At 41.9% G+C, this 144,179-nt stretch overlaps 7 protein-coding genes across 13 annotated transcripts in view; 5 read left to right on the forward strand and 2 right to left on the reverse strand.

Annotated features, from left to right (window-relative positions):
* The first annotated feature begins 10,796 nt into the window (after positions 1–10,796).
* Positions 10,797–20,923, forward strand: tmem47 (transmembrane protein 47). Its single transcript, XM_083766308.1, has 3 exons — positions 10,797–11,277; positions 17,875–18,015; positions 19,854–20,923. Exons 1-3 carry the CDS (start codon positions 11,049–11,051, stop codon positions 20,030–20,032), a joined length of 549 nt encoding a protein of 182 aa, XP_083622434.1. The 5' UTR covers positions 10,797–11,048; the 3' UTR covers positions 20,033–20,923.
* A 136-nt stretch (positions 20,924–21,059) lies between these two features.
* Positions 21,060–33,836, reverse strand: tab3 (TGF-beta activated kinase 1 (MAP3K7) binding protein 3). Of its 4 annotated transcripts, none has more exons than XM_083766304.1 (7): positions 33,678–33,836; positions 32,815–32,983; positions 30,545–31,808; positions 28,106–28,266; positions 26,121–26,217; positions 25,869–25,952; positions 21,060–23,782 (listed from the first exon to the last, which is right to left on the reverse strand). In XM_083766304.1, exons 2-7 carry the CDS (start codon positions 32,914–32,916, stop codon positions 23,637–23,639), a joined length of 1,854 nt encoding a protein of 617 aa, XP_083622430.1. In that variant the 5' UTR covers positions 32,917–32,983; positions 33,678–33,836; the 3' UTR covers positions 21,060–23,636. The 4 variants fall into 4 exon arrangements, with proteins under 4 accessions (XP_083622430.1, XP_083622433.1, XP_083622432.1 ...); XM_083766307.1 differs by lacking the exon at positions 33,678–33,836 and adding an exon at positions 31,929–32,003 and having other exon boundaries at positions 32,815–32,947; XM_083766306.1 differs by lacking the exon at positions 32,815–32,983.
* A 5,878-nt stretch (positions 33,837–39,714) lies between these two features.
* nexn (nexilin (F actin binding protein)) lies at positions 39,715–55,893 on the forward strand (the record flags this gene model as incomplete). 4 transcript variants are annotated; one of them, XM_083767656.1, is made up of 15 exons in its annotated part: positions 39,715–39,954; positions 42,565–42,719; positions 42,759–43,018; positions 44,679–44,873; positions 45,654–45,738; positions 45,880–46,028; positions 47,871–48,059; positions 48,461–48,649; positions 50,859–51,047; positions 51,286–51,477; positions 52,002–52,046; positions 52,935–53,132; positions 53,389–53,610; positions 53,701–53,889; positions 54,422–54,802. In XM_083767656.1, the coding sequence occupies exons 2-15, from the start codon at positions 42,614–42,616 to the stop codon at positions 54,800–54,802; spliced, it is 2,589 nt and encodes an 862-aa protein (XP_083623782.1). In that variant the 5' UTR covers positions 39,715–39,954; positions 42,565–42,613. The 4 variants fall into 4 exon arrangements, with proteins under 4 accessions (XP_083623782.1, XP_083623780.1, XP_083623781.1 ...); XM_083767655.1 differs by adding an exon at positions 54,931–55,893 and having other exon boundaries at positions 39,716–39,954; positions 42,565–43,018; positions 54,422–54,782; XM_083767654.1 differs by having other exon boundaries at positions 42,565–43,018.
* Positions 55,894–56,629: 736 nt separating this feature from the next.
* Positions 56,630–73,515, forward strand: mindy4 (MINDY lysine 48 deubiquitinase 4). The gene is made up of 18 exons (XM_083767434.1): positions 56,630–56,871; positions 57,128–57,247; positions 59,535–59,749; positions 60,024–60,258; positions 60,493–60,734; positions 61,177–61,235; positions 62,019–62,134; positions 62,345–62,461; positions 62,564–62,655; positions 62,864–62,965; positions 65,970–66,033; positions 66,515–66,580; positions 67,036–67,103; positions 67,454–67,517; positions 68,063–68,224; positions 68,583–68,763; positions 71,830–71,908; positions 72,488–73,515. The coding sequence occupies exons 1-18, from the start codon at positions 56,812–56,814 to the stop codon at positions 72,534–72,536; spliced, it is 2,091 nt and encodes a 696-aa protein (XP_083623560.1). The 5' UTR covers positions 56,630–56,811; the 3' UTR covers positions 72,537–73,515.
* Positions 73,516–91,418: 17,903 nt separating this feature from the next.
* On the reverse strand, positions 91,419–104,013 carry alkal1 (ALK and LTK ligand 1). The gene is made up of 6 exons (XM_083767015.1): positions 103,909–104,013; positions 103,216–103,509; positions 99,144–99,197; positions 97,004–97,084; positions 94,864–94,937; positions 91,419–91,549 (listed from the first exon to the last, which is right to left on the reverse strand). Exons 2-5 carry the CDS (start codon positions 103,496–103,498, stop codon positions 94,873–94,875), a joined length of 483 nt encoding a protein of 160 aa, XP_083623141.1. The 5' UTR covers positions 103,499–103,509; positions 103,909–104,013; the 3' UTR covers positions 91,419–91,549; positions 94,864–94,872.
* Positions 104,014–106,694: 2,681 nt separating this feature from the next.
* LOC310859692 (dynein regulatory complex protein 11) lies at positions 106,695–122,650 on the forward strand. Its single transcript, XM_083766378.1, has 19 exons — positions 106,695–106,830; positions 107,527–107,854; positions 108,418–108,537; positions 109,106–109,297; positions 109,387–109,458; positions 109,762–109,967; positions 110,087–110,171; positions 110,344–110,454; positions 111,237–111,315; positions 111,867–111,973; positions 113,994–114,086; positions 114,316–114,377; positions 114,496–114,578; positions 120,777–120,884; positions 121,337–121,536; positions 121,647–121,733; positions 121,824–122,001; positions 122,122–122,360; positions 122,518–122,650. Exons 1-19 carry the CDS (start codon positions 106,820–106,822, stop codon positions 122,629–122,631), a joined length of 2,475 nt encoding a protein of 824 aa, XP_083622504.1. The 5' UTR covers positions 106,695–106,819; the 3' UTR covers positions 122,632–122,650.
* Positions 122,651–125,977: 3,327 nt separating this feature from the next.
* The window catches only part of obscna (obscurin, cytoskeletal calmodulin and titin-interacting RhoGEF a), a 62,770-nt gene continuing 44,568 nt past the window's right edge, over positions 125,978–144,179 (forward strand). The window contains exons 1-18 of the mRNA XM_083766932.1: positions 125,978–126,108; positions 128,007–128,190; positions 128,331–128,597; positions 129,259–129,420; positions 130,661–130,765; positions 131,157–131,423; positions 132,242–132,511; positions 133,249–133,515; positions 134,095–134,358; positions 134,456–134,722; positions 136,789–137,058; positions 137,453–137,719; positions 138,401–138,667; positions 139,463–139,735; positions 140,546–140,809; positions 141,875–142,141; positions 143,245–143,511; positions 143,718–143,987. Coding sequence (XP_083623058.1) covers positions 128,124–128,190; positions 128,331–128,597; positions 129,259–129,420; positions 130,661–130,765; positions 131,157–131,423; positions 132,242–132,511; positions 133,249–133,515; positions 134,095–134,358; positions 134,456–134,722; positions 136,789–137,058; positions 137,453–137,719; positions 138,401–138,667; positions 139,463–139,735; positions 140,546–140,809; positions 141,875–142,141; positions 143,245–143,511; positions 143,718–143,987 — 4,081 coding nt within the window. The 5' untranslated portion in view covers positions 125,978–126,108; positions 128,007–128,123. The remainder of the gene's footprint in view (positions 126,109–128,006; positions 128,191–128,330; positions 128,598–129,258; positions 129,421–130,660; positions 130,766–131,156; positions 131,424–132,241; positions 132,512–133,248; positions 133,516–134,094; positions 134,359–134,455; positions 134,723–136,788; positions 137,059–137,452; positions 137,720–138,400; positions 138,668–139,462; positions 139,736–140,545; positions 140,810–141,874; positions 142,142–143,244; positions 143,512–143,717; positions 143,988–144,179) is intronic.

Raw genomic sequence — 144,179 nt, forward strand, 5'->3', positions numbered from 1 at the left:
ATTCTGCAAACTGTTAATAAATACTTACAATCAATCAACCAATATTACTTTGGTCAGTTACCCAGTTGTCCAGCATACAGTATTCTGGTTAATGCTATGCTATGGTAGGGTCCCTCACTCCTATTTGTGAGCATGGCATAGTCAATTCATAATATAGCCCTGCTACACATTTAAAAATAAACATATCAATTGTATTGACGAGTACTCATAGATAAACTGTCATGAAAGTGTTTTCAATGCCCCTTAAATATTATGGTAGCCTGTTGTCCGTGAGCACAGCATTTCTATCCACACCCCTGCATGCTTGCATGAGTGGGTCTCTGTCCACTGCAGAAGAAACCACAGCAGACGGGCACTCCTAACAACTTGGACAGCTATATTGTGTTACACTGCTTTGTGTTGTGTGGTCGACCAGGGACAATCTTATCTGTCTTTCTTTGTCTGTCTGTCAGTCGGTCTGTCTCTCTCTGCTGAGAGAGAGCCACAGACAAGCACGTGTGCGTTTGTGTGCGTACCCCAGGGGGCCTCTATTGATTGTGATCTGTAATCAGCTGCTTTGAAAGACTTTGCCACTAGGGACAGTTGACTTGTAGTACAAATATACGCACGCACGCACGCATACATACACAGATGCACAGTTTGCACACACAAAAATGTTCTCAGCTCACAAAAACACAAACATACTGGCAGTCTTTTTTAACTTTTTTCATTATCTGGGAGCTTGTCCTGTGTGAAATTTTTAGTTTGTGTTTAAAGTGTGTGTGTGAACGGCCTTCATCAGGTGAGGAATCACCTGATGAAACTTAACTAATGGTGTTTTAAATAAAACAAAACACCAATGGAGCAGAGCCTGTGTGCGGACATCTTTCTTCATTCATGTATCTACCTTTAGTCCAGCACCAGCCAGGAACTGGATGTGCGCAAGCCACCTGCTTTTTAAACTAGTCTGTATTAATGAGTCACAGTATTGTACCAAGCCGTTAACGGCTCCCCATTTGTCTGAGTCACTGAATATCTGCTAATGTACTACCCTAAGAGCAATCTAATCACTTGTGCGGAAGGACTCTTTCATGCCATTGACCTTATGGCGTTCATTCAATGACAGCGTGGGGTTGACTCCAAGACTATACACCTCTGAATGCATCACACCTGCTGTCGTAATAGATAGACGCTATTTTCATGCTCGGAGACAGCCAGCCAGCCAGCCAGGGACCCAGGAAAGGTACACACATAGCTGTCTATCTTTTTGAGTGGTTGCACCACTCAAAAAGACAACCGATGTTGATGATGTGGGCACTCAGGCGGGGTTTGCATATCGGTGCGTGAAATTGGCCAAAGCTTGCAGGGCCACTTGTCACTGTCTATTTGCTCCTGAATGAATGGCTACATCTTTGTTCTGTCTTATACCTGGCGCAGGCTTGCTGTTGGACCAAACAGAGTATTACGGCGCCGCCTTCGATTGCTCAGGTTTCTGCCTCATCTACTCAGGAGTGTAAGTCCTCCTCCTCCACGTTAAGAGAAAAATCAATGGTACGGAAGGTAAAGCGGCTGCCCCAGCAGTGAGCACAATATTGTACTCATGGCTCTCCCCATGGTGAACCCAGCAGCAGCTGTCAGCAAATGGTTTGAGGGCAGGACCAAAGTTTATTAGGTCAAAACACAATTCTATTTTTAAAATAGGAGTCAGTGACACACTTCTCACCAAGAGACGTGGCTCTGTTCATAGTTTCATAATTATTCCCTCTAACACTTTTGATTGAATAACTATCTGTTATAACTAGTTAGATAATTCACAAACTGTTAGTTAATGATTTATCAATGACTTGTTAAGTGTTTGTTAATAGTTGGTTAAGGACTTATAACAGTTTATCATGTTTGATTGGCTCATGCAGCAAACATCTTCATAATGATAGGTGTTTTGTTTGTTTTTATTTATCTCTCCTGCCCTTCAATAACAAAAATGATGGAGCTTGCACAAAAACATTTTACACCTGTAAACCTGTGATGTGACAAAGTTGATTCTGAAAGTTGTTAATCAACTTTTAACAAATACTTTATTTTAAAGGGTCAGGAGATAGAGCAGCTAGGTCGTCCAACGATCCGTGGCTCGGCGGTTCGAATACCGCCTCCTCCTGTCCACATGTTAAAGTGTCGATCACTGAAGCACTGAGAAAACTGTTGCGCCTTTCTTCGTCCTTTTTTTCTCTTCAAACGTAACTACGGTAGCGGTGGTCTCAAAAACATAAGGAAAACTTTGACTGGAAAAGACTCGCTCACCGTATAGAAAAAGAAGTAAAACTCCTTAGACTGAGACTTAGAAAAATATATTTTCTTTTATTTTATCATGCTGTGCTCATGGTGCTCTGTGCTCAAGGTGCAATTAAAAAGCAAACGTTTCGGTCCTCAGACCTTCGTCAGTGCTATGGTTTTTCACAGACAAAGAACTTACTTTTAAACAACTCCAAAACAATACAGCTCAGGTGCTGAGAATTACTAATTGGTGACATCACCTGATTGTGGGCGTGGACATTACAGAAAGGATATACAAAATCACAGTTATATAGAAAACAAGAATATTACATACATCACATGTTGACAGACTTATATAATCACTTTTTGAATATAACTTTTTACTTTATAGGTAGAACTGGAGGGAGAGATCTTCATTTAAGCCACCTGGATTGACAGACTTGAAAATCCATCTAGATTCAGGTGCTATTTACACGAGGATGGTGTTCATAGAAAACGGCAAAATAAAGTACCGTTTGCTGTGGTTGTTTAGACGAGAACCGTGTTCTCATGAGGTGAAAACGCAACAAAGTGAAACCACCTTCCAGAGTGGAAATCTTTGAGAACGCGTTTTATCCCTTCTCCGTGTAAACAGGCAAAACGGTGAATCCGCAAAACTTATGACATCATGGCTCACGTTGGCTGACAGCGCATATGTTTATTACATTGATGCAGAGCCATATAATTATGATATAATGGAGTTCCTGAACAAGCCTCCCTCCTCGCCTACAAAGTGCTGCTCATCAGCGATGGTGAATGTAAAACCATGATGTAAATAAAAAGCCTTGTGATAGGCGGCAGCAGCAGCGTTTATGTAGCCTAATGTATTATAAAATATATACCATCCCGTGGCGCTTTTGCCTGTCAGTGTCAGCCCAGAGCAGTGTTGCGCCGCTTACACTGTTTTTTGGCAAATCTAAGCTAGCAAATTTAAGACCATCTCTTCAAAATAAGAGTATCCTCTAGAGTATTGAAAAAAGTTTCATTTGCACATTAAAAGTACAAATTAAGCATTTAAATGATGCTATAAGACACACATTATGTTTCTGTGTTATTTAATTACTTATTTTTACACAGAAACATAATGTGTGTCTTTACAATAGCTGTAATGTAATAATAATACTAATAATGTAATGTAATCATTATTTAATTAACGACACTTTTATTCTGAAAGCAACCGGATGTCTTAAATTTGCTAGCTCTCAAACAGGAAGTTCTAGATTTGCCAAAAAGACGGAGCCGTGTTGCGCAGGCTTGCGTGAAGGGGTTCTTCTTCTTGTACGTGGGTGACCTGTCTATTTGGCAGCCCGTTATCGCCACCTAGCGACATTATAGCATAATAGCACATTATAGCATAACGTGTGCGTTCTCGTGTAAAGGGTACGAAAAAATGAGAACGCAAGGGACTTTGCCATTTTCTATGAACACCATCCTCGTGTAAATAGCACCTCAGTTTGGAGGAGTTTAGTGTCTAAATCACCCCCTCTTCTAGATGTCTTAATTTGACCAATGACTGTGTAAGACAGATCTGCTGTGGAGTGACCGGCTTCCATGAAGTGTCTGGCGACAGGAGATTTGATGTCCTTGCGTCTGATGGCACTCATGTGTTCTATGATGCGTGTGCGGACTGCCCTAGATGTTTTGCCTACGTACTGTAGATTACATTTACATGTGACCATGTAGACTACATTAAAGGAACTACAATTCACAAATTGTCTGATAGTGTATTGTTTGTTAGTAACTGCACTAGTAAATGTGTTCGTTTTCTTGGAGTTTTTACAAGCCACGCAATGTAGACAAGGGTAGAAGCCGGTGACTCCATCCAACCGCCCCGTGTGTTGCTGTAGCAGTCTGCTTTCACCATATAATCTCTGATGCTTTGAGATCTATAATGAGAGAAAAGAGGAGGGTCAGTAAACACTTTAGCACCTTCAGGGTCAGCTGACAAAACATGCCAGTGTTTCTCTATGATGCTACGTATATCGTTGCTCAAAGGATTATAAGTGGTGATGCAGGCACATGAATGTTTCTTTTTGGTCTTTGCAACCTGGTTAGGATTATTCAATTTAGTTAAAGCAGAGTCAAGCCATTTTTTGTCATGATCCGTGACCTGTTCTGTCACCCTGATGTGTTTCCCTATGTTCCTTGTTTTGTGTACTTTTACCTTTTTATTTTGTAGTATCTAGTGTCTCTTGGTTTCCTGTGTTGCCCATGTTTACCTGCCTTGTCTAACCTGTGATTAGTGTAGTGTTCCCCACCTGTGTCCTGTTACTCTCCCAGCCAATCCCTGTGTTGATTTGTCTGTTGTATTTCACCTGTGTCTAGTTAGTCCATGTCTATTTATATGCCCTTGTGTGTTCAGTTCTCCGTTGGTTCGTTATTATTTGTCACTGTGAGTATTCGTTGTAGTACCTTGTTCCTTGACTCCTCGTTTGCCCTGTATTTCAGAACCCCTAGTTTTCCCAGTTTAGTGTTTCCCTTTGTACTCCGTGTTCTGTGTTTTGACTGCCTACTCATCGGGCTTGATATAATAATTATCTTCATTTGAACTGAGCTGCCTCTGCCTCTCATCTTGCACTTGGGTCCTCCTACACTGTCTTGACTCGAACCGTGACATTTTTTGGGGTACCCTCTATCAACAAAGTTTCTGTACATGATGTCTCTCTCTTTTTGAAAATCTGACTGACTGTTACAGATTCGTTTCAGTCTAAGGAATTGAGAATATGGTAAAGTGTCGATCACGTCATTTTCAAATGATCGGAATCTGATTGAGAGCCAAAAAAATTGATCGGGACATCCCTAGTATCAATATTAGGCCTACCGTATATCCATATCATATTAGACTGCATGGATATTGTCTGTGATTTGGGATATTGTTGATTGATTTACTATTGTAACAGTTATATTCTAAAGGGTGGTCCAGTGTCATACAGTTAAGGCCGGCGGTCAGATGCTAAGGCAATTTATCTGACAAAGCTATTCACTCTAGTTTAATATATTTAATTTGAAAAAGTCCCTCAGGGGAGGCAATATATATGCGTCTGTGATCTTTGTCAATGTTACAGTCCTTTGAAATGCCTCTGTATGCGAGAATTGCTTTCAGCAGGGCCAGGTCATGAGGTCATAGACTGCTTGAACAGTTGCTAAATTTACACTAAAGACATCTCTTTTCACACTTTGCCAGCACAAGTCCACTGTCCTATGCCTTAGGGATAGTTCAGGTTTTTTTACTTTAATTGATTGCCCGAGTCCCGTCTGGTTTTGGTAAAATATTAAGTAGTTCCGGTCATTTTGTGGGGGGCACAGGGGGTCACGCATTTAAAGTAAATTAATCCACAAAACTAACGTCATTTGTATTGTTGACCTATTTATAAAATATTAGTGCAACTTTCGTATATTTTTGGCCCCTCTATCAAACGGAACTATGTTTTGTGTGTGTGTGTGTGGTGTGTGTGTGTGTGTTTGTGTACTATGGGCTATAGCCCATGGTCAAAAATGATGAAAAACGAGGATTAAAAAGAATGATGAAAAGAATGATGAAAAACGAGGATAATTCTTTTTTCAAAAATTCAAAAAATGATGGGGTATAACCCATGTTTTTTCATTTTTTTCAAATCATTTAAAAATGATGAAAAACGGCGTGCTATAGTATGCCGTACGGCAGGGTTCCCCAATAGGCGGCCCGCGGGCCATTTGCGGCCCACAGAGCGCCCCCTTGTGGCCCATAAAAGAATTTCAAAAAAAAAAAAAAAAGTTTCTTTTTTTTTTTTTTTTTTTTTAAGGGTCCCAGATATAAATGGCATTAAATGGGGGTCAGTAGCCTATGCATGTCAAACTGGGCATCCTTTTCAAATGGGGTCTTGCCCTGAAAATGAATTTTCAGGGCAAGACCTCGACCTCGCGCATGCAGACTCGGCCCCCAGCCTGGTACGCTAGTCAAAATATGGCCCTTGAGGAAAATTAATTGGGGAACCCTGCCGTACGGTATGGGCTAGCCCATGGTCAAAAATTAATGATGAAAAACGAGGATAATTATTTTTTCAAAAATTCAAAAAATGATGGGCTATAACCCATGTTTTTTCATTTTTTTTAAATCCTTTAAAAATGATGAAAAACGGCGTGCTATAGTATGCCGTATCGATTCTCATTTTCCAAAAATCTTTTTTTTTTTTTTTTTTTTGCACAAATGAAATGTACCCAGGTACAGGTACATTTGTGCAAAGAAAAAAAGAAAAAAATGCACAGGTAGGCTACTACCTGTGCATGCAATACATTATGGCCTTGGTTTCTGCATAGTGCATTTACTACCAGCTAAGCTAAGCCTGCCAATTGTATTTATTTTACACCTGTTTTAATACTAATGTATTGTTCTGGTATTGAGTGAGAAGAGATTTTGTAACTTTTGTACTGGTTCAAATTTGTGCAAGCTAAATAAATGAGACATGTTCTTACTCTTGGATTTAACCTTTGTGTGTTTAAATCATTCAGTTGATAAAACCTTTACAATTATACAAGCTTTTTACTAAATGTACTCTGCTTTCATGCCAGAAGACTGGAGTAGATCATGCTAAAATTCAATTTAATTGTTTTTAATAAAAATAAAAAACTGCTTTAGAATCGGAAAAAAATATTTTTTGAATCGAGAATCGGAAAAATCGAAAAGATCGTTTTTGAATCGAATCGTCACCCCAAGAATCGGAATCGAATCGAATCGTGGGACACCTAAAGATTCGCAGCCCTACCGTACGGTATGGGCTAGCCCATGGTCAAAAATGATGAAAAACGAGGATAAAAAAAAAAATCAAAAAACGATGGGCTATAACCCATGTTTTTTTTTTCTTTTTCATTTTTTTCAAATCCTTTAAAAATGATGAAAAACGGCGTGCTATAGTATGCCGTTTGGTATGGGCTATAGCCCATGGTCAAAAATGATGAAAAACGAGGATAAACTTTTTTTTTCAAAAATTCTAAAAACGATGGGCTATAACCCATGTGTTTTTTTTCTTCTTTTTTTCAAATCCCCAAAAATGATGAAAAACGGCGTGCTATAGTATGCCGTACGGTATGGGCTAGCCCATGGTCAAAAAATAATGATGAAAAACGAGGATAATTCTTTTTTCAAAAATTCAAAAAACGATGGGCTATAACCCATGTTTTTTTCATTTTTTTCAAATCCTTTAAAAATGATGAAAAACGGCGTGCTATAGTATGCCGTACAGTCAACTTCCCCCTTGTGAAGATTGTCTCTTCATGCATGCCTTACGGGCAAACTATCAGGCTGCTATCTGGCGGCGGTGTTTGGAGACCAATCCCAGTGTACCACATCCAACAGATCATGGATGGAAGTTTGATGATGGGGATCTGGCTGTGGACTGGATGCGAGGTAAACCTGCACTAGAGGCTGTGTTGGACCTGCTGTCTTGCTCATGTGCACGCTCATGCAAATTAGGAGACTGCCCATGCCTTGGAAATGGTCTGAGATGCACAGACATGTGCAAGCTGCAAACCTGCAGCAACCAAGCAAATGAACTAGAAGAGGATTTACAGATGAATGATAGTGATATGGACGATTGTGATTAAGTTTGCCCAATTTTTTTGTTGTTGATGAAAACATGATTATTATTATTATTATTATTTATTATTATTATTCAACTTTTAAGCACATTGGCGGCATATTCATTGTTTGTTGACTACTGGTTTAAATCACATGGAAGTAAAACTTATAACTAAATCAGCCATCTGTGTGTGTTATTTTATGGGGCTAATGTTGCAAACCCCTAATTTGATTGATGATATAATTATTTACACTAATTTGTTCAAATATGCAAATTATCTCATTGAATATGCACAGTACAAAGACGTCATGAGCAGAAATGGATTCTGCTGAGAAAACTACCTTAAGATAATCTGTTTACATTCAGGGAAAGCCTGGAGCCAAAATTCTCTCTCTGTCTATAGCCAAATGATGTATACATTTGCTACGGCCAATACCTCGCAAACCGTTGGGCCGATCGGCACCAGATTTCTTGCGTACATTGCCAGAAGGACACAGAAATATCTCTACTATTTGTTTCCACGTATGTTTTATACCCTTTGAACATATTCAACTTTAATTTGATTGATCGTGCAATTATTTCCACTAATATCTTCAAATATGCAAATTATCTAATTAAATATGCACAATACAAAAAAGTCGTGAGCAGAAATGGATTCTACTGAGAAAATGACCTTAGGATCAACTCTTTATAAGACCACTGGTTTCCAAAAAGTATTGTCTAGAAGTCATATAAAGGATATACACACAGTTTCATAGGGGGTAGGTTTGTTTAAAGACTAAAGAGTGATAACTGGCATTAAGCTACTGAATTGGAAGGGTTATCATACCAAAATATAAACTAGAGACATGTAGGAAGACAAAAATATAAAGAATGTACGGCCACCAAAATGGTACCAAAATCTCGCTTGGCCCCTGGACTTTGGCTCCCATGAAAGTGTCCATGAAAGTGTCATGGCGCAGCCCAGTCACGTGACCACTTCACTTCCTTCTAAGAGCTTCCTTGATGAAAGCTGGATGAAAGTAAGGATAGCACTCAATCTGCCTGCAGCTGTGTGTGTGGATTTTACAAGCCGCACGCATGCGTGCGCACACACGCACGCACACAGAGGCGAGTGGAAGTAGGCAATACAGACAACTCAGAGTGGTGTGGACATACCCAATGTCAGAAAGTGAAGACAACTGAGTTGTCCGGACTTTCGGGGTGAGCTGTCCGTCTTTTCCCTTTACCAACTCGCCCAACTTGCCCCAGCGGAAAGTACAGACAACTCACCCCGCCATGTCAGAAAGTGAAGACAACTCGGGCCGGTGAGTTATCCAGCATTCCCTGATACCATTACCCATTACATTGTACTTATCCAGTAATTCATGGGGATGAATTTGTACTCTAATTGAGTGAACTGTCCAATATTGCTCTGTCAGGTTGAGACCAATCTGAGAACGCGTTGGCATATAAAGGAAAAACAGCGCCCTCTTTTCCTTTGAATTTGAGTCAACAATCTAGGTTGAGGTAAATCAGTCCCAAAAGCACTGACTTCTAGTGTTCCACCAAGTGCCACTGGATGGCAGTGTTGCCTTAATTTCTCTAGAGCTGGGCTACATACTCAACATTGCTCAGGGGCCACACTTATATAACGCCAAACAAACCTCATTGGACAAAATATATTGTCATGATACGAAAATATTAAGTTAGAATATTAAGCTTTCCTCACAAAATCCAAACAGAATGTGGACAGAATGCTGTTGCAATACCCATTTCTGTCTTTTTTATTTTTTTATTTTTATTTAAAAGCATTGCAACACATAAAAGCGAATTCTTCTTAAATTGTCCGTTAATCAAGATTGTTGGTTTGTCTTGATTTAACGATTTGTCCTCAATGAATTGAAAATAATTGAAAACATGAAACATCAAGCATGGTGGCACATGTGGCCTATTGAGGTTTTCAACATATAGAGTTATAAATAGGTTTTCACATCCAACTCTCAGACAAAAGGTCATAGGCCTACATAATTTAATATTGTTCTAAAACAGAAAACTAGCTATATATTAATGTTGTTTGTTTGACTGCTCTTCATGATCATGGGAGAAAGTCAGAAAACTACAAAATGTAAAATGCCAAGTATAAAAGGTGGTGGTGTGATGGTGGAGGGGAAAGGAAAAAATAATTAACCCTGACACGTTTCAGTCAAGAGGCCTTTGCTTTTAAATACACTTTATTAAATTATTCAGATGGGCCAGAACTTATGGGCTAGCCTATACTGGTGCACACCTGTGAAAACAAAGTGGCCTTTGGTATTTTTCTTTTTGACAATTTTGAAACCAATAAATCCGTAAATCCATTGCCTTGACTGACTCACTGCATATGCCTCAACAAGCGCTTGCTCTTATTATTCATCAAGAAAACTGTAACATTAGTCAACTTATCTGTTATTCAATTCAAATGGCTGTATATTGGAACAATCAAAACGAAATGTATAGAATTTAATCAGTGCCCATACCCGAGGGCCGAGGCGGGGTTGGCAAAAGGGCCTTTCTTAGTGTGTGGAGTTTGCATGTTCTCCCCGTGTCCCTTAGGCCTAGGCCCAGGTACTATAGGTACCGTCACAAAAAACATGCAGCCAGTAAAGGTCTCTAAACTATATACCTCCCCCTGGCCAGCCTGATTGAGGGGAAAGGAACTGGTCAGAATAACATGTTCCTTCCATGCGCTACGTCCAGCCGGAGAAACTCTCCCCTGTCACATTAGGCTACATTAGATAATTGACACTGGTTGAAAAAATGGGTTGCACAATCGTGGGATAAAAATTTTAAGTAAAATAAAGTCAGAATCTTCAAATCAATTTAGCCTATATGTAGGCCCTACCGACCAAGATGCAGCCAGATAGTGTAGGAATCACACGATAGTCTTTAGAGTGGTTGTGTTCCATTTGATATCCTTCTCCTATCACAGCAGCTCACAGTCACTCCGGAAGTTACATAGGCTAGTAGGTCTCGCTTGACGAGCCTAGAACATTGACTGATCTGATCTGCTGCCTCCCCATCCCATCCCGCTACGATCAGTCTGAGTGAGAGGGATCCCTGGGGGGAGAAGTGGAAACACGGAATACTTCGCTGGACTTTTAGAATCTACAGAGCCCCAGCGCATCTCACGGAGGGAAGAAGACTGATGTAGTCAAAATCATCGCAGCCCGTGAACCACCGAACATGGCCTCATCCGACGCGAGCGGTACCGAGGAGGTGCGCGTCTCGGCGCTGACGCCCCTGAAGTTGGTGGGAACGATGTGCGTCTTTCTCGCCCTGTGCCTGGACGTGGGCGCCGTGGTGAGTCCCGCCTGGGTCACGGCGGACGACCAGTACTACCAGTCTCTGTGGCAGTCCTGCTGGAAACCCGTCAGCTCCGTGGAGTGGTCCTGCAAGTCCCCGCTGGCATCTGGTGAGAGTCATGAATCGCTGAATTTTCTGTATAACTATAATATTATAATTAATAATATAATATAATGTTATTACTTTCTCAGAGAAACCTTAGCCTAAGTATCACGGGTTGTTCATGATCTATTAAATAATTATTAATATTATCTTATAAATCATTAAACAAACATTTACAAGTATTTTAAAGGGTCAGTTAAGTGTATACTAAATGTTTTTAGTATACACGGAGCTACTGGATAACACAGGATTTTACTGTGAGTCTGGGATGATATCACATAATCACACATTGAAATGTTCACTATGGTTTTTTTTAGGATTGAAATTAGTTAGAATGTAATTGTGTTCATATTTGGGACCCTCTCCGAGTAGAACAGACATTCATATTTAAATCATCAGAGCGATAACAAAGAAGGATCACTGCACATAGTGCCCTGCATGGTGCATCGGTTCAGTCTGTAACTTCTGTTCACAATCACATTAAGCAAGTCACATAATTAGAAATAACTTAACCGTTTTAGGCTACTTTCTTAATTAGCATAGCGTATAACAAAGTAACACTTTCAAAGGTTACATATAGAGACTTGGAACAATGGGCACTGTATTCATCTCCAGGTGGAAAATAATAGTCTATAAAAGTTTATTCTTGAACCTCTCCGTCATCAAAGTCTGAATAAGCTACCTTTTGGTTTTCTTTGGTTAACCTTTTTGTTCAGTGCACCGCTGATCGGCGCAGAATGATGTGGGAATTTTGCCTGGCTAGGATAGGTCCAGCTGGGGTTTCATTCTGTCTTTTGTTGCTCTCAAAGTGAGCCTTTGTATAGGTTCCTCCACCGGCCAAGGAGTGAGGGCGACTTTGAGAGGCAAGCTCCCCAGAGATCCAAATGCCGGGAGATTAGTAACCAGGGAAACAAGTAGCTCATTCTAGCAATGCTTTTTTCCACTTTAAAAAGGGAAACTTGGGTAGTCCACACGGAAGCTTCCCTGAAGCATTCCATTGCTTCGATTATAGCCCCTTCGATTTATGTCTCTGATGCTGTCCATGACAAGAGTCTTGTGTGCTGGGCAGTGAATAACTGTTTCTGTTCAGCTGACAAAATGTTTTCTTTCTGTCTGAGGGATGAGTAACACTGGGGTCATACTGGCTCCAGGCCTCTCCTGTCAGAGTAGACAAAGTGCCATATAAAGAGACATGTAGTCTCCGTGTCAGCACTCGGCAGTAGCGACAGAAGCATACTGCAGTAAATGAACACAGCAAACTGCCAATTTCCTCCGGCTTGTGCTTGCCTAGGCTTATTGATTTGAATCCCAGTAATCAGTTTCTACACTCAATATTTTCTCAGTGTCATGCTCCTGGGATTAAATAAATCCTGTTAGTTTGGAACCCCTTCTGGCAGCTAGAGGCGATGTCCTGACCTTGTTTACTTTGTGTATGTCAGAGAAAACATGAAAGGCCTATTATGCAATGTAAATAAGGATACAGTATATCAATGAGAGTCATAGACACTCACACACAATCAATCACAAACATTCACACATGCAGTAGCCTACACAGGCGATTCAGTCACATGCACGGCACACACACAAACTCATGGACACACACAAGTAGTGTATAATATACAAAGTTGATGTTAGTCCCAGGAATTTGGAACATTCATGCAAGAACATTTGCAGCTGATACCAGGTCAGTGAGAGGGGAAGACGCGAATGTGGAACGAGTGTGTGAGTGTGCCCTCTCTGATTCCAGTACTGTGTGCAGTGATGATGGGTGTGAGAGAGACTGAGACGGACTGAAAGGCAGAGAGATGAGAAACACATAGACAGACTGAAAGGCAGAGAGATGTTGAGATAAGAGACAGACAAATGTGCAATGTACAGCGAAATTATTGTGTAAAATATAAACCCTTTATAGGTCTTTTTATTTTTACAGATTTTGCTGCATAGAAAGACAGAACACTGAGAAGTTGGAGAGAGAGGTGATGAGAAGGGGGTCCTCTTTGATGACACTGTTCCTCCATTGTTTCAGACAAAAGCCTCCAAAGGATTTTTGATTAACAGCTTTGACAGCCCCTTACAAATGCAGAGGGGGTCATAATTAATACTCTGATTTGATCACATACCGTATCTTGCGTTTCCATCTCTTATCACACTGGGCTCAGATTAGTAGTTTTGCCACTGGGGGATTAATAGAGTGATATCCTATCCTGTCCTATCCTGCTTCCTGCCCTTCAGGCACTGCCACTCTGGCTATACGGTATATCTCACACAGCATACAGGGCTTGTCCCAAATCTGTGGAGATGAGATGTCTTTGCGCATGCTGCTGTTTTAGTGGGACGTGCCGATAAGACTGCGGTTGCCCCAGTGCAATCTCTTCTCTCCACAGAGTAATTGGTACAAAAGCAACAAACTCAACCAGAAGGAGAAGTAATTTGAAGGATGGGAATAGAGGGAGGTGTGTCAAGTGTCTTGCCCCCACTCTGAGAAGCAGCCAGTGAGGTTACGAAATAGAAAGTCAAGGCCAGGGTCATTCTGTGAGGTTGCCTTCTTGTTGTTGAAGCTGGAGACCGAACGGGAGCTCTGCTTTTTGTGGTCTCCTTCCAACATCCTGTGGTGACAAGGGGCCATTTTTAATACCTAAATCCTATGCCTTATTTGGTCAAACGAAGTTGATGTTTGTTTATGTTTGAGACGCTAGGCCCCCGGAATATAGTTTCCTTCCAACATGATTGGGGACTGTACTTTAAGCAGCTTACTTTCTGTCACTTTCTCCCCGCTGGAGGATGTTTTAATGATTTTCTGCCTCACTAGAGAAGAAATATTCTTGGCAATGCTTAATCTTGTTCCTGGCCCCAATAATGGACAATATATACTATGTTCAACTCGAGGAAATAATTGGGATGTGAACTTTTCCACCCTCTCTAAGTCTCTATAAAGCTTGATACAGCCATATGATGGACCAATCCCCCTTTCACCTTTGAAGTTATTTATTGTTGTCCCCTGACTGTACTAAATTATTTCCTCCCGTGTAATCAAATACCTCATCATAACATCCCCTGTCTGTTTACATATAGGCCTCCTGTTTTCAGTTCAGCCCTGAGCTAATCTCTCAACACTGTCCTATACTTCTCTCAGCAGTCCCCCCCCCCCCCTGGTTTACCTTATGCTGTTAGGTCAGTTTCCAACTAAGCCGTTTTGCCATCATTATATTGATTTCTTGTGCTCACTCCAATTAACCCAGCATAGGCTATGTCTTCATTGATCCCGTCAACGCTAGTTAAAATACTCAATACCAAAATGCATTTAGTGATATATATAAGTAGCCAATTTCCTTTTGTCCAGTCGTCCACTTTTTCTAAACATATTTAATTTCCCTGCTGACATTCCAGGGAGGATAGAGAGAGCAGGAGGGTCAGAGCGACTAGACAGCTATTTCCAGTCTGTGTGCTGTGGTCGAGTGTTTTTCGAGTACTTCTGAATGAAATGCTGAGAATGTTGCTGACCTGGCATCAGACACGAGGGAGAGTTACCCGTTATCTGAGTTGCCGCGTAGAATCACATCGCTGTTCTGCTGCACTGGGACTCATTACTGAGCCTCTGTGCACAGTAAAAATCCTCTGTTATTTTAACACAGAGTGTAAACATGTTTACTCCCTCAGATACAGTAGCCTATGTGATTTAGACAAAATCTAATTTTATGTTTTGACCAACTACCTTGATTGTGATTGTATTGTGACAATATAAAAAAGAGAAAGATTTGTTTTTAAATAGTTAATAGAAGATCTATTCTGCAATGTAGCCCTAGTCTCGGAGATAAATGAGCACTGAGGTACTGTGTGTGTGTGTGTGTGTGTGTGTGTGTGTGTGTGTGTGTGTGTGTGTGTGTGTGTGTGTGTGTGTGTGTGTGTGTGTGTGTGTGTGTGTGTGTGTGTGTGTGTGTGTGTGTGTGTGTGTGTGTGTGTGTGTGTGTGTGTGTGTGTGTGTGCGCGCACAAGTGCATGTATGCCCAATTGCCCATGCATGTGTGCAATTTGCTTCTTTTTAGCTTGTATCTGCCACGCTGGGCTGAGTGTTATTCACCACATGGTTCACATTCTTCAGCCATTCACCATGAACCCCCCCTTCCCAACCCCATCCCCAGTGGCTCACATCAGAAACACTGCAAGCTGTTGCCAGCTTCTCAGAATATGTTTATGAGGAGTTGCTTCAGCCTCTCCTTATTATCACAGAAGCCACAAATAGCTTGCTGCAGTAACTCATCACAGAGCTTGTTATCATATCATGGGGGGGGGGGGGGTCATTCTTCTGGGTGTCTGACCCAGTGTGCCTGTGAGCAGGCATCTCTGTGAGACTTAGCAGGCTTATGTTACTGTGCCTCTCACCAACGTACCCCCTGACCTTGGCCTGGGCTATTAACCAAAAATATATACAAATCGAAATGTTGAAGTTGAACCTATAACCGACATAATCTTAAGAAGCAGGATTTACGGAAAACCTACACGAAAAACTTAAAATACATGTTTTTGAGGGGTGCTAGAGCCCCTCCTATATTCAGCTATAGTGTAGATTTTTGTCCTAACACAAACATTAAATGCCATCGACAATGAACGGAGAACTAATGTTTGTGTTTGAACAAACAGAGAATTTACGTCATATGTGTCTGAGCAAATCGGCATATGTCGGTGGGAACCCTTGGCCAATAAGGGACCACCATTCTTGATGATGATTAGAGGAGCACCCCTCATTTCACACGGGTGTGATTTATTTGTTTTTGTTTATAATTGACTAAATTGATTAGTCTGATTAAAGGAGCATTCAGTGATTTGGGTGAGTTAGAAACCCCCCCGGTCCGCCCCGGTAACAAGATGTGCACATGCACACGCTCTACAGTGGGGGGACACGCAACAGTCCAACAGCACACACACCAAGGCCCGCCCCCGCTTGATCATGATTGGCGGAAGGCCCCTCTCATCCTGATTGGATGAAGGCTGGGCCACCTACCCAAAAATGAAACCTAGGGCTTTTTTTTACCCCCAGGGGTTAACTGCGGGCAGGGAGGAACTCCTTATATGGTCAGCACACTCTATAGTAGGGAGGATTATCACAACAAAACAAAAAAATAAGAATTAAGTGAAATCACTGAATATATATTTAACCACTTTATACTTTATTATACTTTGTTGTATAATGGGTGGCATTCAAAAGTAGTGAAAACAACATATATGTGTTGTGAGCTTGTAGACACGCAATTTTCACTTTTTTAATCGTTCGTAAATCGTGTAATTATTTTAGAGTCATAGCCCAGCCCTACTCTGACCTATTTTACTGTCTTCAGTCTCTTCTCACTCACACTCTCTAGCCCTTTCTCTCTCTCTCTCTCTCTCTCTCTCTCTCTCTCTCTCTCTCTCACACTCACACACACACACACACACACACACACACACACACACACACACACACACACACACACACACACACACACACACACACACACTCTTTCAATACCACCTCATCGATCACTTCCCACCCCTCAGTCCTCCTCCCTCCTGTCAACACAGTAGACTGTTTTAAAGCAGTGGTTCTCGTGTCAAGGACCCCATTTGAGGAGATGGTGGCCCTTGAGATGAGGATCTGCATCTTGACGTGAAGAAAACAGATCTGCAAGCTCTCAACACGTCGATCAGCGAAAAATAACCTGATCCTCATTTTGCCGGGAACCCCCTCAAAGACCCCCGGGATTTCCCGGACCCCACTTTGAGAACCACTCCGCTATATTCCCTTCTGTTTTAGCTTCCAGTGTCCCTTTCTCAGGCCTCTTTTAGACGGCGACCATCTCCATATAACACATCAAAGTCCCGTTGCGTTCTCATTTTTTCTTACCCTTTACACGAGAACGCACACGTTATGATATAATGTGCTATTATGCTATACTGTCGCTAGGTGGCGATAACGGGCTGCCAAATAGACAGGTCACCCACATACAAGAAGAAGACGCAAGCGGCGCAACACTGCTCTGAGCGTGCCACGGGATGATATATATTTATTAAATAAACGCTGCTGCCGCGGCTGCCGTCTATCACAAGGCTTTTTATTTACATCATGGTTTTACATTCAACATCGCTGATGAGCATCACTTTGTAGGCGAGGAGGGAGGCTTGTTCAGGAACTCCATTATATCATAATGATATTGCTCTGCGTCAATGTAATAAACATATGCGCTGTGAGCCAACGTGAGCCATGATGTCATAAGTTTTGCGGATTCACCGTTTTGCCTGTTTATATGGAGACCATAGGAAACGGCGTTCTCAAAGATTTCCACTCTGGGAGGTGGTTTCACTTCGTTGCGTTTTCACCTCCTGAGAACACGGTTCTCGTCTAAATGACAGCAGAAAACGATTTTGACGTTTTATATGAACACCATCCTCGTGTAAATAGCACCTCAGTGTGATTTCATGCCTTGAACCACTCTTTCTTGTGTGTGTGTGTGTGTGTGTGTGTGTGTGTGTGTGTGTGTGTGTGTGTGTGTGTGTGTGTGTGTGTGTGTGTGTGTGTGTGTGTGTGTGTGTGTGTGTGTGTGTGTGTGTGTGTGTGTGTGTGTGTGCACAGACTGGCAGATAGCCACGCTGGCCATGTTACTGGGGGGAGCAGTCCTCATTTTGCTGTCCTTCATAGTGGCGCTGGCCTCCCTATGTTCTCGATGCAGGAGCCGATGTTACAAGCCTGTGGCCGTGATGTTGTTCGTCGCAGGTAAACACACACACACACACACACACACACACACACGTTCACTTAAGATATAAGGTAAAGCCACTAGGTTGGGAATTAGGTTGAGGGAAGTAAAATAAAAAGACAGAATGAAACCCCCAGCATAGTATAGTTTAAAATGTAAAGGGACACTTCACCCTTTTTAACTTACTGGACTACAACTAATGTTGTCTCAGTAAGACAGCCCTACCCCTATCCACAAGGAGGAGCAGTGCACCAAAGCATTATGGTAATTGTAGTTCAGGAAGGAAGTGAGCCCAGTGTCCATGACATCATGGACACTGCTAAAATCTGAAATATCTAAAACCACATATTGCACACATAAAGACCCCAGGAAAGAGTTAAAGTCATTAACATAGTTTTTGCAAAAGGGTGAAGTGTCCCTTTAATTCTGCCTTAAAGTGGGAGCTTGATTTAAAGTATGAATTTATTGCGTGTAATTTATAACAGTAATTTACAACAGTTTTTCACACTCCCAGTGTGAAGAAACGGTGTGCTTTCCCCAATTTTCATGTTCTCAGAATAAAGGTGTGTGATTATTTATTCTTTTGAGGGGCGCCAGCCCCTCCAATGCATGGCTTTTGAAGATTACATCATATGACAGCCAAGTCTATGGGATGTTTAACGTTAAAGCTTTACGTAACTTCACTTGACGTAAATCATCTGCCAGCCAAGTCTATGGACTTTGAGGATATTGTTTAGAGCTCTTTAGGGAGCCAGCCAAGTCTATGGACTTTAATGTTTGTTTAGGGCACCAAATGATTATGTAAGACGTCATGTGGCCGATATGATATAAAGACAGTGTGCGCCCCTAACTTCACACAAGTGTGATTTATTTTTTTGTTGTGAAAGTGAAAGCTCTATATTCTCATTGTGATCATTGCTTGGGTCTCCCCCCTCCCCGTCTCTCCAGCAATCTAATAAACAGAAATTACATTTCCGGGTGTGTCTGGGTCACCAATTTCATCCAATCAGGAGAGAGAGAATGTTTCTGCTTAAATTGGATAGTGTTCCAATTTTGTCTACTCGTATTTTGTTTAATCACTTACAATTTCACTTGTTTATCTTGTATCCTGCATGAATTCTCACTATTAATTGGATGACATTGGTATGGTATCCCATTCCAGACCTGAAAATATAGAGACAGGGAGATGCCTGTTACTGACCAAACACTATAGCAATGATTACTTTTGGATAATACCTGTATTGCGCCAAATTTAAGACGACTCTGACTATAAGACTACCCCCATTTTTCAAGACTCATTTGTGGAAAAAGAACATTGAATGTGAAATAGTCTAGTCCCCGATTATACAACCCCGTTTTCCATTGAAAAATAAACCAGTCTTATATTCAGGACAATAGGGTAGATCATAGATAATAGATATCCCCACTCCCCCCACTATACCTTCGACAGGCAGCCTCTGTAGACATTTGTAAAGCACAGCTCAGACCTACTTCTACACTTTTAAAATCCTTGTTGTTGTTCATGTCCTCACTGTATTGCCTTATTCACTGCTATTATTTTAATGTTGTTTGATGCCTTTTCTTTTCCTTTTTATCCTCTATTGCTCTGTAAAGCACTTTGAGCTGCATTTCATGTCATGAAAGGTGCTATACAAATAAAGTTGTATTATTACTACTACTTATTTTATCAAAAGAAGAGGGGGAGAAACAATTATACCCACTTTAAACTCCAGCACTAAATATTTTCACCTGATAGTTGACTTTGTAGCCTAACCACTGTCCTGCATGCATACAGTGGTGTTACTTTGTAGCCTAATACCACTGTCCTCCTAACCACTGTCCTGCATGCATACAGTGGTGTTACAGGTCTGCAGCCTGGTGCTCTTCCCCATCAAGTTCATTGAGACAGTCCATCTGAGGGTGTACCATGAGTTCAACTGGGGGTACGGCCTGGCCTGGGGGTCCACCATCTTCTCCTTCGGGGGAGCCATCCTTTACTGCCTCAACCCCAAGAACTATGAAGACTACTACTAGAGTCTGGGAGACGAGAGGAGAACTCTGGGACTCGTATCCCCCCCCCCCCCCTGCGATTACAGTTTGGGAGTTTTATTATTGCAGAAGTAAAAACCTCAATCAACATAGTCAAACACATATTGTTTCTGTAAGACTGAACAAAAACAACCCCCTTATTGTTAGGTTCAGGTCACTGCTATATTGCACAATCTTTGTGGGCAGTTTCACTTAGAACTGGAAAGGGAGCTCTCCCACACGATACTGTGAGCTTAGTGACTTGAAGGCTCTCCGCACATATTGGACAGGAGCCCCAAGGCCTTTAGTGCTAGCAGCAAGATTACAAACTGTAATGGAATTCCACAACCAATGAGTTAAATCCTCGAAAGAATGCCACCAATAAAAAAAAGCCGGCAGTCCCTTTCAAATGGAACTCCAGTGGGTCTTATTTCTTGGCACAGAAATCCTGAGGGAACAGATGGATTTGGAGGAACCCATGCAGGGATGGGGACTGTGTGGTGGACTCACTCACTGACCAATCATAGCAGGAAGGGGCGCACATAGATGAACAGTGACTATGACCAACCAGGGAGCAGAGGGATCCAGACAGGAAGCGATCCCATTGAAGTGACATCCTGAGGATGAAACCGTGAATGGGCCATCGAAGCGTGGGTACGCCCAAGGAAATGCCAAACGGTGTACGTTCCCCTGGAGAAACATTCAAAATTTGTCTTCGCCTTCCTCCTATTATAATGTTTATATGTACTGGTTTGAGGAATGTGCGGAATCCAACAAGGTTCTGTGTTGGACCGGTTGTATTGTCTCATTGCTTAATAATTTAGACACAAATAAGGGACAGATTCTGGTCAATACAACAAATGGAAACCACATATAAGACAAACCCTGTGTATTGTCCATGTGACGTTTTATTGTCATACTGTGGAATATCCACAGCCAAGTTCTGAGGAACATATTATTATTAATGAATAGCACAGATTCAATTACACACACACACACACACTGATTAAAATCTCGACCCCCCCCAAGCTGTACCTGCTCTTTGTCGTCTTTGATAAAATAAAAGAGCAGTTGTATGATACCTGTATGTAAATATTCAATTTACAGCTTGCGCATTACTTCCAAATATTATTCACAATCACCAATAACGATTGAAGTGAACTGGGAAGAGGGCAAATGATCAGTTCTGTCGAGTGCACATGGGCACATACTTGAGACTGACTCCTATCCTATCACCATGCAGTCAGTCATGTGCTTGCACACACCTCCACCACGTGACGCCTCCTATCTCTTCACTCTGTGGGAAAATGGGCTTGTTCTGTTCTGAAGGCTCTTAACCCATTCTGGGTGGGAACCCCTCTTGGTGTTTTAAAGCATTATGTTATACTTTAGCTATTGAAAAATAGCAGATCTACAAGCTCATAGTGCGGCACCGAGTGCCGTGCTACGAGCTTGTAGATATGCTTTTTTTTAATTATTTTTTTAATCGTGAAAATGTGGTGCAAATCTTTGAATTCGTTCACAGGGAACCTTTTTAACTCAAATCTTTGCTTCTGGGGGGGCCCTGGAACAACATATTTGCAGATGGGGGTCGGCGGTCAATTACATATCATTTTTGGGGTCCTTGACATGAAATAGTTTGAGAACCACTGATATAGAAACATTGGTTTTTCAGAAAACTGTCTGATTTAGAAGCCTTTTTTTAATCTGCATCAGGTCTAAATGGGAGCCAAGCAGAGAGAATGTATAGCACACTATAGTTGGTTTTACCCAAGTTAACGTAGATGTGTTTAAACCCCTTAAACCCTAGGGTCTTCATTCTGGGCATGTCATAAGAGTTGATCATTCCGTAAAAATACAAGTGCAAATGCACCACAACACATTGTGAGCTTGTAGGTTAGCCCTTTTCAGCCAAGAGGTTTGGTGCAGTGAAAGAATGAGCGGACTAAGTGGGATACACAAGCCTGGGATAACAAACTATATAGGGTTTAGGAGGTTAAATATCCTTAACCCATTTACACCTGAGGCAGATTCTAAAAAACACCTTCTACAAGTACAAAAAGGGTTTCCCGGATTGAAAGGTATAACAACGAATTGGAATTCCAGGTCTAAATGGGTAATAGACTAGGTAATGTATGAGTAACTCTCGCTGTGTGTGTGTGTGTGTGTGTGTGTGTATTCATGATAACTGGGACTTGGAAAGTTTTAAACCGGTGGACCGTGGCACAGGGTTGTCATGGCGGGTAACATGATCTAACATCAGGGAATAGAGCATGTTTTAAAGCCGACAGCAGACAGAAGCCTCTGCTCATTTATCCTAGTTTTAGGGCAGCAGTAGCTGAGTGCGTAGAGAGACTGTCTGGCAATCAGAAGGTTGCCGGTTCACAGAACTTCACACCCCTGTCCGCATAGTCTTATGTGTCAAAGTACTCATGAGCAAAACGCTTGCCACTTACCCACTACTCTTAATAGTTAGGAGGATGGGTTAAATGAAAGGCAAATGTACAGTGAAAGAAAAAGTAAATAAGGTGCATCAAACTTTTCCAAAGGGTCAAACCACCACGTTTCCACTTGTCATCACGTTCATGGTATGAGTGCATGACTGGCTGAGATTTATGTCTCCACATCATTTGCTGCTGTGTATTCGATGACCATTGGTTTGTTTACCAACATAATAAACATGTAATGTAAAACCAAAAGCCTGCACTTTACTGTCATTTGGGGCTGAGGGAACGTCCATGAATTATGACACATGATCTCAAACACAAACAACATGGTGGCTGTGTTCGGTCAAATCACAGACTCAGCTCATTTATTAATTACGGCAACTTGAGGCATTTGCACAGGAAATTAACATCTTTTTGAACACTCAGAATACAGTGTGGCATAATATGCATCAAAGTACCAGGAATATATTCATACGCGAGTCTCTTTAGTGTTCTTCATTCAATGAAAGGAGCTCTTATACAGAGCCAGATACAGTGTACAGTCTACATAATGTATTAGTCAGACCCTACATTACCATTGCATTCATGGTCCCACTGTCCCAGAGGGAATTTCATCAACAGTTCCTGGTTAAAAGGGCAAGTGCTTCCATTCTTTTTGTTCAGGAATGGGCACAATTGTGTAAACAGGGCAGTCACTCATTCTGCATGGAATGTTCGCTCGGTAAACCAAAGTTCCTCCTGCCTCCACTTCATGATTCTCGTTCATTTAAACAGTTCTGAAGCCCCGCCACGTGCTGTCCAGGTTGCAGCTTAATACTCCCTTTTTTCATCATCATCATGGGAACAGCGTTCCTCTGTCCTGGAAAAGCGTTGCCATTTGCCAATGGAAACGGGTCAAAGTGCATGGAGGTTCCTCCAAGAAGTAGAAGGGAGCAGGGATATAAGGGTGTGTGGGAGACATAGTGGCTCTTCCTCAGCAAGTAGGAGGGGCTTATACATAGATTAACAGAGGGGAAAGGGTTCTCTAGACCTTGGGCAGGGAGCTTGTTAAAAAGGGAAATTGGGAAGTGAGGAATTTAAAGGGTGTCTGGACAGATTCTATCCAGGGGACAGGGTAGGGGGGGGTGCAGAACGGAGCAGTGCAATGCAAGACAGCGCCAGGCTCAGGTACAGCGCGGCATCTCACACTGTTCACAGCGGTTGAGTGCAGGGTGGTTTAGGAAAGTGCAGCTTTCACAGTTCCACTGGGCGCCCTCGAAGTCTTCGTCCCTCTGGGGTGCTACCACCGGCTTGGAGACCTGCTGCCCTTCTGACAAGGGACAAGGGACTTTGTATTATATATTGTGTATTCATTTATTAAGGGATAATTTATATTTTTATGTTGGCACACATTTTCTATAGCTGTTCCCAACCTTTAGGGCCCACTTAAATCTCAAAAGTATTTGCATCCTACCCATCTAACCACTGGCCAAGTAGTTGGGACGCATGCATTTTCATGTTTAATTTAATGATCAAATATACTACACCAGGACTAGTGGACTAGTGTAGTATCACGTTGACATTTCTTTTCCAAGGTTTTATAGAACAAATACCATGGCTTTTTAATACTAAATAACATTGATATTAAATTTGTATGCAGAAAAATGCAGGGTATTTATTTGTTATTAATATATATCATTAAAATCGTGCTAGCCAATTATATGGGGGCCCACATGAAATATCCTCACGTCCCACAGGTTGGGAATCTGTTCTACATTCTTACGATACCTCAACAAAAGCCCAAATGAAGGACGTGTTAATCAGCTTGCCATGTCGAATACCACAGTGACAACTGGAATGCTATCACCTCAATGGTTAAATTAAACCACGGTTGTCATTCGAGAGACAAGCGTGAGGCATGCATTCAACCTTCAGGCAATTAAGCTTGAATGTCGACAGACACAGGAATTTGGTCAGAATGTATTGAAAGGAGATGCAGCATCTCATTTCAGAAGGGGGTCCTAACCGTCCTATACACAGATAAAACATCCAGCTAGGTTCCTCATCTGGTTTCCACGGCTATGAATTTGTATAGGACATAGACACACCCAAGGTCAGTGGGCTCTTTCAAATACTAAAATGGCCACAAATAACTCTACTGATGAAAGGTATTACAAAGAATCGGAATCGAGCAAGGGACTTGGGAAGGAAATGTTTGTCATAATCATCTTGTGATACTGCCACATAAATGTGTGAAGAAATGTATTTCTTTTCTTGGTATGAGCATAGGAAGAAAATGAAACATAACATACTGGGTGATAACAAGGGAATATATTGTTTGAATAAAACATGAAGTTAAACCATGGTCATTCATTTTGACAAGTTGACAACGTTTGATCACAGCTTTGGGGAAAAGCATGTGAGTTCCAAGGAAGCTCTTAGAAGGAAGTGAAGTGGTCACGTGACTGGGCTGCGCCATGACACTTTCATGGACACTTTCACGGGAGCCAAACTACACCCGGAAGTTCGGCAGAATGCACTGGAGTCAATGAGAGCTCAGTGACCAGCTCATGAACAAACATTATTTATGAATGACTGAGACCTTTTGTAAAGTGATCGCTTCTGGAAAATAAAATAATATATATAACACGTTATTTTAGGCTGTCTTATTTTTTGATGTGCATACTACTTAATGTGATTTATTTTTTCAAAGAGCAGAGAGCAGCCCAGGCAGAAAACTTACTATGTGCTCTTCTATAAATACCTCAATAAAAATAAATAGTTATTAAGTCGAAAAACAACCACTCTGAAAAAATGTGTGATATCACTTATGTCTTCTTTCATATTCCCGAACCAATTATATGACAAAGCTCGCAATCGTTCATGTATAATGTTTGTTATGAGCTGGTCCAGCCGGCTCCATTCACTGCCATGTATTCATTGCACTACTGGTGTGAGTTTGGCTCCCATGAAAGTGTCCATGAAAGTGTCATGGCGCAGCCCAGTCACGTGACCACTTCACTTCCTTCTAAGAGCTTCCTTGTAAAAGTACAGGAAGTGAGGCAGTCAGAGGTTCCATTTTAGGTATCAAAAAGAGTGTTTGGTGGTGATTTGTCAAAGAGACTCTTTTAAAGGCCAATACTAATTCACCAGAATCAGAAATTGATAAACCACAGGAGTGGGGCCGGAAACCTCTGAATCCCTCCAGAGCTTTTGGACAAAGATGAACCTGCTGTTGGCCTCCTGACTTGAAGGTTGGGTAAGGGATATACTTCGCTCCCCACCCCACCCCCATGTTTGAGCAATGCATTGCCCCCCAGCACACACATGTTTTCCCCCAGTTTAACACAAAGCGTTAAAAATGTAATTTTTGTCTATTTCACCTAAACATGAATTAAGCTTTAGAAAGCTCTCACCTTTCTTTCCCGGTTTTGGCGGCATCACCGGCCCCGGTTTAATGTGATCATAGAAGTTGTTCATGGCTTTCGGGTCAAACTTCCCTGTAGATAAAAGCAAATATCAGAGAGACTGAGTCTGATGAAGCCCATGCCCCCATCCATTACCTCGTTAAAACTGTCCGCTTCCGGACTCAGCTCTTACAAGATGTTGTGATATAAAGATCAGGCACACGCCTGTGGGCCAGTGTGTGAGATTGTGTGTGTGTGTACCTTGTACTGACTGCAGTAGATCCATCTCCTTAAGGGTGCAGTCGATATCAATCTGAAGCTGTCTGTTCAGACCTCGCAATCGGGTCATCTCTTCAGGCTGCGCACATACACACACACACACACACACACACACACACACACACACACAATTAGACAGAAATAGACAACCAAGTTTACTCATTCTTCTGGCTTGTTTGTTAAAGGAGAATTCCATACTAAAATGCTTTCTTACCTTTCTTTGTAGTTGTTACGTCCCCACCAAAGAGGTCCAGGTGTTATTTTGTGCAAAAGCTCCTTATTGGCTATTTCCCCTACCATAAGCCCTAAATGAATTGCATTTAATTGAATGGGAATTGAATGGGGCTATGGGGTGTTGTGCTAATTCGCTTATTTCCATCGCTCAAAATTATATATTTTTTGTATTATATCCTCTCTTCATAATGTAAATAATATCCCAAGCGGCACACTTTACTACTTATTTAGATGGAAATAAGTGAATTAGCATAACACCCCATAGCCCCATTCAATTCCCATTCAATGCAATGCAATTCATTGAGGGCTTATGGTAGGGAAAATAACCAATTAGGAGTTTTTGCACAAAAAAAACACCTGGACCTCTTTGGTAGGGACGTAACAACTACAAAGAAAGATAAGAAAGCATTCTAGCATGGAATTCTCCTTTAAGACAAGGACTTTTATGATTCTGTAGCGATGTGTAACCCTGTGTCAATGCGTTTCAATGTGTGCATGTACAGTATGTGATTGTAGGTGTTAGGAAGCTATCCTACTGATAACTAGTAGGTGAGTGCACAACTGCACAAGCAAACCCGTCACTCCATGGTGCTATGGCCACACTGATTGTTTGGTGCTCTCACTCTTTTAGTGCCCATTTGCTTATACAAGAGCGCTCCCATGTGTACACAAGAGGGACTCGAGTCTGTTGCGTTTCATTATGAGGCCGATCCCTTGCCTTTGTAAACATTGAGTGGCTGTTTTCTATGATTTCAACACAGATTTGCTGTAAATGTAGCTTTATCAACATTGTTTCGGACAGTCTAATCATGTTTTTTTTTTTTTTTTCAGTAATTCGGCCAAACACACGAAAATGCGTTTTTACTTCCGGGCGATAATTTCGGCCACCTATCTTACTTTTTTATTTGATTTTTTCCCTTTAAATTTGTATCCCACAATTTTGCCCAGTGTCAATAATCTAATGTACAGTAATCCTGTGCGCTAGTCTCTCTCTGCCAACCTGGGGAGAGCAATGGACTGACTTCATGCTTCCTTTTATGCATGACGAGTCCAAGTTCTTTTCACCTGACAGGGGGGAGTTTCGCGTGGAAGGAACACGTTACTCTGACCAGTTCCTTTCCCCTCCATCAGGCAGACCAGGGGGAGGCTGGGCAGGATTACTGCATGTTTGCATGTTATTTATTTTAGGGTACCTACCCTAGGGGACACGGGGTGAACATGCAAACTCCCCACAGAAAGGCCCTTTTGTCAACCCCACCCAGGGTATGGGCACTGATGACTCCCCCAGCACCCACAGCGTCCCCAGCGGGAATCAAACCCAGCTGTGAGGCGACAGCGCTACCGACTGCGCTACGTGCGCCCGGCCACCTAACTTTCAGTGTGCATCCCAACGGTTTCTACTCCTGGGTGTCTGCGTATGCGTCTAGTCAATGCATTATTCGCCAGAGGGATGAGGCTGGTGGAGTTGACTCTTCTGTGTATTATTGTGTGTATTATTCACCCAGGGGATGAGGCTGGTGGAGTTGACTCTTCTGTGTATTATTGTGTGTATTATTCACCCAGGGGATGAGGCTGGTGGAGTTGACTCTTCTGTGTATTATTGTGTGTATTATTCACCCAGGGGATGAGGCTGGTGGAGTTGACTCTTCTGTGTATTATTGTGTGTATTATTCACCCAGGGGATGAGGCTGGTGGAGTTGACTCTTCTGTGTATTATTGTGTGTATTATTCACCCGAGGGATGAGGCTGGTGGAGTTGACTCTTCTGAAGCGTCTCTGCAGAGCATCATACTCCATGTCGTTGACGTCGGCCTTCAGCTGCTCCAGCTTCTGTTTCTCCAGCAGTAGCTCCTTCAAGAGACGCTCCATCCTGGCTCGCTGGTGGAGCAGGAGGGCTGCATGGGTGACACATACCAAAGTAAACCCTTGGTAAATACAGTCAAAGTCCAACAGATCTGCACACACACACACACACACACAGCCCACAATTGCTGAGATTGAACGAGGAACCTTCTTGTCCCACACGACACGGCTGGCTCGTTTTACTTAAATGAAAGAAACAGGAAACGATCACTGATGTTTGATGAGAGAACCAGGTTTTGCTGCCTTCACAGTACAGGGTAGTAATGAAGTGGGAGATTGCCAAAACCAACAAAAGGTCCGAACTAATCTAGCTGACTTAGCACAATAACTGCGGTGAAGGGTGTCTCTCTTAAGGATTCCTTCCTTGTCCAGACTTATTTTCCCCTTTCCCTCCTCCCCCTCTTGTCCTGGATTTACACCTGAACTAAGGCAAGCACCACGTTTCCGAATAGAAATGTCTGTTCTATACACCTATTTCTATGCTAGAACGCAATACACTAGTGCAGCAGTAGTGCTCCTGCAGCTTTTCAAAATCACACTGTAGGAAAAGTAATTATAACGAAATGTCAAACTAGCAAGCTAACTAACTAGTAGCTACGGAAACTTAACTGTTAATTACACCTTTTTTTATTGCAAGTAAAGAACCACCCCACCCAATTGACAGAGAACAGCTACAGTAGCTTAAAATGGCACACAGGCAATTTGATGTTGTCTCTAGAAGGATTTCCGGCTTCATTTACTGTAATTATATCTGAGAAAATAAATAAATTCTGCAAAGCCTGACCTTAAATGTATTTTTAATGGCGTGGCTGAAGGTGTAACAGCATGTGAATAGAATGTGAATGTACACCACAGCTCATTTGATTTACTGTATGCATAACGGCGTGGAAAAGAACCACCTCTAGCCATAAACAAACAAACAGGTGGATGAATAGTTAGTGTGCCAACCCCATGGTTGCATTGTTTTTGTGAGCCACTTTTGCACTTTTGACATAGAAGACAGATAGATCATCACCAGTGCACCACACAATGAGGGGATGGTCTGTGCAAAAGGCAAATAATATAAAACAAATTTACAAGACTGAGTTATAAAAGATAAAGATAAAGAAAAAGGCACACTCATAGCCACGATGCAAAACAATATTTGTTGTTCAGGGAATGGCTGAGACCGGGTTATCGCCATATCATTTTAGAAAATACTGTATTAACTATTATCAGTATACAGTATATTACTATAGCCAGCAGGGATGCCATTCCAAATTGGGCATTCACATCCCAAATGACAATCAAAACACACTGAATCCATGTAATGTTTAGAATAACAATGCAATGGCCCAGGCCACCAGGCAGTAGGCAGGCATGGTTAAAAAATACAACTAGAAGATAAACAAGCCAGCAGAACTCCATAACGTGACATCCTTGCCAACAACAGACGTGTTTCAGCTCAAATAGCCTTCATCAGCGCTGATCAAGACGCTAAAAGGAAATTGAGAGCGCATCGTTGCTATAGGTTATTGCTTATTGTGAGTAAATAAAGCACAAAAACATTGTGGAAGTAAGCTCACCGTACCATAAAGTCCAATGCAGCTTTTGACTCAACATTGGAAGACCTTTCTCTGTCTACACCAAACGAAAGTGAAATCTGACATTACACCACACGAAAGTGAAAGTGAAATCTGACACCGTGCGGCACCCATACAAAGAAATCTAGTATTAAAAAGAATAATAAAACAGTGCTATCAGTATCGGTGTGCAAGTAACATACTCTGTGGTGTGGTGTGCCCGGCATGCCCGCCCACTGGTAACACCGGTAACATCAGACACCGTGACATGCCTAAAGTAAACACTGGTGGATTGGAATGCAACCCCGTTTCCCAACATCCAACAGACTTAAAACTTGGCAAAACAGTACAGCACTATCAGTTCTCCTGCAGGACAATATCTTTAGTGTCCTACTTCCATGTTCACAGCCAACTACATATTGCTATGATACTATAACCAACATACGTATGACAGACAGTATTTGTTTGACATGAAAGCACAGTGTTGGGTATGAATGGAATGTCCGTTCTAAAACATTTTATTTCTATGATAAGATCAGATCCTGTGTATTGGTGAAGTTAGTCTACTTCAGTGATAGTGTTACTACTATGTGATGTCCACATGAATTGATTATATACTCAATGTAGACACAACCACAAAGTGAACACAGACTCCCAATATACTGTTTGCAGACACACAAACACAAACACACATGGGCACGCACACACAAGACTGAGAAAGGGAAAACTCTCACGGCTCATGCCCTACCTTGCGTGTATGCATAGTCATCAGAGCCCGAGCTGGAGCGCCGTGGCATGCGCTGAAACTGGCTCACCACATTCCCTGGCAGGGCAGAGATGGGAAGGATGGGGGGCGGGGCAGCGTTGTGCTCCCCCTGGTCCACTATGTTGAGGAGGGACTCCGCCTCGGCCACAGGCGGGGAGCTGAGTGGCCTCTGTCCTCCCGGGGAAACCTTGATTTTGATGTAGGCCGACTGGCCCGGCTGTGGCGAGGAGGCGGGCCGCGGCCGCGCCGGGCACTGGTGCAGGTACATGCCTGGGTGGTGGAACGCTGCCGGAGTCGGGGGTCCGCTCATGCTGATGGCCCTGGAGGGCGAGCTCGGCGAGGGGCTGGAGGCCATATAGATGGAGCCCTGCGGATGGGGGCTGTGCACGGGGGAGTTACTGCGTGGCCGCGGGCCCTCCAGGGTGATCTCGATCTGGTTTTTGAGGGAGCTCTTGGTGGAGAGGTAGGGCCTATAGAGGGGAGGCGGGGGCTGTTGCTGGTGGTGGTAGGGCATGCTAGGGACGGTTGGCGAGCTAATGGGGTGGAAAACATACTGCTGGTGCTGAGGCTGTGGCGGTTGGGGTTGATGCTGTGGCTGGACCTGGTGTTGTGGCTGGACCTGATGCTGGGGGGAGCTATAAGGGGATCCATATGTGGGAGTGCTATAGGGAGACTGTTGATGCTGATACACTGGCGTCCCAGATGAAGGCCAGGGGGGCGGCTGCGGGCTCTGCGAGGGCGAGGGTCGAATGTATAGGGTGGTGTTTGCACTGTTGGCATAGTGCCCGGGGGGGATTTGCAGGGCCTGGGGTGCATTCGGTATATTCTGGGACAAGGTTACCGTTATTGGGTTCATAGTGTAGCGAGGGATGGGGCAGTAGGTGGGAGACATGCCCTGCATGGTGGGGGGAGGGGTGGGCGTGCTGGCACTGCGGCTCTGATCGTTCATAAAGAAAGGGTTATAGCTCGGCGAGGGCGCCATGGTGGCAGGGGCCGATAGTGGCTCTGGGAAATTGGGCCGCGGAGGTTCAATGTGACCGTCACTGGAGCTGTGCACAAGAGAGCGACTGCCCACCGCCCCTCCATTGGCCTTGCCTGGCTCTGTGGGCGGGTAGCCCAGACTGATGTGCAGCATGTGGTTCCGAGTCAGCCGCACCTCTTCTGGACTGTGGTGGAACTCCCCATAGAGGTATCTGTGACTCTCCTGAGCCAGCAGGCGGCAGCAGAGATCCAGGTTATTGTTGTTCTGAGAGAGATGGGACAGACACAGGCTCACAGTCACACAATGACCAGTGAGAGTGTTAGCAGTTTGACAGCCTGAATTAATTAATTGCAATGCCCCGTTGACTGCCTAGATTTCACTAACCTTTAAAGAACCACTGCGCCGACATCATCGTTCCTTTTCATGAAAATCCGATTTAAAATGGTGTAATCCTTTGTCCTAGTGTTGAAAAATAATCCAATAACAACAAAGAGTGGAGGAGGAACGCGCCGACTGCGCACCAACGCCGCCATTGGAATACATTGGGCCTCAATTTCCCAGAACCCTTTGCATGCCAGTGCGATTTAATTTTTTGTGGTGACATCATCCGAACGAGGCACCTATCCCACTATGTCCGATGGAAACCCCGTATCCCGTAAGTGATAAGTAAATGCGAATTAAACAATGAAAACATAACTCGTTATTGGGAAGGAAGCTGTTCTACAATCAATTAACTTGTGTAACCCGTGAATGGGAGGGAAAGTGTTACATACCCACTCATGTGGCTGTCTAAAATGTTCTTCCTATGAACCTAAAGGGACAGGAAACATCTTGGATTGCCATAGTCGGATGAATATAAAAAGGCAAAATATCACAACCAAAAGAACAACACTATTCCACCAGCTGCCTTGACAGGTTATGGTTCCGACTGCTTCTCTGTGTGACAGAGATGCTAGTAGGGACACAGAAGTATTTATTGCTTCCCTTGTCTTGGCACTGTGGTTTTGACCCTTGGACTTCTTGCCGTTAGAGTTGTGATGTTGGCATTTTGAAGGTTATTCAACATCTTCACTCATTGGCCTATACATTGCTCTGCATAAGAGCTTTGGTTCAGTGTGTAAAAAGGCAGCCAGAGACCAATGCCTGATTTATACTTTGTTCCTCGTCGAGTTGTGCAACAAAAATAGCAGATCTACGGCTATGTTCGGTGCACAACATCAGCATGCAACTATACCTCTAAATTGCCCTTAAAGAGTGTATGTCTGTGTACCTGCAGAAGGCACTGGGAGACGACTCCCTCTGGAATCTCGGGGAAGCGCTGCTTGAGGTCCTGCAGGATGTGATAGTCTAGCTGAGGGCCTCCCTGCGCCATCCTGAGCCCAGACAGAGAGTCAACAAGCCCACAGCTGCAAATGCTGCACCAACTGACCTCTCATCTCCTAAAGACACCGAGACAGACAGATCATACTGGAGCCCACCATGAAATACTGCAGTTGTTAGTCCTGCCATTCAGACCAAGGTGTCAGTTATCAATGTGTCAGTGGTTATTACAGGGGTGTAAACATTATTATTAGTAGTTTTAAACATGTCTATTTGCTGTCTTCAAGAAAAGATCTATATCATCTAGTCCTGTAGTCCATAGTCGCACACGAACCCACAATATATCAAACGCCTCAAATCAACACTGCCAGTGACACTGTCAACAATCCTCAATAATATATGATTGCCGAGATTGCCGCTGTCATTCTAGTTCTGTTGTTTAGCCATAATGCTTCACCAAGCAACGACGACGACGACATGCCATCGCTAGCAGCAGGTTAGCAGAAGCTTAGCCTATGGACATCAGATCAAGTCATTGCCCTGCTGTTGCTGTTGGTATATTAAATCCCCGACCCCATGCTACAAGCTACTGTCTAGTGTCTACTACAGTGTAGTAGACAGGGGAGCGGGCTAGACGTTTTTAACGTAACTCGCCATCTGATCCGACTGCCAGGCAGCTAACTTAGCTAAAGCTAATATTTAGCGTTCTCCTGTATTGGCTGGTCAGCTGTCAATGTTTAGTGTTTAGGAGTTGATGGATTAGCCAGCTAGCCAAGCTAAAGTTAGCCACTACTACGGCTCAATTGAACTTACCATAGGTTTAGCATCTCACACGTCTCCGCACCATACCAAAGTTTAGCAGGACGCGTCTGGCTGTTCCTGAGGTGATATATGACGTGCAAATGGAGGTTTCTGTTGAATTAAAACGCTAGTTTCGCATTCCAGAGGCAGGCCCCTCTAGGCAGGCTCTCTATCGCGATACTGTCAGCTTGTTAAGAGGAGCAGGAAGTTGTCCAAATACGACACTGTCAATACTGCGCATGTTTGTGTATGGCGCACCCTCCTCCACTGTTACAGTAGGACTCCCATAGATAACACCATGCATCTGATTACATCAAGACAAATTGATCAGTAAGTTAATATCACGTTATAACGTGAAAAGTGTATGTTATAACAATGTTTTCATGTTATAACAAGATATTTTCATAATTATGACATGCAAACTTAAGTTTGTCTTGTTATAACTTGTATCCATGTGAAACATAACTGATCGATTTGCCGATCTTGCATAATTAATGTGAAGATAAACACGCGCTTGGCTGCTATAATACTTTTAGAAAATGTGTGAACTATAGGCATAGAGCCATAGATTGATTGATTGATTGATTGATTGATTGATTGAAGTATTTATTGACAGTTTGCAAAATTAGTACATTTCAAGTACAACAAAACTGTTAACACATCTGTGGTAGGCTACTAGCCTATTAGCCTTATATATGCTGATCATCTGGGTTTTCAAACGGTTTTAACTTATTTTCTTTTAGTGTTATATGGAGCACCCCCAACCTACGTTTTTCATAGTGCATACACTCGTACGTCCTTGTGACAATAAATCTCTTGGGAAAAAGATCTAGTCAAAGTATTCCAAGAAACTTTATTCACATATATCTTGGGCATGCATGGCAGCCATAGGCTATCATGGTGGTACAGTGTAGGGTGTAGGCTATACTCAAGTCTCAAGTGCTTGGATGGATGGATAGATGATGGATGGATGGCCGGCCGGGTGGCCCAATCTACACCATGGTTGGTCAGGTGTGCGTGTGCATAGATGCATAATAGACTTAGGCCTATAGGAGTTAAGGAGTATAGGGCATAGCGGCGGCAATTTTGGGTTCCACCGATACAGAGATTTCCAAAAAATATTTATATAAATTATTTTAAACCTAGAAAGGATGATCCCAGTGAATCATGACCATAAAACATTTGATTCTGTGAAGAAGAGAAAAAGTGAAATATTTATGATATACTTAATAAACACCCTTTGTTTTGCAGGTTTATTTTTTATTTTTCACAGAATCAAATGTTTTAACTATTTTTACAAACGTGGTTACATAAGTGTCCACCGCATAATAGAAATAATGCTGGAAAAAACATACAATCTCTCTCACATGCAAAGCTAAATGAGATGTCATATATGGGGCCAGACGGCCAGTTGTAACATTTCTGCCAACCAAAGGTGTTTGGTTGGCACAAAGAGTTAACAAAATAACAAAATGGCTATTGTCAAAAATATTGGTGGTTTAGAATATTTGGCTGCTAAGATTTACCCAAAAATGCAATGCAATTCACCCAACTCTACCTATACCCTTTGGCTTGGATTTTCTTTGAATAATAGTTTTAATAATCATATTTTAACATATTAATATTAATGTTATTGGATAATATTTTGTATTGGATAATATTTATGTAACAGGATCAACAGGCTTATGTGCACCGGCAGAATGTCCTGTCTGTATTCACTAGGGGGCAGTGGTAGTTAATTATGCATTAGCATTCTTACTATAAACAATGGCAGGAAGGAACTTCCATTGGCCTCTGCAGTACAGAAAAGGGGTGTTTTGTATTGCATGACATAGGAAGGACATTGAATGTAATGGTTGAACTGAGAGAAGGTATATTCCAAAGACATTAACCCATAATCTGGAAATAAGTGACTTGTATAAACTCTTGGTAGACCAGAGAATGGTAGTATAATTAAGTTGAATGGTGCCACATAATTAAAACATTAGAAATACGGTAAATACCCTATTGCGGTTGTATGCCAACCAGTTGCCGTTTACACGTTTGATTAGATTCACAGTAAAGACTTTGATGGAATTTAAAGAATGTGTATTGTGAAGTCAGTTACCTTGACCAATCAGGTCATCCAGTTCATCCAAGTGAACATTTGTGGCAAATATTGTGAAATTGCCTTGACATATTGAGTTTGGGACGGACAGATGAACTGTCCGCCGGCGGAGGCATATAAGAATAAAGATTAGTCAGGAATCTCAATCATTAGATAAGGGGTTTTAGGTCACCAAGGCAGCAATGATCTAGAAGTGCGGTAGAGTGTGCAGCGAAGTGCCAGTCTGTGACCCAAATCAGATGTGGATGATGGAAAAGCCAAAGTACTCCGGCAGCAGGCAGCGTGGGCACACAGTCAAGTCTCACTCGTCAGAGGTCCTTAATATAGCCAGTGTCAGTTAACTGATAGCACAGCACTGACATAAGGTGTCAGTAAGTGTTTTCACTGTTAGGGCCACATTCTGCTCCTGGAAAAGCGTATTTTTTTGTCAACAGTATAACTTACCTAATCATGAGAAGTAAAACAAGAAACTAACACAATCTGATACCTGCTGGTTAGTGTTACTTATTACCCTCAAGAACCAAACCCACTTTGGTACGCACTACGCATTAATCTCTTGACCCTTCCCACATGGTTGCATCTATTTCACTCGTGGGGTTTTCCTCTGATTGCAACCCTGAAAGCTGAGCCCTAGCTGGTAACTTGGGATATGGAAGTTGTAGTCTTTATCTGTGTAGTTGAAGACGGGGACGAATGGCAAATTATAAAGCCACTTAACACAGTTTATCTTTTAGCTATTTACATGCAGCATGTTCACAAAATATTTGCACAACTGTCAACCTTTTGGAAATAATTAGCAGGCTATTAGAATATTTAAAAAGGTCCATGCAACACCATTGAAAATAAATGACTTTTCTGTCTTATTCAGAACCATGCATAAGTGGAATAGTAATTCAATCAGAGAATATATATTGCATGTTATTCATTGCTAGTGGTTAGAAATCCCATATATAGAAAGTTTCCATAGTGCAATTTTCACTTGACACCCATTGCTGGCAACAAAAACACAATTTTGTCTTAACCTTCTTTTAATCTACTTTATTTGCCATGCACCTGAAACAACTGCACCGTTGCCACCTCAGTCAACCCCTTCAGCCCATGCAGCTGCTAGGAGGAGGGGTCTCTAACGTTCACTATTAGCAGGCATAAACAACGTTTACTGAACTTACTGTTGCTTTCAGATCATCTTACAAACGAGCACTGTTGTAAAGCTCTTCTCCAAAGCCCAGTGGCACCTTTCTTGTCTTAAAGACAGTGCATGCATTAAACTTTGGTGTGATAAACATGAGTAACAAGTTCAACTGATTGATGCTTTGACCCTACGCATTAGGTCTATACTGTAACCATCATTACTCATGAGTAATGTCGTATATGCACATTTACATAGATGTTGATAGATGGACGATGCCCTAGCAGGAAATCAAAACTAATAACCTATCCTGCAGACTATGAAATGTGTGTCATCATAAGTCATTCTTCATCAGAAAGAAATATTCATTTATTCAAATGTGGCAGTGAGTTTGCCGGTATCAACCCGCATTGATTTTGTCATTCTGAGACAGTCGACTGGGGCTTCAACAGGGGTGGAAGTGTGCGGTTTCAAAAGGGCTGTACCACCCCAAATATATTTACAGGGGTGTCAGAGCTGAGCTGCAGCAGCTGAAGATTGAGGCCAGTCTGACTCAAGCTAGCTGTCTCAGTATACAGTGTTGATCAGCTACCACAGCTGTGGAGCTATTTGGGGAAGCCTCCCTTTGTTGTCTCTGTTGGGTTCTGGACAGAGGAGTATATGGTATGCCTCTGGGATTCACTAGACCTGCCATAATCTTGAGGAGCAAACGACTGAATCAATAAGAAGGAAATGAGCATCTCCCAACTTAGATCATTGCATGTATACGTGCCACTGATTGTTTTGCAACTTAATTCCTTGCAACAGTGGTTTCTTTTGTGAGTTCAGGAATCAGGAAATTAGTTTGTCTATCAAAAACAAATTCTCAACCTGTCCAGTTATGTTCAGTGTGTCGCCACTCAAAAACTGTAGCCTACTATATACTGTACTATACTATACTATACTATTACTTTCGCATACAGTGCTATAGATGCACAGTAGCCTTGCTATCAGATTTCAGTTCCAAACATATAGCTGGTGGTTTGTCTCTTATAGTAGGAGCTTTTCTGAAGTCTATACTCCACAACTCACTTGAAATTATTATTCAGGAATATATGCTGGTTGATTGTAGTGTATCAAGCTAGGCTTTTGAAAATATATGGGTATTTTTAAAAGATTGATCAGGTATATACACAATCTTTGTACAGTATTTATTAAGCCTAATTAATAACATATCTATAATCTATATTGAGAACATCACTTTAGACTTAACAAAAACATTATCGGCCTGAGCGGCTAGGGTATTGGTCCGGGACGGGTACCTAGCCTGGGTTAGACTCCCGATCCGGATACAGCAGAGTTCTTTGACACTAGACAGTAACACAAATCTTTTCTTCTGGGGGTCCCTGGCACAAAATATATTCAGATCAACTCTATGGCCAAATGTATATGAATTTTGGCACTAAAACGGCCCTCCGCCCTTGTCAATAACCCAGGGTTGAATCTGCCTAACTTCTCACCCCATTCGACGCCACCAGTGCCCACAGTATTTTATGACCTTAGGAAGTGGGAGTGAGTCAGCAACTGTGCATGATGACTGACAAATGTGAATCGTTTCTATTTACACCCACTACAACTGAAAAAACACTTTGCCTGTAACCAATTCATAAGTGGACCTCTGGTATGACACTTTAATGCAAGCATTAAGCATATTTCGAGAATAGCAAAATTAAGCCGATCAAAGATTCATCACATCACACTGTGATGTGTTGAGTTTAGATGAGCTATTTTGCCATTTGTAAAAATTGTAGACTAATGATTTTGTCCAATTCAACATGCTCAAAATAGGGATGCCAGGTTGAAAGTCTATGTGACATGCTTGTGACTGTAAATAAAACCCACTGTGTGGAACTCTTGACGATATGCATCGTAGCTGTTGCATTGTAGGCTACAGCAACCCGTGGCAGCGTCTCATTTGTTTCTAGCAGGAGAAAAACAAAAGGCAACCTGGTTAACTTTCAGATAAGCCAGGCATCCATGGCTCCTCTGACCACCAGCAAGTGGCCTTAAAGTGTACATGTCAACTTATAAAGGCATGTAAACAACAAAGTAATTCTAACAGGTGCTCAAATGAGTGTCAAATTTTAAAAAGATAAATAATGAATAATATTATTGGCCTAGCCCACGATTTGTAAATGTTTAATTCTATGACACGTTTCCAAAAGTATGAACTTTATCATTATGTTGTTTGGCTGGATGCTTTTTGACATTTTAGTGCAGAGGTTTGTGCTTGTACAGGTATACCAACAGCTAGCCTGGCCCTTGAGCACATTTTCTATATTTTCATGCAACACTAAATAATTGATTCCTGAAAACAAAATATAATGTGAAGTGAACCATGTCAAAAGTTTAAACTAAAAAACATTGCACACCTTTGATTGATTGATTTATTAACGGTTTGCAGAATTACAGTACATTTAAAGTACAACTCAATACAATAACTGTTAACTGTGAGTGGACGACACCATAAAGCATTACTTGTTCATACAATAGGGCCCACACGGAGAAACAATGAATGATTCTAGAAAATAGGCAAATAGCTAATTTATGTATAGCCTATGAAATGCCTATACAGTTTATTTAGGCTAACGTGTAATTGAAGCAAAAATATTCCCCGAGGAGTTAAACATGCATGTTTAACTTGAGGAAACGTTAATTTTATAAATACTACTGGTGTTGACTTGTTACATAAACCTGCAGCCCAGTGAGCCCAGAAGGACAACAGGAAAAAGGACAAGCGTATGTGTGAGTGTGAGTGAACAGCTGAACCTGCGGCTGGTGCGAGGGGAATGTGGTCGACGGCAGAAGGAACGCTACTTTTATGGAAAGCGGTACGCAACCTCACCCAGTCCACTGTGTGTGTGCCGTCTCTCCGCGCACGCTGACGCGTCTCTGTGACTTTCCACTTTTCTGGATTGTTCTGCTTGTGTAGACTACACCAGTTCACACACACACATCAGCCAGTTACCTACAAAGGATTCTTATGAAAATAAGGACGACGGCATCATAAAGGGGTAAGATTATTTCATACACGTTTAAAAGCTATAACGCAAATGTCCAATACACCTGCAAGGTAAAAGTTTATAGGGGACATTTCATGCAGTCTATTTATTTATTTTATAAAAAACGTATAATTGAACCAATGGTGTTTTTATTATATTGTATAAGGGCTCTCATTCATCTGTAGGTAGGCCTATTGGGTGTAAACTATTAAAATATTAGACCACGATTTGTATTTGGTATCCTCAATAACTTTCTTGGGATAGACTACAGTTGCTATTGTGGCTATAGTGCATTGACAATTAAAAGACAATGAGCTATTAATGAAACTTTATTAAAGCCACAGTTCGTTCGTTGTATAGCCCAGCAGGCAGCACGCTGTCATGATGTCTGGTGCCAGCTGACTAGGCTACATTATAACAGCCATAAATAGAACTTCACTTGGCTATAAGGATGATAGGGCAATCCAAGCTCATGTTTAACATCATCACAATAACTGATTTATAAGACAATAATGATAAATGTATTGTTATCGGCTCATTTGTTTTTGCAAATATCATTTTCAATAAAATGTTGAAAATGAGTGGTAGGCTATTCCCCTTAAGTAGGCCTACTGTTGTTTTTGTCAAGATAAGCATTTATTAAGTTAACATTATTCATCAACAAGCCCCTATAGTTTGGCCCCTCTTGATCTTATTCTCAGGCAATTATTGGAATGTCTAGATCAGCATCACATTGCGGTTGACGGTTGTACCATGACACAGTAACACAGTACAGTATATTGCCATCATTCTTAAATTATGTTTTATTTTATCATTACATCTTTAGTGATCAAATGACAAGCTATAGGCCATCTTAACTCAAGGTGTAAGGACAAGGGTCACTGCGGGTAATGATGACAACAACAGCTTTATGCCAAAATGCGAATTAATTATTGTCACAATTAAAACACAAATAAATTCTTCTATATCCATTGGACATGGATTACTTACATAAATACTGTGTATAATAATCTAGGTCAGTGGTTCTCAAAGTGGGGTCTGGGGAGGGGACCCCCAGGGGTCCTTGGTTTGGACGCTAAAATATTATTGATAATGGGAACCAAATGGACCCTTACAGATCTGTAACTCTGAGATTGTACAAATGAAACACTCTCACTTTGCACACCCTAAAAGTTATGGGGGTCTGTGGATATACTGTAATTCATAACATACTGGGGGAGAACTCCTGATCTAAGTCATTAATGAAATGTATTTAAAGCATACGTATATCTCTCAGAAGTGGTCATAGGGCTCTGTGACACTGTTATATTAACAGTTTTCTTTATAACAACATACTGTACACAATTCAATATAAGCCAACATGAGGCCATTCCACTAATCAATCATCAACACTACAGCTGTTTACTGTATTATGCCACACTGACCAGAGTTGCTAAAATACATAGACATGTCTGATGTCTGAATGAAAGATGTATTTCAGGGCACTGATGAACAGCAAAACATTTTGTGGGGAATGACTAACACCTCTCATTCAATTGTCTATAGCTTTAAGTCTAGCCATTTTGTCAAGAGTCTGTGGGGGTCTGGGGCGACATGTGGTCTCTGTCCAACTTGAGCTCTGTCCAACTGAGTATCACCTATCAGAAATAGCCATGATCACATGTCCTGGACACACAAGTGGGCTAAAATTAGGACCCACAATTATGTTCCGTTTCAGTGTAGGGAAGTGGGGCACCCCTTTCTTCCCCTGAACTCTGTAGTCAATAAGGCTATATTATTACGCTTTTAGGCTATTTTGTTCAGACTGGCATCCCAACATTTATTTTTGGGCTATCTAGATAGTTTCATGATAGTCATAACAGCACAAAACCACATGGTGTTTTTTCCCCCTGATCTAAGATTAATTCCCTATAGGTCCTAAGCCTGATTTATAGGCTACTTTTTCATATTCTCACTGAAAATCACAGATCTACAAGCTCACAAAGTGTGGCCTCTTTACCACAGGAACCAATGTGCTTCGATTATGTCTGAATACACAAATCCGATCTGATCTCTTGCAAGTGTGGGCAGTCTGTCCTAAATATTGTAATTGAGAAGCAAATTGGATTTGCCTGCAGTATGAACAAATTATGCCTAAGTGGCAGTCACAGATACAAACCCCAACATCTGACTTTGAGCTGAAAAATTAGTTACTTGAAGTATCTGGAATAGGAAGTAGATGATACTGTAACATCAGTGGTTCTCAAAGGGTCCTTGAGGGGGTCCCGATTCCCTAGGATAATGTGTTAATATAGCATCAGAATCAATTTAACCACTTGAACCCTATATACTGTACATTGGGAATTTGAAAATAGCCGTTCTACACACTCATTGCAACCCGTTGTGAGCTTGATCGGCTATTTCAAAAAGATCTTGCAACACAACAACAACAGAACACAAGTCTTGCATGTCATGGTAGGCACAGTTTTCTCATTTTTACTTTTGCTGCTTTAGGCCTACCACCAAAAGTGGTTATGGGTTCTGCCATTAAAGTTACTACCATATCTCCGAACATGTACAGTAGGTAGGATCTAGTATCTGAGGAGATAACTGAAAATTGATAAATGTCCCTTTTCTTTGCAGGTAACATTTAAAGTGGGCCTGTCTGTCAGCTTGTCACTGTGGCATAAAGATGACTGAGGTTGCACAGGTTATGACTGATGTCACACATGACATGGACAATATCACCAATGAACTTGACAAGGACATAGATGATGATGTGGAAAACAAGGACGAAAGTGATGAAACACATAACGGCGAGGAGTGTGCTGATGAAGGTGATGAGACGCAGAACGGCGAGGAGGAGGAGTGCGCTGATGAAGGTGATGAAACACATAACGAGGAGGATGAGCATGCCAATGATGAGACCGACACACACGGCGTGAACGGTGTGGAACACAAAGACAATGACACAGCCGATGAGAAAAATGAGGATTCACAAGCAGTAAATGGTGACACAGCACCAACAGAGAAGACGGAAGAAACAGCACCTGATGCAAGTGAACAGAACATTTCTGATGTGGCTCTGAAGCAAGAGGTAAGGCTTTCATGAACAAATACAGTACATGTAATGTACTTCCTAAGTTCCTACTATAGATATACACAGAGTCCCATGTGTATTATTATATCTCTAGAGAGGTACGAGTGCAGGGCCTCCTGTACAAAGCAGGCAACTGCAGCCTCCATGAAGCAGCTTGGGGTTCAGTGCCTTGCTCAAGGGCAACCGTGGCAGTTTACTTTGTGGTAAAAAGAAAAGAGTCTGCACACTACAAAAGGCTTGTGTTGAAATGTAAATAAACTACTGACTGGGACCAAGTTATTTTACAATGGGCGGACTCTATTTTCTTAAATATCTTTGATCCGTTTATCCTGCGTCAGTTATTTTATGGTGGTTGTGCAAGCCATGGTCTTTTTCTTGCAGCACGGTAATGCCACACGTGTCTGTTGTTGTTTCCTAGTGAATTTCGTGTGTTCGAGTGAGATACACACACAAAGCGCACATTTTGAACGAAGGCAGACAGCGATGTGTCTTTGGCCACTGATCGTGTTTTGTCCGTGCTGAGCAGGTTGGGTGGCTGCTCGCCGCTCACGATGTGTCTTTCTTTGGCCACTGACCATGTTTTGGATAGAGAGAGGTAGGTAAGGGGAGCGAGCGTTCCATGCTCACCGCAGTTCTCGGAAAGCCCCACTGTGATTGACCAGTAGTCGAAGACCCACCAAGCTGGGTTGAAAAGTCAGTGACATTATGTATCACGGCCACAAAGCACAGGCGTGAAAGGCACAAAGCACAAAGCTGTGCTAAAATTTGCATTGTGCTTATTTGCATTTTGGCCGTGGAATTAGATGGATCTATACCTGAGCCTTGACTTGGCTTTTTAATCAATTTGTTTTTGCATGATATTAATTCTCGATATTATTCAAAAAGGTTTACCTTCTCCACCATTTTTTCCACCTCACTGCAAAATGTTATCACATTCAATGTCCAGGCTGGAGTACAGAAACTTGCAATGGGCCTGGTCTACAAGATTCGCTACACCACTAAGATACCCAAGTATCTGTCTAAATACTTTAATGTCCACAATCACAACACCAGAGGGAGTTCAACAAGAGGGATGTGCAACCCAGATTCGGCTCAAACAAGGGATTAAATATATGTTTTTTTGTGGCTTTCGCCTTTCTTTTATGTTTTTATGGAGGGACTGACAGGAAATGGGGAGAGAGAGATGGGGGGGGGTGATATGCAGTAAAGGCTGTCGGGATCAGGAGTCAAACACCACAGCACACTGCCAGACTGGATTACCAGCCAAGATGCCTGGACCGCTGTGGCATGCCCTACCAACAGCCATTAAGAAATGTGAATCCCTAGACTCCTTCAAAACCACTCTCAAAGAGCACTTATGGACGGCTGCAATTCGAAACTGGCCCCTGTAAAAAAGTTAAAGTCCCCCCCCCCACACTGTACATGTTTTTTACTTTCTTACACTGTATATATTATGATTTCCTTTTTCATAGAAGTGTACGTCTGTAAATGTTCTGATGAATTGAAAATGGAAGACCCGGATGATTTTTCTGGTTTCATCCTCGTAGCAGTTTTTGAATTGACCTGTACTTCCATTGAAATGTACCCATTCTACAAACTGTGAATTCAATTTTCAATCAATCAATCCCTCTGTCTCATCATTCTGATTTGACCACAGAAACTCCTCCGGTCCAGGAAGCCGGTGGCCAGGAGCTACGTGCCCAAAGACAAGGACAAAGGCGAGGTCAAGAACAAGTTTGAGGCCATGCAGAAAGCCAGGGAGGAGCGCAGCAAGAACAGGACCACTGAAGAGAATAGGAAGAGAAAGGAGCAGTTCACCATGGAGAGAGCATATCTCGTCAGGAAGCAGCAGGTCAAAGACAGATAACCTCCCCCCACTAACCACCCACTGTGACCGGCATGGCATGATGAGGCATGCAGGCCAGGTGACAATGCTTGTGGTTTGTGTGACAATTCACTACATGATTACAGAACAACACCAACATCTATCACTGATCATTTTAAAGCTACAATCTGTACGTTTTGCGTCCGTTGACTCGACAGAGAAGCAAAAATGTTCAAACTATAATAAAGATCGACGTTGTCAATACTCTACCATAAAAAGTCACAGATTGTAGCTTTAAATAATCCACTGATTATTGTAATGAATAATGAATAATTATTCAAGTTACAGTAATACTCGATGAGTTTAATGGTTCGCGTTTCATAAAATAATTTATTTTTATTTTTTATAATAACACAATTAATATGGACACTGACACTGAAAAACATGAAAGCAGGTACAACTTCATTGGTTGTAAAAGACAAACTAACAAATAACACCTTGGTGAAATACGGTGATAGTGTGATGTGAGTGGATTACCAGTGACATACAGAGAGAACAGCCTCCCAGTGTACAGCCTTACTGTATCTCTACGGGAATGGACACCTACCTATGCTGATCTCCCTTCCTTGCCAGCATGGGATGCTCCAATCAGAGGCTCATCTGTGGGTCACATGACCCAGTTATTAACAGGGATTAGGTCCCTGTTCTTGCTGGGACCAGCATGGCTCCTGAGGTGCAAAGGCAAAGCAGATGATCCTGGCTAAACCATTGCCTCACGTATACTCTCTGTCTGTCTGTCAAGCGCAGATAAAAGAACTCCTAGCCTCCAGCGATGAGGAAGAAGAGGTGAAGCCAGCCAAGGTGGAAAAATCCTACGTCCCCAAAATCACAGGTATGACATGTAAAAGAATGGGAGGAGTGGAGTCAGTGATAAAGAGGGATGTCCATTTGGCCATTTGGTTAGTGTAGGGAGTGGTTCACAGCTTACCTCTTGTGTTGTGCTCTTCGCTCCTCTATATTTTGGATTCCTCAGGAAGTGTAAAGGGGAAATTCGCAGAAATGGAGAAGCAGAGACAAGAAGCGGAGAGGAAGAAGGCTGGTGAAGAGAGGAAGAGGAGGTCTGCCCAGGATACCAAAGAAAAGGCCAAGATTCAGAAAGAAAATGATCAGAAAGCTGCTGAGGTATGTAAACATGAGGGGGGATTCCTTTGGTATGGGGCCACATGTGAAATCGCCTGGTCTAAATTATTTAGCTATAGTACCCTACTGGAGGGAATGGCTTCCAATCATCTGTAATCATTCAGGTAATCCTCAGCTGCTACCCGGATGAGTTATTCTAAGTGCCTTTTGAAAGCCAAACAGGATGGGAACAACATGGGAACTTTTGCTTTCATAGCAGTTGCTTTCATAGCATCATAGAGCCTTTAGGGATAGCATAAATGTATTTTATTGTATAGAGGACTCCACATCAATAGCATAGGTTAAGACTTCATCAGTCAGCGTAGTCCTTGGGAATGTATAAATGTTATGTAATGATGCTTATTCCAGATAAGCAATTATACGCTTTTATGTAGCCTACTACTAGTAGCACTATTCTGGTTTTGCTCAAAGTAATCAAATTAATTCATTGACAAGACTCTGTAACAACATGTTAATCTGGCTTTTATTCAGTATTTAATTTGTACTAATGCAGTGTTTACCGAAAGTCAACAATACTGTAGAGACAACATCATAAAAGTTAGATGAATAGTTAGTAATATACTGTAAAGCATTTCATTGATTAAACAAGCAGCAATTACGATATAGATCATGCTACTGTATAAAACATTGTCAACAATGCTAGTCCTATGCTGGTGGATTCACTACAGGTCATAAACTTAAGGTAGTTACAGTGAGCCCACAAGCTAATCATTATTTATAGTCTCCCATAATCATTTATGCCTGAAAATATGACTTCATCAATATAAGAAATGGAGTGTTACTCTAAAATTGTAACCATGTACCGGTATTTACAGTAGACCTACAATATGTAATATGCTTTGATTGATTGAATCCGTTATTAACAGTTTGCAACGACAGGCACAGGGCTAAAAGCCAGCACAAGCTCTGCTAAACAGATGAAATCAGAAAAGCCTTTGGCTTGTTTCCATTGGTGTCCTCATGTACTCAATTCATCGAAAAACATTTATGATAGACAAATATACACAATACTGTGGCAAAAACATATAAACAAGTGGTGAATAAAAAGAAAAAATGCTTCCCATGTTGCCCGTGATTGTACAGTTTATCAAGAGAGAGAGAGAGAGAGAGAGAGAGAGAGAGAGAGAGAGAGAGAGAGTGAATGGACTGTATTTATTACATTATGGGTCTAAAAATCTCACAACAAGTGGTCCTCCTAGGGGTAATATCTCAAAATGGTGATGGTTTTGTTTTGAAAGGCACTGACTCTGTGATCTAGAAACAACTGGGCCAATCTACTTATATTGCTGCCTGGACCACAGGCACGGCCAGGTGTAGACAGCATGTGACTGGCAACTGTTTCCCACACCCCACAGTGACTCATTTAGCTTCTGTCCCCTTCCCCATTATGACTGACTTAGAACTTCCTATCTTAGCCTCACACTTGCACTCATAGACTGACGACCTGCTACAAATGGTGACCATTGGAACCAAAGAGACCCCTCCCCCAACCCAATGTCCTCTTATCTTCAGTCTGAGGGTGTTTGGGGGTGTTACATTGAATGTATTTTCCCATAGTCTGTCAAGTCTGGGTGTCGATCACACTGACCCTAATCACTGACTCTTCCAATGTCTTTTCAACACTGCATTGATACTATTCTGGGAGCAGCAAGCCAAGACGTATTTAGAACTCACATTTTAATGGATCCACTCTGAAATTATGATTAAAGTCGCAAGCTAGGAAGGTGATTCTAGCTGATAGGAAATGTAAACAAAATGAAGCAATGAAAAACACAAATAAACAAAACTCTCTGTGTATGTATTATTTCTTAAAATACCTTCTAGGATGGAGATGATAGCATGCTGATACGGGTGGTGCCAGGGAAAGCTTCACGAGCTCCAGGAAGAATCAAGGTAAACTTTGAAGACCTGGAGAAGAGTCGTGAAGATGGCCTTAAGAAGAAGGCAGAAGAGGAGAAGAAGAGACGGTACGCTGAAATCAAGGAAGCCAAGCGGTGCTCAGTGGCCCAACAGGTGAGCCCAGAGTATCCTCCGTATTCCCATTGTTTATGGAGAAAACAAATGGGTAACAAATAATATATTGAGAATTATAAGGAGGCCGTTATTCTCCAGGGCAGGGTGGACGATTGGACGATTCCTGTTCTCTGAGCTTTAAATCCACATATTTGGTTATATACTTTCATCTCTGATACAATTTCTAAATGGCATTCTGATTCTAATCTAACATCTTTTTCACGAATCGCACCATGGTTATACAATATCATCGTCATTGTTATGTTTTGTTCAAATTGTGGAGCTTTTGTTGTTAAGGCATTATACAGTAGATAATGTAGAAGATGTCCTCTAGATGTTTGCACCATTGTTTTTAAGTCAAATAATGTGCTATTGGGTTGTTGTTTTATATCTGCTTTCAGGACGATGATGACGAAGAAGATGACATGAAACCCAGTGAGAGGGAGCAGGTGACTCCTGGGAAGTTGAAGCTGTCGTTTGAGGATCTGGAGAAGGAGAGACAGGAGCAGAGGAAGAAGAAGGCTGAGGAGGAAGCCAAACGCCGTCTGCGGGAGGAGAAAAAATCATTTGACGAGGCCAAGCTTGAAATGGTGATGCACCTGAGCATTTCTTTACACATCCCAATGTGATGCACTTCAGATGTGTGTTGATTCCTGCTTTCTGATTCCAAAAGTTAGGAGCAATTACAATTTACAATTGATTGCATTTAGAAGAACGGAACACTGGGACACAAGGTTTCTTCGACTATGCATGCACCTCTTCGTACTACAGTACCTCAAAGGCCCTTAAAACAAGGCTCCAGACTTCCCAAAACAAACTGGTCAGGCTGCTTCTTGGCCTCACTCCCCGAACCCACCTCACTGCCCACTTTGACAGGCTGGAATGGCTTAGGGTTGATGACAGAGTACAGCATCTTGCAATGGGTCTGGTCCACAAGATTCGATACACCACCAAGAAACCCATGTACCGGTCTAAATACTTCCTTAATGTCAACAAAGTCCACACCCACAACACCAGAGAGAGTTCAACAAACCAGGTGCAACCCAGATTCGGCACAAACAAGGGACTTTTTTCTTTTCTTTTTAACAATATATTTATTGCATTTATTTGTTTGACAAACGGACAATACAACAAAACAATACATAATACAGACAATACAATTACTTAAAATGAAAAACAAACAAAAAACAAAAACAAAACATACAATACATACATATATAAATACAGTATAATAAAATAAGGGCACTTAGAATGGTAACAACAGAGTCCTTATGGCCACAAGACCAAACAGCTGCAGAGAATACAATTACACATTTTCAGTTTCCACCATTAAATAAGATAAATCATTAACCGTAATATATTGGATAAACCGTCCCCATATCTTATCAAACATCTTCTGTTTATTCTTCAAAGTATAAGTGATTCTTTCCAGAGGAAGACACAATGATAACTCCCTAAACCACTGAGCAATACTGGGTTTGCCTATCTTTTTCCACGATAAGGCTATAGCCCTTTTGGCTTGTAGTAAACATAAATTTAGAAATCTTTGTTCGCTACTCTGAATCTTATGTCCAGGTGGGTAAAGACCAGTTTTGGGTCAAGCTCAATATCTATCGACAATATCTTCTGAATCTCCCTCCTCACTTCTTCCCAGAATTCTTTCACTCTTGGACATGCCCACAGACAATGGAAAAGTGTACCTTTGTCTTTACCACATCGGATACAAGTATCTGGAATATCTGCACTAAATTTATTTAATTTCTCTGGAGTGATATAGACCCTCATCAGCCAATTATATTGCAACAGTTTTAACCGAGTGTTACCCGTCTGGGATTGAGCATCCATACAGGCTGAGCTCCACTCTTCCAATGTCAATTCCTCTTGTAGATCAGCATTCCATGCATTATATTTGGATTCAGAAGATTCAGGAGAGAATTCTACTAACATAGAGTATAAATCAGAAATTATGCCCCTATTAAAGGGGTTTCTGATAAGCTCTTTTTCTATTATTGACAGGGGAGGGAGTGTCAGAGAATTCACCTGTTTAACCCCTATAAAGCTTCTGAGTTGTAAATACTTGAAGAAGTGTGTATGCCGGGGTAAATTGTATTTAACAAGGGACTAATTTAATTTCGCTCCTATGCCACCAAAATGTGGAACGCCCTACCAACAGTCATTAAGACATGCGAATCCCTTGACTCCTTCAAAACCGCTCTCAAAGGGCACCTACGGACGGCTGCAATTCGAAACTGGTCCCCGTAAAATCTGAATCTCTCAATCAATCAATCAAAGACACTTATCCAGAGCGACTTGCAGTTTCAGAGTGCAAGATTAGAGTCAATGGCATAAACCCTTGTCAACTAACGCCAGGGTAAAGTAAATAGGATGCAAAGAAAACAATGAAGTGCTATGAAGTAACTAGGATACTATGTAAACATCAACCTAGCATCTGTGTAGAGGTACTAGATGGATGCCATACTCATACTCAACTCAAATGTCAATTTGTCACCCCCTTTAACACTCATCTTTTACTTTCTCTAATAACAACCTAAAACATGAACCTTGGTTGAAAAATAAACTACAATCGTCCTTTAAGTGAACAAGTAAGTTGCCAACACACTGTGCTGCTTGTGTGTTTGATTTATTGTGCCGCCATCTTGGCCAGGTTCCTGTTTCAGTGGTTAAAAAGGTGACAATACGTGATACAAGGAATGAGGAGTGCTACGGGCCCCACCAGTGAGGCATGAGCAGTGCAGTATAACATAGGTTTTGTCTATTCTTTGTTGTTATTCCTCTCAGGCTGAAGATGGGGAGGATACTCAGGAAGGTCAGGAGGAGAAGGACGATATCCGACCTGGAAAACTACAGCTGAGCTTCGAGGAGTTGGAGAGACACAGGGTAGAAGGGGAGCGTAAGAAGGCAGAAGCTGGGTACAAGAGACGGATGGAGGAGGAGAGACGAGCCTTCGCAGAGGCCAGGAAGAGCATGGTCAATATAACGTCCACCATGAAATTGAAATTCTCTATTCAGTAGTATGGACAGATGACTCAATGTCTCCATTTAGACTCATTTAGACGTTATTCATTTATATAATACTTATGCACTATTCAGGTGATTTAATTATACAGCGATGCCATTGTCACGAAACCTTAGATGCAAAAAAGGTTTATGCTGGCATACACTTATTGTACAATCCAAAGCTTTCATTTTATACTCTTCTACTCAGCTGGTGGATGAAGACGATGAGGTGTTCATGGCATTGGTGAACCTGGAGGGCAATAAACCAGGGAAGCTGTGCGCCAGCTTCGAGGAGATGGGGCGCCAAAGAAGGGAGGAGGTGCATAGAAAGGCAGAGGAGGAGGCCAAGAGGAGACTAAAGGAGGAGAACAGGCTGTTTGCAGAGGCCCGCAAGAACATGGCAAGTCTGCAGGCCGAACTGCACAGGACACATCTGCATGGATATAATACTGACATACTGTACAGTCCATTTAATCATAGCATGTTCTACTAAAGGCTCCTGTATATCCATCCATCTTAATTCTATTGCTCTTCATAGAACATCATGATGAACAAATAGCGTTCATGATGCTGCTCAATGTCTGGCATGCCGCTTTGTAGTTATCGTACTTGTCATCACGCTTAAGTTCAGACAATCATCTTTACATGCAGCATGAGACGGCATATATCAATAACATTTGGAAATGATTCCACGTAAATGCTTTCCTTGTCCAGGGGAGTTTTAGAATGCCAGGGGGTCAACATTACCTACTCAAAATTAACACAAACATTAACATTATTTTGATAAACTAAACTACCAACATTTTTATCTTTAATTTGAATTTCTAATTGGACATGAATTAATGCTGTTTAAATGTACAGTAGCCTATATTATTCTGATATAAATGGCACATGCTGATCCCTTCTCCAAATTAATTCTTGAAGAGCCCCGGCCTGGATCAGGAAAGTTCTGCATATGGCGATGGAGAAGTAAGATATTCTTAATTTCAAAAGCCTTTTGTATTTACAATATGGTATCTGACGGGAAGCATTTTGTCCATATGCTGCTGTTATATTCAATGTAAGTACAAATGTAAGAACCATCCAGATGATAATATCACTGCTTTGCTGTGATTTGAATGCTGTGTGCACAAAGGTGCAATATTATTTTATTTTATTTGAAACGTTGACATGGTCTTCTGGGGTTAGATGGTTATTTTTGACTTGGTATGTAGGTGATGTAACGTTGCCTTGAACTCTTCTGGCCTATAAAAGAATGCGGCCACTACACAATTTTTTTGCTTGCTTATGTTGCAAGTTAGTGATAGTTGTGGCTATTTTATAAATTGAAGCTAATACTGAAATCAGACAACAACCCTATAGTGAAATAGCCTAATCAGTAGTTAACTTTTTGACTAGGCAGAAGAAGTTTGAACAAGACTGTTTGGTCTGGAGCCACCTTAAGGTCTGTGATGTAAGACCTGATTTATGATTTAGTGATTCTGATGTGTAGTATTGCTCGGTGAAACAAAACATTAAAAATATTTTTAATTTTTGTTGCCACTGAAGCATAAATAAAGCTTAAAGGTATATTCAGTGATTTCACTTAATTCAAATATCACTTTTGTTGTGATAATCCTCCCTACTATAGAGTGTGCTGGCCATATAAGGAGTTCCTCCCTGTCCCCAGTTAACCCCTGGGGGTCAAAAAACCTTAGGTTTCGTTTTTGACTCTCTATCCTGATTGGACGAAAGGCTGGGTCCCACAGCCAAAAACGAAACCTACGGTTTTTTGAGTGAAATCACTGAATATACCTTTAATTCAGTCAGTTCACCCCCTTTACACAGTTGTCCATCTTTGCACATGTGCCACAACAGGCACCAGATCAGGAAGAAGCCGGTATGGTCAAAAGTGAGTCTCAGGAAGCATTAAATCCAAGAAAACTGGAAATTAACTTTGAAGAGCTGCTGAAGCATAAGGAGGAAGCCGAGAGGAAACGCAAGGCGGATGAGCGCAAAAGGAAGATGGAGCAGGAGAAGCAGGAGTTTGAACAGCTTAGACAAGAGATGGAAGAGGTCAGTCTGAAAGATATGGTAGTGAATTTATGTGTATCAATATTTTGTGCTTATGTTTACTCCTAACCATCAGGTGATAGTTGGTGACACTATGTGTATCAGAGGAGACACATGGTCATCTGTTCTATACACTCCAGGCCAACTGGGGCTTAGCATTAGCATAGAATAGATCATCATAGATCATTGTTCAAGGAAATTGTGCAGCCACTAAAGTACACAGGACATTCAGCACAGAAGTGTTCTTTCTTTCTTTCAGGATGTGGTGAATGAGTCCTCTGATACAGTGAGCAAAGAATACGAAGAACTGACCAAGCTCAAGAGAACCGGTTCCATCCAGGCCAAGAATCTCAAGTCCAAGTTTGAGAAGATCAAGCAGCTGACCGATGAGGACATTCAGAAAAAGATTGACGAGGAACGAGCAAGGAGGAAGGCCGTTGATATCGAGATCAAAGAGAGAGAAGCAGGGAGATTCCAAGAGGTAAGAGCGCTAACTCCACTGAAACATGAGAATATGAGTGAGTTATTTTAGTGTTGCATATTGAAAAGATTTTTTTCCCCACCCGTTTAGGAGGATGACGAAGAGAAAACAAGTCCAACGAAGCCTGAGGAGACACCGTTCAAACAGAAGGTGGACATGCGTGCACGGTTTGAACAAATGGCCAAAGCCAGGGAGGAGCTAGAGAAGAAGAAGGTGGAGGACCAGAAGCTGCAGAGGATGCAGTTTGAGCAGCAAGAGATTGACGCCGCTCTCCAAAAGGTAAATCTCCCTGAACATTTTGGCTTTTGTTAAAGGACAATTTGGGTGTTATTGCATGTATATGAATAATGTACAACTACTTTAGATGTTGTAATAATTACCCAATTCCAGTATTAAAACTTTCAGGTGATAAACCACCTTCAAATGATCTATTATTCTGCCTGATAGTTCTGTTGCCATATAAGAAGTCATGGATGTTTTGTCATGGATCTATTTTCACCAAAACGTTTCAATTCAATCCACGTTTTCAGCTGCATTGAAAATCAACAGTAGCATAACGTGTACAAAGAGTTGAATTCACTGTGTTGGATTATCTATTTCAAGCAAACCTCCGAAGTCTCTGCTAGTTGTTTATTATGCGCAGTCGCCCACTGCTGTTTTTATCTGGTTACAGAGATTTGAGTGATGCTCGACTGAAGTGAAAAAGCTTGGTGGACACACAGCCTACTATATAGGTTTTTCCTTGATCTTAGTTAGTTTGTGTGACTGATGTTTGTTATTGTGTTATTTCTATTTATTTATTTAAATTCAGAATAATGAGGATGAAGAAGAAGAGGGAAGCATTATCAATGGCTCTGCAGGCCTCGATGACGAGGAAGATCACGGCAGGTCGGGGGCCCCGTGGTTTAAAAAGCCACTCAAGAATCAGTCGGTGGTGGACTCAGAGCCTGTTCGGTTCACCGTCAAGATCACCGGGGAGCCCAAGCCAGAGGTGACCTGGTGGTTTGAGGGCGAGATGCTTCAGGACTGTGAGGACTATCAATACATAGAGAGAGGAGAGACTTACTGCCTCTACCTACCAGAGACCTTCCCAGAGGACGAGGGAGAGTATATGTGCAAGGCCGTCAACAGCAGAGGGACAGCGGCCAGTACCTGTATCCTCACAATAGAAAGTAAGAGCACCTTGGTGTGATTGCATGCCTGCATGATACACTAGCCTGGTTTCTGAACTCTATCAGAAGTGGAATCGCATGCTCCTCTTCCTCATGGACTTGGACTGAGAGGCATCTGTGAGTAACCTCTCCCGTTTCTTTCTTGCAGCTGACGACTACTGATGCCCTCTCCCACCTCGTTCTGGAAACTTTCCCTGTTGTCTCTCACTCCTTTTGTAAAATGTTGTCCCTTGCCGTACGGCCAAACAATAGAGGGACAAATTATGCTTGGCATTCCTAAGGGAGGGAAACACAACACAAAACATATGCAAGATGTTGTTTACATATTGCTTATCTGTAAAGCTGCACTCCCTGCTAGAGTAGGAAGAAACTTGTGCCAAAACACATAATTATTATTATTATTATTAATATTATCATTATTATTATATTATTATTATTAATGTTGTTCCTTTCCTGCTGTAGCTGCACAACATTTCAGAACTATCCTTGTTTTATGATGCTAGGTCCTCATGACACCTGTGATACTAACGGTTCTTTAACACTAAACACAAAATGTATACGGTACAAAAATCCACTGTAATCTGCTCCTGTTCTAACAAGCTATACTCATAACCATTATTCAACAAGTAATATTCCTGTGAGTAATATTTGCCATATACTCTTTGGCACTGTGATACTTTCCTGTTGTCATTTTCATATTGTTATTGTGACAACTCCATGATGCTGGCTATCATCATGACATTTGTCTGCAAGTTACAGAATTTCTCTCATGGGTCATGGCAAATGTCATAACTTTAACAAAATTCCATCTAACACACACTGTCAACATAAAGTTCAGAAACTTTAAACTCTCATAGGTTTATTTTCATTGCATTATGACAATGTGTATTTGTCATGAACACTTAGCTGATTTTTCATGTCCCCCAAACTTATTTTTCCTTTTAATTTTGAGTTTAAAAAAAGCTCTTGATTCTATTGTTACATGTATTAGAGAGACTGTATGTTATTTTATGGTTTGATAATAGGAAGTTGTTAGGCTAGCTTGAATAGGCTATTGTGATATGTTAAATAAGTAAATAAAAACCTTTTAATAAAACATACAAAAACACTGCGAATGTCTTTACTGCGTCTAGTAAATCTAATAGCAACATATTTGGATACACACTCATATCGACAATAAATGTGTCTGTTCTATGTATTGTATGATTGATTGTTTGATGATTGATTGATTTAATACTAATAGTACAGTGGTACGATCATATCATATATATCATCAATCAATTATCAATTATATACGATTATTCATTCATTCATTTAATACATCAATACATAAATAAACATTCATTCATATGCATTTATTTATTTGTTTTATTCTTGGTATGGACTGTACAAGGTGGTGATGTTTCATGTGGTGACTGCATGGTGAGCATGGTGAGTGCCCAGCGTTGGAGACAGTGCAGCATGGTGAGTCATGGTGAGTCGTGAGTGCCCAGCGTTGGAGTGCAGCCGTGCAGTAGGCTAGTGGCAAAGCAGTGAAAGCACTAGAACACTAGAGTCTCATGAGCCAGTCTCAAGAGCCAGTTAACCAGGCAAGGACTGTAAAAGCAGACTATTAAAGCAGTCAGTGCTTGAATTCGTGACATGGCAGCTAAGGTCTACTGCTGACCAGTAGGAGGCAGCAATGTGCCGAAAGTTCATCCAGACTGCCGGAAATCACATGAAGAAGAAGAGCGCCCAGCGTAACCATGGAAACAGACACTCCCAAGCAACTAACTGTGCGAGACGTGCGTGCAGCTTCACAGATCTCCACTCCAAGAGATGCACTACTACTAGTGCTTCCACTTCCAGGATACTTTGGCGGTCCATAACACACCATAGAGTTATAATATGGTGTACTCTACAGACAGAGTAGCACAGCGGACGGCGCACAATTTCTACATGTTGTAGTTTGTGGTCGACTGTTCAAAATGCTTCATGCAGATTCACACTTCACAGTATCAACAGAAGACTGATTTCAGAAACCCCCACCATGGTCGCATCAGTAGAGGAGGTTACTTCATCGCTTGTGCGGGAATATCTTAGTCGAAAGGTAAGTAGGATGAAGCTCCATCATGGTTGGCATCTTCGGTTGAAATATCTACAGTCTGTTTGAAATGCAAAGCAACCTTTCCAGCAAGCTAACGCGGCTAGTTAGCGTTAGCTTATATCAGGCTAACACTGTTTATGTTGATTAATTGATTGATTGAAATACAATACAAAGACTGTTAACTGTGAGTGGACGACCCAATTAAGCATTACACTTGTTTACAAGAGGGTCCACCTTGTTCAATTCATCAAACATGCAGGGACTCAAAGGAACTATTGCCTGCATGGATGAAGAGCTTCCTCGCACACACAACAGCATCAACAACAGATCAGAATTACGAGAGATTCTTCATATGGAAAGTCTTTATAAGAAGAACAAGGTGAGGCCACCTAAAGTGTAATGTTAAAGGTGCTGTAAGTTTTTTTTGTTATGTTTATTAAAACAAAGTGGGGTTCCAGGAGCAAAATTTCTTCTTTCCAAAGTGAAACATTTTGACAAGCTAAATCTTGTATTTGGTCCCTGGCACAACATACTTTCAGTTGGGGGTCAGCGGCACATACATATTCCTTTAGAGTCCTTGACATGAAAATGTTTGAGAGAGATCTACAGTATATTCAATAATTGCTACTATTCTATATTATGTTCAGGAACGGGGGTCTCCCTGTCTCTTCAGCTCTTTATTGAACAGAAAACTCTTTCAGGTTTGCAAATTTTGTCGAATCAGGATATAGAACACAGATCATTTATCATCTTCAATTTTATAGTGTCCCAGTACCACTTCCAATTAGCCGCAATTTGCAACACTAGATTTAAAAAAAGAATTGGATGAATCTAGAGTTGCAATACCCTCCATTGACAGCCCATATCAAAATCGAATTTCCGATCTGCTTGTATTAAACGGTAAACTCACCAACATTGCAGCAGTAGGGCAAGCTTGAATTATCCTCTTTCAATCTGCAATCTACCATTGAGCTAGAAGAGCCGGCCTGCTTGCTTGAGGGATCAATTTCTTGACCATTGGGTCAAAATCTGTGTCAGATCCTGTGTGTCTACGTGAGACATGGTCTTTGACATGATCTAAAGGCAGTGTAACGCCTAGCCCTCCAAGCAGAACCCAATGCTACTGAAGTTTCTGACATTTGTTCGACCCAGTGCATTGGGTCCTGTTGCACCACTACCATGCCACCTGGTACGCAGCCATTCTTAAACATAAACAACGTTTATGTTTAGCGCCTGTCTGCGCTCTGTGACGACATTTTTTCGTGTGAGCGTTTCTGAATATGTTTAGTATAAGTACCCATACATGCTGCTGCGAATATCTCCTGTGGCGCGGAAGCCGTTAAGTATTTTTACAAAAACAAAAACTTTGTTTGACCGATTTGGTCGCTTTGATTCTTCTCTTCCTTCCTTGTTTATTGACACCTCATTGTACCGCCTATCTGGCTAGCTAGTGGCGCTATAGCTATGACAGAGCAGATCAGAGGCAGGGACGTAGCCGCACAAGCCAACCGCACACCGGGAGGCGGTACAATAAACGGTAAACAAACAAGAAGAAATAAAGCGACCAAATCGGTCAAACAAAGATTAAAAATACTTAACGGCTTCCGCGCCACAGGAGATATTCGCAGCGGGATGTATAGGTACTTAAAGTTCCCGAATTCAGAATAACTCAAGCAAAAAAAGACCGTCACACGGCGCAGATTCAATCTTAGAGAGCATGTATACTTCCGCGTTCTGGAATTCCCATACGAAAATATAGTTATGACCAGGGACCCAACATAAAACTCATAAAAATTTCAGAAAAGCTTTATGTAGGGTCCCGAAAGGGGCTATGTAACGCCCAAGTCCCTATACTTGGGTGATACTGGACTGGTTGTCGAGGAAGTTCAGACATGTGCTCCAGAAACTGATATCCAAACGTTCACTGAGTTTATATTAGATGATATTTATTCTGCTCAAAGTCCTATACTCTTGCATACAATTAAACATAAATAAACCGTCGACGCACACAGGATACAGGTCATCAGCACACAGTCTACACAAAAACTGTTTGCCTCTGCTACTGGCAACACCTGCGCCTGATTAGGGCCAGGATTAAATACCCTCCCTGTAACCATGGCAACCTGAAGTTGATTGACAGTGGCTCAAATGGCTCTTACAGGCAGCATCGAAGCACCGACGTCTGACGTAATGGTCGCATCCTACCTAGATGTGTTTAATATCGTGTCATATAAGAACTGTGTTCCAAAAATAAACAAAAGAGCATGACTCGTGAATATGATTATGAAGCATCAACTGACGGTGAGGTTAGAAACTATGTTACTGCTGCCGAATTAATTGCATTTCCACCAGAAACGGACTGTATCAAATATGAGTGACTAACTATCGTAAACGTCGTTTATTTTTAGAGCACAATTCTTATATGAGACGGTTCTTTCCGAGGCTAATACTGTGACCCAGGGGATGAGCGAGTGAAGACAGTCAGGTCTTCTGTACAACCACCCCAATTGTATAAGTTATATTGTATTTACAACCATACAGATTGGATTTTATAAGTTAAAAAACAAAACTTAGTGAGGCTTTAATTTATTTTAACAAAAGACAAAATGAAAAACACAAAGAAATCACATACACCACCTTTTAATGTAACCACTCAATCGTTGCAGGTTCAACAAAATCCTCTAAAAACACTGTTGGAGATTATTATAAAACATCACATTGAGGGACACAACACAGTCTTCAACGAGGATCCTCTCCGAGCTGCCCAAAATAACCCAAATGCCAACCTTACTGCTGTAGCTGGGACATCAGCAGTGATGAATGACAATAGAACAGAGGACAACTCAAGACTGCAGCATGGCAGCAAAGATGACATATCAAGGTAGAGATTGTTTTTTTGCTTAAATATTGCATCTTGTGTATACATTCTGTACCTTGTTTGTATTTTTGTAATTTAAACCTGTCATGTTTATTATTATTGTCATATATACCCATAGAAATGGTTGGAAAGGTTCAATTATTATCTGTTTTTATTGTATACATTTTTGTGTGGACCCCAGGAGGTCTAGCGACCACTTTGTGGAAGCTAATGGGGATCCGAATAAAGAAAGAATAAAGGTTCATAACGATTCATAAGGCACTTCTCTGTGTCACAGGTCATTCCCAGAGGAGGCATATCCTTATCAAAGCACCACGTCATTATCTGAGAGCGACAGACACACCGGGCACGACTGGACAGATTTCTGGAGTGGTACCTCAGACATCCAAAGAGACCAGACACTGGTCATCTCAGAGAGCCATAACGGCATCACTGAGAATGCCCAAAAGAACAGAACACACACACGTATTAGACGTGGTATGATGGCTGGTCCAGTAGCAAGTTCATCCCAGGTAGGTAGTCCTCCCCACTTACTGTGAATAGAGCGTCGATGCCAGATTTCTCTGTCAAAAAGTGCAACATTTTCAAACTGATTTGAAAATGTGAAAGTGAACTTAATTTGAAGCCATTTTCAAAAGTAGACACTAGCTGCACAATTGCCGATATAAATGTGGTCAAAAAAGTTAAATATACTGTAAGCTGAGCTTTTAATACAGTTCCTAAGAAAATCTAGTTTTGATTTGAAGGAATCGAGCAAGAAAAGGCAGAGTCGAAGGGCAAGCGTGCCTCATCCCTTGCTTGGAAATGAGGAAGACACCAGCATTTCTACCAGGGGTGGGCCTTCGATGACTGGCTCACATGAAAGAAGCCCAAAAAGTGGGCTAACTCGGCTCCACACGTCTAGGTCAACTAAGGCGAGTCAGCCGTCACGGAGTCCACCAGAGAAAGGATGGAGTGAAGAACCTTTTGAGAAAGACAAGCTCAGGAAGTAAGTACATACCTTGGGGTTTTGATAGACATGGTAACACCCGCCTACCTCTGATTGGCCTACCGACACTGCCCGTCTTACCAGACCTCCTAGTTGGATAGCCTGGTGACACTGACACGAGGTTACTTCGTGGTGGGAAATAATACAACAAGTACGGTATAATACAAGGGACAGAGCTTGGCACGCATGGCGGATGACACTCCAGAATGCAGCCTTGTAACTTTTATTTTTGTAGAAGAGGCAAACTAATATTGCTTATGCTGTTTGCTTTGATTGAATAATTGATTGAACACATACGCCGTAATATGATTTGATTTGGGTGTGTTCTAAATAAAGTGTTTGTTTCTCTGAGACCTGATAAAGACCACTTAAATCTATAAGTTTCCATTTATTTGGTCAGAAGTCTTATTTATTTGTATTTCTTTGTCTGCCTTTTCCCTAGAAAAAAGTCATTGAGCAATCAAAACATGAATGACAAGCACCTGTCTGAGATGATTCTGGGTAGGTGCCAGGTGTGAAAGCTCTATTCATCATAGTTACAGTTTACGGTGCACTGACTATGTGGTCACCTCCATGGTGTGAACCTTGCTCAGCACTTGTGTTCCTCAGTGAACACAGGTACATTTACTCAAGTACTGTACATAGGTACACTTTGAGGTACTTTTATGTTGTGTTTCCATTTCTTTCTATTTTATTCATCTATTCCACTACACCTGAGGCTGATATGGACTTTTTACACTAAAATAAATTGATAGCATTAATTACTTTGTAGTTTTAGATTATTAATACAAAACATAAATCAACTGATACATTATAAAGTATTATTATAGGTTATTTAGCTACCGAGCAGCACATAAAGTAAAGTAATATCAGCCCCACCATTACCAGCTGAATGAATGATGCAGTCCAAGATTGGAAATGGGCCATTCTACATAATTTGTACTGTAAGTTATTTTGATGTCAATATTTCTAGTTAAAGGAAAATATTGAATAGAGGACATTTACATATTACGGAAAACAGTAGTTCTACCTTGTGGTATTGCTACTTTTACTTCAGCAAAATGCACTGACATGCAGTACTCTTCTCCACCACTGCATGTCATCTTTCCTCTACTACCCCTCTCTTTAGCGTCTGTCTCCATTGTGCTTTCTGACGACATTTGCCATTTTAATCAAGTATATAATTGTATGTTTATGCACAAAAATGAATTTCACCCACTCTTTTGCTTTGTAATTCTGTGATGTGACAATAAAATGATTCTGATTCATCTTATGGATTTCCAGATGACATTGATGATGATGAGGAGTTGCGTGAACTCTCCACCCTTTCCCTCCACTCTGCCAGGCCCATCCCCCAGTGCAGCTATGACAGCTATCCCATGGACCTGCACACTGCCATTGTAGGGAGACCACAGCGTGATATTTTAGCACATTTTCTGCAGGATCCTTTCAATAAAGCCTGATGTATACTTTGTCCATACAGCGGAGTAGCTTGCCGAAAATTGCCAAGCTACCTTTAGATCTACTACTGTATTTGTGTAGTGTGACTCTGTTGTAAGACTGTAGATTTTGCATAATAGTGTTTCTTCTCTGTTTGTGTATTCTTTCAGGCATTGAAGGAGATCTTCCTAGGTTCCAGCTCAAGTTGCTTCAGTATTGAGTGGAGGAATCAGGGTTTCACATTCTCAGAAACACCTGACCTGACATATGGAATTGTTCAGAAAAAGGTTGGTAAAATCATGTAATGCATTGAATTATGGAGTTATATACTTAACCTAATGGATACGTTGTGGGAAATACTGTTGGAACCTGACTGCGTTGTTTTTCAGGGTGGTCCGTGTGGAGTGCTGGCTTCCATCCAAGCTTGTGTCCTAAAGAAAATCTTATTTGAAGGGGCCAATGGGAGCAACACAGGCCTTCAGTAGGTCCCTCTCTGATTGAAGCTTATACCCTATAGTATAAGATTATATACATGACCAACTATAATCACTTAGAATAGATTGTTCTAACGTTAACAGCCTGATAAACTCACATCGAGATATACTTTGATTAGAATAGACAATTCAAAGTATTAGAATAAGGATTCATTTGGATCAGCTGACCAGGAATTCATGTAATGTTGTTTCCAGGGGCTTAAGACCTTCCTGTTCCACTCGAAGAAAGTGTCTCATGTTAGCAGCTGCTGAGGTGCTATGGAGAGCTGGGGAGCAGAAACAAGCAACCGTTGCAATGTAAGCTGAAACATTTCTACAGATTAAGTTGTATCACCAAACACTGCTTCTTACAATTTACAATTTAGGCATTTAGCAGGCGCTCTTTATCCAGAGCGACTTACATTTAAGCAAAAACAAAAGCATATCATACATTACATATATAAAAAGTAGTTATCATGAATCGTGTATAAACTAAGAACGTAATAGTGGAGTATCTATGTCAACTACACATATTATACTATATTATATATTATACAATATACATGTGTACTATAAAGTGCTATGACTACCGGTACATGAAATGCAATTCTAGTGCTGTCTATGGGGGCGGCGGTGGCTCAGGGGTAGAGTGCCTGGATGGTAACCGTAAGGTTGCCAGTTCGAACCCGGGCTCCCCCAGAGTTACTGTCGAAGTGTCCTTGAGCAAGACACTGAACCCCTAATTGCTCCCGATGTGCTAGTTGGTGCCTTGCATGGTTTCCGCTGCCATCGGTGTATGAATGTGTGTGTGAATGGGTGAATGTAATGCACAATCTCTGTAAAGCGCCTTGGATAAAGGCGCTATATAAATGCACCATTTACGTAACGAGCTGTCTAAAATACTATCTAAGTCGACATAAAACGCTATCTAAGGGGCTAGGCTAGGGCAAGTGCTACGGGCCATGGTGGAGTGAGTCTGAAGAGGTGGGTTTTCAGACTACGGCGGAAGATTGGGATTGAGGCTGCAGTTCTGACTGTGATGGGAAGTGCATTCCATAGTTTTGGAGCCAGAAGGTAGAAGAGTTTGGGACGTGTGGAGCGTTGTCCCGGCGTTTTTAGTGAAGGTACCCCCAGCTTCCCTGCGTTGGCTGATCTGAGTGCGCGGGAGGGTTTGTAGGGTACAATCATACTTGTGAGATATGGGGGAGCCATGCCTTTGGTTGCTTTGAATGCCAGCATCAGAGTTTTGTATTCTGTGCGGGCAGCGACCGGGAGCCAATGGAGGGAGCGGAGAAGGGGGGGGGGGGCGTGTGAGAATATTGGCTGGTTGAAGACCAAGCGAGCTGCTGCATTTTGGATCAGTTGGAGGGGCTTAAGTGCACATGCCGGTAGGCCGGTAAGGAGGGAGTTACAATAGTCAAGTTTTGACAAGACTGTTGTCCGGATTAGGAGCTGGGCTGACTCCTGGGTGAGGAACGGTCTAATTCGTCGTATGTTATAGACTGTAAACCTACAGGATCGAGTGACAGCTGTGATGTGTGTTTTGAACGAGAGCTGACTGTCCAGGACAACGCCAAGGTTCCTGGCTGTCGGGACAGACTTTACCAAGGCGTTGTCTATGGAGATAGTTAGCTCCCGCATAGGGCAGGACTTAGCTGGGAAGAACAGAAGCTCAGTCTTGTCTGGGTTCAGCTTGAGGTGGTTGGAAGACATCCACTGTGAGATGTCAGCCACGCATGCAGTGATGCGGTCTTCCACCTGGGTGGCAGAGGGGGGGGAAGGATAGAAACAGTTGTGTGTCGTCGGCATAGCAGTGATAGGATATATTGTGAGCAGAGATGATAGTGCCAAGGGATTTAATGTACAGGGGTACGGTAGCTACGGTAGGTCTGCACACAGCGTCATTCAGAACTTCAGCTGGGCCTCTCTGAACGGTCAGAAGTTGGTCAAATGTTCAAGTTGGGCGTGATGTAGGGCTTTTAGCAACTAGTCGACTAGTAAATCCACTAGTTGACCTTGTTGGTACTAGTTGACTAGTTGATAAGAAAAAAGAAAAAAAGTAGGCCTCAAGATCAGATGGACTATAGTTATAGTCACCAATGTACACAGTTTTTAAATATTATAAACTAGTTAAACAACTAGTCGTCTAGTAAAAATCACTAGGCTTCATCCTGCCAGCAGCAAAACCAGTGATAGTTTGGAGTAGAGCTGAGGAGAGGTGTAGTCTCAAGGGCAAGCCTTCAGGAGGTATAAACAACTGGAATACCTATCTGAGTGACCATACATGAACAAAATCTGTCACCAGAAGTGCTACAGGTTGTGTTACCTTTCCGTATCTCTGTGACAAATCTTCACAGCAGGGGGATATCCAGGTATTAAGACGCACGGAAGGTCCTGTGGTGTCGCTAAGCAGATTCATTAAGATATATGGGCAGATTACTGAGGGGGCTGGGTCTTGGGTTCAGAACGAAACACTTTCATCCTCCCTGAACTTTCTTCGGATTGCCAAAGCAAAAAAAGTTCTTGTTCAGTTTGGCTCTCTGTGACGTATGTACAGGTAGCCGCATTTACAGGATCTGATGTAGCTATTGAATTATAAGACTAGTGTCCAGACTGTCCAACACGTTTCTTCCGCTCTAAAAACACTTCCAAACGTCAGAGTTGAAAATATTTCAGCTCTCGGTAAGCAAATAAAACTCCTCACGTGAACACGCAAGAGCAAAACAGCTGTTCAGCGCCTCATCACACTGCTGGAGTTCCCAAAAACACGGCTCTCCCATTGTAAACTAAACAACAAAAACATTCTCAAGACAAAACATCTTGGTGGACACAGCCCCTAAGGAAAGGATGTGAAACCTCACTTAGGCGGGTAAGAGATGAGGCGTATGGTATGACATTGGGGTTATTAAGTGGTCTTATTACAGACGTTTTGATGAATAGAATACTTTATTAGCAGTTAAAAAATCACCACAATGTCACTATTTAGAAAAACACCAATGTGGATTATACACAAAAAAGCCAAAGATTGTTTCCATTGTGACCCAGCTTGAGACAAGACACAACAAACTGTACAAATTATAAAACAAAATATAAAGCCCACATTAGCTCCAGTATTAATGTCAAGTGCCATTCTTTAATTGTATGTGCTTACTTTGTTCTTATAATTATAGGGTAGGCCTATATTACCATATGTTTAGTTAATCTTCTTTTTTATTTTATTATGTAAAGTAAAGTACTTTGTAACTTTTTTGTGTTAATATTTCTAATATTTAGGTTACTATTGTTGTTATTTATTTTATTTATTTCTCCCCTTCTTTAACAGAACTTCAGGAAGAAATAATTTCATCCCACCTGTACATTTCAAATCTGAAGGCGTGTTTGAAAAGGTACGCTGTACTATGACAAACCGCTGAGGCCACCCATATTAATGTGTACTCTTATGTACACATGGTATTGTCAAGATACTTTCAGATGGATACAAATATTCACACTAATTTGTGTGCTTATTGTTGCTGTACTGTACTTTGGCATAGCTGCTGAATATTTGTATGTTAACATACTGTATTTAGACAAAATAAACAACATTTTATACATTTTATACTTTGGACATAATTGAATAATAGTGTAATAAACATAATCTGATCAATTTAATATTGAAAGTACTGTAGGTGTCAACTTGAATCTGACTTTCTGTCTGATATGGCTACACCCAATTTCACTTCATGTGTATACTGTGACTGTATGTACAATTAAATCTCCAGGTTAAATCTCCACGGAGGTCGTGACATGACCATAGCAAGGCTGTCTGCTTATCAGTACTACTTTGTAGGAGTTGAAACCATTTAAACACCCATTTGTCTCCTATAGATAATGTGCATCACTGTTGATAATCTCAAGGATCTGCAGTTGCTTTTGGAGCAGCACATTCAGCTGGTAAGTAACTGTACTGTATATCAAGTTTTGCTCACTTTATCTTTAAACAGTTAAACTGTGTCTATATTATTGTAAAAGTATTATTATTATTATTAGTTTAAGCTCTATATTTCATCTCTCCAGCTCTTTAGCAAACGGTCGGGATACCAATTTTATCGAATCAGAAGATTCAATCAATTTTATAGTGTTGTAGTTCCAAATTTGTCTGCTCATTGTTTTTGTCTTTCAATTACACTTGTTTATCCTGTATGAGTTCTCTCTCCTGATTGGATAAAATTGATATCCTCACCTGAAAATGTTTTTTTTAAAGAGCGTGGAGACTAGAGACATGGAGACACCTGTGACCTGTTACTGAACAAACACACTATTAGAGTAATTGCTTTCTGAATATACTTATTTAAAGAGATCACTTACACTCTCTTAACAATGTTATATTTAATATTATTTGCCAACAGTTTGAGAATGGAGCCTTAGGGTGCATACTGCTCACCATCTCTGCTGTTCTGTCTCGATCTATTGAAAAGTAAGAATGCACAATCTTTGTTTTTTCTATTGTGTGCACTGCACACAAACAGTAGTGTAGAAAAATACTCTTGAGCCAGAGAGTATGATTAACAAGTTTACAAGTGTAAAAAAGTGTGAATTATAGTCCCTACAAGCTGCCAGCATTTGTTTTAGAAAAATATAGTCATGAAAATAGAGAAAGAGACAAAGGAGATAACAGACACACTATCACATTTACCAAATACACAAAAGGTGCATGGTCACAAAAGGAAAGAAGTGAGGCTGAATTTCACAGTTAATAGCAGAGTATTATTATTATTATGATTGGAGATTATATTCATACAATACAGTGATTTTTGTCCTTGTCAGAGTGAGAGATGATATGGACGTCCCCACTACCACACTTATAGGAGCTTATGGCTACTGCACACAGGTACCACTTCATCATCATCTTTGGAATATTTTTTCTTGCCAATACAAGTTGCAATTATTCATGGTTGTTTTTGTTTAGTCTCTTAAAGAAATGTATTTTGTGCGCAGCTGCTTATTGAGAACAAGAATGAACAGTGTTCTGTAATGAGACAGCGGAAATGTATTGTGGCAAGCACATGCATTCATACACACAAACATGAGGGACAAAATAAATACAACTGATATGATTAATTACTATATTCTTATGGGAGAAGCCTATGCTCAAGTCAACATATTGTCTAGTCTATATTATATATATTTTTTACGATATTTCTTTAGGGCTTTTTTTGTCTATATTGATCAGACATAGCGCCAGCCGTCCGGGCCAAGGAGTTTTTTATTCTTTCTATCCATTGACTTCTCCACAAGAGTGCCTTGGTCTCATTTCTTTCTCTTTTTTTTTAAGGTTTGAAATCTGTTTGAGAACATGACTAAAATGGGAATGCCAGGATAATGAAAAGAACTGGGACACTAGCATAATGTATTACTCTCCCGTTCCCACCTCAGGAGTTGGTGAACCTGTTGCTGTGTGGAAGTGCAGTCTCTAATGTCTTTGACAACGATATGGAGCTGGACTCGGGCAACGGCAACTTGACCCTTCTCAAAGGCATCAAGGGCCACTGTGATATTGGCTTGCTCTCCTTATTTGAACATTACAATATTTGTGAGGTGAGTTATTTGTGAGTGTGTCTCAGCTCCAGCTCTTGCTCCTCTCTGCAGTACTGCAACTTTGGTTTCCCAGCCAGAACACAGTTTATCTCTATCTGATAAACGTGTAAGAAAATATGACTATGTTGCTTACAGATGCATTGTAGATTATTTAGATGTATGCCCGTTGCTTGTCCACAGATGCTAAGTAATCTTTTTCTTGCACACATGTATTCTAGTCTAGGTACAAGTTCATTTGTAGCACTTTACTCAACCACAGTACTATTACACTCTATTCTGCTCTGCTTTATTATATTTTATTGTATTCAATATTCTATGCTTTCCTGCTCTATTCCACCTTGCTGTGTTCTACTCCAAGGTGGGAGCACGCCTGCAGACCCCTCGTTTCCCTATCTGGGTGGTATTCAGCGAGAGCCACTTCAGTGTGCTGTTTGGCCTGCAGAGGGAGCTGTTGACCAAACGGGATGAGGCCCAGGATTTTGACTTGTATTACTATGATGGATTGGCCAATCAACAGGAAGAGATCCGCCTCACTGTCTGTATGTAGCGTTTTTCAGTGCTGTATGTCAGTGGTTCCCAAAGTGGGGTCCGGGGACCCCTAGGGGTCCTTGAGGGAGTTCCAGGTGGACTCAGAGAGTGTACAAATGATTAATTTGGTTCCATTTGGTTAATTTAACTCTCAGAGTTAAATTAACTTTGATTTTACAATATAAATGGGGGTCCCAGAGATAGAAATGCCAGTAATTAGGGGACCGTAGCCTAATTCAGTTCAAACCGGGGGCCCTTCAAATGAAAATGGTTGAAAATCACTGCTAGAGCCGTAAAACTCTTCTCTTATGGGGGTCCTTGGCAAATGGGGGGGTCCGCAGGCTAATGAGTATCATTTTGGGGGTCCTTGGCATGAAAAAGTTTGGGAACAACTGCTGTATGTTAATGTGGGGGTGTCACATTATCTGTGCACATCTCTTTAGTTTTCAGCAGGTGTGCTGGGTGTAATCCTCGCTGTTAATTCAATCATGGATTTGGGTAAATCTTTTCTCTCATGGCCCTTTGGTGCAGACTGCAGAGCACAGTTGTTGGCACATTGCTATCTTTACTTGGGGGTATACAGATGTGCATGCACTCTGCTTACAATCCAAATGACGATGACACATTACATCACTAACGTTCAACATGGTAGATGACTTTCTTTGCTGAGGGATTCAACAATGCGGTTCAATAACATAATGCTCTGGGCCATAATATCCATGTTGCATGAGACGAGTGTCCGATGGGCACCAGCCAATTTTCCGTGCTTGGAGCAACCAACAACGTAAATCATTTTCATGGTCAGACACTTTAATGCTGATAGAAAATATGGTCATGAATGAACCCATAGGAGGTTAAAAGGGAACAATATGTCCGCCGTGTTGTGCTTTATCGACTTAAAAAAGGCATTTGACTTGATCCACACAGGTACGATTGACCTACGGTCTCCCTCCCGGGCAATGGAGACCATGAGCTCTATTTCCGTCCATGCTAAACCCCGTATCCCTAAAGTACTTTGCCTTTTTTACTATTTTGAAAAACATTTTTGAATAGTTCAACTAGCTGATCTACATCGACACGTTGTGAGGTCACTGCCAAAGACACCAAGAGCTGCCAGCCAGCAAACTAGAAACATAATCATAAACATAACATAAACTAACACAGGGGCACTGGTCACGAGGACACATTAACATACTGTATGTGGATGTACTCAAGAAAGACGCAGGAGCGCAAAGCACCAATGAGCTAGTATGGAGAACCGGGGTGACTGGAAGCAACGATGGAGGGCTCGTCTAAGGACGACCTAGAGAGATACGCTTCTGGGTTTTTGAGTGGTGCAACCACTCCCTTACGGAGCTGTGTGTGGGTGGGTGGCTGGGTGCGTCTGAGCACGAAAACAGCATGGTTGTTTTTCACCACCTGTGCGCAACCTAGCACACACACAAACACACACGCACATAATATGTGCGTGTGTGTTTGTGTGTGTGCTTTATTACACCGAAATCACCATATATACAGTTAATATTATTAACTGTATATATGGTGATTTCGGGTGTGCCAGTACAGTACAGTTACAGTACAGTACAGTAGAGGGACCCCCCACACGGTAACTCTGTCATTTCTCAACCGTTTCGGACATGGGGTGGCTCGCCGGAATCGGGCCGATACCCTGGGTGCGCTCCTTTGGGTCTGGAACTTCCGCCCCCCGTCCCCCCCACACGGAGTTGCACCACTCACTTCACACGGGTGTGATTTTTTTCTTTTCTTTCTCTATGCAGTATGCACTGGTGTAAAAGGTTATGAATTACCATTTTGGGCTCTTGACACATACTGTAGCGTGCAGCCATTGCAGCGTGCATGCTTTAATAGTTTATCTAAATAAAGGCCCTAACTAAGAACATGTTTGCCAAGGTATCACAGACGTCTCTTGGACATGAGGACACCTTACAGGACTTACAGGAAGGTGCGGGTCTGAACTGCAAATAGGCTATGCCATTGCTAGCAGCAGCACTCAGTTGAAGTCAGTTGTAGTTGATCTTCAATAGTACAGTTAGTAGGTGGTCCGCCACCTGTTTCCACTAGATGTTTTTGGTGAGCTTTTGTTTCCCTGTCTCCTGAGTCATTATTGCTTTTGGCATTGTGCAACTGCTCTTGTGATGCCAAAAGAAGCTCACAAACAGATCCGTTATCTAAGTGCAGGTGCACCTGCCTTTTTTTTAAAGCAGTGTGAGATGACACTGATTGTTTTAATTCATTGTTGCACCCAAAACACAACTATGACTAATTCAGAGGCTAAATACAACCATTTGTGTCTTACTTTTCACCCAGCATAGCTTAACCCATTAAGACCTGGCTGGAATGCATCTGTGACACCTTAGCTTTTAACCACTTTAACCATTATTTTAAACCTTAGCTGTTGCCACCAAAATGTGGAACGCCCTACCAACAGTCATTAAGACATGCAAATCCCTTGACTCCTTCAAAACCGCCATCAAGGGCACCTACGGACGGCTGCAATTCGAAACTGGCCCCCGTAAAATCTGAATCCCCCCTCACTGTATATGTTTCTTTTCCCTTTTTACCTCCTCTATGATGATTTCCTGTTTTGACTACATAGTTGTGTATATTCGTACTGTCTCTAATTGTTTTGATGAAAATGGTGGGCCCTATTGTAAACAACTGCAATGCTTTATGGTGTCGTCCACTCACAGTTAACAGTTGTTGTATTGAGTTGTACTTGAAATGTACTGTAATTCTGCAAACTGTTAATCAATCAATCAAAGAGATAGCAGATATCACAGCTCATAGCACACAAATAGTGAAAATGTGGCACAAAATATTTTCAGATGGGGGTCGGCGGCTAAATACAATTCTGGGCCTCCTTGACATGAAAAAGTTTGATCACAACTGACATTGTGTGTTTTTCAGAAAACTGTCAGGATTTAGAAGACATTTGTAGAATCTGGTTTCTAAGTGGAGTTGGACACTCCCCAAAGCACTTGTGCACCAGGTGCCATAGATCGTTCAAATAGGGCCCTCAGAGTTAACCCGGACTAACTGACTGTGTCTGCTTTTAGCTGTCGGCATCCCGGCCCTTGCCTCCCAAGATGTCGACCCTGACCTCATTCCTCCGCTGGAACATTGCATTCGGACAAAGTGAGCATTTTGGTGTTTTTCACCCACACATTCTCTGTCTTTCCTTCATGGATGGACAGAAACACATTGTATCACTTCATGTATATGTGTATTTATGTCCCCTGTTGCACCATTAAACACTTTGCAAAGATCATGTAATAGATACATATGTTTTGATTTGTTGCTAACCAGTCTTGGGTGACTTACATGTTGCTCAGAAAGAAATCTGTCTTAATTTATTATAATAAAATGTCTACCATTTTATACTGTATATTGTGCTGGAGCTCCATCGCGTAGCTCTTGGATGGATGGCGTCAAAAAATGAACCGGAGAGAATGGGTGACGCCGTCCAAACCCAACCGTGGAGTGGAGCACCCTTCATTGATTAAAAAGGGAACATTCCCTGTGTTGACGAAGACGTGATAATGATGGACGCCCAGTCGCTGCAGTGGAGCCCCGGCGTTACTCAAAATTGTATTTATTTTTGTTAAGCTCTGTTTTTAAATTAATAGGTCAGGTAATTAGTCAGGTTGACATTCAACTAGTATTTCGGTCAGGTTGACATGACCGAAATATGATAATTATTTTCTTTGTACCCAGGTGGAAAGATGCGGTTGTCAACTGGAACTCCACAGAGCCTATTCTCTGATTGGCCAGATGAGGATGACTCATCCAGTTCCTCTCTGCTATGGATGAAGAAGATCATTTTTGCACAAAGTAACTGATCTACATAAATAGGTATTATCTAGAGATCAGTGGTTCTCAAACATTTTAATTTCAAGGGTCCTCAATTTGCTCTGCATTATGCCACAGATCCATTACTAAAGAGTGTACAAAATGGTTCCATTTGTACACGCCGAGTTACAGATGTGTTAACTTAAGGTCCTTTCTGCGTTTTGAAGAAATTCTGGAAAAACAGCAGTCCCAAGGTCCCCACTTTCAGAGCCACTGATCTATATGAAATGATAATATTCATCACTGTCCCGAATGGGTATTGTACCCAGTTTGCCAACTTAGTGATTTGGTTGCTAGCTTTAGCAACCTTTCAGATTGCAGCTACCAACAAATTGAGGTACTTTTCATAATACATTTGGCAACTTTTAAAGAGTGTCTAAAAAATAATTCCCTCTAAATGAAAAATCACGCCTGTGTGAAGTGACGTGCGCTCTTATCGTACATCATTGTATTTGACATGCAGCGATGTGCACTAGTTGTGACATATATATATTTATATATACTAGAGCGGTATCCGTTTGGAACGATGCAAGTTGGAAATGCATGCCCCACCCAGTTATTACTTGCGCGAGCGGAGCGTACAAGTACTGTCATCGGTTGCGTATGTCGGTGTCGTCGCTCGGACAATCAGGGATTGGCTGATGACGTAACTAAGGCACGTTTGGTCATTGGCTGGGTGATCGGCTGGGTATGTGTTTGAGTGTGTGTGTGTGTGTGTGTGTGTGTGTGTGTGTGTGTGTCCTTGGTTGGCCGAGGGACAACACTGACATATGTGGCCGGTTCAAACAGAGTTATATAGAGATCTAACAGGTCTAGGCACTTTATTTGTGAGCTTTTGTCCCCTCAAGTCAAGTCTCATATTTGCCATTGACAGAAAGGGGAAATTAGGTCAGGGTGGGCAGTAAGTTGACAGGAGTCAGCAGTAGGTTGCACGCTCTGCTTGCACACTAGTAGGCCATTCATGGCCAACTTGTGTGCAAAGCGCAAGTTGGCAGCTCGACAGACTGCATTTCTAGTTAGTCTGTGTCCCCCGCTTATGCCCATATATGGAGTTATTTGTCAAATATGGAGTCTATGCAGATGTCAGAATAACATTGTGATGTCAGAACAGGCCAGCGGCATATATGGTGATGCCTGGGCAGGGGCCCTGTCCAGAGCCTGGGCATGGGCCCTGTCCAGAGTCTAAACAAACAAATATCATTGTGTATTTTCTGTGTAATGATGCAGTTTACTAAATGATGTAATGACGTTATCTCACGATGACATCGCAGCGTCTTTTAGCACCGCATTGACCCACCTCTAGAAACGTCTGCTGATCATCATTAGGCAACACTGATTGAACCCAGAAACTATAGCATTTCAAAGGCACACACTCTACCAACTGAACTACCTCAGGTACAATTCATACACTCTACCAACTGAACCACCCAGGTACAATTCATACACTGTTCACTGAGCTCAACAACCTAAAATGAGGATGCAGAGACGGTGCTTTCCCTTATAAGTTGATTTTGTGAGACATCCAGTTCAAACAGGAATCAGGATGGCAGGTCTCTGCCAAGAGGCACGCGATGTTAAACCTAGCGTGTGCCTCCTGCGCGTGTATGAAAAGGCACAGGGCAATATGATAAAGGATGCTGATTGTTAATTCCTTGTGTCACAATTTACAATTTACAATTTAGGCATTTAGCAGACGCTCTTAATCCAGAGCGACTTACATTTAGGCGAATATGTCGAATATGTTTGTACAGGGGCAGCGGGGGAACACAAATCACAGCGGCCCCAATATCTGTCCAAATTGACGTAAAAATAATAAAGTATTTAGGGCATGCAGCCAAAGCGTGTCAACCAGCTGATCAGTCAGTCTATGAAAGAAATACAAATAGGGACCAGCATGATAGAACCAGTCCTCTGTGTGTTTTGGACTCCATAATGTAGTGTGCTGCGCAGGCTTATGAAATAAACTCACATTGACGGCACTTGCAGTTTTGCACTCGATACCAGGAAACGGAGGAGAAAACAAATATCACAAAGAATGTAACAGATGATTTTTATTATCCTCCTGGCTTCAGAAACCCCAAATTACAAAATGTGTAGAAACAAAAAATAAGCTAAATTAACCTAATCTCATATTTCTTGATGGCTTGAAGCATCAGAACATTTCTAGTCATTTTGGCATACATTTTGGTGAAAGTTGTAGCAATAACAGCATGTCTTAGTTATCCAAGCTGTTGTTCGCATAGATAGACCGAGTTGGCCGCGCCGTATTCAGTGGCGTGCACAGATAGACACTAGGGGGTACTACCCTGCCCTTGCCCTCTGGACAGCAATGTGCCATTTTGAGAAAAAATAAGACAAAAAAATTGTACAGTGTACAGTATGTGGACCATGGTGACATTGATCAATTCTTGATAATACATTATATTTATGGCCCAAAATCTATAAATCTCACACTATTAAGGCAACTGGCCGGTTCCACGCGCTGCGCAAGGTGCCCTTTTTCACTTGAGCACCTGCCCCTCTAAATGTCTGCACGCCACTGCCGGTATTGAACCCAGAAACTGGTGATTCACAGTGTCACTCTACAAAACTGAGCTACCCTGCAGGTACAATTCATGCACTGTTCGCTGAGCTCAAGAACAAAAAAATGATGTAAAGAAGGTGCATTCCCTTAAAGTTGATTTTGTGAGACATCCAATTCAAACAAGAATCATTAGATGAAATCTCTGCCAGGAGAGGCTAGTTTGAGAGGAGTTTGTGTGGTGCATGTGATGACAATGTTTCGGGGTTGTTTGAGGTTCAAGGTTACTTTATTGTTGCATCTTGTTTTTACAGGTACATAAGAGTAACATTTTGTTCTGGTATCCTCAGACATTGTAGCAGCAATAATCGTAATATACCGGTAATAAACATATATAGCAACCAGGCCATGTTGTGTTGAATTTGAAGTCGCTGACCCTCTCCACTGCGGGCCCCATCGATGGAATGCGGTGTGTGCTCTCTGCCTGTTAACATGTAGTCCACGATCAGCTTTTTGGTCATGTCAATGTTGAAAGCCAGGTTGTTCTCCTGGCACCATTATGTCAGGTTCTCTGCTTCTCCTGTATAGTGTAGGCTGTCTCATTGTCATCACTGATAGTGATTAGGCCTATCACTGCCGTGTCAGTATTGAGTCTGGACGCGACTTTGCTGTTGAACACTTGAGTTGTAATCTATGGGTGGCAACCTGCTGTTTGTTTGTTTATTAAAGGATCCCCATTAGAGACACATGAATGAGCCTCTAGTCTTCCTGGGGTCCAGAACAATGCAAATACAATACAAATGTAAAAAAAAAAAAGGAAAAAGTTTTAAATAAATAAATAATTATATATATATATATATATATATATATATATATATATATATATATATATATATAGCATGAATCGATAAAAAAAAAATTAGGCTAGTGAATTATGGTGTGTGAGCTTTAATCATATTCCATCATATTCAAGTGCTTTTGGAGAGAAAAAAGACAGACTCCATGCAGTCACTTTCAGTAATGGAGCACTGCAGAGGGGAGCTGTGTGTGTGTGACTGTGCCCAGGTGATGGTCATTTATGCTCATTAACGGCCAAGCTACACCAGGCAATTTTGCCTGGTGTTTACTGCGTGCGTTTACTGCATGCGTACAGTGAGTTTGGATAGGACCAATATATGTCAATGATACCAGCTACACCAGACGCACGGATACCGCGGGCCATCCTACGTGTTCTCTAAAAATAGGATCGGTTCTAAAAAAAATTACGTGCGTATGCCCCCATGCGCGCGTATCTATATATCCTCCCGGAAGGTCCCGCACAAATCTGCCGCGCGCCACAGATCTGGTGTAGCCAGGGCATTTCGCACGCATACTTTGTGTGCGCAGTGCGCTTACGTCAAACGCACACATGCCCGGTGTAGCTTGGCCGTAATACATGTATCAAAGAAGGCAATTATGTTTCTGCACTGTCAAATAGGTCTACTACATCTATCCTAAGATGCCATCAGATAAATCTTTTTTTTACATGTTAGGTTCTAGCTAGATTCTAAACAAGAAAGCATGTTTACAGTTGTTGCACAGAAATTAAGTAATTTTGCCTATTATTTTTAATCATTAAAAAACAGATTTTCGGTCATTTTTCTGGAAAATATTCTTTGTTCAAAATATCGTGAAATCGTATCTTCTATAAATGCGCCATGTCTATCTTTCTGTACGTCTGTCTGTATGTGTGTACAGCTGTAATGCAGGGGTAGGCAACCTTGGCACAAAGGACGGTGATCACTGACTGGCACACTGGCATTAAAAAAAAGAACTACCGGTAAATAAACAATTTAAAAAATGTAGTCAAATAAATTAATTCACTCATATTTGTATGTAAATTACATCCTGCACATCATTTTATATTCATTAAAACTCTGAACTCTGACTGGGGAGGGAGATAGGAGGGCTATGCTCTGAGTCTAATGATCATTAAAACAATGTGAAAGAATATTTAACAAGGGAAAAGGTTATATTCGTGGACAATCAAAGCATGTTGGAGTCATTAAAGTGACACACTGACTATCTAGAAACTAAAAACATGGCACTTTGTTTAAAAAAGGTTGCCGACCCCTGCTGTAATGCACGTAACTCAAGAACAGTGTGCACTGGCCTACTTGGAATGATGCAAGTTGGAAATTAATGCCCCACCCAGATATTATGTCTGTGTCCCTTTTATGCCCAGCGTCAGAATGATGTCCCTTTATTCCTTTATATGGAGTTCTGTGTAAACCATAACCAAATATGGAGTGTTGTGAGGTCAGAACATGCCAGCTCATGGACCCTGGACAGGGGCACTGTCCACAGCCCGGGCAGGGGAGAGGGCTTTTTGGGGCGGTTCTGGACAACCGTGGGTCCGACCGACCCACCCCCTGTGGTGGTGTGGAACGCTTGTGTCGAATTTGAAGTCTGTGGGGCTAACGGTTCTTGAGTTACATGGATTACAGACCTACAGACGTACACACAGAGACTTCGTGCATTTATAGTTGGATAAAATCAAATCCAACAGTCCAGTAAACAAATACACAAATAGCAGTTACATACTTGACTTGGCAAGATATCTCTTGTTTAGAAAGTAATTTTGTTCATTACTACAGTAGGATTGTAGATAATCTGTAGATAAGAGTACTATTGAGACACACAGACACACACATTTGTAACTGGTGAGCCAAGCTAGCTGTTCCGCCGTTGCATTAGAAGACTCTCCTTTAATTTCTGTTCAACCATTAGCCATGCCAGATGTTCATGCATATGCTGTACCGAATGCTTGTACTGTATGAACAGTCTAGTGCCAGTCCAGACGAGCTTTAGTCTGAGCAACCTACAACTTTTTCTAATCAGATTTTGGAGCTGATGACCAGATTACAAGCAGTAATCTAACCGACATATAAACAAAGTGTAACTGATTTCATTATGGAGGGAGTAATGAAAGCAGAACAATTCCTAGTCGTACCGACTTCCTCTTCCCATTTTCACAACAATATTGTTTATGTGTAGAGTAGACCAAGATGATGAGCTATCGATAGTTACTCCCCTGAGGTCTACTGTGTCTACTTGTTCAAACTATGTGTCGATCAGCTCTTTGACTTCTCAAACCTACAAGGAAGGTGTCTTTATTTTCACATCTTGTTATATCACTATACAGAACGTTTAGACCAGTTGGCTATTATTTTTTCGATACTGGAATTAATGTAGTTACTTTGAAACATGATGGTCCTAACTAAACCCTCCGAGAGGGATTAGCTGTAAATCTTGTAAAAACTCCTGATAGCTGCGTCACGCTTCCTCTGAACAACCGACCTGGAATCCCATCTGGCCCAGCCGCGTTCTGTGCGTTAACCCCCTGAAAAACTTTGCGCGCCTCTGATTCAGCAGTAACTGGTGAGATGATGACATGATCCTTGGCACATACCCAGCTGGCCTGTTTCGGGTCCTTTCGGGGCTCCGAGGGGCACACCCACCCACTCCCACTGGTCCGCGCATGTGCGGACCAGCAGCTGCTGTATCGGTGCCACGGAATGAGCCGAGCATACAGGGGAGGTGGGGGGGGGGGGGCGGTTTGTTTGGGTTTCCATTCAACACTTTGAATCTGGTATAAAAGCGTTTAGCTCATCTGGAAGTGGTCTGGTGTGTGTGTGTGTGTGTGTGTGTATGAAAAGGGACAATGGGATGAAGGGCTATGATAAAGGATGCTGATGGCAATGCCTTTTGTCAGCTATGTTTGTATAGGGGAGGAAGGGAAACACAAATCACTCAGGGAATTTAAATAACAGAGGCCCCCATATCTGTCCAAATTGACATTAAAATAATAACGTATTCAGGGCATGCAGCCAAAGCACATCAATCACATGATCAGTCAGTCTATGAAAGAAATACAAACTAAGGGGACCAGCATGATGGGACCAGTCCTCTATATGCGCTTTGCACTCCATACAGTAGTATACTAGTGTAGTGTACTGCACAGGCTTATACAATAAACTCATATTGATAGCCCTTTATTTTTTGCGCTCTGTAGCAAGAAATTGAGGAGAAAAATAATGTGTACAACTGGGCTACAAAAACCCTTATTTGCACAGTTTGTTCAAAAGCTTATAGATAAGTTAAAATAACGTACAGGCAACTCAATGTTTCCTTACAGCTCAAGCATCTGAACATTTCTACTCACTTGGACCTACATTTTGGTGTACGTTGTACGAGTTGTTGGTGCCCAGTATTGAACCCAGAAACTGGCGATTCAAAGGCACACTCTACAAACTTAAGTACCCATGTACAATTCATACACTGTTCGTTTAGCTCAACAACAAGCAGGTGCATTCCCTTGTTGATTTTGTGACACTTCCAATTCAAATTTCTGCCAGAAGTGGCCTATACCTACCAGTACCACCATCTTACTGTCGGTGTGGTGCATGTGATGATTTGGGGTTGTATGTGCACGTGTATGAAAGGTAGGGTATGATTCATCTTTAAAAAAAAACTAAATCACTATCTCGATTCATAAATCTATGTGAACTCATTTCTAAATGACAATGTTCCATTGATGCAAAGACGATGAAATCAGCATTCACTTGTTGATTAATTTGTTTCTGAACAATCCGAGTTGCTATGTCAATCACACTTACACAATGTAAAGCAAAACCATTCACATCATACAACTCCATTCGTGTTATCTCATATGCTATTCCTCATTGACAATGCACTTGCAGTATTGCACTCTATAGCGGGAAACTGTGTAGAAAAATATGCTTAAGGGGGGGAGCGGGAGGTGAACTGAAACTGAAAACGAGCACTCCCTTTTCAATCGTACTGTTTTTTCAAACGTACTGTAACATATAGGGCTATAGACAATGCGTGTATGAAGGCTAATGGATATACAAACATTTACATCACTTTTTTTCAAGGTTTCTTTATTTTGTCTCCCAAAGGAGAAATTTGTCTTGAACCCCAAGGACCCGCCCTGCAGCATACAGATACAGATACAATACACAATACGTACAACGTACAACGGGTCACAATTAAAATGCCACACACCACCATACCTAGTGCAAAAGAGGAAGAACATCACCTCAAAACCTTCGACCCCTACCCTGTCTGCCCACTGCAAGGACTCTGTTGAGGAGTGTTATTGACAGAGGGACAAAGGAATGCTTGTACCTATTATACTTGCACGCATGGACCTCGTACCTCATACCTGAAGGCATTAGCCGATACTCAGGGTATAGTATAAGGGAGGGGTCAGACACAATTTTCTTAACCTGTCCAATGGTGGCCTGCTCAAAGATGACCTGGGGGGTGATCGGAGGTGTAGACATACCCATGATCTTCCCTGCCATTTTGGCTAATCTAAGGATCCTCAGATTTGTATTTTACAGTTAGGTTCCAAACAAACTGGTGATACAATACCTTAGAATTGGCTGTACTAGCTCTATAGAAGATCAACATTATGTTTCTACTTACACCAAAAAGTCAGCCTACGGAGGCGCTGGTGTACTTTTGCACACATACTTGTCCTCGAAGCTTGAAGCATCTGAACATTTCTGTGACTTGGGAGTGAGACTACATTGCTCCATAAGAGAGAGAACTAACGTTTAAGAGGCTCTATTTGTGCTATTGACTACAGTTGGATACATTATATAGCATTAAAAAATACTATTCATAATTTCTCTTCTTTGTTTTGTCATAGCATGAGCCAGCTATGACAACATTCATTGAAAGAAATACACCAAACATCTATCTACCATTGACATGAACAATTACATTTGTATTTTTTATAGATTCTTTGCGTGCGTGCGTGAGTGCGTGTGTGAATTGAGCAAAACGTGAGAAGAGATCATGTTGGGTTAGTTTTATTATAGTTTAATGGACTAAATAATTCCTACCAGCTAAAAGCATATGAGCGCTTCTACTCATTTGGGCCTACATTTTGTTGAAAGTGATAGATTCTATTATATGATTGATTTGTTATACGTTTTAACATTTACAGTAGATGTTTGCTGTAGCACCACCAGTAGAACCATTAGCCCACAATGCCAGCTGAGTAGGTTTGGCACAGGACTGAACTGTGTACAAAGTTGTATTTATGTTCATGCATGAGAGGGCAGATCTCCTGGCAGAAGGAAGTAGAATAAGAAGCTTAGGTGAAATATAAGTTTGTTGTTGGTTTAGTGACCTTACATTTCAACCCCTTGAGATTTGATTAATATTACTGTTTATCAAACACAGGATAAGATGTAAATTCCTTTGTGAAAGCACATACCTAAGAGTGTCGTCGTGATGAATGGTAGAATGTCTTGGTGTCATCTTGTCGTCTTGGTGATGAGTGGTGGTGAATGGTGGGAGCTTGATACGCATCATCAGTAGTGTATCCTTGGATCTTGGGATGTTTTCGGCCCTGACACTATACACCCTCCCCAAGGTGGCCAACTACAGGCTGATCAGACCTGAGCTTGCGTTAATCCAGATTCGTCACGAGAAAGAGAGCCATGCATGGCAAACTTCTCGTGGGACTATGCATGGCAGGGGCGTCCTATTTCCTGAGTCAAGCCACTGGCTGCTTCTTTCGGCTGCCTCCGATAAAGCTTTGATGGCTGAGCGCTGGTTCTGGCCTCTGACTCCCAGGTCTGCAAACCACCAGTCTGGTGGTAGATCTTGCCACAAAACCTCTGCATCCCACCTCTACTGGGCGGACCTCAGCGCTCCAGCCGCGGTGTTGTGCTTCAGCAGCGAGCTCGGCATAACTGAGGTGTTTTCACTCATAAGCCTCATCCACTGCGTCCTCCCAGGGTACTGTGAGTTCGATGATGTACACCTTTTTTAGAGAAGGGGACCAGAGCACCAGGTCAGGTCTCAGGGTGGTTGTAGTAATCTTTCGAGGAAAAACCAGCTGTCGGCCAATATCAGCCAGAATCTTCCAGTCACGGGCTAAGCGTAGCTGGCCTCGCTCAGATGGTGTGGAGCAGCTCCTGGTCACCTAAGCCCGCTCCCGGACAAAGGTTGCCCGTTGTTGGTTGGATGCTGGTGGTGGTAGGGAGTTGGTGGCAGCTCATTTGTCCTCCAGGGTGGATGCAAGGTAACCTGACGCTGCCAGATCCAAGAAGCTTGCTACACAATTTTGTTTCACAGCTTATTGGGATCTGGGATCGCGGAAGCAAATTCGATGACGGGGCTGTTCCTTTTTTTCAAGATACTTGGTAGATGATTGGATGGGACCGTCTGTCTATCACCGTGTGGGCGTGCAAACACAACCAATCATATTGACGTGTCTATATAGCTTCACATCCGGTTTCGCCCATGTCCCGCCCTTAGCTCACGCTGATTGGTCCGGTACGGAACGGATTTTTGTCAGCTCAACTGTCTGAGAGATCCCAGATGAATGCTGTGTTGGGATACATGGTTACCCAATACCACCCTCATCTGGCAGCGTCAGGTTAGATGCAAGGACCTTTAGGACTTGGTTGTGACGCCATGTATAACGTCCTTGGGTGAGACTGGTTTTACACCCTGTGAGAATATGCCTGAGGGTGGCTGGCATGGAACATAGGGCACACGCCGGGTCTTCACCAAACCACTGGTGAAGGTTAACTGGTGTTGGGAGGACATCGTATGTAGCTCTGATGGAAAAGCTCAACTGTCTCGCTTCCATGGCCCACATGTCCTTCCAGCTGATCTTCCTCCTCTCCACACTGTCCCATCTTGTCCACTGTCCCTGAGACTGCCTTGGCCCACCGTGCAGCCTCCTCCTGGTGGCATACTTCCTCCACCACCATTTTCCGCCGTTCTGGTGCTGTGGCCTTACTCCAGGCTGGGGGGGTGGCTGTTAGCCCAAGGCCTCCTCTTCCTTGCTGGACATAGCCCACAATGTCAGCATGTTTGAGGGCTGCTGTTGCTTCCTCCACTGCTTTGGCTGGTCTCCATTTGCACCCAGTTGCTAAGCTTGGTGCATTGTTGCTCACCACTGTGTCTCTAGATTCATTCAGTGTCATCTGGAGTCTTAACTCCTCTGTGAGACTAGTGAGGGGCAGCTTGAGGATGCTATCTCCGTAGAGGCCTATGGTGGTAAGGCATCGTGGAACTCCAAGCCATTTCTTGATGTAGCCTGTGACTGTTCTTTCCAACTTCTCCACAGTTGAGATTGGTACCTCATAAATTGCGAGGGGCCACAACATCCGACATGCTTCATGATATTATTAACAGCAAAAGGAACTTGTTAAATTGTATATCGTTTTTATTGGAAATCATAAAATTAAAATGTGATAAATGTGATATTCTCTAAGGACTGCATTTTGTTTACAGCCTAAAATTGTGTAACATTGCCTTTCCTTATGCACACTTCACAGACATAATTATGTGATATCACATAATTATCGATTATTTGCTGTAATTACATGCTGTAAATGTTGCTTTGAAGTGTGTAATGTGTGTGCGTGCTGCGTGTATGCGTGAAAGTGTAAGATTATTATCACACTATTATACTATTATACTATATATATCACACTATTATACTAAATTGCTTAAAATTAACTTGATTTATTGATTGACTCAGCCTTCCCCTCATGAACTATATATATATTTCTTTCCTAATTTTTATCCCACGATTTTGTAACCCAGTTTTCTTTTCACCCAGTGCCAATTATCTAATGTAATCCTGGGCGCTACACCCCCAACCTGGGGGGGCAGCGGACTGACCTCATGCCTCCTTCTATGCATGAGGAGTCCAAGCTGCTTCTTTTCACCTGACAGAGGGGAATTTCCCCGGCCGGACGTAGCGTGTGGAAGGGACACGTTATTCCGACCAGTTCCTTTCCCCTCCATCAGGCGCCCCGGCTGACCAGGGGGAGGTCGTTTTAGATTTAGAGACTAGGATTACGGCATGTTTTTGTGAGGGTATCTACCCTAGGGGACACGGGGAGAACATGCAAACTCCACACAGTAAGGCCCTATCGCCAACCCCCGCCTTGGGTATGGGCACTGATGACGCGGAGGAGGGAACACGCCGCCAGTGCCCACAGCGTCCCCAGCGGGAATCGAACCCAGGACCTTCTAGCTGTGAGGCGACAGCACTACCAACTGTGCCACCGTTCCCCCCCCCCCCCCTCATGAACTATTAAGAGCAGCCATAAACGGTAGACTGCCTCCAATGTTGTAACTGCTGCAATTATTCCTAATTTGTTTTGTATTTAAGTTATTTGCTGCTCATGTTTGCTTATTCAATACATGTCCAAGTTGGACCGGAAGTGCCATTGTTTGGCTAATGCGGAACCCTTTATATGGCCTTCTGATGTCAGGTAGACGGGAGACATGGTTGCACACCTGTCATTTGACAGTGTGATGCAGAAGTTAAGTTTGTGTCGCTGTGTTCATGGCATGGACACTAGTGATCTTCTCATTCCCTTATGCTTGTAGAGCAGCCAGTAAGGTATGTTGAATACTGTTTGCATGTTATTTGACTGTATTTTCTTTATTTCATTCATGCTTTTATGCTGTATTGTTTATGCCATGTTATTCTAAGCATTTGTGTATATTTTGTTGTTGTTTACCAGTTCGACGTTGGTTTGTGTGCTTCACAATAAACCCATCAGTATGCAGAACAACTGACTCGTTTTTGGACAAGAGCAGAGGGAGTGATAGTTGTCAATGACTTATCGCTCTGTCATCACTTGTATGGCTCTCTACCAGAATGGATTTACATACACATGTAGACAATTCATCATCGCCGTTTGTATTCCATTTAGCATCACCCTGTAAAAATGTCTTGAGTCGCTTAACAAGTGAAGTTGCAGCTCTTAGTTTTGAGTTTGTCCTCGAAAAGGCTTGGCTGTAAGATTCAATTAAGTAGGCTTGATTTATTTTTATTTATTTTTGTTCAGCATCAAGATGATTTAGCAAGCTATATCTCTTCCATAAAGCATGTTTCTTCTCAGCTGAAGCCAAGAAATGCATCAATGGGGGCCCAATTACATTACAACTGACCAATTGGAATGTTTAACATATGTAGAATTATGTTCTGTCCACAGACGACGCCAAAGCAGCTTCCTCACTTTACTTTTAGCATATATGTTTTTATATTCTGATAAATGTACTGTACTATTGATGCGAGTTCTACACAATCTTTCAAAAATAAAAAACATTTGAAATAAATGGATGGAATTTGAATTAAAATGAAAGAAGTTTATTATTATCTCACTTGTTTTGTGGTTAAAAACAGACTCATGGGTTCAAAAATGCCTTCGAGTTAAACAGTGATTTAACATTTTATTGACATTCATGCCAAGCATTGGGGGTGGCAGGAAGACCTATGCCAACATACCCCCCAAGCGCTGGGGATCAAAGACACAGTGTAACTGGCACTGATATAGAGCCGTGTTGCCTCTTTCTTGAAACCATCTTGCACAATATGAACAAGAGACCATTGTATCCTTAAGGGGTGGCAGTAGGGTCAACACAAATCAACAAATTCACTCTTGGCAAAAGAATACATCCAAAAAGATCCCTTGATTGCATTTGTCAAAGTCACTCAGATCACAGCCAGTGCAATGCATTCTTTATTTACTTTCACCTGTCAAATTGCATGGAGGTTTTGCGCATACATCTTGTGTGTCTATTAACTGTGACTCATGTAGGGATTTATGCATTCTGAAAAAGAGCTATGAATTAATCATGAGATGCACAAAATAAATCAATTGTCACTATGATAGATTTTACCGCCATCTACGCTACCACAATGACTATAAATATAGGGGCTTACATGGGGCCTAGGGGCCAATGAAATTGGATTAAAGTGTTACCTTTGCCAAAAATCCTGTCGGGACATTGGGGGAGTCTAAGGTACGTCATCTGGAATCACATTTTAGTTTTCACGATTAGCATAATCTCCCTTAGGTGGCTATAGTGACTACTCTTAGTACTGTTTTAACCACCATTCATTATTTTTTTGTGATGAATTGAGTAAAAGGACCACAATGTGTTATCCTTTTAGGATACCCTTTGACTGTACTACCTGCACTGATCATGTTAATGAAGTAATCAATCAATCACTTCTTAAGTACATTATGTTTAGCAAACATAATAAACGTCATTGGTACGGTTGGTAAAACCGTGCTCATCGATTCGCTTGTTATGAGATGGTGTGCTATAGCTTCTCTGTTGCGTCATAACTGACATAAGTGGTGTCCCAGCTGCATCTCTAACCTAAAAACAACCTCCCTATAGCATTATTGCATTAATAGTTACAAGCATTGGTCCTGCAGCTTCTTTCCAGGCGTGCTTGAGCTGTGACAGTGTGGTACAGCCGGTTGCAGTGTGTCAGGCAGGGGAAGTGGCCAGGCTTTGTGTATATTTATCTCACAGGCGTCAAAGGCCCCAGAGTAGGAGTTTGGTGGTTGTGTGTAATTGTGTTAGAGGCCTCCCACATGCTGTCCCCAGTGCCTCCTCTGTCTCTTCTCCTAATCTGTGCTATTCGTCTTCAGATAAGTGATATCCTCTTCAGATTAGGATCTGGTGTCTCCTGCCCGGCCTGCCTGCTGAGTGAGAAAAGGATCCCCCGGTGCAACCCCCTGTGAGGAGCACAGGCCATATTTTTAGCTTCCGTAATCCTTTTATAGCACAGGCACAAAACGCCACTCACACCCCTTCAATTAATTGTCCCAGGTGAGGTAATCATGATGCAGTGAGCTACGGAGGAAGCAATTTGGCCGTACTTTAATAATCACGCGTTGGCTTTAATGGTTTCAAATGAGAACAAGAATTGCGTGTAAAGGTCCTTTCAGACTGGGTGCGTTTTTGGAAAAACAGCAGAAAAACGCAGCAAATAAATTCCGAAAAACACACCAGTCTGCATGGACCTTAAGTTTACAGTAAAATATTCAGTGTTAAATTTCCACTCCAATGTACATTTAAATACACTGAGTTAAAGGTATATTCAGTGATTTCACTCAAAAAACCTTAGGTTTCGTTTTTGGCTGTGGGACCCAGCCTTTCGTCCAATCAGGATAGAGAGTCAAAAACGAAACCTAAGGTTTTTTGACCCCCAGGGGTTAACTGGGGATAGGGAGGAACTCCTTATATGGCCAGCACACTCTATAGTAGGGAGGATTATCACAACAAAACAAAAAAATAAGTGATATTTGAATTAAGTGAAATCACTGAATATACCTTTAAAGATGTTGGTGAGTTTTTGAGCGGTGCCTAACCGCTCCATTTTGTAGCAATGTGTGTATGTACTGTATGTATGTCCCTGTGCGTGTGTGTGTGTGTGTGTGTGTGTGTGTCCGAGCATGGAAAGCTGCAACACGGTCTGGATGTTTCGGGGACCCCCACACGGTTTCGGACGGTCTCGATGGTTTCGGACGCGGGGCAGCTGGCTGGAACCGGGCCGCCTCCATGGGTGCGTTCCTGGGGGTCTGGATGTTGCGGGGACCCCCACACGTTACAGTTGCACCGCTCACTTCACAGCACACAGGTGTGATTTTTTTGTTCAAACAAAATAATTTTAATCAAATGTAAAAGCTCTTTATTCTGGCAGTAATCATTGCTATATAGAGTGTTTGTTCAGTCTCCAGATGTTAAGTAAACAGAGATACTTTTTCATGTTGGGATGCCAATTTCATCCAATCAGAAGAGAGAACCCCACAATGTCTGATGGACTCTTTGATGTTAAGAAGCACCCTTTGATGTTAATGAAGGACTTGTTGATGTTGATGTTTAAGGACTCTTCAGTTCCAATTTTGTCTGCTCATTGCTTTTTTTCTGTATCACTTCCAATTTCACTTATTAATCCTGTATGCGTTCTCTCTTCTGATTTGATCAAATTGGTAGCCTGACCTGGAAATGTATGTAGCCGGAGAGACACCCGTTACTAACACACACTATAGGAATGATTTTTTTTTCTTTTTTTTAACACTTACAAATATCACTTACATCACTTTTGACACTCAGGATTTTACAGTGTGGCAAACATAAATTTGGGGGCTTGGACAATCTCCCAGAGATTGTTGCTCCCACAAAGGAGGTTGTGATTTGTGGGGAGCAGTTGTCTGGCTGATTTTATGGAGGATGAGACCAGTGAAGCTGACATCCATTTCCTATGAGGTTGGAAACATTGAAATTGACAGTCCCGCTGAGACCCATAATAAACACTCATAGGAGATATGAGTGTACTAGAATTTACAAAGATCCATTCAAAGGTTTTTGCAGATTATGTCTTCCATTGAGAAGATGGAAGCGGTGGAAGAGGTACACAGATATTTTACTGTAAAAGTAGCAATACCACAATGTAGAAATACTCTGTTACAAGCAAAGTTTCTGTATTGAACATGTTACTTGAGTAAAAGTACAGAAATATTGGCATCAAAATATGAACAGCACCAAAGTGAAAGTATAGGCTACTTATGAATTGCACATTTCGCAGCTGATCTACAAGCTCACAATGCAATCTCCTGAGCTTGTAGATCAGATGTTTTTGAATAGATGAAATATAAAATAGGGATTACATGGTTAATGTATGTTTAGTAATCCTACATTCAAATTGGCTTAAGGGAGGGCTGGCAAGTGAGTGCTTAAAGACTTGTTTGTCACTTCAGTATACAACAAATAAGGCAAAGTAGTGTCAAACTTAATACAGAATCACCAGCCTTGGTCCACAGTCAAAAAACTGTTTGCCTTTGTCCAGCAGCAACACCTGTGCTTGGTTACAGACGTTCCTAAAATATCCTGGCTAACCCCTTGACCAAGCCCTGTAGTGACGCATTGAATGGGAAACAACAACATAAACCATGGCTCTTATAGTATTTCTACATTGTGGTATTGGTACGTTTACTTACTGCAAAAAAATCTGACAAACAAATTTGTGATATTCAGACTACAGAGCTCCACTAACTTTGCATACTGGTAGTTATTTCTCATCGGTCCAGTAGATTGCGAGATAAGCCCCGGGCACACAAACAGACCCTCTGCTAGACAGCTTGCCTCCCATGGGAGACACACCATAGAATCAACATGCACAGTAAAACATCACATTTGTACACTACTACACTCTTAAGAGTTAAATGAACACTAGGAATTTCACAGTGTATGACCTTAATCTTCCTTGCTGTTGAAAAACACATCTGCATATGGTTCATGGTTGTCATATAAACAGGTAATCATATCTAATGATGGCTCACAATAAGCACGTGATGGCTCCCATCCGACATTCTGGCGTGAGAACTACACTGTTGAAATGTTTTGGCCAAAGCATTTGTTTTCTTCATAACTTATTCCTACAGCCATTCCCGTGCGTAAGGAACTAACTATTTGTTATACAATCCAAAATAAAAACAATCCCTTAAACTATTCTCCAGGGACACCTCAGTACACATACACTGACACAAGACAACAAGAGGGACGGTTCAAATTGTCGTTTATTATGTGAGGACTTTGTAGTTTATACTGGCATATAACATAAGACAGACAGACATTCTGTTTGATTATGATAGCACAAACAGTACTGTATGCATGCATATGACAGATAGTCAGAGGAAATATTGTTTGTTTTTGCGCCAATTGCTCATGTTATCTTTGTTTGTTTTCCTTGTATTTAGTAAGTCTTAAAGGATAATTCAATATGTAGGGTGACTAGGGTCCTTTGAGAGGCCCCCCATCCTGGATCTCTATAGAAAATAAACGTTTACTGTATAGTGTATGTTCATTGCTGTCTGAACCAGGGGTGAACTAACTGTATAGGACATGGGAGAAACTTGGACGTCGTGTCCAAATGTTTCAGGGGTCAGCTGATCAAATGTTATTGTACCTAGAGTGAGTTTTGTAATAGATGCAGTGGTGGAAAGTAACTAAGTACATGAACTGAAGTACTGTACTTGAGGTATTTGTACTTTACTTGAGTATTTCCAATTTCCAGCACTTTTACTTCTACTTATCTCGGATCCAAATATTGTACTTTTACTCCACTACATTTATTTAAAACTTTAGTTACTTTGTAGATTTTGATTATTATTACAAAACGTGCATTAACCACTTCAGCACTTTTTCCACCATTGAATAGATGGTGTACTTAATTCACTGGATAAAATGTCAGAATTGAGATATATTATTTCCTCAAAAGAAACATGAAAAGGTAAGAAACTCTAGCCAAAGAGATATGTAAACCTTCCAAATTTCGAAAGATGCAGCTCGGGCATGACAATACCCAGATTCTATTTGGTTCTTGTGAGCATGAACCACTTAACATTCCATTATTCAAGGCTTGTGTGATTGCTGAGAGCTATGAGCTTGTTGGTTCTCCAGACGTAAATTACTGCCAGGATTTCGGAAATTAAGACTTTAGCATTCAGCTCAAAAGGTGTCGGAAACACACAATGGAACAAGGAGGTCCACCTGTCTGTCTGAAGAGACAGAGTTCATGCTTTTTGTTTTTGTGTCACTGTAATTTGCACAATGAGGTGAGCTGAGGATTCTGTATGGATTTTCTCTCAAGCCTTCTCACTATGGGCATTTTTTCGGACTAATGTAATCCATTCAACATAGTTAAGAGTATTGAGAGAAAAATCCATTCAAAATCCATTTACAATGGATTACAGGGCCTTTGCTACTAACCCTAGAAAAATACATATTTTATATAATTATTAAAATATATTTCATTTAATCATTAGCTATTTTAGGCCTATTGTGAGCTTCCTTTGCAATGAGTTCAAACCATTACACTTTGAAAATATTTAACGCTTAAAACAATACAACCAGCCGACGATGACATCACTCCCCACCCCCCACTTTTACAATAATAGCAAAATAGGCTGTGCTTCAATATTCTTTATTGTTCAGTATTGCAGTGCATTATCACCACTGTTGGCATTTCATACGTTCTCATAGTCTGAAATCACTCAAGTGCCAAATAAAATGTTATGTAGACAATGACAGTGAAAGACAGATCTTTAAGACCAAGGCAGGCCTGTCTCAGGATGTATCATCAACGGAGAGGAAAATAATACTGGAGCAGGAATTCACACAGTGACAAAAAGACACGTTTCCTCTACATTCCTACATTCCTTTCATGAGACCTTTACCAGAAATTATCATATTTCTGAATGATTGTGAATTATTATATACATACCGTTTCAATAAATAGGAGTATTTTAATATTAAATTAATGGTTTCTTAAAAATACATGGTACACGGAGTCACGGACGGCACATTAAAATAAAAAGCATTTTCTTTCAAAATAACCATGTTTGTCAGCATTTGTGATACCAAAAAAGAAAGACAAACATACAAAATACAACAACAAACAACAAAAGAAAACAATGTTATGACTGGTGCTGATTCGAAGAAGGCACTTCCTTGGCAACACATACAGTAGATCCCTCTTTCGTATATTGAACCTGTAGCAAAATAAACAAAAAAAGACGAAAACAGAAATTGATTATGGCATTTTTTCAACCTTGAAATTCCACATTTTTTAACATGTAAAATACTGGGCTCTTCAGTCTAGTTTTGAGAATGACACATTTGTGACATCCTGGACTAGGGCTAGGTGATATGGGAAAACATTTAATTTCACAATATGTTTGACCAAATATACCTCTATCAATATTGTGAGTGATGATTTTTTTCCAGTAATAACAGATTTACAAGCACAATGTGACGCATTGTGAGCTTGTAGATCAGCTATTTCTGAAAATGTTTGAGAACCTTTCAGAGTATAAAATAGAGTTTGAATGATTAAAACCAGGAAGAGACAACACATATGACATATATGACAATATTGCGATATCCCAAATCACAGAAGATATCTACCGGTAGTTTCATATCATGATGATATTGATGTAATTTTGATATATTGCCCAGCTCTATCTTGGACATGCAGCAGGAGAGAATTATGTTTTTTGGCTTTTAAAAGGAGTGTGAAGTTGAACGGATGTGCAGTCCACTGCATTCAAATCAAGTCTTTTTGATGACCATGATGTCTGTATTAATGAGTCACAGTACTGTACCAAGCCTTTAACGACTCCCCATTTGTCACATTCATTTGTCGGAATTCTCAGAATCGTATAGTCTTACGACAGGGTCTCATTTTCTGAGTCACTGAATATCTGCTATTAAAATGTAAGAGCAATATAATCACTTGTGCAGAAGGACTCTTTCATGCCAGTCCATCATGACCATATGGCATTCATGCAATGACAGCGTGGGGTTGACTCCAAGACTATACACCTGAATGCATCAAACCTTCTGTCGTAATAGATGGACAAAGACCTATTTATATTGTAAATTGCAAAAAATAATATTTTAAATTGTAATATTACACTGAGGAATTGTTTCTAAATGAAAGAAATGCAGATAGCCTGAGTCGGGTCTACCTGCCTCATTGTCTCCACCAGGCCGAAGGCATGGGGAGAGAGTATGTTTTGCACTCCGTCCGTCCGTGTGTGTGTGTGTGTGTGTGTGTGTGTGCCTGTTATAGCGCCACCAGCAGGCCGACTTTTGAAAAACACATTTTTTTATATTACTCCTCCATTTCAGATTACAACCTAATTGGCTAACATTGGCTTTAAAAATGTGCAGGATTGGCCTGTTTTTAATGAAAAATACTCAAATCATGAACGGAGCGTGCAATTTACGTGAAATCTTTCACAGACTTTCCTACTAGGCTGAGTAATATATCCCACCCTTTTCACATTGGCCTGTTATAGTGCCACCAGAGGCTTGAGAGGTGTTGATATTTGTTAATACTTTAGGATTATAAAATAATTGAGAGTTGTTGATATTTGTTAATAGCTTTAGGATTATAGCGACTTCATGTTCTTGGGTTCATGCTACAGTGCTAACCACTGAACCACCATGCAACCGACATTTTTGTAAGATTTCACGCTAGATTTCTTTGTTTTTTTCTGATATCTGATACAATGTTTTTGGACATACCAATGCCCATCCATATAGTGATTAAAATAAATAAATAAATAAATAATGTCAGAGAGGTTGACAAGTTTGTCTTTACACTATTTAGCAATGCATGCAAAAGCAGTATTTTAGATAGCATGAGCATATACAACTAAACACAAGATAAAGCTGTATCTTCCCTGGCTATGGGTTAGACAGCAGTTGACCAATCAGTGCAGCTAAAGTGTCATGGCAGCCTGAGCTTACAGTGGTGGAAAGTAACTAAGTACATTTACTTACTTAAGTACTGTACAATTTTGAGGTATTTGTACTTTACTCAGTACTTTTACTTATATTCCACTACATTTTGGAGGCAAATGGTGTACTTTTACTCCACTACATTAATAGATTTTGAAAACACACATTAACCACAGCAGCCCTATATACATTTCGGCCATTTGAAAATAGCCGATCTTGTAGATCTGCTATTTTCAAAGGACTTTTATACATTTGAAAACTTGTAAAATGGGACATTCTGCATTTTGATACCATCATACCAATACTTCTGTACATAAATTACAAATACTGTAGTACATTTTGAATTCTGAATATTTACTTGCAACAGAGTAATTCTACATTGCAGTTATTGATACTTTTTAAGTAAAACATGTGAATATGTTTTCCACCACTGCTCAGAACGATTAGTTAAGGAACTCACTATGTCAAACTTGGATGACACACACTGCTACAGACAGTATGTTGGCTGTAGACGCAGAAATTAATCTGGGCCAAAAGGAACCAAACCTTGCCGTAATGGCATGGATGCGGGCCAGCAGCACATGCAGCATTTTCACTCCCTACACCAGTGGTTCCCAAACAGCGTGCCGTGGCCCGTGAGACAAGTGCAGGTGTGCTTTGGGATTGTAACTACATTTTTACAACTATACTAAAATCTGTACATTATCTTGCTGTTCAGTAAGTAAGAAATCCATCATACCATCACATTTCATTTATTTATGCAAACAGCACATGCTTAAATGCTTTTGTATATATGGCCAAACAAAATATCACTCAGCATTAGTCATTGTCAACGGTAAATGCCCAGCTCACACCTTTGCTCTCACCTTTAAACAAAACGGTACATTTAGGACGCTCTCTGACCAGAAGCTGAATAAGTGTACTAAACTCCCAATTAAAATGATCTTCTAAAAGCTTACAGATGTAGGGAAGATGCACTGCAAACACATGTTTACGATTATGTGCACATCAGTTTCCCCCAATGTGCTACATATTGTAGAGATGACACATTTCAATAATTCTGACCACCCAATAACAATATCCCTCTGTTACAAACCAATATGCAATAGACCAAATCAGAATGCTTGAATGTAAACTGGTATTTCTGGGATAGAATGTCTATGGACTGTCAAGAAGTTCTTTGAATTGTCAATAACCATAATTTCGTAAGTGTCCTGTTCTTCTCAGCTCAACCGATCTATCGGTTTGGCCGATTCATCTGTCATTAATCAATAGTGGAACCCATCGGCAACCAAAAGGAAAGACAGCGCCCTCTGCTGTTTTTTCCTTTGAATGTACCTCTGGGGGCAGGGCCCAATAGAATGTGGATAACAGGATGTTGGCCAAAACAATAGGAATGCCAGGTTGAAAGTGATTAATTGAAATATAATTATGGTTTTCAGAAAAACTACCGGACAAAACATCAATAATCGGAGGGCTAGGATTCTCCAGAATTGGGGTTGGCATAGGACACAGAAATCTGGCAATCCCATCCAAAAAGAGAAAAGGTCTTACTCACATGCAATATCTACGATTGCGTGCAGAGTGGACTCATTGCTAATCGTGTAAGCAATCTTGCACATCTTTTGTAATCTGAAATTTAGAAAATGGTAATTAAAATATGTGATTGATATAATTTGCAAACAGTATACCACTCCTCACCTAGATTCTCAAAGGTCAGAACTTGCTGTCAGACTAGAGTAGCTTTTTCAGGTCAAGTCAAAGTTTTTACAGGTCAGGTCAATTTTGCACAAAATTAGTATTTATACAAATAGCAAATGTAGATGACCCACCGATAATGTACTGTAGGTCTAGACTAGATCACTTCAAAATGGCATTTACTGTCAAACCTTTGAAGATGAACTTGATGAACTCAATATAACAATGAAAATAATGTTACGTAAATAATTGTGCAATTTTGGCAGTAGGACTATGTTAAAACTACACCCAGTCGTCAAATTTGGGAGGTTCTACCGTACATAAGAATAAATAACATTTGTTGAACATTAAAGCATATCTTCTTTAATGTTCTCATTCTGATTCTGAATCATCTCTTTTTTAAATTGCTCAGCGCATGCCTGGTCTAGGAGAAGCCCTGGTGGCCAACAAGATGGATAATCGGAGGCTCTAGGGTCACACATGCTTCTCTTTATTCTACAGGAGGGTGAGGTTGTAGGGGAAAAGCCCAGCTGTCAGTGACAGTGTCAAGAACAAAAACGTTGCAGCAGGACTGAAAACCTATTTTAATGCATTTAACCACTATATATATTGACCAGTCCCCCAGGGCTCTATACTAGATCCACTAATATTTCCCTATACAACAAATCTCTTCTGTGAAAATAGATAAGACAAAAATATCTCACAATGCGCCATGTTGCAACGCGTTGTAAGCTTGGAGATCTGCTATTTTCATGCAATGTTTGCCTCAGAATAGGGGCGGTAGGTTTTAAGTGGTTAGGGATGCAAGAGTTACAAAAAGGGGAAACGAGTTAGGGTTGAGAGAAAGAGAAACCCCATGCTCTAATGTTATGTGCATGCAATTTATGTTTGTTCTTAAAGTAATAGTTCACCCCCCAAAATGACTTTTTCTATGGATTACTCACCCCATGGAGACTTGAATTCATGGATATGTTTTTGTCTTATTCCTAAGCCAATAATTTGATGACCAGCAGTGGTTCCCTATGAAGACACAAAGGAGACTTTTTGTCTCCATGGTGTGAGCAATCGATAGAAAAAATCACACCTGTGTGAACTGAGTGTTGCAACTCCCCTCTCCCCCTGCCTCTCTCTCTCTCTGTGTAATTAGCACTAGGCAACAGTGCAACACTATCTCTCTCTCTCTGTTTCTGGCACAACAGTGCCACTTTTGCCCCTACTGGTACTCATAGTCACATAGTCACACACACAGTAGTCACACATAGTCACATAGGTTGACACGGACATTGCTGTTCCTTGGAGTGGTTGCACAACTCAAAAAAAAAAAATTGGGTGAGCCATCGTGAGTCAGTTCTTTACTGTTTAGTGCTTAACACTGACTACGGATGGAATGGTCAACTATTGCAATGCTGCACGTTCACAACAGCGGCGACAGGCTTCAAGTAATTTTCAGTGAATTCCAGTTACATGAATCTACAAACTGACGTCAGACACTTGTCACTGCATGACGGGCGTCCATGCAGTGACAACAACAAAAGGTTGGGCTTGCTTCAAAATGTTACAGATAACGATGACTGTGTCAGGTGACGCAGTGAAGTGTCAATCACATGTTTTTGTTTCAACATTTCCACTCCGCTTCTCTCTCCACCACAATTGCCATTAACCAGTGCTATTTAACCCTGTAGGGTTGCTAATGCCACACCGCCTAAATGAAAAGCGTACTGTACCCTTTTCATTTACCCTTTTCATTTAGGCAGTGTGGCATGAGCAACACTTCAACAGTGAGTCAGCAGCAATGTAGCTGGCCATGCGTGGTCGTTTTATATAGCTTTTAACACCACCAGTGTGAACACAGCATAAGATGGCACTAATACTAATCAAGTCTATAGCACTTTAATGGATGCCAATACCAGAGTATAGTCTATTGTCATCAGGACTAGAGACAAAGCAGGCATACATTTCATCATACACAAAGTAACATGCAGTATCAAAGGCATACATACATGCTGGTCTTGAGCAATCCCTTGTGTTGTGATAAAGTCTATGAAAGTGTGTTCTGCATTCCGATGAAAACTTGACTGGTCCTGCTTAAAAGAAAAGGCTTTATCAGGTGAAAACAAAAAGATTTGGTAAATAGTGAAGCGGCTAATGGAGAAATCCTTCAGATTATGATACAAGTATGAAATTCAGGTACGTTTGTTCTCTGGATGTTACTGATCAAATCTAGCTAATGTGCCACTTGAAAATCCAAGATGGTGGGCATTTTTCAACATTGCCACCACATTGGAAGTTTGCTAATCTTGGAAGCCAATCGTAGCTAAACGGAAAGGAATCTGAATAATCTCACTGATATGACACCAGAGAGACTGAGTAACAATTTGTATGAGGTCAATTATTTGAACAGCAAATCTAAGGCACCAATGGGACTGATCGGTGTGAAACTTTGCATACTCGCATATATATATATCCCCATATAGAGGGTATGCACGTGACATCATAATCAAACCAGGAAGTTATGCGGGAACGCCTACTGAGTGGCAAAAAACATCTTTCTGGCTTTGACAGCCCATACATCCAATCAGAAAAGTCCAATATGATTGCATTAAACAACGTTAAACAATGTTAAACTTTGCCACTCGATTTGCCATTGACTTTATGCATGCGCATACTCTCTATAGACCCTGCCCATTTCCGACAACTAGATTCTCCACCAATCTTTTGCTACTACTCCTACAGATCTGTACACATTCTCTCTGGAGTGATTACGATGTATGAGTCAGATTTTCCATATTCCTTTCGGATTGACTGCGATTGGTTTCCAAATTTGCTCATTTCCATCTTGGTGGCCCACAAGCTACATTTGATCAGTAACCTCTAGTCTGGAGAACAAACACACCAAGTTTCAGGTTAGTATCATAGCCTAAAGTGCACGATTCTGCCCAAATATTGCTGTTCACCGCTCCACTAAATAGAAATATATTTCACAGGCTTAGCTTTTTCCCCCTTTTTTTCTAATAGTTTTTATCCCACGATTTTGTAACCCATTTTTCACCCCTGTGTCAATTATCTAATGTGATCCTGGGCTCTACACACCCTCCGCCAGCCTAGTCCCCATATATGGGGGACATGGGGAGAGCAACGGACTTGAACTCATGCTTCCTTCATGCCTGAGTGTCCAAGTTGCTCCTTTACACCTGACAGGGGGGAGTTTCCCTGGTTGGACGTAGCACGTGGAAGGAACACGTTATTCCAACTAGTTCCTTTCCCCTCCATCAGGCGCCCCGGCTGGCCAGGGGGAGGCAGTTTAGAGACCAGGATTACTGCATGTTTTTTGTGAGGGTACCTACCCTAGGGGACAAACACACATATGTCAGCATGACATATAACTAGTAGGATATGCACAATCTACAGTGAATGGGTTACCAGTTATCACCAGAAATAAAAGCTAATTACAAAGAACATGCTACTGCAGCTATACACTCTCACAGAGCACATGAATCTGCATTAATATGGCAAATCTGTATCAAAAACAGATGGAAGGCCTCAAAATTATTATAAGTATTTCTGCACTGTTCCTGCAACAGCAAGCTTCCGGATTTTCACACCAATAATGAAGTCTGCTTATAAGTCCTGAGACAAATAATCAGCTTAGCCTCACATAGCCTTCAACTTTACTGCCTATAGTGCCTTCAGACCATGTGCTCAGTTTCTCTGCACTGTGTTGCTGCTGCTCAGACAGGGCCACCCTGGCCTGAACCTCAGCAGCACGCATGCACATTTGTATGACTTAAGCTTATACTGGCCTATTACTTACCGTGGGTTTCCCACACCACAGAGAGAGAATCTGAGATTTTACAGAGCAGACATGTGAAATTGTGAATGACACTCACTGGAAAGCAGGTCTGTTGTAAATGCTCTGAAAGTCTCAGATTATCTGTGCCATTTTATTATATATCTAATATATAATGATAAATGCGCTGTAGGCTATATACTGTATATCATGGGTGGGTCATCACAAACAAAATACTTTACAAACTTTGTGTGAAGGCCGCATATCGGCAAATTCGGCATGAACATGTAGTATTATTATACTGTATAAATGTAGTGTTTAAAAGTGCCATACTTGACAGGCCGTTTCCTTACCTGTGAAATGCTTGATGAATTTGTCTTTCAGGTTTACATCTCTAGGGACAACTTCTGTAAAAGAAAACAAAGACATATTAGTTGATAGGGAATGTGGACATGTTTTGACAAAGGTTTTAAACCAGTAGAAGTGACCCCTGCCTTCCCCCCATGTCCTGCATTTATTGTGTAGGAATTGCACGTCAGAAATGCAGGAAGAATACAGATACAAATGTCAGTGGTGCACTTGTGCCTTCATTGATGTGATTGAACTACAGCACAGCTCCAAAGATAAGGGAATGACATCCACCCTGAATCACAATTCAAACACATACTAGTGGGCTGATACACTCTAAACAGGCTAACAGGCTGAAGAGATTATTGTTTGGCAGTTTTAATGCTGATCATCAGTGTCATAAGAATTCCAAGCAGATAGCCTCTAGGTTACCTTTACATTAGCCCCTGGACCTACGTAGGAATGAGCAGCATTTGCCAAGGAAGAGGAAAGGCGGAACTTTTCAGCCAATTTAACAAACTATCCAAAACATCCATGGTAATCCTTTTGATGTTCAGATCCCACTCAAGAGTCAAGATTTCAAGAATCATGTGTATTGTTACGTTCCATTATACAGTACATGTAGTATACGGGAGTATGATTCTTGGCTTTCAGCACCTCAACATTGTGGTAACAAAACAAAATAGCAAAGGATTTGCAATGAAATAATAGTAACTAGAAAAAGTGCCCCTCGGGGCACAGGTCTACACCAGGATAGGATCGTTTTTAGAAAAATGTGAAGTGGCATTTCTTCCTCAGCCTAGTGGGAATATGCATGCAGTTTCACCGCAATCGGACGATGTTTTAATGATTTGCAGCATTTTGTACAAAATGGGCCACTCCTGAAAACTTTAGAAGCCAATCAGGATGGAATATGAGAAATCAAACAGACCCGTCTTGATCACATGAGTATATAGATCATGTGTACCTTTCTTTCTCACTTGTCTACAATGAAGTGGGGGGGGGGGGGGGGCATGACAGTTATAAGAAGTATTCGCCTCTGGCACCATCGGTCCAAGACCTTCAGCTCTCACTGGACCGGTTCGCATTCGAGTGTACGGCGGCTGGGATGAGGATCAACATCTTCAAATCTGAGGCCATGGTTCTCAGCAGGAAACCGGTGGATTGTGCAGTCGGAGCGGCAGGGACGGTATTGCAGTCGCTGTACCGCACTGTTGTGACGAAAAGAGAGTTGAGCCAGAAGATCAAAGCTCTCTGTCTACCGAGCAATCTTCGTTCTTACTCATGATCATGAAGTGTGGGTCATGACCGAAAGAACAAGGTCACAAATACAATCGGCCGAAATGAGTTTTCTTCGACGGGTGGCTGGTTAGGGAGGTCATTGAGGAACATCCCACTGGGAGGAGAGGATACACCGGGGCAGACTAAGGCACAGTTGGAGGAAACACATAGACTCACTGGCCTTGGAACGTCTCAGGATCCCCCAGGAGGAAGTCACTAATGTTGCTCTGGTGAGGGAAGTCTGGAGCTCTCTGGTGGAGCTGTTGCCCCCGTGACCCGACTACGGATAAGCGGTTGAAGATGGATGGTTCTTAGCAGGAAACCAATGGATTGTGCAGTCCGGGTAGGGAATGAGACATTACCCCAGGTGAAGGAGTTTAAGTATCTCGGGGTCTTGTTCACGAGTGAGGGGAGGATGCCTCTCGGGCGTCTCCCTATAGGGAGGTCCTCGAGGCACATCCCACTGGGAGGAGACCCCAGGGCAGACCAGGAACGGAATCGGGATCTCCCAGGAGGAAGTTCCTGCTGTTGCTCTGGAGAGGGAAGTCTGGAGCTCTCTGGTGGAGCTGTTGCCCCCGCGACCCGAAGCGGTTGAAGATGGATAAATGGATGCATAAACTAAAATATAAAATACTCAAATATTATAGAATGCGATAGCAAATGCACTCGCTGGGCATTATCAGTTAAAACAAGAAAGAACCCTGCCCATTTGCAGAAATAAACGGGTTCATGAGTCTAATTAGGTGGTAAAAGGGTCTAAACATACAACCTGGCCCTAGCTCTGGTGTCATGTGTGATAACAGAAACATTCTTAGACTTGAGATTATGCTTTATTTTGGTTACTGATTATACCACGGGATCTACAGTACACTTTTACAGAAAGAGATGGGTTTGGTCTGTCAGTGTCAACCAGAAATGTATTCACTCCTAAAAAAACAACACAAAATGAGAAATGTTAGCAAAATGGCCTAAAAACAGACACTGCAATCTGAAAACATTTCACCATAATATTTGTGTTTTATCATACACAACCTGGTAAACTATTGACTGAGCTGACTTTATTTAACCACTTAAACCCTATACTGTATGTCTGTTGTATGTCTATATAGTGAAAATAGTAGAATAGTGTTGGCCTATTATAATAATATGCCCAGAATCAAAACACTAGGGTTCTTGTGGTTAAAGTTTACAGATACAGCTGACAGGAAAGATGCAGGCAGCTTCAAATTTATCACAGCAATCAATATAGTCATGAGATGGAGAAATAGGCATTTCTCCATCTCCTCATCACGTGCAAAACATCTCCTTATATTTGCGTGACCATGGATGTTTGGGAATGGCACACGCACCACTTGCTAATGTGCTGCTTTTAATATCCTCAGAAGGTACAGGATACATTCCGTCTAGTCAATGGTCTATGAGGGGCTCATTTCCAGTTACGTTAACTTGAGCCTATTCCACTAAATTTGATTTTATGCCTTTTGTTAACCTTGGACCCTAACCCTAACACGTTTAATTACGGTAGAAGCTTTTGCTCACATCATGATCTAGTTCTTCAAACACAATCCGATTGTATACAGTATATCCTGAACCGGAATGTGTGAACTACCGTACAACTGGTTCTGAAGAAGATAAGAATAGTGAAATAAGTGAATAGAAGACCAGCACTAAACAATATGAAGGCAGTTACAGGGAAGTGGTACTGGATGCATGATCCTTTATAAGAGTCTGTAGGCAACCTGTGGCTTTGTTTATTAGACAATTACAGAGAGGTGTATTAAGGACTTCCTTGAATTGCTAATAAGTTCTGGTCAGGACATAGCCTTATGTAAGCCATTAAAGGCACAGTAACACAAAGCACATCGTTGATGTGGATTTCAAAAAGGTACATCAAACCTACCTAGTGTCTTGAGGGAACACTAGCAAATCAAAATATTAGTGGCAATCATATAGAAAACAATCTCACTGAAGATATACAGTGAGCAATAATGGTGTATTAACTTTAATAGACGACATGGGCAAGGGAGGTTTATACAGTATAGTCTCATCAAATATTCTCTGAATTCCATGACCATAATGTCTAATATGAAGTGTGGGGAGTGGGGACATAATGTGGCGTTAGGTAGCCAATGCAAATTGTATATTTCCCCCCGTCCCACTATACACTAATGTAATGCTCCATGACGAGTCGCTTGTCATTGGAGATGGATGAAGGGACGTCATAGTAAGGGGGTGGGGTTGAGATTCTGCGATGAATCACACTGAATGAATCATTCACAAGTTTGTGTCGGTGTCCCCATTGCCCCTCCCAGATCATTCTGACACTCCATCAAAAAATGTATGAATGAACGAGGAAGCAATGATGTCAATTGGGCATCCAGGAGAAGCTGATATTTCATTGCCAATTATGAGATCATCTACTAGCCTATGGTATATTTGACATACAGTATATTACTGAGCTTTATCTGAATTGTATATGAAATTGCTAAATTGTGAGCTAACTTTTCTTAATGGACCCTCAGTCATGGGTCCAGTTTCACACACTTTCAGAGTTAAATTAACACTGAGAATGTTGTACATATCTTTTAACACATAAGCCTGTACTTACTTATTATGATTTCCTGCACAGAGCCACTCATCAAAAAGAGTGTAAATCCAAGAGGGTGACAGTTGTATATATACACCTAAAGGTGTGTGCTGGGCGAACCAGACTAATGACAGCTGCCTCACCACAGTAAAATGGGGATTAAGCTATCATCATCATGCAGAGCCTAAAAATAAATCTTATCAGCTTACCTATTGGTCTAGTGTTATCCTGCCTAGGAACATAGAAAGGTTTTTCCCTTGAGGAGAACTTCATGTCTTGGGCTGCCGTGAAGAGTCCAGTGCTGTAGCGCCTGGGGGAGACAGGCTTGTCCCGTTGCTGGCTGTCTCCGATAACCTGCAAGATTACATCCAACAGGGTCCTTCTCTCTTTCTTCACCTCCTTGCTGTCCTTGCACTGGCCAGTCTGGCTTGAGGAGGTGACTAGCAGAAGGAAGACCATCAACAGCATGTGCCATTTCCTCTCCACCTGCATGGCTTCACTTTCTATAACAACGCAACAAGCAAATGTAAAAGTCAAATTAGATTTAGCAGCGGTCAAAGCAAAAGACTGAAAATGAGAGTCTGTGATTTACATGCAATTTTAGAGATTAATAGCATAATTTGTTATGAGTTTTACATCATAACAATGTATGTGAGTTCAATAGCTGCCTCAAGGCTGTAGGCTAGTTTTCATCTGTGAGTTATTAAATGTGTCATACTTGTTTTTTCCAATAATATCAATATCAAAGTTAAGCGTACAGATTAACAGATATTTTGTACCCAGTACAAGTGGTACCCAACTTTAAGCAGGTGCGTGCCGTACCAAGGAGCGCAAATTAACTATAGATGCCAGCAGCCACAGGCTAATGCATGTTTGGCAGGAGGGGGTAACTTCAAACTTACTGCTTCAGGAGTGAAAGATGCTTATGTCCTGAGAGTGGACACAATTGTCTTCAGTATGAAGCTCTCCAGGCGTTGTCTATATTGTAGTTCCGACGGAAAGAGGCAGATTGTGTCCACTGCCGTCTTTCTTGAAATCATGCGTCCCGTTTTATACGACGAGCGAGCTTCTTGAATGTAATACAATCGATTTCGAGTGGGTGGCAAGGCAATGTTGACATCTTTGGTTCAATTTCTTCTAGTGACAGTCGCTCCCTTTGGCACGCGCCCCTCCTTCATGCGCTCCATAACATCACTGTAGGCAAAACTTCCAACAGAACTTGGTCCTTCCAAGAAAATCAGTGTTCACCTGTAAAAATGAGTCCTATTGGAATTTCCATTGGACAGGAAAAATAATAATAATAGTAGCCTATAATGCCACCCACGCAGTATGCAAAGGAATAGTTTCCAAAGTAAGTTGAGCGACTTGTTGGATGTTGGGCGCAGACAGGAGAGGTGTTTCTCGGCGGCCTCAGAGCATAAGCTTAATGCTGACCTGTCAGCTAATTGACGTGTCGATGTTTTTGTTCATCGATGTCCAAGTCTTGTGACCGCCTAAGCGCTGCAGAGAATGCGCTTACAAGAACAACCCTCAGACTGTTTTCCAGCCCGAGTGAATTGAAATCTAATAATTGTGCCACGGACTTTTTTTGTGCCCTTTATAAAGCTTATGGTTGATGATACAACAGGACGGGAGTGTAAGAAAAAAAAAGAAAAGAAAAAAAAGCTCTTTAGATAGGCCACTCTTTTAGGCCAATGGCAATTAAGTGTGATATAGGCTAATTCATGGATGCAATTCAATATTGTAACTATAGGTAAAACTAGCCTTTATCTCGTCTTTTTATAATTAGGACACAATAATGTGTTTTTTATAATTTTTATAATTAGGATATAATAATAATAATAATTATTATTATAATAAATTATGTTTGCCCATAAGGCATAATCGAATGGCATCAATCAAGAAATCATCATTTCAATTGATATGCATAACAATTAACAAAAAATAAACAAAGAAGAAAGACAAAGTAACATACTTAAAACGTAGCACGTTGTGCAGTGCAGTGCATTTCATGAAGCCACAATTAAACACAACCGTTTTCGTGTAGGGTTTTGGTTATTAATTTACTGAAATGATAAAGAAAGGACGCCATCTAGTGGGCTGGCACCATCATGTCAACGTGAACCTCATTGATTTATAGTAAATATACGTTTATAAAATGCTTATAACATTTTTAAATAGGCTAACCTTTAACTCTTTAGTCAATATTCATGCTTATAACTAAAAAAAAAAAACATCGTATGGATGCACCTGAGACCCTCAGTGATGTATCCTGAGGTCAACGGGGTTTCGGGTCTACCATGCATCATCATACCCCTCACTCAGGTGACCCAGCCGGGGTTGATCAAATCCTGACTTACGTCCCAGTAGCTACCCTCGATCAGACCCACTAGGGAAAAACCAGGGCCACACAATCCGTTGGAACTACTCCAGAACTACTCTGCCAGGGCTGGGAGGTACACTTCTGGCACATGGAAGGACGAATACAAGAAGACTCACCCCGTTTCTGTTTTCCTCACAGAATTTTCCCCAGTGAGGGGTAGGAGAGGCTGGACAGCAGACGGCTGGATTTTGAATTTCTCTAAACTTTCATGACAGCAGTACAAATATAATTTATGAAAAGCTACTACAGTGAAGTCTGTTCACAGAAGTTGTTGTAGGATATGTGGGGATTATCTGATGAGGTACCATTTGAGGGGGCAAAACCTTACACTAAATAATACTAAATTGTTTATAGGGTCAAAGTAATATAATATAGCCTTTCCACAGGAGTATCTTTTTATATTTTTCAAAAAAGAATACAAACAGCCAATAGCATATTACAAAGTTATCCCCCTCACTGGGGAAAATTCCGGGAGGAAAAACGGGCACGCACCGGGGTGAGTCTTCTTGTTACCGGAAGGACAAGGCTCTGGGACCCTAACCCTATAACCCACCATGGGTTGACTCCTGTCCGGGCCCCTCCGGCTCCTATACGTCTCACCAGGTCCACTCCTACTCTCACCAGGCCCAGGACCTGTGCGTTGCACCCATGGTTGCACCAGAGTCCCATACAGCACCAGACACTTCATTCAGGAGTGGTGAGCAATGGTTTCGCAGGGCAATGGTGCTGCGGCTCCGCTTGCTGCTTGCATGGCCCTCCATGGCTGGGACGCTAACCCATACAGTAGACGGCACCCGGGTGAGCAGTATGGGCCATACTGCTCACCCGGGTGCCCGTCTCTCCGGTGGTCACCATGACTATAACTGGTTGTCACATAGTCTATTCCTGGAAGGTGGATTATGATTGAAATGCTCTTGTCAGCTCCAAATTAAGATATGCAGGGGGGCTGCATGCCTGCATGGTGATGTTACATGTAAGCATTACTAGTAGCTATAGTGATACAGTAAATTCTCTCTTCACCTGGGGTATAATCTGGATCTTTTTTTCATGTTTGTATTAAGTTAAGAATGTAGCCTACTTTCTTCATGTCTTGTTGAATGAATCAATGCTCTTTATGTTGAAACGGAACCTAATTTGACACCTCAACCCATAGGGCCGCCCACCACCCATACTGGGTCATGCCTACCTGCTCGGACGTCGGTAGAAGGCGTACAATGGTGCGCAATGCATGCATGGATTTACTTCCGGCATCATCACCGTTACTATGGAGACGTATGCTTGCTCATGTGTTTGTGTTTGCGCAGATCGGGCGCAGATACGCTATCTGACTTTTTTCCCCCGACAAGATAAGAAATTATAATTTATGTACTTGCTAGATATGAACTACTGACTACAGCTTCTGTCTAATGTTGGAGGGATAACGCCGCGTTATGTCACAAAGGTAACTTAAACACAGCGTGAGGGGGCGACATTAAAAAGCAATTCATATTAATTTGAAACTGCCGTGTTCTGCAGATGAGTAAGGCTGGGACCGAGGTAGCTCTGTTCCATAGCACTAATGCTAATTCTGCCCTGCAGGGTAGAATTAGCATTAGGGCTATGGACCAGACCTAGGACCTAATATAAATACTTTAAATAGCTGTCCCACACACGTTACATTTTAATACCAAGTTGAAATTCACATAGCTAACTTTTAATTAATTGGTAAGGAAAGGAAAGGTACTATGTTTACCCAGGGTAACTGGACTAAGCTCAATAACTTGTTTACAGCCAAACGGGTTCGTAATGACAGTTTCTGTCTGGTCCACAAATACTAGCTAGCCATATTCCAGTTCAAAAGACAAATTAGACTGATAGAATATTTTATTGACAGTTTAAAAAGGTAGCCTACAGCTCTGTTTAAAACAACAATTACTACTACTAATGGTTGAATTTTGCAGAATATTTTACATTTGAAAACAAAGGGCAACAAATATAGCCTAGGGCCCTAGGCCATATAACAAAAAGGAGACATGATTAAAACCCCAATTCTATCATATTATTATTATTGAGCTAACTTAGCAGAATTAGCATTCAAATAGATTTTCTTTAATTCAATACTGTGGCTAATGTGTAGACCACCTATACTCTCTTCCAGTCATTACAACAAACTGTGGGTAGATGCACAGGAGGAGTTGTCCAGTCTGCTGACCGAGGAGTTCCCGGCCCAGACCGCTCGTCCAGAGAAGGACAGGGTGGTCTTCTTCCAGCGCCTGGCCACCTTCTACGTTCGTTATATCCAAATCTTTAGGCACCTGGAACAGGCCCACGACCAGGTGGTCCAACCCCAGAAGAGACGGCTCATCCGCACTGTCCTGGACGGAGTGATAGGGAGAGTCCTGGAGCTCAAGAATGAGATGGTGGACAAGGAGTTCTCAGAGTACCACTACTTGGATGATGTTGTACAAGACCTGAAGCTCTCACCCGTGAGTTTCACTGGAGTGTGTGTGTGTGTGTGTGTGTGTGTGTGTGATGCCAGATCTTTGGAAATAATAAAATATAGTCTTATATTATACTATTTGAATGTCCCTCTGGATATTATACTATTCCTAATAGGTGCCAAGTACAGCCATAGTCTTACAATGTATTGTAGACCTTTTGGGGTAGTTGGCAGTTAAATGTGTTGATTATTCAAGGGATTACTCAAGGGAATACTGTATGTAACTGACTGAACATTCCATTCCTCTAAGATACTTCATTATAGGCAGGGACTTTGTCAGTGTTGGCTCATGACTTGAGTCATGATTCTTCTTAGTTTTGCACGCTTTCTATATTACATTTTCAGCCCACAAACAAAGACAAGACACAACCACATCAACATACACCAGACAGTACACACATGATACAACTAAATAAAAACAAAACATAAACTGAGCATACTTTTTTCATTCATACTGTCCATCTCATTCCACCACACAGTCTATTTCGCATCCGTATTGCAATTGGCTTATGATTCTAATGATCACTGTTGTGTTTGGCTTCACCCCAGGCAGACATTGAGATCCCCATCCCTCGCTATTTCATCAGGGAACGCAGCAAAGTACTTCAACAGCGACAGGCGATGCTCACGGCCATTCTCGGCAAGATGGAAGTAACAGAAAAGGCTAAAGTGGGTGTTTAAAATATTTCTGAACACGTTACTCATATTTTTAACCAATCAATTGTTTCACTTATTGTCCATATAAAGTCTCGACAAGTGCTCTTATATCGTCCGTGATGAAAAGTGGATGCAATATTATAATTATGCCCATGTTCCATATATCCTGTCTAGCAAAAAGTGTCTCTTTATGGTGTTGAGCCAATCATAATTTTAAAAGAGAATGTGAGGACTCATATCTCTTTGTTGTCAGTGTCTTACTGGGTGCACGGTAGAAATTCATATTGAAATAATTATTCATATGCTGAGGAAGGCTCTGACCAAAACATTTGCTATGTTAATTAATAAAAGCTTAAAAGGTAAGTGAGTGCTGGTGATCTTTTCAACTTAGCAGAGCCAAGCATAGCACCATCAAACCTGCAACAGGCTGTTAAAATAGCCACAGCTCAACTGAGAGACTGAAACCGTAAATCGTCATATTCATTCATTGATGCACTCATTTATTCATGCACTGCTGCACGCACTCACTCAATCACAGTATTCCAGTAAGATTTGATTGCTTTTGTTGTCTCCACCACAGCCTGCATTTTTTCGCAGACTGAATCTGGAGGAAGCCATTAAAGTCATCCAGGTGGCGGAGCGTGCTCGTCAGGGGCGCCTCAGGGCAAAGTTCATGAAGGAGATCCAGAAGGATAAGGAGAGACAGAAGAAAGCCATGGACAGGGACCGGGGGGCGGCCGCCAGGAACATGGCTGCCATCTGTGTTCAGAAGGTGCTCAGTATTAATATCACCGAGTCAACATTTACAATTACAATGGATATGGATATTCTATTCTAATGTGAGATAACTTTTGTTTGCAGGTGTGGAGGGGTTACATCCAGAGAAAGACGACAAAAAGGGATCGGGAGGAAGAGCTGATATTTCTAGGCATGGTGAGATTTTTGGTCCATCTCTTCATGCTACCTATTTTGCATTATCATACTTAAATCATCAGTGTGGAATGGATTTACTTTACATTTACATTTTTAAACTTTCAAACTGGTGTCCATATTTTGGCCAAAACGGCAGGTCATTATACTGTAGGTCGAAACATTCAAAACTTTCCAAGATGTTCCAAAATCTTCCTGTACCAATGCTGGGAATTAAACCAGGCTGTCAAAGGCAAAATACCTGCTGTAACATCAGAAACATGCTTGAAAGGTTCAACCCAAATATCTGCCTGTCATTTCACCCAGGCCATGAAGCACGGATTTGAGCAGCCCTTCTCCTCCGAAAACAAGGTCCAGACCACCCAGGCCCAAAGGCGGCTCCAACAGGAGGCGCACGAGGAGGACTACCAGAAGACCATAGTGGCCGTCACGAACAAACTGCGGAACGTTGAGGGGGTCGAAATGACTGAAAACATGAAAGACGAGATACGCCAGTGGTTCATTGAATGCCAGTAAGATCTCACAGATGAGGGTCATTTTCAGCATGTACTACAGCGAAGTATTTACACATAATAGTAGTAAAAAACAATTGTAATGGTAAGCACACCTTCTGGTATTATTTGTTTACCAGTGATGCAACAGGATCTTTTCCAGACTACCCCGATGAAGAGGACGGAGGCTCAGCTCTCATTTTCGCAGAGAAAACCCCTCAACAGGTACAGCCCCCCACACACACACACACACACACACACACACACACACACACACACACACACACACACACACACACACACAATATTGATTAGGGCAATTCACAGCCTAATTTATATGGTGGTTCACAGATAAAGGATACAGATGAGTTTGAGCCTTTATGCATTATTTTTGCAGTTAATGGAGGAAATCGCTGCAAAGGAAGATGAGGATGACATCAAAAGGCCAAAAGGGAAGGAAGAGAAAAAGGGAAAAGGAAAAAAGGACAAAGCGAAGGTTGGAGAGGAGGTAGAGTGTTCCACTCACATGTTACACATTATTCTGTTCTTGCATGTAATTCACTATAACTGTACTAGCTTAATTATTATGAGAACTTTTCTGTAAGATACTTTTCCTGACTTAACCACATGAATCCTAGCGTCCCTATTCAGGGCATGTCATAATAGGCAGACATTTGGCGTAAATAGGCCAACATTCAGTGAAAATAGAAGATCTACAAGTTCACAATGCGTCACAACACGTTGTGAACTTCAAAATCGTTTAAGATCGTTTAACATAATTTAACATAGAGTATACAGTAGGGTTTTAGTGGATAATCAACCATGGTGTTGCTAGCCATTACACTCACTCACAATGAAATGGAACAATGACAATACTGTGCAAAACACTGTGAACTGCTGCCAAGGCACACTGGTGTGGTGTGCCATGAGACATGTCCAGGTATGCCTTGGGATTTTGTGACCACACATTATTATTGCAATATATTAGCTATATTATTGTTCACTATAATATTACAGAGGCACATTCTATTCCCTCCAAAATACATTATTACTACTTTAAACCTGGCGTCCCTATTTTAGGCATGCACATTTGCAATTATAGGCATCATTTGTAAATACATTTAGTTTATTTATTTTGTTAAAAATAACTAATATGGACGATCTACACAATGATATCTACTTATTGTGAGCTTGTAGATCTGCTATTTTTGCTATGAATACTGGTGTGTGTTGCGATTTTGACTTGTTCATTGACGTGCAACAAAACGTTTGAAAACCACTGAACCACAGGAGGAGGAAGAGCCTGGACTGAAGATGCTGCCCTCCACCTTTCTGTCTAACTTAGAAGTGGGATACAAGACCTTTGTAGGTGAGTGGAGGAAAACATGGTTTTGTACCTTTTATGGTGCTAGTTCTCTATGAATACTATTGATGGTGTTCACACTAGCAGCGACAAAGCAACAGGTTACGAGTCATTTTCAATGGAACGCATGGCAGAATGTTGTACAAATCAAAGTTGAAAGTCAGAGTTATTTTCTGCACCCCAAGCATCAAACAATCACATGCTCTTGGTTAGAGTTCAATCGGTGACAACTCCAATACAGGTGGTTAAAATATGCAGTGCTCATGAAGTCAATAACAGATTATATCATCCTTGCTCATCCGGAGTATGCTTGGAGTTGGCCTGAGGGCTTCCTTTCAAATATACTCATGTTTTTGTTTCACCATTTCCACTCTCCTTCTTCCTCCCCACAATTCCCGCTCCATTATGTGAATGGAAGAAAACCTCAACACCTGCGTAGCTGGCCACACTTGGCTTTGTAGCTTTGTCGCCGCCAGTGTGAAGGCAGCATTAAGCATGCCAAAACCATGCAACATGAAAATAAAAAACAATATGAAAATGATGCTTCTCATCATCAGATGTGTGGCAGAACCGCGATGAGTCCAAGAATTTCAGCCAGAGGCATGAAGCTGAACTCATCAAGGAAGAGCAGAGGAAAGTGATTGAGGCAGACATAAGACTACAGGTGATGCCATCCACCTTAGCCATACACATTTCTTACAAAGGTTTAATGACCTAATACTCGAGATATTGTCATTACTTGCGCAAGCAGAGCGCGCAAGAAAAGTTGTTTGTCCGGTGCTCCGCGTATGCCGTGGCTGCATGATTTTGAGAGTGACGTAATGAAGATATGTACCAATGCCAGGGTATACCTGGCTCTCAATGGTGACGTAATAAACGTAGGTTTCAGATTACATACATGTACTGTATACATACGTAGAGGCATTACCTTTATTCCACCCGACACTGAAACATAAAGGTACACATCTTATATACCCTGGCATTGGTACATATCTTCATTACGTCACTCTCAAAATCAGCCACGGCATACACATAAAACAACCCAAGTAACCACAGTATACTACTTTTCAACTTACAATTCAATTACATATACATATATACAACTTATATATACGTATATATGAGCTCAGTGGCCTTGTGGTTAGAGTGTCCGCCCCTTAGAGTATATATATTTATAGAGAAGGCACCCAGAGGAATCTTGAGGCGAAATGGACATAGTGGCCGAAAGAAGGTATTGCAGTTTGGTAAGGTCTGGCCCCAAACACATGAATGCGCACTAGGCTCCGCCCACTCCAGAAAGTTTCAGGCAGCTCTGAGCTCTGCTCCAGAGCGGAGAGCGCTGACGGACCGACCGCATTAAAACCAGGAAATGTCGCATCAGGACTTTTGCTCATTACTTATTATTCTGTGTATATAAAATATAGCTAATTTGTCTAATCTCTAGTTACATCAATATTGTTCTTGTAAAATAGTTGGTTTGTGACCAAGTATTAAGATTATATTACATACAAGTCACATACAAGTCACATGGAATCTGATTTTTTTTGCAATCCCCATTTAACATTCAGAGGTGAATTGTTAAAACCTGGTTCAGGAACATGACACCATATGCTACATGATATCTAATTGACATCTAATTGTTAGCCTATGTCTACATTTCTTACAAATTTTAGGAAAAATGTCACCATTATAGATAGATAGATAGATAGTTTTTTTTATTTTTATTTTATTTTCTTTATATTCTTTATATTTTTATATTTTTTTGTTATTATTTTTAGTTTTCATACTGAAAATGGTAGCATGCTAATGCTAACTTAATGCTAACATGGTAGCATGCTAATGCTAACATAATAATGCTAACATGGTAATATGCTAGCATGCTAACATAGCATGCTAACATGCTAATTAGCATTAGAAAATGGTAGCATTAGCATGCTACCATTTTCAGTATGAAAACTAAAAATAATGACAAAAATATAAAGAATAAAAAAAAATATATATATATATATTTTTTTAATTTAATAAATCTATCTATCATGGTGAAATTTTTCCTAAAATTTGTAAGAAATGTAGACATAGGCTAACATTTAGATGTGGCGGCCATCTTGAAATAGCACCGCTATATTGGATTCTTGGATGGCTCGGTTAAAAAAATTAAAGAGGTGACCCAGAGGCATGTTCATGCCAAATTTCACGCTTGTATCACCAAGCGAACAACCGTTCCAATTATCTGCTATATTGCACAAATTTTGTGTGTGTGTGTACATCTGTAATCCACGTAACCCGAGAACCGTTCGCCCCACCGACTTCAAATTCGCCAAACACGTTCCACACACCCACAGGGAGTGCAGTGCCCGGTCTCGAGTCGGTCGCACCCATGGTTGTCCAGAACCACCACAAAAGGCCTTTTTTATTTGGCGGCCATTTTGAAAAATGACCGCCATATTGGATTTTTCGCTGGCTCGGTTAAAAAAGTTAAAGAGGTGACCCAGAGGCATGTTCATGCCAAATTTCACGCTTGTATCACCAAGTGAAAGGTTCTCTCACAATATGGCTGTTAGCCGCTGTACTATATAAATCCCCTTTTTGCAACACAATGACAAACATTACATGTACATTACAATAGGCTATATAGGCAGCGACACTCATTGGTCACTCATAGGGCGTGTGTATTTTTGTCTCAGGTGGATGCACTGATGAGACAGGAGCTGGACAACTTGAAGATAATGGTGGATAAAGACAGGGGGGGCAAGGGCAAAGCCAAATCAAATGTCAAGGTAAAGAATGTATGTTGGGCATGATTGTTTGTCATATCGTTTACTTACAGTAACCACTCTCACTTTCTATGGCATCCCTATTATGTTTTCGGCCTGTCATTATAGGTGAACATTTTCAAAATAAAGAAAAGGCCAACCTACAAGCTGTATAAAGTACCGGTATGTATAGTAGGGCTTAAGCGGTTATGAGATGTGTGTTTATGTTTTGTTTATTACATCGCTGCTTTAGAAAAAGAAAGGATCAAAGAGTGGGAAAAAGAAGAAGAAGGACAAAGACTTGACAGCTGACAGGTGAGTTCGACTTGAGCATGTCACACAGGCAGTAGGACAGGCAAAGCCAATACATTTCACTGTTATTGAATCACTTCTGCTGGAGAGCATGATGACATCATTTATTCACATCCAATAGGACGCTAGAGTCTCTGTATCAGGAGCTGGTGGAGCAGGGCTTGTTGAGAAAGGCAGATAATGTTAAACTGCACGATTACATGGGTAAGAGATAACGCTTTGTGGTTTGATGTGCCATCTTTCACCTCGTGAATCTGCAATTAGGCAGAGTCACTGCTAAAGGTCTCTCCTGCATTAAAGCTGCAATCTGGAAATTATTTTAATTAATAAAACATTATTTGAACCAATCAGTATGCCAGTACAATATAACAAATACATCTGCACTGGTTGGAGGTGGTCTCCCTACTCTTCCACTGAGAGACTTGGACCTTAGTGGGACACCTACTAGTTGACAGAAAGTACTGCCTGAAGCATATAAGCACAATATATCCCCTGTGAGGAGATTTAAGACAATAAGAGCAGTAAAACTTTGGTCTCCCATGCACAGACCCGGGTTCAAATCCCGGGTAGGACATGAAACTTATGGATTGCAGCTTTAATACATTAATAATGTATTGTGTTCCACTTGTTCCAACTTTGTTTACAAATTTAAAAAATCACACCCGTGTGAAGTGAGGGGCGCTCTTATTATCATACGTCATCATCTCAATCTGGCTAATCACAATTTGCTCACTTTTGTCTTCAACTTCAACGTTTGTGTTGTTTACACACTTTTGTCTTCAAGGTTTGTGTTTACACAAACCCTCAAAGCTGGACAAATTAGGAAAAAAGAGGCACCTCTACAGTAGCTACAGCACCTGTTTTATTCATTGTCAAATAATTATGTATGTAGAGCTGTTACAAATAAGCACCAAGTGAAAGACTGCAGGCATGCGGATTTGATTTAAGATAAAATACTGCCCTCATCTGGTCTATGATTGGAGACACACTATCTAATATACAATTGAGAAGTTGTCACGTGGCGCAAAAGATGTGCGCACTAGCCAATGAAAAGATGTTCGCATGAAAACAGTTCGCAACCCCCCACCCCCCTCCCTCTTTGGCTGCTGTAATGTGATCTCCCCTATGGATCTCCCACTCTGCACTCCGCGGAGAAAGTCGCCTCACCATTTCGCTTATTACTTCTAAATCTCTGAATTTAAAATATAGCTCGCTCAGCGAATGTCTTAGTTACATTAACATAGTTCTTAGAAAGTACTTGGTTTGTGCCTAACTACTACGATTAGACAGATCGCGTTTGTTATTTCGCTACTGCCAGTACTTCTGATTGCACGCACACACACACACACACACACACACACACACAACACTACCCCGTGTCCCACACACACACAACACTGCCGCGCGGATTTAAACTGTCAAACCTATTTTGTTAAAGTTACATATGCCACAGACACTTGCCTGAACTGTGCAGCTGATACATATACAGCATTGTCATATTTAAAAGGCGCTTTATAGCTTCTCTCAGCTCAAAGTGTGTATGAATAAGGAGATAAATGAACAGGGGCCTGTTTCACGAAACTTGGATTAACTAATCCAGGATTTAGGCCAAAACCAGGCTTTTTCAATCCTGGTCTTTACAGCCTGGTTTATTCCGTTCCACTAAAGCCAAGCAAGGCTCAGAATTGGCGTATTTGGCGAGCCGGGATCAGCAAGCCTGGCTTAATAGACAGTCTGGCTTTTTGTCTCTAGACCATTATGTGGATCACACATTTACTGATCCTTCTTCTTCATGGGGTATTAAGGCAGTTTGCATCCTTAATAGTTGCATTACAGCCCCCTTCTGTATATCTCATTATCTTTACTAATCTATTCAAGACTTACTGATACAAGGATTTAAGCTTCTAAAATAAATACTGCTGCTGTAATTAAAGAGAGAACATACTGTCAATAGTGGTATTAGTGGATAGACTGAATGATTAACTACCCCAAAAATATAGTTTACATTTTACCACTACTATTAACTTAAAACAGAATTCTTAATATTGTAAGCATAATGATATTGTCGCATTGTGATATTTGGCCATAACTCCCTCCTCTGAGGGAGCTACCTTTGGGGAAGGGGGTTGTTGTCCAGACAGGGGCCAGACTGGTGAGGGTCATGGGTTCATGTAGCATGCCAAAGTTTGTGCTATTGCCATTGAGAATGCATTGGGCGTTTAAGTTAAATAACTCAGAAACTACAAAACATTTCAAAGTAAAAAGTTCCAGCATGTGTCTCCACAGTAAGCTGAATTTTACAAAGTGTGAATGGAGTTTCTAGGTGAAAGTGATTTTTTTGCCTATAAATGTCTCAAATTTGAAAGCACTATATTTCTAAAACTATGAAACATTTCAAAGATTCCTTTTCAGGCACACATGTCCACCGTAGGATGAACCTAAATAGGTTTGAATGGGGTTTCTAGGTGTAAGTATGTAAGACTAGTAGTGGGTGAAACGTTACAATGGTAATATGTTGTAAAACAATGAGTAATGGTAATATTTAGTGGTTTTCACTTTTACAAAAAAATAAAATAATAATAATATAATATAATAATTCTTCTTAACCGTGCACTTGCACGACAGAAAACCTATTCATGGGGAACATTCACCAAAAGCAGCTGATCTACAAGCTCACAAACTGATGTTGTGCAGCCTATATATTTTGGTTATTTGATTTTATATAGTGCTTAAATTAGTCCTTTAATGCAGACCGATACAAATAAGGCAACATAAACCCACAATAATTGAATAAATCTGGAAAACATCATTGGTTTGTGATCAGTTTGACAGCTTAATGAACAGTAAAGACATCCGGACCTGGCTGTTAGCCTGGTCCGGAGCAGGCTAAGTCCAAAGCATTAGTTTCCATGGTAACTAATGTAGCATCACTTTCATGAAACCGAATCAAGCCTCAACATATCCAGGTTAACTGGTTAAGTTAATCTGGCAAGATCAACCAGCTTTCATGAAACCGGTTAATCACTGATCCAGGATATATTAAGCCAGGATATGTGTTAAAGCCCGGCTTAATCTCTAATCCAAGTTTCGTGGAACGGGCCCCAGCTGACGTCGGTGGGAGAGCCCCAGCTGACGTCGGTGGGAGAGGACGTCAGGTGTGTGTGTGTGTGTGTGTGTGTGTGTGTGTGTGTGTGTGTGTGTGTGTGTGTGTGTGTGTGTGTGTGTGTGTGTGTGTGTGTGTGTGTGTGTGTGTGTGTGTGTGTGTGTGTGTGTGTGTGTGTGTGTGTGTGTGTGTGTGTGTGTGTGTGTGTGTGTGTGTGTGTGCGTGAGAGGGAGGTAAACAGTCAGCAACACGTTAAATTTCTACTTCTACTAAAGAAAGAGGCAGCGATGGAGCCATAAATCCATATCCATAAATCCAGGGACATAAATTGCGCAAAATACTGTTAAACATGACGGCATCAGCCTGCTGCATCCTCCTAGCTGTTGTGTGCTAAGCTAAATCATCATACAGAACCACAACAGTCAACACGCATTGACAAGGGTTGCCACATTGACTGAGAAGGAAACAAGCAACCAGGTCTATGAAAATGTTAACAGACCAGATCAAGTCAGAAAATCCGAAAAAGTCAGAAAAAACATCTAGAATAAGCAACAATATTGCTGACTGTCAAACATCATTGTCCAATGTTGTTTTAGAGCAGTGGTTCTCAAACATTTTCATGTCATGGACCACTAATATTCTATATATATATATATATATATATATATATATATATTATATATTATATATATATTTACTATATATATTTACAAATATGTGGGTAGCCTACAGGGATTCACCCACGGAATGAATATATATTCATCTATACCAGGGCTGCCCACACCTTTTTTAACTTCAGAGCTACTTTCAAAACGACCAGCTGTACCCACCAAATAAAACTATCATCCCATTGCAGAAAATAGTTACAAAATGTAATTGAGGCTACATACAGTTGTGTCCCCTTCGTCTGTACCGGTTGCTCCTAGAAACCCTAGCGGAGCTAGGCATCGGTGGAACGGCACTAAAGTGGTTCTCCTCCTACCTCACCGATCGGACCTACCAGGTTTCCTGGAAAGGTCTGCTATCATCCCCCCGAACCCTCCAAACTGGGGTCCCACAGGGATCTGTACTTGGTCCCCTGCTTTTCTCACTGTACACTAAATCCCTTGGCACTATCATCTCTGCTCACAATATATCCTATCACTGCTACGCCGATGACACACAACTGTTCCTATCCTTCCCCCCCTCTGCCACTCAGGTGGAAGAGCGCATCACTGCATGCCTGGCTGACATATCACAGTGGATGTCCTCCAACCACCTCAAGCTGAACCCAGACAAGACTGAGCTTCTCTTCTTCCCAGCTAAGTCCTGCCCTATGCAGGAGCTAACTATTTCCGTAGACAACGCCCTGGTAACGTCTGTCCCAACAGCCAGGAATCTTGGTGTTGTCCTGGACAGTCAGCTCTCGTTCAAAGCTCACATCACAGCTGTCACTCGATCATGTAGGTTCACACTCTATAACATACGACGAATTAGACCGTTCCTCACCCAGGAATCAGCCCAGCTCCTAATCCAGACAACAGTCTTGTCAAAACTCGACTATTGTAACTCCCTCCTTACTGGCCTACCAGCATGTGCACTTAAGCCTCTCCAGCTGATCCAAAATGCAGCAGCTCGCTTGGTCTTCAACCAGCCAAAATTCTCACATGTCTCCCCCCTGCTCCGCTCCCTCCACTGGCTCCCGGTCGCTGCCCGCACAGAATACAAAACTCTGATGCTGGCATTCAAAGCAACCAAAGGTATGGCTCCCCCATATCTTACAAGTATGATTGAACCCTACAAACCCTCCCGCGCACTCAGATCAGCCAACGCAGGGAAACTGGAAGTACCCTCACTAAAAACGCCGGGACAACGCTCCACACGTCCCAAACTCTTCTCCCTTCTGGCTCCAAAACTGTGGAATGCACTTCCCATTGCAGTCAGAACTGCAGCATCACTCCCAATCTTCCGCCGTAGCCTGAAAACCCACCTTTTCAGACTCCATCATGGCCCATAGCACTTACCCTAACCCCTTAGATAGAATTTCTGTTGGCTTAGATAGCATTTGACTTAGACTTATAGCATGTTATGTAGACAGCACTATAATTGTATTGTATATAGTCATAGCACGCCATAGTACATATGTATAGCATAGTAGTGAATATGTATAGTTTATTATGTATAGTGTATGTATAGTTTCATCATATAGATATTCCACTGTTACCTTCTTAGCTTACGCATGTTTCATGATAAATGCTTTTATGTGATGTATTCCCATGCTTTTGTTCTTGCCTAAATGTAAGTCGCTCTGGATTAAGAGCGTCTGCTAAATGCCTAAATTGTAAATTGTAAATTGTACCAGGCTGACTTCTATAGGTTTTGAAAGGTACCCTTCTTTTTTTTTTTTTTTTTACCCAGGGAAGTAGCTGAGCACAGGTGCTCATTTTCAGCAACGCCCTGCACATCGAAACACACACACACACACACACACACACACACACACACACACACACACACACACACACACACACACACACACACAAAATGTCATGTCAAAGGTACCTCTGGAAGCCACACCTCTGATGGGTCGGGCTTAGTCTTAAGGGGTTTGTTTTTTTCACCCACTGTGTAATACAATGAATGGACGGTAGGTGGCAGTAGTACAGAGGCCAGAGAAACTATAAGACAAACGCACATGGAATGGGAAATAGAGGGGGGGAAATGGAAATGGTAGGGTTTTTATTTTTGGTATTTGACTTTGCTACTGATGATTGTACGCAACTATTGCATTGTGTGTTTGAGCTGACAGGCCCTATTTTATGTCAATCAATCAAGTCATCTCAGGTCATCTCAAGCGGCAGATGCAAAAATAGTTTTTTATATTAAAATTATATATATTTTTAGGGCCATGTCATGTGCTCTACCTGCAAAGCCTTTGTGATCTATAACTTTTGGGCACCGCTTAACGTCAGATCAGGGGTTTTGTCGGCCAGCGCCAAAAATGCTCCCCGACAGCATAATCGGAGCAAATACCGGGCAGTGTGTATGAGCCATAACGTGTTGACTACACTACACTACACTAATAAGGACACAAAATAATAACTAATAACTCATCCGTTACTACATGTGGAGTCAACTCCCGCAATTTCCTTCTTCCCATAGTGCGCGGCAACGTAACTCTGGGATGAGCGGCCGCAAATGTGTTTGGTGGATACAACAATCTCTTAGATCAGTCTATATAGCTATTTAAATCCTTTCCGGTAATTTTAGAAAGCCCTACAAAACCTTGGGCTCACAGCTGTTTCCTCTTGTCTTTTTAGGTGACTACAGCTACCTTGGGACTACATTGAGACAAACGGACATTGAGCCCATGCCTTCCCTGTCTGATGTGCGACAGGTTTTAACTTTGTACGCTGTCTTACCTTTAGGTACATAATATGAAGGCCATTCAATTTCCATAAAATAAAGTTAAAATATAATAATAATAAAAAAATTAAAAGTATAAAACGTTACATGTGAAAAACAAAACTGGATGTAATTCTGTGGCCTAATGGCAAAGTTTGGTGTTAATCAGTCCAGCTGTTGTGGTGTGAGATTAGCTCTGGGCTGGGATGCACACACGCACCGCACCGCACACAACACACACACACACACACACACACACACACACACACTGTCATAGACAGCCACATTGTAAAAATCCAGTGCATTGGGTTATACTTGTCGCTTTCTGTGCTAGCATTATATTTATATTCACATTTTTCATGGGTTTACATTGCTTGGTTATTGTTATGTGCCATTTTCTTTCTTTCTAATCTCCATACTTCATGTCAGTCTCACCTGTAGACTGTACATAAAAGCAATAGTGTGCTGTTTGCAGGCTCTCAGGCAGTCCATGAGAAGGCTCCTCTGGTTAAGGCCATCATGCTGGTAGGACCAGCGGGCGTTGGTAAGAAGATGTTGGTTCATGCCATTTGCCAGGAGCTAGGTGCCAACCTATTTGACCTGTCACCGTTGAATACAGTTGGGAAGTACCCAGGCAAGAGTGGCCTTACCATGATGCTTCACATGGTCTTTAAGGTACCACAAAACGGCACAATCGCCTCTTTTTGCGTTATCTTGCAATCATCCCTCCCGCAGCATTCATCAATTAATTTACCAACCCTCTCATAATCATCATTTGTGTTCAGGTTGCTAGACTCATGCAGCCTTCAGTGGTGTGGATCGGAGATGCAGAGAAGATGTTCTACAAGAAAGTTCCCAAGGAGGACAAAGAGGTGTCTATGAACAACAATACAATCATGTACCGGTATAAATGTATCAGTTTGATAGTTAATGCTTTAAAGTTTACACTTGCATGTTCTCAGTTAGACCCCAAACGCTTGAAGAAAGACTTACCCAAGGTCCTGAAGTCCATCAAAGGGGGGGATCGCGTTCTAGTCATGGGGACAACAAGGGACCCGCTGAACGCTGACATCAAGTCACTGTGTAAGGTGTACAGCAAAATCATACTCATACCAAGGCCTGACTACGCCTCAAGATACGGTAAAAGTGTTAAATATAAATAAAATAAAATATTTGCCAAACATTTTTTTATCTATAGACAGTATACAAAAATATGTTTTTAGTTTTAACCATATTACATTTGACTCTGGTCCTCTCCAGTCATGTGGAAACAGCTGATCAAGAAGCAAGGAGGTGAGGTGACCAGCGCACTGGACCTCAGCTCCCTGGCCAAGATCTCTGACGGCTACACCCCTGGTCACATGGTGAAGGTGATTGACAGCATCCTGACTGAACGCCGCTTCCTGCAGCTAGCCAAGCGACCACTGACTGCTGCCGAGTTTGTTGCCCCTTTGGCCAAGATTGACCCAGTGTTTCAGGTTGAGGAAGAGGCCCTTAAGGTACAATGGATTTTGTTGTGTTTAGGTCTACAATGTCCTTTTGCTTTTCTATTCTTTTACAGTTTAACTGTTTACTGTTGTGACTGAAAAGCACAGACGGGATGTTAGCAATTTTATTGGACTGTTTTTGAGGTTGTTCTTGTGTTTGTGCCCTCAGGGCTGGTATGCAAAGACTCCTTTGGGAAAGAAGCGGTCTAAGGCAGCCGTCGGAAGGGATGAAGAGCTGGCGGCCACAAAAGGCAAGGGAACAAAGAAGAAAGGAAAGAAATAAGATTATAATTTTACCTCCAATTAAATTAACTCGGATATTATATTTATTACAGTATATTATGTCTTTTTTTTTAATATTGTGCTTGTGTCGATGATGCCTAGAGAGCAGGAGTGTCCTTCTTTATGAACTATTTGCAAGGCTAGGAGAGTTTTGATTGATTAAGTAATAACAAACTAGCACGTGCAATTGGGAAGAGGATGTTGGAAAATATGCTGATGAAGGCATTCTATCTCGGTAATGCCACAGCTCTCACGCTGCAAATGGGATTGGGGGAGGGTCTATAAGGGGAGTGCTAACCCCTTGTCTCGCGATTCGCGAATACAGAGGTCTCTCCAAACAGGACAGTGTGACGTGACGACTTATTTCAGATTTTCTGTAAGGTATAAAGTTGGAATTACTAGTTGAGGTTATTATTATTATGTTTTTATCCTGTCATGTTCATTACATTTGTCTCAAAATGGCCATTACTAGAATTTGAATGTTTTTCACACAAGACCAAGTTGGATAAATAGTTTTGTTTTCTCTTCTAAGCAGCAGTAGTCAAGCCGGCCCAGGCCGTACTGCAATTAGATGTGTGGGAAAAAGTGTTGACTCCAGTCAAGGCTATCTATTATTATTCTGTTTATGGATATGTTGGACTGTTGTGGTGACGTGACCATGTTATTGACTGGTAAATAAAACAAAAACTGACTGGTACAGTACTGAACCTTGATAAAACTGCATTTTAGATAATGTGGCTCTGAGGTTACGACCTTAGACTCCTAATCATATGACTATAAGAGTGGCATGGTTTTGATTTGATTGATGCAGTGAACAGACCCAGATTCCCTCGTTAAGATCAGTCACTGTCGGGTGTGGAGAGTGTGGACCACGGGAAACTTGAGACACAGCACGACTGTGTCCAAATGAGAACTCAGAGGCTTAAGTGGAGAGTTCAGCTGTTTCGTCGAGTTCTATAGTCACTCAACACAATCTCACATTGCCTTGGTTCCTTTCACATTAGTCTATTTTTAGACTCCTTCCACCATCCATAGGCTGCAAGGATCTCTTTGAGATGGATTTCAAGTTGATCTGATGAACAATGTGAAATTCTTCTTTGTTTCTCCAATCTGAAAGGTAGTAATTTAGCTGAAACAAACATGTAGAATAGGCCTATTAGAGTTTTGTTGGTTGCAGATGAGCAATATTGTTTGGAGATCATTGTCGGTTCCTTCGAGTCTTTAACATCTCTGCTCCCACTTTTCTAGATAATTTAATTTTGATTTTCTCATTGTTCTTTAGCCAATCTATGCAGTCCAGCATGTTCATTTATTTAATCAAGAAATGCAGAGGGAAATTCAGTAACAAATTGTTATATATACTGTAGGTTCAGCAGAAATGGAGTTATAGTAAGTTCTAAAAAGTGTTAATTGTTTTTCCGCAGTAGGCCACCATTTCATTGTCAGTGATGTCGTGCTGCTTTCCTGCCACACCAGGATTGTGCAGAAGATTATCCTGTCGATAGAATGTCACTGGACTTAGTGGAGCTCAGTGACACATGGACCCGTCTGTCAAAGTTAGGGGAGAACAATGCTGGGGGGGGGGGGGCCTTCCTTTGCCTCATTTGGGTGTCTGGACCAGGTTACCCACAAACTGTACCCCACACTGAACCTCCAATAATATCAGAACACAACACATGGCCAAGATATTTTATGATGAAAGGATATTCCCAAAACATGACTTTGGACTTGTAGTGAGGCACCATAGCTAACCTATCGTACATTTTATGATAAAATAAGTGTTGATAGATATATTGGGAACAAATCTGGATATTGGGCCATCCCAAATGATCATCCTGGTGGTCGTGGCAGCCATTTTTGAAAATGGCAGCCAGTGGTTGGTAAAATCTTCCTAAACGACCCTCTAGCAGCTACAATATTTACTGTAGGAGGCTGAAATGTTGCATGAAGGTCAAGTGCTTTCATACCAATTGGCTAATAGGGGTGGGGCAAATGTAATGGTAAGTAGACATACAAATCTGCACAGCGTTTTCTTTTTTGGAAAGGTTGGTCATGACCCAAAGAACAGCTGAGTAACTGGTCATGACGTCTTCCAAAAAGGGCATGGCAGTGGGAGGGGCCTAAGCATCACAAAACAATATTTTGTGATAAATATGTCTGTTTAGAGTACGACTCTGTCTGTAGGAAGACCGCTACAGATGATTGGGGTCGGATTCGGGTCACACACTGTGTGACTTAATTTTTTCACACACAAACAACAGACCAAAATATCTAATAACCTTCAGTCGTGTATGAAATTTATAATAATGAATAAGGGATAATAATTGAATACAACACAACCTGAACTTTGAACATTCAGTGGATTTTCTGTGGTCTGGAGTTTTCTCTGGGGTTTGGAAGCCTGTGTGTGTGTGTGTGTGTGTGTGTGTGTGTGTGTGTGTGTGTGTGTGTTTCTGCCTGGGCTCCCCAGTGATGGTTCAGTGAAATTGGATCTTAATATCTAGTGACCTTTCAACTGTACATGCCGCAAAGCTACACAAAGTTGGATCTCTTTAACCTGAGAAAGATACTCGGAACCCAAAGATATGTGTCAGTAGCACGTGAGTCATGCACAGTATGCTGAATGTGATGCTGCTGTCTTGGCAAGGACTCTTTTGTTGAAATGGTCCTTGATCTCAAAGTTATTGTGTGTGTGTGTGTGCGTGCGTGCGATAGGGAGATCCATGCCACATCGCAAATCATCATTGTTAGACAACGTTTTATGCCTAATTACCCCTAAACAGAGATCCCTGATGATGACGTAAGTCAGCACATGCCCATGAGGGGAAGAGGAAGAGGGGGAGGAGAGGGAAAGAGGTGGGGAGGGAGAGCGGGAGATGGAGGGAGAGAGAGATACAGAGCCTATACATTTCACCCACGCAATCACGTTGATTGGCGCCTCACAATGCAATGTATTGTCAGCACAATAATATAGATATACAGTCTTATAATAAATAATTAATACCTCTGTACACTCAACTATGACTACTATAAATGTCACAGTTGTGTACATATACATTCTAGACATGTCCCTCACTTTCTCAACTCAACACAATCAGCTAAACCTGGTTTAGATGCAACTTCTAGACATGGTCCTCTGCATGGTCCCCTGCACTGTAATGGAGGTGGTCGCTCTATTGATGCTGGCCAGGAGTTTCCTCACAGCAGTGATACCAAAGCTCTCTCGGCCCCCATAATGACACAAAGCTATTTCGGAGTGTAGTCTGTGAGGAGAGATATGTCAGCTGTTCAACACCAAAGCATGACAAAAAAAAAGAGAAAGCACAACAGGCTGTCTGCTTTGGGGACTTGGACACAACGTGCTAACCTGGGCATGCTCTCCTCTAGCCAAAAGTTTGTTGTTAATCTTAAAGGATTTATGAGAAAGAAGATGTAGGAGACTTTATTTTTCCCAAAATTCTGCTGTCCCAAGCTCAAGGTGGGTACATGTTGGTAGTGGGTTTAGTTTGTTTTGGTCATTATGTTGTTGTTGTTGTTGTTGTTGTTGTCGTCTCTTTTATGCACTTTGTCTCAGGAATGTGTAATGCTTTAGAAAAATATGTACGCACCATGATGCTTACTGTACATCCTAATTGTATTGAAAAATGTCTATATGAAAGTCACAGGTATAAATCTGTATACTTCAGCTGCTTTGACATTGCTCAACTCTGGCGACCTTTCAACTATGACTAATTCGTTATTATTGCTATTGTTACAAAGAAAAATAAGTGTTAAGTCAATTGTTCAGAAGGTTTTCTACTGCCTTCTTAATAGTGACGTCTACTTGACATTGTTATGAGTATAGCGTTGCTGTACAATGTCAGACTATGTAATTACTAATGAAGCGATGTTTTGGGATATCTCCTCCACGGGAAACATATTGTCCCTGATAACAGTGGTGGGAGGAGTCAACCTTTTCAACTATTAATGACATCACCGTGATGTCTGTCAGATCAGAGATTGAAGCTTCTCATGAACCTATAAGTTAAGTTAAAGCCATGTTATACACTTATAGTTGCCTGCGTGCAGGTGTCGCACATCAGATATAGTGATCTGGTCTACAAGCTCACAACGGGTTGGGCTGCGACCTTATAGAACAGTGACTAAGTACTATGAATCACCCTTTATACTTTGTTGATGCCTGTGGCGAAATTAGTCCTAGTCTGCATGTCTACAGTACGTATCATATTAGGAGCAGTAGGCAGGCAACAGGGTCCAGTGCCTTTGGTCAAGGGCACTGGCAGAAAGTCCCTAACAATAAACGATGAGGCAGGGAACATAGCCTGTAATTACAGTCTATATTACTCATATTTTTGATGCAAAGCATAATATTCAAATGGCTGTTTTGACCCAGATGTCTTTGTCAGGCTATGAGGATGTCTCTAGCCGGAGCAAACTCATATGAACATAAGAACACTCCACACAGAAAGGACCCTGTCTGCTTCTCGCTGTGAGGCAACAACAGGCTAACAACTGAGCCACACAGCTGAGCTCCATGCATTCAGCCCTGATGAAAATGCCAGCATAGCGGAGTCTATATTAGTGGTGCTGAGTCCAGCCCTGTGAAGTGTCAGAGATTACTGTTCTTCATTACAGACTCAGGAGCACATCCATGCCAGAAATGGGATCACCCATTCGAGAATGACGTCTCTATGCATTAAAGGGATCTTGAAAAGTATTTTCAAGTACATTAAAGGGTGTCTAGCCTGAACTAACGTGTTAGGTTTCTGGTCTAGAGGGGCGGGTCGCGGCTCAGATTTGCGCACGCCCTGATTGGATCTCTTCGATCTGTCCGTCACCCCCGGCTCCTCCTCTCCCCCCTAGTGCAGTGCTACGTCACATCATTTGGAGCGACGCCCACCCGGAAGGGTTGACTCCCACTTTTAGACCAGAGCGGCCAATGCGTTCCTCCAGGCTTTCAATTTTTGCACCAACAAAAATGAAAGCCTGGTACCGAGGCTAAAGGGCTGGTGCAGGGGTAAAGTATCTGCCCACCACCATGGAGATTGGGGTTTGCCGGACACTCCAAAGAACACAATTGGCCAGGCTCAGGAGTGGGAAGCCAGTAGGGGAGGGCATTATCTGTCATAGCACTAGCAACTTATAAATGTTGCCTGTTCAGCAGGGAGCGGAACTCTGAGGGTTGTTTCTCCTCATGCATTAACTTATGTCCTCCTGGTGGAATACATTTAAAAAAAACACTCAGCCCCTCACACAGAATTGCTGAGCCGAGTCAATCTGGTTACGTGCCTACTTCTGAAAAAACATCATACAGTACTTCCTTGAAGTTGAGCTCTCAAAATGGTACATTTATGTTTTATTATATTATAATCCTAGCCCTAGGATCACCCTAGAGATCAACAAATTAGGGGGTCAAAAAGAGACCCCCAAATCAGGTGGGGAAAGAGGAAAGAGGATTGGCTGGAGTGAGCGAGGTCACGCATCCTTCCAGCCATGGGAGACAATCCAGCCTGTCCAGCCATGGGAGACAATAAAGCTGGAGGAATAGTTGCTGCTGCAAGTAAGCACTGTTCTCGACGCATACACTTTTATCAAAGCACGCAAAATAGTTGTTTCTTCAAAATCTATAGTATATGTGTGTGTGTGTGTGTGTGTGTGTGTTCAATACTGTATGACATGTGCTCGTGCCCCTACCTACAGAGAACCGTCTGCAGGTAGTGCACGCTTTGGAGAACATGGCAGTAACTGAATGTGAGAGCTGCTGCTTCGAGGTCACCCTCAGCGTGGCCTACCTGAAGGGCGTGTGGACTAAGGATGGAGTTCAGCTCAAGTCCAGGCCCAACTGCTGCATCCGCAGCCACGGGAGGAGACACAGCCTCACTCTGAGCAGGGTGGCTTTAGGGGACGCAGGCCTGTTCTCTTTTCAAGTCGACGACATAGAGACGTCGGCCACACTTAGGGTCACAGGTAGGCTGGTATTGTAGAAGAGAAAGTGACAGCACAGTTTTGTATGGAACAGTGTGACTACAGTACGTAGAAACTTAAACTTATTACAGCTTTAATCATCCTCATGTGGTCAGAGTACTGCAATGCAGACTGGAGGAGAGCAGAAAAGACAACACAATAGCTCAGTACGAAGCAACTTTAACAGCATTAGAAGTAGAAGTAAAGGAAAAGACAATCACACTTGTGTGAAGTGAGGGGTGCCTTTTTTTGAAGCTTTAACCACATTGGTTTTACAGTTGTTTACTGTTTCTTTCCTTTATCCATCCTGGCTTGTTTCTTGTATGAAACAAAATTGCTTACAAGATGTATTGATATCGGCCATATGACGTCTTACGTTGTCATTTAGTGCCCTAAACAAACATTAAAGTCCAGACCATAGACTTGACTGGCAAACGATTTACACATTTTACATCATAAGTGCTCTAAATAAACATTAAACTTCCCATAGACTTGGCTGCCTTATGACGTAATCTTCAAAAGCCATGTATTGGAGGGTCTAGCGACCCTCAAAAAATATAAATTATAATAATAATAATCCTGTTTGATTCCAGTATGTTTTTACAGAGCTGACACAATGTGATGAGGTGTTGTTTTCTCTGTCCCCATTGCCATCCTCTGTCAGCCAGAGACATTCACATAGAGAAGGAGTTGGAGGATGTTGACACAGTGGAGCGTCAAATGGTGACCTTTCTTTGTGAGGTCAACCAGGTGGACGTGGACGGCCGTTGGTACAGAGATGAGAGCAGGATCCGAACCGGGGACAACATCAAGATCAGACATGAGGGTGAGTGTGTGAACCGGGGACAACATCAAGATCAGACATGAGGGTGAGTGTGTGAACCGGGGACAACATCAAGATCAGACATGAGGGTGAGTGTGTGAACCGGGGACAACATCAAGATCAGACATGAGGGTGAATGTGTGAACCGGGGACAACATCAAGATCAGACATGAGGGTGAGTGTGTGAACCGGGGACAACATCAAGATCAGACATGAGGGTGAATGTGTGAACCGGGGACAACATCAAGATCAGACATGAGGGTGAATGTGTGAACCGGGGACAACATCAAGATCAGACATGAGGGTGAGTGTGTGAACCGGGGACAACATCAAGATCAGACATGAGGGTGAATGTGTGAACCGGGGACAACATCAAGATCAGACATGAGGGTGAGTGTGTGTGAACCGGGGACAACATCAAGATCAGACATGAGGGTGAGTGTGTGAACCGGGGACAACATCAAGATCAGACATGAGGGTGAGTGTGTGAACCGGGGACAACATCAAGATCAGACATGAGGGTGAGTGGGTGAACCGGGGACAACATCAAGATCAGACATGAGGGTGAGTGTGTGAACCGGGGACAACATCAAGATCAGACATGAGGGTGAATGTGTGAACCAGGGACAACATCAAGATCAGACATGAGGGTGAGTGTGTGAACCGGGGACAACATCAAGATCAGACATGAGGGTGAGTGTGTGAACCTGCCACTCTGCATGTCTGCAAGGGTTAATTATCTGCACTAAAGGTCTAGAACAGTGGTTCTCTGTTCTCTGATATTTTCATGTCAAGGCATACAATGCAATGTGATCGGAAGGACCCACAAATTGAAATGTACTGTACCGTATTTGGTCCCATCTGGAACGATATTGTGCCATGGTCCCCCATACAAGATTTGTGTTGTGGGCTTTTTTTTTTCACTCCAATATTTAAATTGGCTATTTTCAAATCACCAAGTATATAGTTTAAAGTTGTTAATATTTATGCTAATATTTATGCTATATGCTATATTAACTAATTTAGCTGGGGAGCCCCTGGAACCCTTTCGAGGGCTGGGGGTCCCTGGACCCCACTTTGAGAACCACTGATCTAGATACCCTTACAGATAGTCATTTTCCTTTTTCTGTTTTTATCATATAGACTCGATGACGTCAGCAAGGGGAGATTTTGTTTTCTCTGAATACGTGTTCTTGTACTATTAAAGGTAATCTAAATACATTTCATTCTGACTTGTTTGCAGGTAGAACCCATACACTCAGTTTTAAGTCAGTCAGGCCAGAGCATGCAGGAGAGATCAGATTCACTGCAGAGCGTGTCTCGTCCTATGCAACTCTGACAGTAACAGGTGAGTTACAAAATGTCACCTCCCATTTAACCTGTATTTAGCATCCTCTCATGAAATAAATATAAACGTATGTTTACTATGGTAACTATGATAAGATGCATGTGATCAATGTTGACAATGTTGTTTTTATCATTAAAGTATGTGGATTGTACTGCAGTAGCTGTAATTACATTGCAAGCGGGCTACATTGCAAGCGGGCAGTAATATTTAGTTTTTTATGCTCAAAACAACAGACTGCAAATGGAATCTACTCAATTCTGTCCATGCAGGGATCAGGTTGTACTTTAGTAACAGTCCTAAGACATTGGACCATGTTTACCGGATCAGTGTTGCTCAAAAATTTATCATTTGTGTATCATTCCCTTAATCCCTGTTCTTTTTCTCCCACCAGAACTCCCAGTCCAAATAACGCGTCCTCTAAGAGTCAAGATCGCCATGTATCGCCACCGGGGCCTGCTGGAGTGTCTTGTGTCGCGGCCCAATGCTCAGGTCAAGTGGTACAAGAACCGGAAGGAGATCCTGCCAAATAGGAAGTACCAGCTAATCAGCCAGGATGTCTACAGGCAGCTGACTATCGATGACATCTGCTCCTCAGACGAGGACACCTACACCTGTGACGCTGGAGATGACAAAACGTCCTGTCAGCTGCTGGTGGAGGGTGAGATGCTCTGACTCTCTTCCACTGACCCATCAATCATTACATTTGATGAATTTCTAGTTCAAGGTCCAACTCAGCTAAGTTTTATTGTGACATACACAGGCCTGAGAAATTTGTTTCAGTACAAATATAACATATGCTCTGAGAGCTATATTAATTAGTTAGGGTTATGATTTCGATTGGGCCTTTTGACTCGAAGGCTTTCAGGGATTACATTCATTTCGCTCCAATATGTCACAAAAATCTGGAACTCCCTATAAACAGCCATTAAGACACATGTGAATCCCTTGATTCCTTCAAAACCGCCCTCAAAGAGCACCTACGGACGTCTGGAATTCGAAACTGGCTCCTGTAAATTAAGTCTGAGCTCCCTCCACCCCTTTCTCCCCATACTGTACATGTTTTTTCCCTTATATGATGATGATTTCCCCTTTTTTATAGAAGTGTACAGTATATTTGTACGTCACTAAATGTTCTGATGAATTGAAAATGGTGGACACTGTTGTAAACAAGTGTAATGCTTTATCATGGATCGTCCACAAAGTAACAGTTTTTGTATTTGTATACTTTCATTTGAAATGTACCCCTTCTGCATACTGTGAAATAAAAAAACTTCAATCAATCAGCTTTCAGGAAGAAACCAAAAATCCACAGGGAATACATATTTGAATATATAACCACACCTGGGGGTCTATTAGTACTGTTAACTCCATAGTAGACAAAACAGAAAAAGTACAAAAATCACGGCACAATCTTTAATTGATTGATTTTTCTGTGTCACCGGTAGTAATGTGTGTGCTGTCTGGCTGTGCGTGCAGAGCAGGCTATCTGCATAGTGCGGGGGATGAGTTCTGTGGAGGTGATGGAGCCTGAGCCGGCCCGCTTCGAGGTGGAGACCAGCCTGCGGACAGGGAGACCCCCCAAGTGGACCCTGAGTGAGGAGGTTCTGGCGCCCGGCTCGCTGGTGAGACTCGACAGGGAGGGAACCGTCCACAGCCTCTGCTTCACCTCCACAGACAGCTCCATGTCTGGCCCTGTGGTCTTCACCACTGGCAAGAGCCGCTCCACTGGCCAGCTCACAGTCAAAGGTGAGGTCCCACTGTGTGAAGTCTGCTGCATTCACTCCTCTTTTAATCTCCCCCTGACCAAGGGAAATATTATTCTTCTGGCGTTCAGGACAGGGCTACTCTGCTACAGATACTCCCCCCACCCCCTCCACTATAGGAAACCGATGAGCACCTAATTTTATTACCTGGATTCTTCCAAGGAAATCAAGCCTTTTGGTCTTTAGACAAGGCTACTCTGCTAAACAAATGTATAACATACTACAATAGTTCAAATTGTTTTTAAGGGCTTATGGATCATAACTCTGTTAACAACCTTTTTGTCGAATTCCGTATTTAAATATGAATATTGAATGGTTGTTTCTATCATGTAGTTCTCATGTCAGTCAATAGAGGGTATGTGCATGCATAAAGTGAGTGGCAAAGTGAGTTTAACGCCATTTAATGCAATCAGATAAGACTTTTCTGTTTGGATGTATGGGCTGTCAAGGCCAGAAAGTCGTTCTTTTGTCATTCAGTATCTTCCGTCACGTGCATACCCTCTATATCCAGTTGTTCTAGACTAGAGAATTTCAGAATGTCTTCGTGGGCTTCGTACACACATAAAGAACAACTGTTCTGTGCTCTGCCTGTGTTTCATGGCCACCCCAATGCTTTTCCAATGGAAGTCACGTGGTTTGACCACTCTTGAATCAAACACGTGTTTGGTCAAACCACGTAAAAGTGTCCCATTCTCTCCATGTTGTATGTGCCACCACTAGAGCGCCCTCTTCAGGTAGCCCACCACATGGAAGACACCGAGGCCAAGGAGAACAGCTCTGTGACTCTGACCTGTGAGTTCGCCCCCTCTCCGAGGGTGGTGCGCTGGTTCAAAGGCCGCACAGCGTTGAAAACCTCCAACAAGTATGGAATGAAGAGGGAGGGGAAGCGAGCACAGCTGACCATCCACGGCCTGACCGGGATGGATGGAGGACAGTATCGCTGCATGGCTGGAGGGTCACAGAGTGCAGCACAGGTCAAGGTAGAAGGTGAGAGCATGGCTGAGAGTCTCCTCATTCGACCACGTCTATCCACGGTAACGGGACATCTTTGCGCTGCGTAAAATATGCCTTCTCCGTCTCCAACTGTGTTCAGCTCCTCACCCGCCACATTTTTTGGATCATTTCCTTTATTTACTGTGGATTGCATTCACACCTGCACCGAATCGTAATCAAGTGCGATTGGAAGCGAAGCGAAACCCCCGTTTTTGCCTGGAGTAGAATGCAGTTCTTTGATACACATTAGGATTCGAATGAGCCTTTACTCTATGGCCTTCACACCTGCCAAACGAAGTGCACTTTCTGACAATGCGCAGCAGGATTCGTTTTAATCCCAGCAAAGCTTTCTGGTGTGAATGTCACCGTAGTGTATTTTATTAATACAAAGCGCAAAATGTTGAAATTCTATATTTAACGTTCTGTGTTTATGTTGGGAAACGTGATGTTCCTATATAAATACAGTATGTGTGTGTGTGTGTGTGTGTGTGCGTGCGTGCGTGCGTGCACGTTCAATAATTTAATAGTTCATAATTTACAGTAGATTAACCAAATTGTCCACATTTTATTCAGTACGGCAGTTGAAGTTAGTCAAGCACCTTGACGCGGTGGAAGTTGAAGAGAACGCCAACGCCACATTCTCGTGTGAGCTGAACTACGTGGTGCCCAATGTGGAGTGGCTCCTCAACAACGTGCGCCTCTACGCCAGCTCCAGCAGCAGGATCCAGAACATGGGCACCATGCACAGCCTCACCATCAAGAGGCTACGTCCACAGCAGAGCAGGGTTACCTTCAAGGCCGGCCTTCTCAATGAGACAACCAGGCTGCTGGTCAAAGGTCATTATTGAATTTAAATATATTTGTCATTATATTTATTCTATATGGAGAACCAATGAACCATTGAAGTGTTATTTAACTAATCTTTCACCTCCAGAGCGCCCAGCAGTGTTCCTCAGATGTCTGGAGGACGCTGCAGGAGAAGAACAAGGAAGGGTCTGTCTACAGTGTGAGGCTTCTAAAGACACCGTGACCCCCATCTGGAGGAAAGATGGTGTAGTCCTGACCCCCAGTGACCAACTTGAGCTGCTCCACCACGGCAACTCCATGGCCCTCATCATCCCTTGTCTGAGCAAGGAGGATGCTGGGCTGTACACCTGCGACCTGGGCACTAGTCAGACCAAGGCCAAGGTCACTGTACATGGTGGGTAGAAGCACACATAGACAGGGACGTGCTATTTTCGGGGCGCAAGCACTCTTTAGTACGACATGGATTTCTAAACAAATTTGTTCAACGCAAAATACTGTGTTCAAGTTCAGGAGACTTCGGAAAAAAAGCAATTGTCCTAATTGCTTCCTTCCGGCATGGCATGTGAAGGAGTGGCATTTGCATTTATTTCACCATAGTAAATGCTGTATTCGTGTTCTGGAAAGGGCAGTTGTTTTACAGATGGGTTAAAGGGCATGGGGCTGAAACCCCCTTTGATGTCTATGGCCCAATCCCAATTCCTTTTTTAACCCTACCCCTCAGCCCTTGCCCCTTCCCCTTGTCCCTACATAATGAGTGTCAAGGGGTAGGGAGATAAATCATCCCCCTAGGAATTGGAACGTCCCTAAATATTGAACGTCCCTTGTATATAGATATTGTAGATATCTGCAAGCTCACTACAGGCCAGTGGTCCCCAAACTTTGATGGCATTTCTGTCTCGGACCCCCAATTTATATTGTAAAATCAATGTTAATTAACTCTGAGAGTGTACAAACTATCATTTAGCCCATAACCCACTTTGGAAACTACTTTCCATTTGATTTAAGCTGTAGAAATGGAACGTAAATATAACATTGCTGTGGTTATGATGAAATAAATATATTGTAATTTTGTCTCATGTTGGTAGCCCACTATGCAGAATGTAATTCAGCTAGATATAGCTCATTCTGACACCTGCTCAACAGTTGTACCTGATTAATTGATTATTGTATTAACAGTTTGTATAGCATGGGTACAGATATATATACAGGGTTAGAAAAAGGAAAAACAATTTACAGTATAGAAAGAAGGGGCTGTGGTCACTGTTCATTGTTTTTAATATCATTAAGAACAGAGTAATTTTCTATCAATGAAAATGCCATCGTGATTCATCTCCATCCAATGTACAGTCTGCACAGCAGCTTGCAATCTGTTCCGTAGCTGGTTTGCCTGGGGAAAAAAACACCATTGCTAATTAGTTAGGTACAGTAGGTATTTCATGGCTTTTAAGAGCTCCAAAACAGCAGAATGTTGACATATCGTGGTCTGGGGGGTCGGACTGATGCCTGCTAATAAGCTAGCTTGCATCCGAGTTGTATCACCGGCGATAAATAAAAAAGAATAAAGCGCCGATGCGGCGCCAAATGAATGGGTAACGTTGTATGAATGCAACGCTGTATCATATCGTTAGTTCACGTGAGGTAACGTTAACCTTTGCTAGAGATTGCGATATTTTTGGCGATGCAGATTGTTAATACATTCAAATAATATTGGTTATTATAATATTTTTCCATAATAAAGGACATAAAAGGCTTCTTACCTCGTCCGCCTTTCAGCCCTCAGTGATGTTGCTCCGTTTGAAGTCCCGTCGAGATATCCCTTCAAACGAAGGGGATTCTACCCCTCGCCCTCGGCCCTACCCCTCGATCCAAAGACAATTGAGATAACCCTTCCCCCTCACGTGAACGCGCATAAGCAAGGGCAAGGGCTAAGGGCCAGGACGAAGGGGGGAATTGGGATTGAGCCTAAGTGTGCACTGTGCACGTCCCTGCACATAGACGTCGTAGTTGTGGGAATAATCCTTTAGGGAATTCCTGCGATAACGATAATTACGTGAGCATCCGTGCTGCCGCTGCTGAACGATAACGCTCCGTAAAAATGTTGAACATGAGTAATGTGTTGAACGTGACGCCCTGTAAATTCAGATGGATATTGATTGGCTGTCAGTGTCAGAGTCTCTTGTTCAGAAAGTGATCCAAAGATATTGTTCACCACTGACGTTTTCCTTATAGCTGTGGTGTAGACTGTCATTCACTTTAGTTAGGGTTAGGAATCTTCATTTTTAAATCAATATATTTATTTATCGTATAGTTATCGTACACTGGACAGCCATTATGTGTAGGGAAATATATATCCTATAATTTAATAAAGGACAGAGGGAACCTACAGTACTGTAGCTAGTTGTAAGTGCAACACTTTAATGACGCTGAACATGTATGAAACTTCTATACATAACTCTGCAGACCTGCACATCGTCATCACCCAGCGTATGAAGACAGACTCTGTCCTGGAAGGAGAGAACTGCTCTTTCGAGTGCCTCCTCTCTCATGATATTATCGACGAGCCTGTCTGGAGCATCAATGGTCAGCTGGTGGTCAGTAACAGCCGTATCCAGGTTGTACGTAATGGACGCCTGTTCAAAATGACCATCAGAGATGCCATCCTGTCTGATGCTGGGGATGTGCTCTTCACCATCAGCGACCTGAGCTGTAGGACTATGCTGTTTGTTAAAGGTAAATGGGTCTCTCTCAAGAGTGAAGAAATCCTTTCCAAGGTATGCAGATGACGGTTACTGTGTATTTGGGAGGTTGTGGTGCTGCTGTCTATTGTCTGTATGGCTTTGGCTTATCGCCACTAGTTAGGTCCACGAGCTTAATCTAGGGGGTCCCCTGTTAAATGATTGATAGAAATAAAAAAATATTAACAGTATCTGTATCTGTAACTCAGAGGGTGTACCAATGGAACCAAAAGAACCCTTTGGTTCCTTTTGTACACTCTCAGAGTTAAATGAACACTGAGGATTTTACAGTGTAGTGATTATGGTCCCACAAGCATTTTATGAAATGGGGGTCCGTGGCCTCTAAGGCATAGCAAACTGAGAACCGCTGTCTATGTGAATCTTTCCAGAGAAGCCGGTGCATGTGTTCAGAGAGCTGCTGAATGTCAAGGGCGTGCCGGGCGAGGACACAGAGCTGAGCTGTGAGATCACCAAACCGGAGGCCATCATATGCTGGTTGAAGAATGGCCACCCGATAAGACAGAGCCCCAAGTATGAAATCACTGTGGAGAAGAATCTGGTGCGACTGGTGATCAAGAACACTACCATCAGAGACTCTGGAGAGTACTGCTGTGAGGCCGATGGCATTGCCACCCGTGCCAAGCTCGAGATCAGAGGTATAGTATAGGAGACACAAAATACCTAACTAAGAAATTGGCACTCAGAGATGCTGATAACTTTAAGTGGGAAAAGCCTGCTCCCCTCCATGTGGGTAACCAATCTTAGTTTTGGTTACCGTTCCACTAAAAGAAAATATTAAATATCACTCTTGTTCTTTCAAAAGGTTTGAACATCTACTCATACATTTCATTAGAAATTGGTGGAAATGTACACAAATTAAACACTTATTTGAGAATTCAGATCCTTAGTAAAATGTTTCATCCAAATCATCAGAACGGTTGTGGTTATGCCTGTTAAGAACCACAGACACTGTGCACAAGGATGCTAATGCACAAGTTTTCATTCCCTGATGAAGGCTTAACCGCCGAAACGTTGGATTCATATGTCTTAACCTGCTGCATCCTATAAAGTATAGGCACTCTGGCTATTGGCGTGTGCGGCCACTTTCTTGTTTTTCCAAGATTCCCTCTTCACAAACCACAGACAAACACATAGACAGGACAGGAGTGATTGTAATACCGCATGCATGCACATGCGGTGTGGGGGAAATACAAGTGACAATGGTGCATTTGTTGAGCTCTAAGATTTATACCACTGTTAATAAGTAGTAATATTCTACAATGGTAACTAGAACGCTTGATTAACAATTTATTCATAACTTCTTCACCCCTTTACAGAGCTCCAGCACACATTTGCACGTGAGCTGCGGGACACGGGGGCCGAGGAGAAGAGCATGGTGACCCTGGAGTGTGAGACCAGGCGGCCAGCCAAGCGAGTGAAATGGCTGAAGGGCATGGTGGAGCTCAGGTCCAGTAGGAAATACATCCTCAGGCAGAAAGGTGTGGTGCTGTCGCTGACCATCATCAGTCTGGAGAAGTTTGACTCAGACGTTTACATCTGTGACGTTGGCACCATGCGGAGCCACGCACTACTGACTGTGCAAGGTGAGGCCATGGCAAAGGGTGTGTTCAGCCATGTGTATTATCAATGTGTATAGTGTAGTCAATAGAACAATGGGCTCTATGCACACAGAATAACTCTTCCTACTTCCAGGCGCCTTCCCTACTTCCTACTTTTTATTTCAAGGACCCCCATAACTCTGAGAGTTAGGGGCGTATGGTTACAGACCCATACTGGGCCATTTGGAACCCACTCAAGGACACTTTGAGACGCACTGGTGTAGCAGTGTGTTTCCAGTGAGCCAACATACACAATAGCAGCACCATGACTCTGTTTGACCAGAATGGAACAGATGTGACAAAAGCACATTATTAATGTCATTCTGCTTTATTTTCTGTGCATGTTATTTATATACGTGTGATATGTAACATGAGCGTTGTGAGAGTCTTATTCTTTCCTATTTCTATGTGAAAGGTAACGGGTCTGGTACTAGGGTGATTGGTAGGTGTCAATGACTGATTGATGCCACCACCCAAGTTTACTAAGGGGAGGAAGTGACACACGGGAGGGTTCTCCCAAACAAACAGTGTGTAGGCCTACACAGAGGAGAAGAGGAGCTCCAGGCGCCAGATCGCGTTTGAACCGTTCTTTAAGTTTAAACGCAGTGATCTGCAGCCGTGAAGGAAGTAGGGAAGGGGCCCATTTTATTTCCAAAATGGTGTGTGTGCGTGTGCGTAGAGCCCGTTATTTGGGATGTCTTGTCCACATTTGTTGTTGCATCACGGCAAGGTAACTTGTGTGTGTGTGTGTGTGTGTGTGTGTGTGTGTGCGCGCCTCAGGCCAGAGAGTGCTGATCATGGATGAATTGGAGGATGTTGAGTGTCTTGAGGGCGACACGGTCATGTTCAGGTGTCGCATTTGTCCGAGCGACTACACTGAGGCCAAGTGGTACTTGGATGAGACCCTGCTCTACACCAACGACCTCAATGAGATCCAGATAGTGCCAGGGGGTTACAACACCCTCACCTTCAGACAGCTGGCCCGCAAAGACACCGGAACTGTGGTCTTTGAGGCTGGGGATAGGAGATCGTATGCCTCGTTGCTGGTTAGAGGTAAGGCTTTGTACTGTCTCAAGAAAGAGTCTAAAAGAACCACTAGCATCTCCCATGTCCTCTTTCTGCTTTCTTACACCCAGTCGGATCAAAGCGGTTTGAGCCGACCTGGTCCGACATTTCCATCCGTAGAGCCCCACACTCTCACTAAAGGATTAACATTTATTTTAATTTGTGAACAACAAAAGTGAAATAAAACAAATTACTGGAATTAACCCCCATCAGGATTAATGTATTTATTTATCGTGGTTTTCCACTTTCAACCCTTATTTTGAAGAACCAAATATCCGTAACCGGATGTTACGGATATTTGGTAATGGTGTATGTGGTGTCTTAACCGGTTGTTGTTCTCTTGCTGCGTGCAGAAAAAACCCGTCCGCGAGTATTACAACGCCGGCTGTCGGCCGTTGAAAAACCTTGTTTTGACCAGAAACTACATTCATTGTGCCGATTTGGCGATAAAGGCCATTGAAAGCAGCACATACAGTAGAGTGCAAGTGGATGCACGCGCATCTTAAAATGGCGCCGTCCAGTGTCACACTTTACACTGGGATGCTAACGGGAGACCGCTATCGACCCGATCAGATCAAAACATGGATTTTTCTCACGTAGGCTATGGTTTTGGCGGGCGGACAGACTAAAGCTTATTGACGGTTTCTGATAGACGAACCGATGGACCCACATTAAATTTGCATAAGTTATGTGCTGAATTCCATTATACTTTGTTGCTCTATATAGCACACCAATCTTCATAATTAATTGAAATAAATTGGATTTGACCTTGACTTAACTTTCTCTTCATATTTGTAGAGAGACGTCCCACCATCATCAAGGCTCTGGAGGACTGTGAGGCCATTGAGGGAGGTGGTTTGGTATTGTCCTGTGAGACTTCCAAGCCATGTCACATCCTGTGGTACAAAGATGGCTGCCTGATGTGGAACTCCTCCAAGTACTTTGCCAGTCGTTCAGGCTGTGAGGCCAGACTGACCATCAAGGAGGTCTGCAACAACGACGCAGGGGTGTATGAGTGCAGTGCTGGATCTGTTACCACCAGGTCTGTGGTAACAGTCAAAGGTAATGGTTCCCTCCCGCTATAGCACTTCACTCAGCATCATAAACGTGATATTCACCATACAACTCCACTGTTTTCTGTAAATATACCTTGTATTGCTCCTGGTATTGATGATGATTTGTATTGTATTGTATGTCTTGTATGCCCTGATTATGAATTGAATACATAAGACCACAATAGACAATCACTCAGGCCATTTAGCATTTCTTGCATAATTATATTTGCTGTATGTTGTACAGTCTGTATAGTCAATCAATCAATCAATAATCAATCAATCTGATAAAGCCACTGTGAATGCATGAGGAAAATAGAACAAAATGTGCATGAACAAAAAGAATATATACAGCCTATGATAAAATACCATTCTGATGTTTGCTCCATTCTTTTATATGTGGGCTTTTAGTAGGGGTAGTGCTGTGTGTTAAATGGCATCGACACATGATGAGATGAAAAGGGATGAAAGTCCCTACTCCCCAGTCCCCACACAGTGACAGCACAGACAGACAGAATATTCTGTAGGCTATAATACACTGCAGTGTTTTTATGTGTTTCCTTAAGCAATTGAATGTACTCATTTCGATCAGGGCTTCAGTCTCCTCATTCGACCACGTCTATCCACGGTAACGGGATATCTTTGCGCTGCGTAAAATATGCCTTCTCCGTCTCCAACTGTGTTCAGTTCCTCACCCGCCACATTGTTTGCTTCATTTCCTTTATTTACTGCGGATTGCATTCACACCTGCACCGAATCGTAATCAAGTGCGATTGGAAGCGAAGCGAAACCCCCATTTTTGCTCGGAGTAGAATGCGGTTCTTTGATACGCATTAGGATTCGAAAGAGCCTTCACACCTGCCAAACGAAGTGCACTTTCTGACAATGCGCAGCAGAATTTGTTTTAATCGCAGCAAAGCTCTCTGGTGTGAATGTGACCGTGACTACGGCTGTAGTGGCTGGAATGAACTATAAGTCTAGAGGGTTTAAGTGCCAAACTCTACTCAATTACAAGCCAGGTCTTATAATTAATATTAGAAATATTCTTTCTCCATTTTAATTTGTCTTTCTGCAGCCATCCCAGCAGAGTTCACGCAGCCTCTGAAGCCGGTGGAGGCCAGGGAGGGGGAGAGTGTGACCCTGACCTGTGAGTACTCTCTACCAGGAGTCCTGTACCACTGGAGGAAGGGTCTGGAGAACCTCAGGTCTGGAGAAAAGCATGTGATGAAACAGAGGAAGACGACCATCACTCTGACCATCACAGCCCTGAAGCCCGAGGATACGGGAGAGTACAGCTGCCACTGCAGAGACCACAGGACCTGTGCACACCTCAACGTCACAGGTAAAGAGCACCGATTTAATAAACAATGAAGAACATGTTGTTGGATAAGGTCAATTGTCCATTAACTCTAACCACTTTGTTACCTTTCACGTTGAAATGTGAAATATTTCCGCTCAGAGAGCCTGTCACACAGGGGCACGGTGGCACAGTTGGTAGTGCTGTCGCCTCACAGCTAGAAGGTCCTGGGTTCGATTCCCGCTCGGGGCGCTGTGGGTGCTGGCGGCGTGTTTCCTCCTCCGCGTCATCAGTGCCCATACCCGAGGCGGTGTTGGCGAAAGGGCCTTTCTGTGTGGAGTTTGCATGTTGTCCCCGTGTCCCCTAGGGTAGGTACCCTCACAAAAACATGCAGTAATCCTGGTCTCTAAACTGCCTCCCCCTGGCCAGCCGGGGCGCCTGATGGGGGGGAATGGAACTGGTTGGAATAACGTGTTCCTTCCACGCGCTACGTCCAACCAGGGAAACTCCCCCCTGTCAGGTGTAAAGGAGCAACTTGGACACTCAGGCATGAAGGAAGCATGAGTCCGTTGCTCTCCCCAGGTTGGCGGAGGGTGTGTAGAGCCCAGGATCACATTAGATAATTGACACAGGGGTGAAAAATGGGTTACAAAATCGTGGGATAAAAATTATATAAAAAAAAAAGAGAGCCTGTCACACTCACACTGTTCCCACATTAACCACAATAACCTATAGCCTCCCTATTCTGGGCATGTCATAAAAGATGATAATAAAACAGATGAACTCTCTGTGAAAATAGGCAACCTACAAGCTCACAACATGTCACAACACGCCGGTGAGGAGATTTGGTGTAGAGGGGGAAAGGAGGGGACCAAGTACAGAACCCTGTCCAGCCCTGGTTGAAAATATGACTCATGGTTTTGTCTGGTTAATCTGTGGCGCACAGCTATATACAGTTGAATATCAGCCTGTACTTCTTCCATTGACGTCAGAAAGAGTGGGTGGTGGAAGTAAACTATAGACAGCCACAGCTGGCTACAGAGACCATTGGTTTTGTACTGTAGATGTGAATGTTATCGAGATGCCACCACTATGACTAATACATGGAAATGTGTTCCATTCATAAATGATTGCCTCTTTTTCTCCAGCAATACCTATCACATTCAGACAACAGCTGAAGAATGTACAGACAGAGGAGGGCAACAGTGTCACGCTGCGCTGTGAGCTGTCTAAACCTGGAATACCAGTAGAATGGAGGAAGGGGGACGAGTTTCTGAAAAACTGTGTCAAGTACCAGATAAGAAAAAGAGAGACCACCCTGGACCTCCTCATCTGGAAGGCTGTACCTGAGGACAGTGGAGTCTTCAGCTGTTTGTGTGCTGATCAGAAGACGTCTGCTACTGTAACTGTCACTGGTAAGAAATGCATTTATTTCTTTGATTGGAGCCAAGCAAGTTAGCCAACCATGTAAGTAATAGATTAGATTAGATACAAGTTACAACTTTCAGCCAATTTCTTTATTGTGAGAAGTGGCTGGTGATCTGCAGAAGAAAATAAACATTCTCCAATTTGGTCAGTGGTTTTCAGTGTGGGGCCCCGACTTTCTCCCTTTACTCCTCAGCTCTGCCAGTCATCTTCAAACAGAAGCTCAGGAACATTCTTATCGAGGAAGGCAACAGTGCCACGCTACGCTGTGAGCTCTCTAAACCTGGGTACACAGTCGAGTGGAGGAGGGGAGGAAATGAGCTGATTATGAATGGAGAGAAGTACCACATGCGCCAAAGAGACATGCTGATTGAGCTGAAGATCCTTGAAGTGATGCCTGAGGACAGCGATATCTACACATGCATCTGTGGAAGCATAGAGACCACAGCTACTTTGACTGTGAATGGTAGGAATATAATTATTTGTGTTTATTTGATAAAGATTGCTACTGTTGTAACACTGTAAATCAGTGTTTCTAATATCCAGTTCAGTCAAGATGTTCATAATTATAACATTTCCAGAAACATTTCTGAAATATAAAACAATTAATGTTATTTTTTATATACTGTAACAGTCGAAAGTTAAACTTTGGTTATCT

This window comes from Protomyctophum parallelum, assembly GCF_964188405.1.
Source record: "Protomyctophum parallelum genome assembly, chromosome: 6".
Taxonomy (NCBI): Eukaryota; Metazoa; Chordata; class Actinopteri; order Myctophiformes; family Myctophidae; genus Protomyctophum; species Protomyctophum parallelum.

Coding starts and splice junctions, on each gene's coding strand:
- tmem47 (XM_083766308.1), top strand. CDS start 11,049: ATGGCCTCATCCGACGCGAGCGGTACCGAGGAGGTGCGCGTCTCGGCG. Junction 11,278..17,874: donor CAAGTCCCCGCTGGCATCTG/GTGAGAGTCATG, acceptor GTGTGTGCACAG/ACTGGCAGATAGCCACGCTG. Junction 18,016..19,853: donor CGTGATGTTGTTCGTCGCAG/GTAAACACACAC, acceptor GCATGCATACAG/TGGTGTTACAGGTCTGCAGC.
- tab3 (XM_083766304.1), bottom strand. CDS start 32,916: ATGGCGCAGGGAGGCCCTCAGCTAGACTATCACATCCTGCAGGACCTC. Junction 28,267..30,544: donor TGACTATGCATACACGCAAG/GTAGGGCATGAG, acceptor TCACCCATGCAG/CCCTCCTGCTCCACCAGCGA. Junction 25,953..26,120: donor TCTACTGCAGTCAGTACAAG/GTACACACACAC, acceptor TTTTATCTACAG/GGAAGTTTGACCCGAAAGCC.
- mindy4 (XM_083767434.1), top strand. CDS start 56,812: ATGGTCGCATCAGTAGAGGAGGTTACTTCATCGCTTGTGCGGGAATAT. Junction 57,248..59,534: donor GTCTTTATAAGAAGAACAAG/GTGAGGCCACCT, acceptor CAATCGTTGCAG/GTTCAACAAAATCCTCTAAA. Junction 60,735..61,176: donor GAGAAAGACAAGCTCAGGAA/GTAAGTACATAC, acceptor CCTTTTCCCTAG/AAAAAAGTCATTGAGCAATC.
- alkal1 (XM_083767015.1), bottom strand. CDS start 103,498: ATGCAGGTGGAGAGGAAATGGCACATGCTGTTGATGGTCTTCCTTCTG. Junction 99,198..103,215: donor GGATAACACTAGACCAATAG/GTAAGCTGATAA, acceptor TTTCTTTTACAG/AAGTTGTCCCTAGAGATGTA. Junction 97,085..99,143: donor ATTCATCAAGCATTTCACAG/GTAAGGAAACGG, acceptor TCTTTTAAGCAG/GACCAGTCAAGTTTTCATCG.
- LOC310859692 (XM_083766378.1), top strand. Junction 108,538..109,105: donor AAGTAACAGAAAAGGCTAAA/GTGGGTGTTTAA, acceptor TCTCCACCACAG/CCTGCATTTTTTCGCAGACT. Junction 122,361..122,517: donor TTGAGGAAGAGGCCCTTAAG/GTACAATGGATT, acceptor TTGTGCCCTCAG/GGCTGGTATGCAAAGACTCC.